Source organism: Syngnathus acus, chromosome 3, assembly GCF_901709675.1.
Source record: "Syngnathus acus chromosome 3, fSynAcu1.2, whole genome shotgun sequence".
Classification (NCBI taxonomy): domain Eukaryota; kingdom Metazoa; phylum Chordata; class Actinopteri; order Syngnathiformes; family Syngnathidae; genus Syngnathus; species Syngnathus acus.
Genome location: NC_051089.1, coordinates 17,291,216 through 17,409,119, shown reverse-complemented (window position 1 = coordinate 17,409,119; position 117,904 = coordinate 17,291,216). Strand labels below are relative to the sequence as shown.

The 117,904-nt window shown below is 44.1% G+C and overlaps 1 protein-coding gene and 10 non-coding genes across 15 annotated transcripts; all 11 read left to right on the top strand.

The window, feature by feature from the left end:
* Positions 1-37,862: 37,862 nt before the first annotated feature.
* Positions 37,863-99,008, top strand: LOC119120063 (LARGE xylosyl- and glucuronyltransferase 2). 5 transcript variants are annotated; one of them, XM_037246668.1, is made up of 15 exons: positions 37,864-38,131; positions 43,767-43,963; positions 45,726-46,015; positions 59,296-59,378; positions 68,239-68,362; positions 75,055-75,130; positions 81,444-81,548; positions 81,718-81,830; positions 81,940-82,065; positions 82,775-82,930; positions 90,329-90,492; positions 90,788-91,066; positions 92,322-92,468; positions 95,943-96,138; positions 97,674-99,008. In XM_037246668.1, exons 2-15 carry the CDS (start codon positions 43,864-43,866, stop codon positions 97,869-97,871), a joined length of 2,157 nt encoding a protein of 718 aa, XP_037102563.1. In that variant the 5' UTR covers positions 37,864-38,131; positions 43,767-43,863; the 3' UTR covers positions 97,872-99,008. The 5 variants fall into 5 exon arrangements, with proteins under 5 accessions (XP_037102566.1, XP_037102563.1, XP_037102562.1 ...); XM_037246667.1 differs by having other exon boundaries at positions 37,865-38,131; positions 43,851-43,963; positions 74,959-75,130; XM_037246666.1 differs by having other exon boundaries at positions 37,865-38,131; positions 74,959-75,130.
* On the top strand, positions 47,294-47,366 carry trnav-cac. The gene has a single exon. It is a non-coding gene; the product is annotated as a tRNA-Val (tRNA).
* On the top strand, positions 47,470-47,542 carry trnav-uac. The gene has a single exon. It is a non-coding gene; the product is annotated as a tRNA-Val (tRNA).
* trnav-aac lies at positions 51,446-51,518 on the top strand. Its single transcript has one exon. It is a non-coding gene; the product is annotated as a tRNA-Val (tRNA).
* On the top strand, positions 51,796-51,868 carry trnav-cac. The gene has a single exon. It is a non-coding gene; the product is annotated as a tRNA-Val (tRNA).
* Positions 52,479-52,551, top strand: trnav-aac. The gene has a single exon. It is a non-coding gene; the product is annotated as a tRNA-Val (tRNA).
* trnav-cac lies at positions 52,829-52,901 on the top strand. The gene has a single exon. It is a non-coding gene; the product is annotated as a tRNA-Val (tRNA).
* Positions 53,687-53,759, top strand: trnav-aac. Its single transcript has one exon. It is a non-coding gene; the product is annotated as a tRNA-Val (tRNA).
* On the top strand, positions 54,068-54,140 carry trnav-cac. The gene has a single exon. It is a non-coding gene; the product is annotated as a tRNA-Val (tRNA).
* Positions 54,243-54,315, top strand: trnav-cac. Its single transcript has one exon. It is a non-coding gene; the product is annotated as a tRNA-Val (tRNA).
* On the top strand, positions 55,106-55,177 carry trnad-guc. Its single transcript has one exon. It is a non-coding gene; the product is annotated as a tRNA-Asp (tRNA).
* Positions 99,009-117,904: the final 18,896 nt, after the last annotated feature.

Genomic DNA, 117,904 nt, shown 5'->3' with positions numbered 1-117,904 from the left:
ATCTTGGATCCTGGTCTGCTGGACGACTTCTACGCTGCTCACCCAGATGCTCCTGGTCCGTCTGGGATCCGGCCCTAGAGGGGGGGGTTATGTCATGCTGTCCGGTTTTGTAGGTTGTTTTGTTTTGTCTTGTCCGTCATGTTCTAACTTCCTGTTTTATTTTGTACATCACATTCCAGATCACTGGTCCTTCCGCTGCACGCTCGTTCACTTGACCTCCCCGTTTGTTAACCACGTACACCTGTGTCGTCCGCCCTGATTGTCTGCACCTGTGTCCTTCCCCTTCTGTGTGTGTATTTAGCCTGCGTCTTCCCCTTGTCCTCTGCCAGTGCGTCTTGCAAGCCATGACCACCAGCGACTCCATAGCCACGGATTTAGCCCTTGATTGCCTTGCTCACAGAGACCTTTTTGTCCACGCTTTGTGGATTGTGCGTGAGACCTTGCCTTGGTTTTTTCCTCAGTTTGAGGCCCCTTTGTTTTTGCCCTTTTTCCCTCAGTTTGAGGCGCCTTTGTTTTTGCCTTTTTTCCCTCAGTGTGAGGCACCTTTGTTTTTGGAGCGGTCATCCGCCGAAGAAATAAAACACCTTGAACTGTCGAAACTCTGCGTTCGAGTCCTCTCCCTGCCTGAGCCTGACAAGAAGTGTGACATTTGAGAGGCACAGGGTTTTTACATATACGCTCAGAAGACAGGAGAGACAATCGATCAATATGTAACAGAGCTATAGAACAGAAGTAGGACGTGTGAATTTGGAGTACTAACAGACTCGTTAATTAAAGATAATTTAAGTGGACCTCAGTGCGCAGGGAGCTTAATTTGATCCTATTGCGCAACCGCAGCGTGCCGGACGCTCACTGTCGCTGACGCAAGTAGAAAATCTTCTAAAATTGGAGCTTACATCGAAATGGGAGCGCATGATTTGTCGGCATTTCTGTCCGACCGCGCAATCGCAGCGCGCCGGACGCATTATGGTTACATCGCCGTCGTTAAAACTTAGCAAATATTCCAAAAGTTGGGAGTTACTTTCGGAAGTGTCAGCATAACTCCCTGCGCAGGAGCTTTATTTGTTGGCCATTTTTGTCCGATCGCGCAACTGCAGCGCGCAACCAAACGCGCAACCGTAGTGCCCCGCCGACCACGCAACTGCATCGAGCTCGCCGCATTATTGTGACGTCGCTGAAATTTAGAAAATATTTATTTTTAAAGTCCTGATGTACTTTCCAAAATTCGGCGCGGTGAGACCCGGCGATCTCTCAGCGTGGCGCCTTCTCGGTGCGGCGCCCTCTTGGCGCGATGCCCTCACGACGCAGCGCGCCCTCTGGGCGCAGTGCACTCTCGGCGCTGCGTGCGTGCCCTGTCGGCGCCGTGCGCCCGCGCCATCTCGGTGCACCCTCCGCGCGCACTCCCGGCGTGGCGCCCTCTCAGCGCGGCGCCCTCTCGGCGCGGCACACCCTCGGCGCCCTTTCGGCGCGGCACACCCTCAGCCCACCCACTTGGCGTAATGTGCGTGCCCTCTCGGCGCAGCACGCGTGCCCACTCGGCGCAGCGCCCAGCCGCGCACCCTCTCGGCGCGGCGCCTTCTCGGCACGGCGTCCTCTCAACGCGGCGCCCACTCGGTGCAGCACCCTCTCGACGCAGCGCGGCGCCCTCTCGGCGCGGAGCCCTCCCGGCGCAGTGCTTGTGCCCTGTCGGAGCTGCGCCCTCTCGGAGCAGCGCGCGTGCGCCATTTCGGCGCACCCTTGTCGCACCCTATCGACGCAGCGCTCGCAGTGCGTGCGCACTCTCGGTCCACGATCACGGAGGTGGCCTTACAAATTAAGGCCATGAATAAAACATTTGAATGGTTTAACATAAAAATGCTACTCACCAGTGTTCATTTCATTGTTGCCGGCAACGTACGAAGGAGCACATTATTCAAACTAGAAGCCATTTTAAGTGACCAGTTACATAATGCAATATAATTTCAAAAATAAATAGTCAGGCTAGAGTACAGTTACTTTTAAAATTCTTATATGATTCTCATATATCTTTCACTTTTATTCTTACACTTATAATTATACTGTAAATAAGATCTTTCACTTTTATTCTCAGACTTTTATAATTTTTGTTATTTTGCACTAGAAAGGGAGTAGCTCTCCAAATTTCGTTGTACAACTGAGTTGTAAAATGACAATAAAGGGCCTTCTATTCTATTCTATTCTATTCTATATTCTTTTAGAAAATATTCCTCATGATAGTCACCAGCAGGCATTATCCACCTGAGTTCAGCAGCAAGCGCACATGAAAAAAGTCATCAATCTAAAAACCTTTTTCATTTAGGCTATGGTGCAGTGTATCGCGTGAGCGGGCAAGTATCACAAGATGGCGCAAATTCCCCGACAAACTCGATACATATGCTGGAAAGTTGAAGAGTTTGTCAGATGTCCATTGTTTGGTGGGTGTAATCGAGCAAGTTACCCTTAAAAATGCTGGGTTAAAAATCTACCAATGTTTCTCCTTTTTCTTCAGTTTCCTTCCAAACTCCAAAAGTGGGCTAAGTGTGTTCCTTGGAGGTTTTATATTGCTCATACTAGTTGTGAATGATGATATGTAATTCAAATGATTGACTGCTGCCCGTTTCATGTAACCTAGCTGCCAAAGATTCTAGCTGACTTTGAGCAGGATAGCTCAAATTATTGTACGATAATGAAAAATAAACAAGGGTATCTGATGCCCAAGTCAGCTGGGATGGGCTCCAGCATGCCCGCGAACCTCATGAAGAAGTGGTTCGGAAAAAAGATGGATTCAGTGTGCTGGTTTTGTATTACATTTAGAAAATGAAATGTTCAAACATGCCCACGACCCTCGTAAGTTTAAGCGGTGCCGGAGATGAATGAATTAATGGAATGAATGAACGCTAAATCATGGCCTTTCTGTATTTACAGTATCTGATTTGTGAGAAGCATGCCAGCAGAATTGTTGTACTTAACTGGCCATTATCTGGTGAATGCACAATTTGCCCAGTTCCTTCTTTACCTTTGTCATAATTTTCATCCATCTTTTGGCTCAAGTTTCTCTTCTGCTAATGTTTTCTCCATTAACCCTCCCTGATGGCAGTTACTGTTTATATTTTCTCAGCCTGGGGTCATAATGAGGGGTAAATAATGTGTTTGACCAAGGAGAAGACTTGAGTGGGAGGTGTGCTATTTCTTGTGTTAGGTTAGACAGAAATGTGCTGCATACAGGTTGTTTTTATTGATTGATTGATCAATTGATTGATTGAAACTTTATTGAGCCCGGGGGGTGGGGAAATTCAGGCCTCAGCAGCATTCATACCACAGAGCGGGTATATAAAAGACACACAACTCAATAGGCTCCTATAAGGCTGACACACAATGGCGCCACAAAGAAAGCCAATAAGTGCGAAAGATAAAAGCCATCAAAGCAAAGCAACAAGACAAAGGAAAAAAGTAACAGCGGCCAACCAGCCCCCCTCAATACCATAGAACAACCCAAAACACACAAAATAGCCTCCACGGGGTCCATAAACAGGTGTAAGGGCAGTCAAGTTCAACGGCGCCCAATGGACCGTGGTCGTGAATCGGTCAAACATCACAAAACAGGCAAACGTGTGAGCAGTGTCCTTGGCACACAGTCGGGGCACATGCAGCTGGTCACCATGGGGCAGGCACGGCGAAGGTCGTTGGTTCCGACGAGCACGATGGAGCGGACTTCCCACAGGGGTCGCGGCTGCGAGGCCAAGGCGAGGGACCCGGTCAGCACCGGCCGGATGAGCAGGATGGCCGTTGTAGAGTCATGCCGGTCCCGACCGATGCGCGCAGCCATCCTGGCTCCCAAAATATCCGATCCGAAGCGATCTGCACAAAAAAAAAAAAAAACGAAAGAATTTAATGGAAACTGTTGCCAGAGGGCTTAAATGTAACATCATGCAATAGGTTTGTGTTTGTGTCTTGTTTAGGTAACCCGAGTTTGAATAACACTTGCTAGTTTTCCTTGCTGGTCTGCGAAAACAAGATTTAAAAGAAAAAATGGAATTAGTGTTGCCTAATTTTCAACAGTTTAATTGTTATTATTTTAGCCAATGGGTATCAATTATATCCCACTTTTAGCTATTTGTGGGCTAGGCCAGTCCCATTTCTCCACCAAGAGCGAGGGTTGACTCTACATTCAGTAAAAGTTTTCTAAACAGATTGGATAGAGTGGTCTATCTTCTGAACATTTTAAATTTTTTTATTTTTTTTTTAATGTAGCTGTTTGACTCCAAAATCCTAATGCTGTTGCTATAAAATGTGCAAACTCTTAAGTGCAGCAAGCTGGTTTGTAACTGTCAGACTAGCGCCAACAACAAAATGGCAGTTTTGGTGACATCACCACCATCTCATTTGGTTGCGCAAACTTATCAATCGATATTCATTATGCCATACCCAATCAAACAAGTGAAGGAATTATGACTCATTCATGCACAGCACTAATGGCTTGAATGCCCAGAAGTAAAGTAGGCCGCTATTGTAGATATTATTTGCATTCAACTTTATTTGTTTGGCATTTTAAAAAGAAAGTATTTTGTTAAGCTATTCAGTAAGAGGTGGGAGATCCCAGCTGCAAATTGTTATATAAGCAGCATATTAAAATTAACACTTTAAAAAGTATTTTTTTGTTAGACTATTCAGTAAGAGGAAAGATCTCAGCTGCAGCTGTTATTGCGGCAGCATTTGAAAAATGAGCCTGTAATAAAAGTGACTCTTTCCCATTTATGTACCCATTTGCACGTTGGAGGAAGATCATTTCCTTGCAGTCTGCTCAATAAAAAGAAAATATTTGAACATTGGAAAATTTATATTCGGCCTTTCATATTAGAAATTTTGCAAATATCTCGCCTCGTCCTTGTGGACTTGATTTGGATCTCATCCCATCCCTAATATTTTTACGTGTATGACTATTGGGAATGTTAAGATGTTACATTTGATTTGATTTGATTTGATTTGATTTCACTTTATTTCTTCACATCATCATTAATCATTATTACATATACAGATATCATGACATTTTAATAGCATGAGGGAAAGGGTCCCCGAGTGAAGCTAAGTACGGGGCCTAGACAGACAGACGGATGGACGGACAGACACTCATTATACACACATACTACACACTCTCAACCTAGCTAACTATGGAAATGTGAATTTAATTATAGGTTCGTAAAAGATGGCTAAAAAGATGTTTTTTGAAATTGGAGATAGAGGGAATGACCTTTAAGGCTTCATCCATTCTGTTCCAAATCTGAGGTCCCCTACATGCAACACTCATACTGGTGCGCACACATCTGCAGTATTTCCCTAGGATGTGTGTTTTAACTCGCGTCTGATGGGAATGCTGGGGTCTAGTGATGGGGATAAGACTGCACAGTATGTGGTTTCTCTTGTTCACAACCTGAAACATGACACATGTATTCTGGAATTCAATCAGCTCAGGTAGTCTTAGTAACTCAGAATGGTGGAAGAGGGATGAAGAATTAAACTCAGACCAAGACAGAGCCCTAATGACTTTCTTTTGTAGAGAGTGAAGTTTTTTAAGGTGACTAGTGAAGGTGTTGCCCCATATGACATTACAATAGTTAAGATGAGGTTCAAATAGAGTTTTATATAAAATAAGGAGTGCTGACTGGGGGAGGACATGTCTGACTTTGTAAAATAAACCAACATATTTTGATAATTTAGATACAAGGTGATCAATGTGACATTTAAAGTTGAGTGTGTCTTCTATGAAGACCCCCAGGAATTTTGTAGCATGGACTCTTTTTATTTCTTCCCCATTAATGACAATTTGGCAGTGATCTATGTTTTTAAACTGTTCATTTAAATTAAAAATCATGTAATTGGTTTTACTAGTATTTAAAGACAATTTATTGCATTTGAACCAATCGGCCACTTTATTTAGTTCTGTATTTATCTCGAAGATATCTAAACTTTTGTGTGATGCAAATAAGTAAGTGTCGTCAGCAAATATAATTTTATGAAAGATTGTGGAGGAATTTACAAAATCATTTATGTATAAAATAAATAAGATTGGCCCCAAAATAGATCCCTGGGGGACACCACAGGTTGTGGGCTTGCAAGAGGAGTTAATGTCAATTACATAAACATATTGTTCTCTGTTGTCCAAGTAACTTCTGAATTATCAGTAATTATTCTGAATCTGAAAACATTAATATTGTACTTACTGTCAGCTTTATTGTCAATTCCTTCATGCTAAGACACACAAAGAAACCGAAATACCGTTCCCCCTATCCCACGGTGACGAGACACAGTACACGATTAACACACAAGTAAAACAACGGGGAGAGAGTTCAGGACCCCAACAGCCTGGAGATCACAAACTTCGCCAGTGGCGAGCAGTGCTGGCATCCCACAACAGAGTCCCGGCACCATTCGTCACGGATGTAGACGCACAGTCCACCTCCTCGCGATGTTCCCCCTCGTACAATGGCCCGGGCCGCCCGATAGCACGCCATCCGCTCCAGATGCACAGCAGCTACGCACTGTCCGGTCCGCAGAACTCAGCAGGCATGTTGATGTCCAGCGATCGAACGTCCGCCAGAAGAATGGAAGGCACGGCCGGGCGAGCTGGGTTGGCCGCCAGCCAGGCCCGGACGCCCAACCGGGGGAGGAATAGCAGGCGAGTCCGGCGACGCTCCAGGACGGAGCAGACCGAGCGCCTTTAATGTCCCCGCTTCAAAGTCCAGACCGCCACAAAACTCGCTTTCGCCGATGTCGAGCAGAACCAGCCCGCCGCACTTGTAGCACAACCCGGTACGACGAGACGAACACACAAAACTGGCGGACAAACCCACATTAAACGACAAAACAAAACACCGTTCGGGACAGAGAGAGTTGTTATGATGGCAAGAGTTTAACCCGAGAACAGAATACTCTATTTTAGAAAATTTAGAAGTCCATAATGAAAGAGTGCAATGTCACAAGAGACATACTGTAATTGAGGCACAGATTAATTATTTTTTTAAATCTGACACAAGCAGTCAGACACAGAGGTGACAGTTTGTTTGACTGGAGCAACTGTGTGTGGGGAGGAGGAACTGTGGAGGGCCATACCTATCATGCTCATGTCCCACACGTCACTTGCTGCAAGAGTTGTATACATGTGTCTTAAAATTTGATACGTTTAGATTAGGTTCATACCTAAATATGGTGGCCACTGTTTTCATCTGCAGGGCTACAGATAAAAATAGAGCACATACCCACACATATGATCTGGTTGAAGGTTGAAGAACAAGTATAAGAATGTGCATTGGATGAGAAAATGAGAAATAATCACGAGTTCAGACACTAAGTGACAACTGAACACAAGAATCCAAGCTAGGAAACAATACGCATTACAATGCTTGCCTGCCTGCCTCTGGTGACACAGATAGGCTGAGAAAGAAAAAACAAGAAGCTGAACACCAAAATTGGGTGGGCCAGTTTAGCATAAATATCATCCCCCAAAAAGCTTTTAAATCACTATAGATTGTTTTGGTAGCGTCAATTTTCAAGATTCAAGAGTTTTTATTCGCCATGTTTGAGCGTGCCAAACAAGGAATTTGACTTCGGTAAATCACACCCTCTGTTCAACATTTAGGTGACTAACAACACTCAGGACATGTGAAAAATGGCAAATATTCTCAAACATCCCCTGATCTTAAACTCCCAAAAGGGCAAGGAAAAACTCAAAACTCCAGCTAGGGGAAATGAAAAACCTTGAGAAGAGACCACAGATGGGAAGGTCCCTCTTCCAGGATGACCAGGCTGCAATGGATGCAGAGAGGACACATAGTACAAACAGTGTAGACAAATTCAAAAAAGGTGTGGAGAGCAGGATGTTATTGCACAGTAATTGTCACGAACGGAGAGGAATGGAGCAGGGCGACCAAGTGCAGCTTGGACCAGGGTTTATTGTAGCAAACTCAAAAAGACAGACTCGGCAAACTGACGTGACTAAACAACGAAACCAATAGGACTGATTGCCAAAACGTGAAACAAAAGACAGGAACCAAACAAACCGCGTGACAGTGAGACATGCATTGTCCACATCTCATGCAATGCTCCGACCGCGAGTGACACGCAAACAGAACTTAAATACAACACAGGTAACGAGAGGCAGGTGCGTGTGATTACACTAATCAAGGGCACACAGGAAGGGAGGGGCGAGCACACAGACACACAGAAACGACGACAACCTACACACATCACAAAACTGGGGACGAGACATGACAGTAATGACTCTGAGACTCTAAGAGTGGTGTGAGTTCATCAGAGCAACAGCCTGGGGAAAGAAGCTGTCTCTGTGTCTGCTGGTTTTGGCGTACCGAGCTCTGTAACGCCGTCCGGAGGGGAGTAGTTCAAACAGACTGCAACCTGGGTGAGAAGGGTCGGTAAAGATGTTCCTTGCACGTTTCCTGGTCCTGGACAGGTACAAGTCTTGGATAGATGGGAGGTTGATTCCAATGATTTTTTCAGCAGTCCTGATTGTCCGTTGCAGTCTGTGCTTGTCTTGTTTGGAGGCCGATCCAAACCAGATGGAGGTGCAGAGGACAGACTGGATGATGGCAGTGTAGAAGGTCTTCAGAAGCTCTCGCGGCAGGTTGAACTTCTTGAGCTGTCTCAGGAAGTACAGCCTCTGCTGGGCCTTCTTCCAGACAGAGTCTATGTGGCCAGTCCATTTCAGGTCCCGAGAGATTGTGGTTCCCAGGAACTTGAAGGTGTCTGTGGAGAGAATAGTATTACTGCGGATAGTGAGGGGTAAAAGTGGTGAAGGCCTGAAATCCACTGTCATCTCCACGGTCTTGAGCGAGTTCAGCTCCAGGTGGTTTTGGCTGCACCAGTGGACCAGCCGCTCCACCTCCTGTCTGTACGCAGTCTCATCACCGTCCTGGATCAGTCCGATGAGAGTGGCGTCGTCTGCATACTTCAGGAGCTTCACAGGAGAGTCACCTGAGGAGAAATCATTGGTGTAGAGAGAGAAGAGCAGTGGGGAGAAGACGCACCCCTGAGGGGCTCCAGTATTGGTGGTCCGGGTGTCAGATGTGATGCCCCCCAGCCTCACACGCTGTCTCCTGTTGGTCAGGAAGCTGGTGATCCACTGACAGGTGGAGGCAGGCACCGCAAGCTGGATGAGCTTCTGTTGGAGGATGTCAGGAGCGATGGTGTTGAACGCCGAGCTGAAGTCCACGAACAGGATCCTGGCGTACGTTCCTGGGGTGTCCAGGTGGTGCAGGATGTAGTGCAGTCCCATGTTGACCGCATCATCCACTGACCTCTTTGCCCGGTAGGCAAACTGGAGGGGGCCCGTGACATCCTTCAGGTGGTTCAGCACTAACCTCTCGAAAGATTTCATGACCACAGATGTCAGTGCGACAGGTCTATAGTCATTCAAACCTGTGATGGCGGGCTTCTTGGCCACTGGAACGATGGTGGAGCTCTTGAAGCACGAGGGCACCTCACACAGCTCCAGAGAACGGTTGAAGATCCGTGCAAAGGTGGGCGCCAGCTGCTCAGTGCAGACTTTCAAGCAGGAAGGTAACACGCCGTCTGGGCCCGGTGCCTTCCTGGTCTTTTGTCTCCGGAACATCTGGCGCACTTCCTCCCCGCGGATCTGGAGTGCGGGCGCGGCCTCTGCAAGAGAGAGAGTGGGTGACAACGATGATAGAGGTGTGGACAGAGCAGTTGTGGGGAGAGGTGAGTATTTAGATTGTGCTGCAGGAAGTCCCGTTGTGTGGGTGGACCGATCAAACCTGCAGTAGAACCTGTTTAGCTGGTTAGCAAGCCTTGGGCTCTCCACAGGACGGGGGGATCGTTTCTTGTAGCCCGTGATGCTCTGCAGACCTTTCCACACTGTTGAGGGATCAGGATTGGCAGAGAGGTGTCTCTTCAGTTTCTCCCCGTAACACCTCCTGGCTTTCCTGACCTCTCGGTTCAGTGTGTTTCTGGTCTGCTTGAACAGGTCGCGGTCGCCGCTCCTGTAGGCCTCCTCCTTGACTTTGCGCAGCCTCCTGAGGTTCGGTGTAAACCAAGGTTTGTCGTTGTTGTACGTGCAGAAGGTCTTCGTCTGCACACACAGATCCTCACAAAAACTGATGTATGATGTGACAGTGTCAGTGAGTTCATGCAAGTCTGAAGTTGCAGCTTCGAAAACTCCCCAATCGGTGCAGTCAAAGCAGGCTTGGAGGTCCTGCCTTGACTCCACTGTCCACTTCCTCACAGTCCTCACCACAGGCTTAGAAGTTTTTAGTTTCTGCCGGTAGGCCGGGATCAGATGAACTAGACAGTGGTCCGAGAGTCCTAAAGCTGCACGAGCCGCAGAGTGGTATGCATCCTTGATCACGGTGTAGCAGTGGTCCAGAGTCTGTGCCCCTCTGGTGGGACACGTTACGTGCTGTCTGTATCTGGGGAGTTCGTGTGCGAGGTTCTCCCTGTTAAGATCACCCAGAACAATGATTAGTGAATTTGGTAGAAGTTTCTCCATGTCTGTTACCTGGTCGGCCAGCATCTGCGTGGCTTCACTCGCACGTGCGTGTGGTGGGATGTAAACAGCCGCCATGACGATCGAGGTGAATAGAACGGCCGGCAGTTTATGAAAAGTGTTTCTAGGAGAGGGCTGCAAAACTCTTTCAACACCGTGACATCAGTACACCAACGTTCATTAATGTAGAAACAGAGACCACTTCCCTTTGATTTTCCGGAGAGCTCCGTGCTGCGATCTGCACGAGTTAGCCGAAACCCCGCTAGCTCCACGGCGTGGTGGGGGGTTCGTTCGCTGAGCCACGTTTCCACAAAGCACAGCGCGGCGGATCTGCTGAAGTCCGTGTTCCTTGAAGTGAGGAGCAGCAGTTCGTCCATCTTGTTCGCCAGGGAGCGGACATTCGCCAGATGAATTGACGGTAGGGCAGAACGGAACCCTCTCTGCCTCAGCCTTACGAGTGCTCCGGCTCATTTTCCGCGCCGCCGTCGTCGCGCTAGCTTGTATAGCACCGCCGCTCCGGCTAGAATCTCCGACAAACAGTCTGAATCGGAGAGAACAGGAGAGAAAATACCAGAAGAAGACTGTCCGATGTTTAACAGCGCTTCTCTGGTAAAAGTGATCCGGGATGGACAGCAGAGGACACAGAAAACACACAAAATAAGACAAAGAAACAGAGAGCGACTCACCGTGGCTGCCATCCACGGCGCTGACATCAATTATACATATAGACTAGGGGTGTAAATCGCGGGTTTTGTCACGATACGATATCATATCGATACAAAGGACCACGATACGATTATTGCCGATATCTTAAAGCCTGCTGTGATTCATTCACGATACATCACGATATAGTGCTCCACGATTGATATTTTTATTTTTATTTATTTTTTTAAAATAGAAAATATAGAACAATATCCTGATTTATAACAATTCATACGCAAAATCAACAAGGTACTGCAAACTCTTTATTTAGGAAATTACAAAGTGCTTATTTTAACACTGAACTTTATCGAATTCCTATATTTTTTCTCATATAAGTAAAGAAAAATAAATATTCTTTCTTTTTTTGTAATACCATTAACTTTAAAGTGCATTACTGAACTATTTATTTACAATAATTTTAATTGTCCGTTGAGCCATCTTTTCTTTGGAATCCAAAGTGCTTCCAAACGAATGACTTGAAGCCCAAAGGGGAGCGAATTTCCTCGTCTTCTTGGACACTAGCCATAGCACCAGCCCAGGAGCCGCGTAGTTGTCGGCTCCCCTTTCACGTGCCTGCTCTGCTCACAACACAGCACGCCGCGTACTGCTCCCGGAAAGAGGAAGCAAGCAACAATGAACTGGATTTCAAAATAAAGTCGCGTCTAATGTCCGAGGTCAAACACGGCGATATAAATCGATGTTTACGTTTAGCATCGATGCCAATAAATCGTAGAGCATTATATCGATTAATCGATGTGTATCGATGAATCGTTACACCCCTAATATAGACCAATTACTATAAAAGTGGCAATGTTCAGCTCATTCTCGTGACCTAGTGATTCTAGTAATATTTTTGGACCATATTACATCGCCAGCCAAAAGGCAAAATAATCATGAGGCCACTAAGGCTGTTTTGTTCATTTAAAACATTGCCTTAAGATGAGGAATTCAACACAATTTTAACTTTTGATTTTGAATTGTTTATTGTTCGAATGTTAATGTCTTTGTGTTACCGTGTTTTCCAGCATAATGCGCAAAATTTGACTAATTTACTGTCCTAAAATCTGGGGTGCGCATTATGCATGGGTACAACAATTTTTGAAGAAAATCTCCCTCGAAATAAAACTTGAAATCACACCTTTCTTCTTGTTTGTTGTCAATCGCGCATCGCATTCAGCCATCCTGCCCAACACACTTCGTCAGTAAAATTCATAATTGACGACACATCGTTTGATGCGATGGTGCAATCCTTGATGGTGTGTTATTGTCAAATATTGTTTGTTTTTTAATCTCCATCGCAGACCGGATATCATATGGAGGCCGCCATGACAGTATGCGCAGAACGGATGCGCAAGACACGTCAGCTATATAAAGAGCGAGAGTTCAGTTCTCTACCTATTAGTTTCAATTCACAGTTTAATTAGCAGTTTCAATCAGCAAATAACAAAATGCGTATTACAGGTAATATTTTACTTCACAACACTTTGCCTTGTTCCTTTCTTCTCTGCTGTTCACTTCAAACACGCTCCATACGAACACAATGCTCCCGTATCAGACGCTTGCTCGATCACCTGCTCGTTTGCTGTCACAATGTACCCTACACAAATCCGAAACATTTCTTCGCTATTGAGTTTGCTAGCGCATGCGCAGTGATACTGACCGGCAGAATAACATCCGGTTGTTCCCAAAGATGATCTTTTTTCTGAAATAATTTTACGTTTACGGACTTAAGTAAGAGTCAAAATTTGGGTGTGTATTATACATGGGTACAGGCTTTTTTCCAGCATCGACATGCCATTTTTAGGGTGCGTATTATGCACGGGGGCGCATTTTGCATGGAAAAACACGGTATTTATGTTGTTTACTTGTATGTACATATATTGTGTACTATGTCTTGTCACCGTGGGATAGTGGGAACGTAATTTCGATTTCTTTGTGTGTCTTGGCATGTGAAGAAATTGACAATAAAGCAGACTTTGACTTTTATTTTATATACTTTGTGACAGTTATTCTAAGGGATGAGCTGCTACACAGTACCTAAATAACAGTAAGATTTTACAAGTCATTCTGAAAACAAATACCGTTTTTTTCCGTGTATAATACGCAAAATTTAACTAATTTATTGTCCTAAAATCTGGGGTGCGCATTATACATGGGTACAATTTTTTTTTTTTTTTTTTTTAATTAAATTTTTTTTTTTTTTTTTTTTTTTTTTTTTTTTTTAAGAAAATCATGGTACTGGTACGAGTATTGATTTATGTATTGTTCTCTTCTTGTCATGTTGTGAAAGAATGTGGGTTGAATAAATACCGAAAGAACAATAGTGTGTTTGTACTGTGCTCTGGTAATTTCGTCAAAGAAGGGATAATAGTCCTCTTCTCTTCTTGACTGACAATGAATGTGATAGTTTAATACAATCAGCAAATAACAAAATGCGTATTATAGGTAATATTTTATTTCACAACACTTTGCCTTGTTCCTTTCGTCTCTGCTGTTCACTTCAAACACGCTCCATACGAACGCAATGCTCTCGTATCAAACGCTTGCTCGATCACCTGCTCGTTTGCTGTCACAATGTACCCTACACAAATCCGAAACATTTGTTGCGGCTCCGAGTCACGACGAGGGGCAAGTTTTGGTTTCCAAGGGTGTTTTTATTCCTCTTCAACGTCTCTCCCATACAGAGCCGCCTTTTTCACATGTCCGCACGTCACTTTCCTCTCTTTTCATCTGATCGCGGTGGTGCCTTTATGGGCAGTCGGAGAAATCAACGCCAACAAAAAAAATACATCCAGCCTAGTTAAGACCATACCAAAGACTATAAAAATGGGACCCATTGCCTCCCTGCGTGTGTGACGATCATTGGGACTTTAAAAAAAAAAAAAAAAAAAAAAATTAAAATAAAAATTAAAAAAAATTGGGTGCGTATTATACATGGGTACAGGCTTTTTTCCAGCATCAACATGCCATTGTTAGGGTGCGTATTATACATGGGGGCGTATTATACACGGAAAAAAACGGTAATCTAAAAACTAAATATTTAAAATTCAATTCAACTTGTAGCAAACCTTTTTGAGTTGTGGCTTATTGTAGTAGTTGTGTTTGTTGCTTATTTTCTGTAAAGCCACAAGCTGATAGTGTCTCGCAGGGGGCGGGGAGATGTTTCCTGCAGGGTAGTGTGAATAGAGGAGTAGGAGGAGGTATTGAAGTTTGGATGAGGGGTTGCATCCTCAAGAGGTGTCGGCTTTTCCATGCAGGGTCTTTTGTCCTTCTTTCATAGTAAAATGAGATGTAATAGTGACCAGTTTGGCTGTTGGCTCAGAGGAAGAGAAGGCACATTAAGATGCTGAAAAAGAGCACATTTCAGCTTGCCTTCAGCCACAATTATTAAAGGTAAGGTGTTTGACTCGCTCTGCTTGAGCTGCTCTTTATATAATTTCTGTTGTGTTTATTTTATCCTGTTGCTTCAAGACTTTGCAGCAAAACCTGTATGGAAATGTTATCTTCCTTTTTGTTCTTGGAATTTTATTATGACTGATGTTTTCTCAGCAGTTCTTACTATTTTTTGCAGCCCCATTTAGTCCTCCGTTGTAGCAGCACCAAACCAGACTTATACAAGAGGCAATAAATAGTATACAACTACACACAAATCAGATTTTAGTCACACACCCAAGATAATAATAGTATTTTAGTCATCAGGATTTAAGCAAGTTCACTGTCATTTTTGTTTACGTAGTTTTTCAGATGGAGGTACCTGATATTTTGTACACATTACAAATTCTGACCATGATCAGGGTCATTCTTGAAGGACCTAACTAAATCCCAAGACTCCAGTGGTCATAATGGCTGTTTAACATTTGTTTTTTAGTCTGACTGCAGTAAAAATTTGATCTTGAAACATTTCATGTTCTTTGTGGTTGGCAGATTTGTTACCGCTTGGCTCCTACACTTCTTGTACTGCTGCAGTTGTTCAGTTAACGGCTTGATCTCATGTCAACAAAAGGCAGTCTATTTTTAGTCAAATGGAAAAGTAAATGTGTAGCCACATTAAACCACAAAATTGTGACCAATATTAGAATAAGGGTGATTGTCACGGATCGAAATGGAGCAGGGCGACCAAATGCAGCTTGGATCAGGGTTTATTGAAGGGAAAAGGTAGTTGGGAAAGAGGATACGGGGAACAAGACAGCGAACAAACTAACATGACTTCCTAACCAAAACCAACAAGAGGACTGACCGACAGGGACGTGAGACAAAAGACGTGAAGACATTAATGATCCGACGCGGAGTGAGGGGCAGACAGGACTTAAATACACGACAGGTAACAAGAGGCAGGTGATAATGATCACACTGATCATGGGCACACAAAAGGGGAGGGGTTAGCACACAGGCACACGGACAGAAACTATGACAATAAGCACATAATAAAACAACCGGGGACGAGACGTGACAGTGATCAATAAATTCATGATGTGCAGTTATAATTCCTTAGGTACAATTTACTACAATTTGCCAGTCCCTTCCGTCATTGTCAGTTAAAAAGTTAAGATTAGTCGAAAACAGGTGGTGCATCAAAAACTTGCCTCAGTACTTGACTTTTGATCCGCAGTTTGTCGCTGAAAAAAGTTTGGCTGAGTCTTCAAAGTAGCTGTCAACCTCTCCACTGTAGCCGCCCGTTCATTTGTTGACTGCTAGCGTAGTTAGCATTCCTTTATACCAGGGGTGGCCAACCCGCGGCTCGCGAGCCGCATGCGGCTCTTTGGCTGGTTTCATGCGGCTCTTTCAGAGGCGTAGCCAAGCCGGGGCGAGCCGGGGCGGCGCCCCGGTTCGGACTCCCTGCGCCCCGGTTGAAAAAAAAAAAAAAAAAAAATAGAGCTTTTTCGATTCTTCATTTTCATGCCGTTTTTTTCTTTCGGTCTTGCGCGAATGTGCTTGCGCTATTCTATGTGCGCGATGTTATCCATTCACCGTTTGCCTCCCGGATGTTGTTTTAGCGATCAGCGAACGGCGTGGGTGATGTTCGATTTTTTTTCCTGTGGGCGTGCGCCCCTACTGGAAAAATTCCTGGCTACGCCTCTGGGCTCTTTTACGTTCAGATCAACATTTGTGTTTATTTTTCGTGCGTATTTGCTTCGCTTGAGTTCAATATGGTATTTTGGTCAAACGCGCATGCGCGTGAGGTGAAATCCCGCAAAGGAGGAGGGACAAACCCATTTGAGGAGTGTCAATTTCGCTCTCAAAATGGCAAGGAAAAAATGCACAGCTAAACGAATATATGACGATGAACACATGACGTTTTAAACAGAGTTAAAGTTGTTTTTTGTTGAACGCAATGGCAAACCATTCTGCCTGATATGTCGGACGTCATTAGCGCATTTAAAAGCTTCAAATGTTCAGCGCCACTTCAGCTCACTTCATGCCAATATCGATAAGGACTTTGCAAAAGGGACTGAATTTCGCAAGCACAAGTTTGGACACTTTGAAAAGTCAGGCAGAAAAATAGGTACAGTTTTTCAAAAAAATTACGAAGCACTCAGAGACTGTCACACTTGCATTGTTTCAACTGGCTTGGAACATTGCACGGGCTAAAAAGTCATACAATGAAGTGGAGTTCGTTAAAAAATGCCTCAGTGACGTTATTGAAATCTTGTCTCCTGAAAACGACAAACTAAAACGAATGGTCTGTCCCGCCACACATAGTAAGTGAAAAAACTTATTATGTTTTTGTTTGTGGAGTTTGTTGAACTGAGAGTTTGTCTGTGTGAGACAATGCACACAATGTTCATTGTTGAAAATGTGGTCTTTGGTCTGTGGTTTTAGTACTGTAGGAGTCAATTTGTCATTATCATGTTGGTGCGTGACATAATAATGTCACACAATAAATTTGGCTGAGCAGAGGTGTGTGTGTGTGTGTGTGTGCGTGTGTGTGTGCGTGTTTGTGTGTGTGGGGGGGGTGTTCATGTGTGCTCATGTGTATGATGTGGCTCTTTGCGATGACACAGTAAAAAATGTGGCTCTTAGTCTCTGACTGGTTGGCCACTCCTGCATTATACCAAAGTGATGGGTAATATTGTACTCCTTGAATACTGCAACCGTTTCTTGGCATATCAGACAAACCGGCATTGATCGGACTTCAGCGAAAAAATATTTTGTTGTCCATTCTTTTTTAAACACTTGGCACTCAGAGTCCACGTTTCTTTTCCTTGGGCCACTCATTTTAATGGAAGGATTCCAGGGGAAGGTTTGTGGGTGGCTTTAGCATAAAACTGTATCTGAAAGCCCAGCACGCAAATTACGAGAATGCTAACGTCACAGCCCACACTCAAAATTCGGCACTGATAGAAATCGAGCGCGGAGTGCGCCAGGTCCATACTACTAAGTATGTACACGCACTTGTGAGTGTGCACTAAGCTTTCTGACACGGCTTCCAGGAGTAAATGCGCGGGCGGGCGGTTCCCCATCTACTGGGGAAACAGTCATTATCAGGGAAAATGACAAAAAAAATGTTTAATCATACAATTTATTCAGGTTTGGCGTGCCGGATTAAACGGACCCGTGGGCCGGTTGTGGCCCGCGGGCTGTAGTTTGCCCATGTCTGGTTTAGACATTGTTGATGAGTCAGGATTTTTCCATGTCGTCTGTGTGATTGTGACGACATTTCTGATAAATGACAAATGAAAAAAGCAACACCAGCAAAAGCCTGCATTTCTTCAGATGCTGTGTCAGGGTGTAGGCCAGGAATCGACTGAGATAAAGATGGATGAAGAGAGGCTGCTAAATATTTCAGGATGAGCAAGGGTTTTCAGAAGGCAGAGAACCGGGCTCAAAGAGCCTTTTGGAAATCTTGGTTTGTGCTGGTTCCGTTTCAGATATGAATATATTCACAGATAGTTCTCTAGATATGTAATAATACAAGCCAAGAACTAACTACGGTAATGCATTATGCAGAATGCTGATTTTGTATTCGAAGTGCTCAGTTGTGTGTTAATATAGTGCATGGAGTTGGCCCCTCTTAAAATTTACTGTGTGGATATGTGGTGAGAAATATAGTAGTGTTTTAAAAAAATCTTTTCTTGGGACATACGATGGCAGCCAATACATCACAAACTATGTGTACACGATAACGTTTATTTTCCTCACACGGGGAATTTTGGTAACCTTGCGAGGTGAGAAGAATCAAGCAAGTTAGAAATCTGAAAGCTTGTGCGACCTTTACCCTCTGTGAAACACCCCTCCTCTTCCCCTGCTCTCAATAAAGTAATGACTAAATCACGGTCTTTGTGATTATAAAATTGATCCTATTCAGCCACAAACAATTTAATAAACTTAAGTTTTATAGCTTTACAGTTGTCAACAATGTACAGTGTAAAGTGTTAGCAGTCTTCTTTGCAATCAAGTAATTAACAATGTTGTGATTACTCACTTTGAGACCACATTGACTTATTTGACTGGTCTGATTTTGTTTTTGTTTTTTGAGTGTTTCCCCTCGTCGCTCCCTCCAACCAACTTCGGTTTTTCTACATATCATTTTCGAACGACTGGTTCCAATGTGTCAATGTAAAGAACAGGTGTCCTAATAGTGACCTTTTCACAAAGCTAGACATACGAACTAGACACACTAAGTAGACCGATGACTGATAACTCTAACATTTAACATTTTCTTGTGTTGCTTTTGTGTGGTGGCCCTCAAATGGGCGGGTAGAATCTAAGTTTTGTGGGTAACGTGATGACAGGGAGAAAGGGTTAATCAAGCAAGTGTGGACAAACAGAGCTGGGGAGGATGGACGGACAGTTAGGTAGTTAGTGAGTTAGTGAGTGAGTTAGTGAGTGAGTGAGTGAGTGAGTGAGTGAGTGAGTGAGTGAGTGAGTGAGTGAGTGAGTGAGTGAGTGAGTGAGTGAGTGAGTGAGTGAGTGAGTGAGTGAGTGAGTTAGTTAGTTAGTTAGTTAGTTAGGACACACACTGCCTCCTGTGCAGGTAATGTGGAGAAACAATGTGGGACAAAATAACCATTGCAGTCTGTGGGCACTCAACAAGTGTTCAACACGAGCCAAAAAAGAGCAGCCTTGGAGAATGATTAGCTATGAAGTTAGCATTATATACTTTTTACAGCTGTTAAACTGTAAACCGTGAAGTTAAAGTTTTAACTCAAGCAGCGGCTACCTGATTGATTAGCGGTGTTCAAACAAATTTTTCTCTGTCCAAGATGAAGGTGGAGTTTTATCAGAGCCTCTCCTTGTCTCGGTTGTATTGTGGCACAAATGAAGCACCTACGTTTGTGATAATCTGCATACTCAAATGAGAAACACAACGTAAAAGTTTTTATCTTCAATTTAAAGGTAGCATTAGCCATTTTTTCGCCTTGTGGAAGTGTAGGCGCAGGTGTGCTGCAGTTTTGCCACAGATTACCTATTTGTTGTCACGTTCCTGCGTCACCTGACTTCCAGCCAAGCCCCAATCGAGGAATTGCCAGCACCTGCTACAGCTCGTTAGGTCCCTTACTTAACCTCTCTGTATTCTGCCAGTGGTTGTCAGTTCGTCTACTTACCCTGCCCGTGACACCACTGCCTTTTTTGTCCCCGGAACGATCTCTGTTGCCAACTGCTTCCGTAAACTGACTGACCACGTTTTGATCGCCGCCTGCCCCTGACTACTTGCTCGATCTTTGACCACGCTTCTGATCGCCGCCTGCCTCGACCACCTGCCTGCCTGCCTCCGACTACGCGCTGTGCTCTGCTGCTCAGCCACGCCAGCCAGACCGCAGGTCCAGCGTTCCACTTCCCCTTTCCCCCTTTCTCAATAAAGGATCGTGCTCCACTTGGTAGCCCTGTCTCTGTTCCGTGACAGAACGAATTGACCAAATATGCTACCAGCGCACGGTCCCTCAGTCCTGGACCGCCTGACCCACACGGAGTGGGAGCTTAGCAAGATCACAGAGGAGATGGCGGCATTAACGAGGATCGTCGGGCAGCAGCAACAGCAGCTCCTGCAGCACCAACAGCTCCACCAAGAACTGGTAGAAGCTCTCAAGGCCCTTAAAGACTTGGCTCCTCTGGCTGCTGCGACCCAATCCGCACGAGCCCTGTCCACGACCGTTCCACTCAGCCCCACCGATCAGCCCACCGTTATGTCCACGCCCCGTCATGTCCCGGCGCCCAGGCAGCTCGTGGACGTCCCGGAGCCCAGACTCAGCAACCTCGCGAGGTTCGACGGTGATCCCAAGTACGTCCGGGCCTTTTTGACAAACTGCCGTGTCTTGTTTAACCTCCAGCCCGTCACGTTTGCCACGGAACCAGCCAAGGTGGGGTTTGTACTTACTCACCTGACGGGCGAGGCATGGCTGTGGGGAACAGCAGAATATGAGCGGCAGGGACCCGCCTGTTCGTCGTTCGACGCCTTCGCAGCTGAGATCTTGCGCGTGTTTGACTTGGGCTCCGCCTCGGAAGACGCCTCCAAGGAACTCATCACGCTGCACCAAGGCAGCAGATCCGTCGCCCAGTACGCCATCCAGTTCCAGACGGTGGCGCGTCGTAGCGACTAGAACACCCCGGCTCTCATCGGCACCTTCCTCCACGGACTCGCGGAGTATATCAAGATGGTGTCCTACGAGCGCCCTCAGACCCTTGAAGAGGCCATGGACCTGGCTGCACGGGTGGATCGGCGGATCCAGTCAAGGCGACGCGAGAAGAGGAGGGTGACTCCGCCCCCCCGACGCCGTGACATCAGCCCGACACCACGGGTGTCAGGGAGAGCACCTGTTTTCCCGCCTGACCTGTCGTCCGCCAGGGACCCTGTCCACGTAAGTCAGCGCACCTTCACTACTCCTCCCACCCAGCCCGGCTGGCCGGAACCGATGGAGATAGGACGCACCTCTCTCTCGGCACAGGAGCGTAGTAGGCGCCTCAGAGATAGGCTTTGCCTGTACTGCGGGGGTGAGGGTCACTGGGTGGCCTCTTGCCAGAAGAGAGCTAAGGGCACCCGCCTAGCAGGGATCCGTTTGGGAACGGTTTGCTTGCCCCCTACCACCTGTCACGAGTCCCTGCTCCAGACCCGCTCTTTGACTCCGGCCCGTGGCCTTGCCTCTCGGCCCTCCGCTTCTTCAACCCGTGGGCAGCGGCCGCGAGCCCGGTCTCGTCGTCGGCCGCGGCCTGTGGCCCGGGCTCCTGCTCGGCTGCCGTTGCGTTCTGCTCCGGCGGGCGGGGCGTTGTGGTCTGACCGGCTTCCTGCTCGAAGTCGTCCGGAAGAGACCCATTTGGTTCCCGTGCCGGCCCCCGGGTCGGCATCTCCCGAGGCCACTGCTGAGGAGGAGGACTGGGCGGTGGTGCCACCTGCTGACGGTGCTTGGTCGACGTGTTCGTCTGACTCGGACTTGTCGGATTTTTGTTGACGCGCGTCTTGGGTTAACCCCCCTCCCGCCCGTCCTCCTGCTCTGGCTCGGGGTTCTGTTTTTGGGACGTCGGGAGCCGTCCCTTGGGGGGGGGGGTTCTGTCACGTTCCTGCGTCACCTGACTTCCAGCCAAGCCCCAATCGAGGAATTGCCAGCACCTGCTACAGCTCGTTAGGTCCCTTACTTAACCTCTCTGTATTCTGCCAGTGGTTGTCAGTTCGTCTACTTACCCTGCCCGTGACACCACTGCCTTTTTTGTCCCCGGAACGATCTCTGTTGCCAACTGCTTCCGTAAACTGACTGACCACGTTTTGATCGCCGCCTGCCACTGACTACTTGCTCGTTCTTCGACCACGCTTCTGATCGCCGCCTGCCTCGACCACCTGCCTGCCTGCCTCCGACTACGCGCTGTGCTCTGCTGCTCAGCCACGCCAGCCAGACCGCAGGTCCAGCGTTCCACTTCCCCTTTCCCCCTTTCTCAATAAAGGATCGTGCTGCACTTGGTAGCCCTGTCTCTGTTCCGTGACAATTTGGAGATGTTAGGTTTTAAGTAGTGTGTTCAAACTAAAACTGAATTTCAGTGCTATACTTGTCTGAATTTGTTTTCCATAGTAATTTCCTAGCAAAGTCTTTTGTCAATAAAGTGTTTTTTTTTTCTTGATGTTTTTATCAGGGCTGTGGACTCGGTCGGATTTTTGCACCGAGTCAGAGTCCGGCCTCTTGACCATGAGTCCGAGTCCGAGACCGGCTGTCCATTTTTTCTGTTAATTCATGTGACTGCTTAGTCTTTATTCAAGGCTAATTTAGATCAAAATCTAAATAATTACAACAGTTTTGTGATGGCTTTGTCTTTATTAAACATATAAACGAATACAATAAACAGATATTTTCAAGTTTTAATCATTAATTACACCATTATAGCTCAGACATTTATCTAAACACAAATAATTAGTGACGACCCCTTATTTGGAAAGCGAAAAACCCATGTCGTACGGCGTCAGCACTATGTTGTTTTCAATAAAAACATGAAGAACTCACGTTTGCGTCAGTCAATTTTAATTTTCATAAAGGATTATTCTCATTTGAGGTCTTTAAATTCATCCGCGTTCTGCCATTGAAGCGGGGTGCATTCAAAGACCAGTCGTACAGACGGAACACTCATTCACTTCACCAAAACGCAACAATATAATTACGTGAGCTCTTTGCATAAACCTCGATGCAAGAAACTCCTCTTTTTGGGTACAGGCTACAAGGAGTATATATTACAAAGGAGACTTTATACTTAATTGTGATCATCATTCATCCATCCATCCATTTTATTTTATTACTCAGGTATTTTCAAAGTAAATTAATATTGTTGCATTTATTAATTTGCTTTAACATGACAGCGCAATATAATTAAAAGCTGACACGATAGCAATGTCAAACGTGTTCATTTAAGAAAAAGCCACACACGTTTTGTGATCAAATCTTTCATAACGAGAATGATTTGAGTGAATTGATTTTACAATTTTTATCCCCCCTCCCCACCATCTGTCACTTTGCTTGGGACAAAAGGAGCCTTCAGAACTGAAATTTCTTCTCAATTATTCATTCAAATCAATTCACTCAAATCATTCTTGTTATGAAAGATTTGATCACAAAACGTTTCCGTCTGTACGACTGTTCTTTGAATGCACCCCGCTTCAATGGCAGAACGCGGATGAATTTAAAGACATCAAATGAGAAGAATCCTTTATAAAAATTAAAATTGACTAACGCAAACGTGAGTTCTTCATGTTTTTATTGAAAACAACAGTGTTGACGCCGTACGACATCGTTTTTTCGCTATAATTCGGTATAATTCGAGGTAGTCCACCCTCACCCAAAGTTAAGGTTTCATGGGAATATTATTGTCATAATTGTCTGGACCATATATGATAATTGTTTAATGGTAGTTATTGATAGATCTTGAAGATGTCAAGGTATCGGTGCATAAGACTATGTTGTTCATGCATATAGCACGTTCATTGTAAGAGGGGAAGAGATGTTGTGTATTTTGGGCTAACTCAAATTCCGTAGTAGAAAAACCCCGGAAGTGGGCATTCTGTGTTGTTCTGGTACGCCCTGTGAACGCACTGTGAGTAAGGAATAAAGCAGTTATCATTCACGTCGTTGTCCGACCTATTCTTGCTATCTAAGAACCTGGAAAATAGTAAGGATATAACATATATCACGTGTCATTACAACGAGTTTGGTGGAGTTTTTACTGCTTCTTCCAACTCCTACCGCGCTGACTGTAACCTGACACTCTCTGGCTGCGTCTTGCCTCTTTTTTTTTATTGTCGGACTCGGTGGACTCGGTCAAAATCAGCACCGAGTCCGAGTCCGGCAAAAATGACCGAGTCCGACCGAGTCCCCGAGTCCGAACCGAGTCCACAGCCCTGGTTTTTATAATTTGTTTTCCATAGTAATTTCCTAGCAAAGTCTTAAAGTCTTTTGTCAATATTTTTTTTCTTTAAGATATTTTCATAACTGTGTGTGGGCTGTAACTTAGGTCTTTTTCAGCAAGCTAGCTCACCTCTCTATGCCCACACGCATAATGCCCTGTTAATGTGTGTCATGGTGAGAGGTGGAAATATGCTTCGATGACAAGTTTGTTGTACTATGGATTAATGACTTCCTGTGTGTTTCTGGTATCAATAACTTCTTACTTTATCTGGTTTACTGCTAAGTTCATTTCCATTAAGAGTCGTGGAGCTTGTATGAATTATTGTTTAGGTAAAATGAATGTAAACTTCTACGAGCAACAACACTAAAAACATAATCATCAATCTTTGAAAATTAAGTTAATACCAGGAATTCTCATTTTAGCTGGTAAAGGAAGACATAATTACCAAGGATCTAAGGGAAGAGCCAAGCACAAACTAATGGCAATTGGCGCACAGATATTGTGCTGGAGCCTATCCCAGCCATGATCGGGCAGTAGGCGGGCGACACCCTGAGCCACTTGTTAAAATAATTCCAGAAAAAAATGCTGCTGAAAAGCAAAATAAATCAATATTACGAGAAACTGTGCGATTTCGCGGTGCAAAAGACGAGGTACTGTCATCTGTGGGTACCCTTCCACCCCTAATTTTTCTATGCTGTAATTGTATAGAATTTAAAAAACCAAAGAGAAAAGATTACAAGGGCGCCGTGCCCCTAGCCGGGGTGAAGAGCAACTTTAATCGCTCATGTTCGTTCACACAATCTATTTATGCTCATTGAGTCATCGGCAAGCTGTTACCACACAAACAACAGCAGCCCTTCAACTGATGAAACCCCTGTGTTGCAGGTGTGGGTTTCTTTATATTCCCTGTACCCTTCTCGATGTGAATGCGTATGAAAGCCTCGGCATGCGGTGTAGGGAATTTTACAGTGATTGGACCTTTCACAGAAGTATTAAAAAGCATTGGGGCCTTTTTGTGAACAGCAGCAGTGTTGGACAGCAAAGGGCAGCTACCATGTAAGCTGGGGAAGTTAAAATAAATACAAGTCTCTTTTAATTGATGTTTTACACTCTTCCTTCATTCTGTAATTGTGGAAACAAAAAATATCAAGGGTGTTAAGGTTTGGGTGCATTGAAACTGTATGCCCAGGACGCCATCATAACACTTTGGTGACCAGATTGTGAAGTTTAAAGCAACGCATTATTAAACATGTACTGTACTCCATTCTATTAGGCCGTAAGTATAAAAAATGCAAATGCAAATATCAATCGCATTTGATTCCTTGAAAAAAGGTTTAAGTTGATTAAATATCATAATAATGACATACCATGCACCATAATGAAGTTTTTTAGCAATATACAGCTGTAACAAATCAGCTGTAACAAAGCGCTTCACAATTTACAATGAGACGATCACAAAGACAGTGAAAACACTCAATTGAAACACGAACTAATATACAAGAGCAGAATAGCAAGTCAGTCAAAAGCCAAAGAAAACTGTGTCTTCAAACGAGTTTTAAAAAATGGACAATTAAATCAAATTAAACTGAGTAGAAAAGGTATTATATTTTTTTCCTTTTGTAATAATGTCCCTCAGCAACCTATTCTGACTTTCTGTTTGTGGAAACATTTGAATATCCTTCATTTTCACCATCCATCCATCCATCCATCCATCCATCCATCCATCCATCCATCCATCCATCCATCCATCCATCCATCCATCCATCCATCCATCCATCCATCCATCCATCCCCACAGGGGTCACGGGCAAACTGGAGCCTATCCCAGCCGTCATTGGGCAGTAGGCAGGGGACATCTTGAACTAGTTGTCAGTCGATCGCAGGGCACGCAGAGAGGAACAACTATCCACAATCGCACTCACATCTATGGGCAATGTGGAGTGCTCAATCAGCATACCAAGCATGTTTTTGGGATGTGGGAGGAAACCAGAGTACCCGCAGAAAACCCATGCAGGCACGGGGAGAACATGCAAACAGGGAAGGCCGGAGGTCGAATCGAACACACATCCTCCGTCCGAACTGTGAGGCAGACGTGATCCACCATGTTGCCGTTTTCACACACTTTACCAAAACACATGCCGTTGTTTTCAAGGTGTCAAAGCCAGGGGGATTTACACAGTCATGACAAATCGTCTCCCGATTAAATGGTCATTAATTTTTTATACAGGATGAGGGGGTATTTAAAGTTGTGTTGCAGGACTGGGGAGTAGTGATCTTGTTTTTTAGTGGAGAAACCAAAAATATTTGCACATTCGTATATTCAGGACAGGGGCGGCTTGGTAGGTGGATGTGCACCTCACAGTTAGTGGGGTGCCAGTTCGATTCCACCTCTGACCCTCCCTGTGTGGAGTTTGCATGTTCTACCCATGCCCGCGTGGGTTCTCCGGCCACTCCGGTTTCCTCCCACATCCCCAAAACATGCTTGGTAGGCCAATTGAGCACTCCAAATTGCTCCTAGGTGTGAGTGTGAGTGCGGATGGTTGTTCGTATTTGTGTGCCCTGCGATTGGCTGGCAACCGGTTCAGGGTGTCCCCCGCCTATAGAAAATGGATGGGCAAAAACCCAGGCGTGGGAGGAGTTTGGCGAGGCCATGGAGAATGACTTCCGGACGGCTTCGAGGAAATTCTGGTCCACCATCCGGTGTCTCAGGAGGGGGAAGCAGTGCACCGTCAGCACAGTTTACAGTGGCGATGGCGTGCTGCTGACCTCGACTCGGGACGTCGTGAGTCGGTGGGGAGAATACTTCGAAGACCTCCTCAATTCCACCTACACACCTTTCATTGTTGAAGCAGGGCCTGAAGACTCTGAGGCGGACTCTCCAATCTCTGGGGTCGAAGTCACTGAGGTAGTTATAAAACTCCTCGGTGGCAAGGTCCCGCGGGTGGTTGAGATCCGCCCGGCGATCTTAAAGGCTCTGGATGTTGTGGGGCTGTCATGGCTGACACGCCTCTACAACATTGCGTGGACATCGGGGACGGTGCCTCTGGATTGGCAGACTGGGGTGGTGGTTCCTCTCTTTAAGAAGGGGGACCGGAGGATGTGTTCCAATTACAGGGGAATCACACTCCTCAGCCTCCCTGGTAAAGTCTATTCAGGGGTGCTGGAGAGGAGGGTCCGTCGGGAGGTCAAACCTCGGATTCAGGAGGAGCAGTGTGGCTTTCGTCCTCGCCGTGGAACAGTGGACCAGCTCTACACCCTCGGCAGGATCCTCGAGGGGGCATGGGAGTTCGCCCAACCAGTCCACATGTGTTTTGTGGACTTGGAGAAGGCGTTCGACCGTGTCCCTCGGGAGGTTCTGTGGAGGGTGCTTCGGGAGTACGGGGTGCCGAGCCAACTGATAAGGGCGGTTCGGTCCCTGTATCACCGATGCCAGAGTTTGGTCCGCATTTCCGGCAGTAAGTCGGATTCGTTCCCAGTGAGGGTTGGACTCTGCCAAGGCTGCCCTTTGTCACTGATTCTGTTCATAATTTTTATGGACAGAATTTCTAGGCGCAACCAAGGCGTTGTGGGTGTCCGGTTTGGGGATCTCAGCATCGCGTCTCTGCTTTTTGCAGACGACGTGGTGCTGTTGGCTTCTTCAAGCCGTGATCTCCAGCTTTCACCGGAGCGGTTCGCAGCCGAGTGTGAAGCGGTCGGGATGAGGGTCAGCACCTCCAAATCCGAGTCCATCGTCCTCGGTCGGAAAAGGGTGGAATGCCCTCTCCGGATCGGGGATGAGATCCTGCCCCAAGTGGAGGAGTTCAAGTATCTTGGGGTCTTGTTCACAAGTGAGGGCAGGTTGGAGCGTGAGATCGACAGGCGGATTGGTGCAGCGTCGGCAGTAATGCGGACTCAAAACCGGTCTGTCGTGGTGAAGAGAGAGCTGAGCCAAAAGGGAAAGCTTCAGATTTACCGGTCGATCTATGCTCCTACCCTCACCTATGGTCACGAGCTATGGGTCGTGACCGAAAGAACGAGATCCAGGATACAAGCGGCCGAAATGAGTTTCCTCCGCAGGGTGTCCGGGCTCTCCCTTAGGGATAAGGTGAGAAGCTTGGTCATCCGGGAGAGACTCGGAGTAGAGCCGCTGGTCCTCCACATTGAGAGGAGCCAGATGAGGTGGCTCGGGCATCTCATCAGGATGCCTCCTGGACGCCTCCCTGGGGAGGTGTTCCGGGCATGTCCCGCCGGTAGGAGACCCCGGCGACGACCCAGGACGTGCTGGAGAGACTATGTCTCTCAGCTGGCCTGGGAACGCCTTGGGATCCCCCGGGATGAGCTGGATGAAGTGGCTGGGGAAGGGAAGTCTGCGAGTCCCTCCTAGAGCTGCTGCCCCCGCGACCCGTCCTAAAGGAAGGTGGACTAGAGCTCCAGCGTCACCTCCATTCCCTCTTTCTGAAGGTCTGGGAAAAAGAAGTACTCCCCTCGGAGCACAGGGATGCTCTGATAGTGACCATTTTCAAGAAAGGGGACAAAGCGGATTGCGGAAACTATGGGGGCATCTCGATCCTTTCAACAGTTGGCAAAGTACTTGCTCGTGTTCTTGCCAATCGCCTCCTGCCACTGTCTGAGGAAGTTCTCCCAGAATCGCAGTGCGGTTTTCGCCCATCTAGAGGCACTGCAGACATGATTTTTACAGCACGCCAACTCCATGAGAAATGCCGTGAGCATAAACAGCCTTTGTTCATGGCTTTCATAGACCTGACAAAAGCCTTTGACACGGTGGATCGCCGGGCCCTATGGAGCATCCTTCTGAGGTATGGTTGCCCGGATAAATACGTCAGAATACTGCGTTTATTACATGACGGAATGACAGCCACAGTGCTCAACAACAGCTCCTTGACTGAGCCTTTCACTGTAGAGACAGGGGTCAAACAGGGATGCATCATTGCACCCACCCTGTTCTCTGTCTTCATTGCCGCCATACTCCACCTCATCAACGAAGAACTACCACACGGAATCCCAATTTGGTACAGAACGGAAGGCAGGCTCTTCAACCTTAACAGGTTCAAAGCCAAAACCAAGATCAGAACCACCACGGTCGTGGAGCTCCAGTATGCAGACGATAATGCCATTGCAGCACACTCTGCAGAAGACCTCCAGGGCATCCTGAACTCCTTCGCTAAGGCATACAGAGCCCTGGGTCTGACCGTGAACATCAAGAAGACCCAGGTGCTACATCAACCCCCACCCAACCAGCCATCTACTCCGCCCATCATAAATGTGGACAACACTGCACTTGAATATGTTCAACACTTCCCCTACCTCGGCTGCCTTCTCTCCTCCAAAGCGGACATTGACTCTGAGGTCAACCATCGCCTGAGCTGTGCCAGTGGAGCGTATGCCAGACTCCGGAAAAGAGTCTTTGAAGACAGAGACCTCCGGGTTGACACCAAGCTCCTGGTTTACAAAGCTGTGGTTCTCCCCACCTTACTTTATGGGGCAGAATCATGGACAACTTACAGCAGGCACCTAAGAGCTCTTGAACAACACCACCAGAGAACCTTGAGGAAAATACTCAGGATCAAATGGGAGGACAGACGCACAAACATCAGCGTTCTGGAGGAAGCCAGGATACCGAGCATCACCACCTTAATAATGCAGCATCAACTCCGATAGACAGGACATCTCATCCGCATGGCTGACACCCGCCTCCCCAAACAGATGTTATACTCCCAGCTGGAGAGAGGTCCGCGAGCCCCGGGCGGGCAAAAGAAACGTTTTAAGGACAACCTCAAGACCAATCTCAAGAAATTCCAAATAACATCTCAGGACTGGGAGCGCATCGCCTTGAACAGGAACTGCTGGAGGGCAGCGGTGCAAGAAGGTGCAGCACATCACGAAAAGGAACTCCGCCGTGTCGCAGAAACCAAACGACAACTCCGTAAGGAAAGACAAAAACAGGCTCCAGCACGACCACAACCCACCACCACTTTCCCCTGCCCACACTGCACAAAAATATGTGGATCCCGGATCGGCCTCTACGCCCACCTGCGGACCCACAAGTAGACGACCCTGAGAAGAAGACAGTCATACTCGTCCCGAGTGACCGCCGATGATGATGATGATGGTGTGTGTGTGTCAGGGGGGTGGGGGGGTGATGATTCAGATTCCATTAATGTAATATTGATTAGACTAGTGGGGGTTCATAGAACATATTATTGTAGAAGATTTTGGGATCGCCTTCCCCTTTATTTTTTTTTTAAAAGGGGCGTGTTATTTCCAGAATTCTATAGTAATTGTAGGACAAACCTGCTTTTTAAATAGCAATTTTACAGACACTTGTACAAACGCAACTGGACAAAATGTCCTTTTTTTCTCAATTGATTGTCCCTGACCTGTCTTCAAACTGCTTTTTTTCAAGTAGAATGTATATATTATATATTGAATGTTTGTACTATATGTGTTTATTGCAACATATTTGTGAATGACAATTCTCGCCAAACTTACAGTGAATTACCATATTTTCAATATAGCATTACGCAGCATCCAAACCAGGACTGAACTCGCATATAAAAATTGTCCGCGGACTTTTTAATTTTGTTTATCTGAATTACTATATTTTCAATAGAGCATTACGCAGCATCCAAACCAGGACTGGACTAGCATATAAAAATTATCCCCGGACCTTTTAGTTTTGTTTATCTGTTGTTGTTGTTTTACAATTATTTGGTCTATGGTTGTATCTACTATAAATAACTGGGTCCTCCATGACTGCTTACCGCGCTGTGAGCCACCAGTAATGAACTGTAAAGTAACACAAGGCTGAATCAAAAGTACAACAGCCCACTGTTTTTCCGGTCTTCAGCCCGAATTATAAAACTGAGTAAAATGAGAATTTGCACAATGTGCATCACTCATAGAAGCAAATAAAGAAAACAACAATCAGTCAAAATAAAGTAGTAACAGAAAACATGATCTCAAACAAATGGTTACTCACTCTAGGTACACGCACAACAACACTAACCACTCACACAGAAGGTCCCTTTAGTGAGAAAAAAAAACCCAAATAAAAAAGCGTGTACACGAGGAAAGCACTAAGAGAAAACATGTTCTCAAGTAAACTGGTACCGTATTTCTCTGACTAAAAGTCGCTCCGGAGTATACGTCGCATTAGCCATAAAATGCACAATAACGTGAAAAAAAAACATATATAAATCGCTCCGGAGTATAAATCCCATTTTGGGGGAAATTTATTCGACAAAATCCAACACCAAGAACAGACATGAACGAGCAACAACAGGCTAAACGATAGGTATGCTAACGTGACATAAACACAAACGAAGAGCTGAGAACGGCCCTGACGTAACATTCAGAGTTAATCAAATAATTATTACATAAATAACACGTTTATAAAACCATCTGTGTCACTCCAATTCATTAAATCCATCGATCGTCCTTTATGTCAACAATGCCGGCCGGGTGCTCGCCGCTGACGGCGCTTGCACTTCAAAATATTCCACAGGCCCATATAACGATATATAAATTATATATCAAATAACTATTATACAAGCAATAATATTATCAAACCATCTGTGTCATTCCAAATCATTAAATACATCGATCAAATTCCTCATCCTTTGTCAACAACGCCGCGCGTGCGCGGCTGACGTCAGCCTCGTCGTTATTCCACAGATCTAGTATATAACAATATTGTAGCGTTAACAAAGTACCAGGAAAGACGTGGGTTTGGTAAACGGCTCTTCATTTAACAAAACAAGAGTTCAACGAGCCAACAACTACTGAACTGTAACGATAAAAACATATACAAGTTGCTACACGAAATAAAATATATCAAATAACTATAACATAAATAGTTCACCGCCACACGGCCCCAAGCACCGGCGTCGACTTCCAGGCATGTGGCGGCGTGGACTTCCATCCCCGGAGGTGGCACTTCCAGCCACGGAGGTGGAAGAGAGCTCCATAGAATAGGACCGTGCGTGCGTAAAAGCCATGTCAGAGCCCCATCCACCGTCCCCGGACAGCCACCTGGCCGAACGCCGGCCCCCGACTTCCATCCACGGAGGTGAAAGAGAGCTCCGTAAAGTAGGACCGGGCGTGCGTAAAAGCCATGTCCGAGCCCCATCCACCGTCCCCGGACAGCCACCTGGCCGAGCGCCGGCCCCCGACTTCCATCCACGGAGGTGAAAGAGAGATCCGTAGAGTAGGACCGGGCGTGCATAAAAGCCATAATAGTTTTTCAAACCTTCTGTGTCACTCCAAATCATTAAATCCTTCAAACTCTTCGTGTCACTTACAAACAAAGCCGCTCATGATGGCGGTAGTACGTGGGGCCCTTCGTCATTCCGTGATCGAATCTTTGACTTTTATGTAAACAACCGCCACGCCGCTGAAGTCACTTGAAATTCAAATTACAGTAATCCCTTGCTACATCGCGGTTCGTTTATCGCGGTATCACTTTTTTTGGGGGAATTTTGAAAATTTGTGAAAAAATTCACATATAAGTCGCTCCTCAGTATAAGTCGCCCCCCCCCACCCAAGCTATGAAAAAAAACGCGACTTATAGTCCGAAAAATACGGTACTCACTCTAGGTACACGCACAACAAAACTAGCTGTAACACATAAAGTCCCTTTAGTTGGGAAAAAAAAATCCAAAACAACAATGCTTGTACACATGGGAAGTGGGCTCAGGCAAGCGACTACTAGCCAAGCTGCCTAACCTTGTAACTGACAGTACCAGCATCTATTCTGAGCTTGTTTCAGTGGTACTTTTTTAGCATGAGAAATGAAAGCCCCACAAGGGAACTTTTTTGTTGACTTTTTCATGGGCTGACGATTGATGGATGGACGAAGCCCTTTTTGTGGACAAGGACGGAGGGGGGGACAGAGGACGACTAAACTATGGTATTATTCCTAATACTAAAGTATTGTTTCCCTCATAGACATAAAATACCATGAAGTTTTGGTGACACTGCTCTTCTTGTGTGGCACCTGGGAAATCTTTGGTGGTTATCGAAACACAAAATTTGATGTGCGTTGCTCCATGGACTTTGAATCCACAAGTGAGCCCCACAACAACCTAATCATTCTTTATGTGTTTTATGTTATTTTGGCTCCAATGTCTCCGCCGTGTATCCGGTGCACTGAGCAAGACAGCGGTGGAACATAAACATGTGATGTCCTGACTAACAGTCGAGTGTGACAAGGCGATTTTTATAGTTAAGGCATATTGGCTGAGAGGTTTCATGAATCAGTGCCAGACCTACTACGTATTATTTCATAATTTTTCATTTCACCTAAAAAAAATACATAATTAGCAGTCCAACAATAAAATAACCAATGGCTAATAATACCTCAGGACATGAACTGTAAGCTAAATGGGATCTTTAAAGTTGTTTGGTTGACACTGAATCATCATTGTGAGGCTGTTGAGAGGTCCTCATCTTTTAAGGGGTTAAAATCTCAGATGTCCTCACCTGATATTGGAAATTAACTTCCAGTGGTCTGGAGCTGAGAGTTTGCGGTCAGCATAATCTTTCCAATTTTCTATAGATATTTCAAAGATTTAAAACTTTAAACGTTTTTATTAAAACTAGGGATGTGTTCCTGGCAACATTAAAACTATAACTTTGTCAATTTTTAGGTACTTCCTGATGTTATGGTTATGATAATAAAGGTAATTACGTACGTTTACATTTAGAAAATGTGAATACTTCAAATTGCGTATTTTGACCTTTTTGCCAGATTGATTCCGATTGATATTTTTACAGGCTACACAAACACCAATGACCTTGTGCTCCATGTGTTAGCTGTTCTTTATTTTCAAGGGTAATTGAAATGATAATTAATATTTTAGGACAATTGCTTGTGCGATATTTAATGTTTCAACTATTAACATAGGCAAACAACACATTTCTGGGCGGGTAATTGAAGTGATAATTAATATTTTAGGACAATTGCTTGTGGGATATTTAATGTTTCAACTATTAACAGGCAAACAACACATTTCTGGGCGGCACCTATTACACACGGCTTTTTGCTATTCATGTTAGGACGCTGATCCAGGGATAAGGAACCCTCGCGCCATGAGAGCTATATCCTGCTTCTGATTCAAATGACCAGGATCCTTTCAGGTTTCTACAGAGCTTGCAGTTGAGCTGATCATTTGAATCAGGTGTGTTTGAGTAGGGAGAGATATGAAACAAGTAGGATATGGTTCCTGTGGGACTTGCGTACCTTTGGCCGGGGCTGATTATAATAAAATATGTGGTATTTAAACCTGTTATCAGCATGAGATGTGATTGTCAGCATGAAAACAGCCAAAATATTTTGGACAAATGCATAGTAAAATTAGTAGTAGTTAGTTAAAATGATAACATCAACACTTTTAGCCCACTATTGAAAGCAACAAATACTTGATCACTTTCCCTTTGAGAATTATGCTCTTCTACTTGGTGAGTAAATAATGAAATGGTGTTATGCCAGCTGATGCCTTTTTTGTGATAACTAGAGAAATGAAGGGAGAGATTGAAGCGGGTGGGCATGCCAAGGTGAACAAAGATTGGGCAAGACATCCTATGATTAAAACAAGACATTTTATAATGATAGAATTATTGATGCATGTTGTTCCTCACATGCAATTGAAACAGCACTCAATATCACCGAATGAGAAAAGATTGTTCCCTCTGCTGCTGTCTTGGACATTATTCTCCATCAGTAGAGCTTGGTAGAAATGGAGTCAGCAATCCACAAGAGAAATTCACTCCCTTATTATGGCTAATCACCTCCAACTCCTCTGACTCTCTCACTCTTTTTTTTCAACCACCCCCCCCCCCCCACCCCCACCACGTTTGTATGCCATTTTTTTCGATGTATAATGCGCCCCCATGTATAATACGCACCCTAAAAATGGCATCTCGATGCTGGAAAATAGCCTGTACCCATGTATAATACGCACCCAAATTTTGACTTTTTTTTTTTTTTTTAAAGTCCCAATGATCGTCACACGCATCTGGGTGTGGTGAAATTTGTCCTCTGCATTTGACCCATCCCCGTGTGATTTTGATCCATCCCCTGGGGAAGAAGGGAGCAGTGAGCAGCAGCGGCGCCGCGCTCGGGAATCATTTGGTGATCTAACCCCCCAATTCCAACCCTTAATGCTGAGTGCCAAGCAGGGAGGCAATGGGTCCCATTTTTATAGTCTTTGGTATGACCCGGCCGGGTTACTTAAGTCCGTAAACGTAAAATTATTTCAGAAAAAAGATCATCTTTGGGAACAACCGGATGTTATTCTGCCGGTCAGTATCACTGCGCATGCAGTAGCAAACTCGATAGCGAAGAAATATGTGAGACTCTCAACGGGATCACCAATATTTGAGTGATGTTCCAGTTATTTATCACAATTAGTTTACCAAGTCTGTGTTTTGAGTTCCTCCAATAAACCCTGGTCCAAGCTGCAATTGGTCGCCCCGCTCCTTTCCACACTCTATCCGTGACAAGATTTTCTTCAAAAATTGTTGTACCATGATTTTCTTAAAAAAAAAAAAAAATTTAAAAAATAAATAAAAATTGTACCCATGTATAATGCGCACCCCAGATTTTAGGACAATAAATTTGTTAAATTTTGCGCATTATACATGGAAAAAAACGGTAGATATGATGTAATATTGCGTTATTGGACTTCTCCCATTTCATTTTGCATCATAATCACAAAGCTGTAATGTAATGTAATGTAATGTAATGCTGTGACATGTTGATATCAGTGGTGTTTTGTTTTGGTGTGGTTTATTCAACTCAGCTCAACTTTATTTATAGAGCTTTTTAAAATAACAATTTCTGCATATAAGTTGCTGTATGCGTTTCACGTTTCCTTTGGTGTCTCGTCTTTGTTACGTTATGTTATGTACTAAATGGCAAGGCTCAAAATCACGTTTTCTTTGTGGAGTGGTTTTACTAATCATTTAATTTGATGAGCCACCTTCTCAATTTGAGAAGCGTTTTTGCAGGTTAATACAAGGGACCAGAAAAAATAAAAAATTATAAATGATTAAAAAATAAAAGTACAATGATATAACAGGCGGCATGGTGACGTAGGTTAGCATGTCGCCTCACAGTTCAGAGGTGCAGGGTTCAATTCCAGTTCTGACCTTCCTGTGTGGAGTTTGCATGTTCTCCCTGTGCCTGCATGGGTGTCCTCCGGGTACTCCAGTTTTCTCCCACATTCCAAAGATATATTTGGTAAGCCGATTGACCACTCCAAATTATCTGTAGTTGTGAATGTGGGTGTGAATTGTTGGTTGTCTGTGTGTGCTCTGGGATTGGCTGGTAACCAGTTCAGGTTGTCCCCAGCCTACTACCGAGGGTAGCTTGGATAGGCTCCAGCGCATCTGCAACCCTTGGGAGGGTCTATATCACAAACAGGCGTGGCTCATAATCACCCCTGCATGCGTAATAAACAAATCAGACTGAAGATTTCATGTTCAACAGCCAAGGAATAAATAATAAATGAATAAATCAGAGTCCATGTTGAATGGATGTCCAAAGGATAAATAATATAGAAATCCAAGTGCTTGTTGAACGTGGCATCTACAATCGTGACAATGATAGATTGACGGACCTTCTTCCAATAGCTCTTTTTCATGCGACAGCTTTTCAATGAAAGATTGACAAACCTGTGGTCAATATTGACGATACAAATTTTGGAGAAAACCCAGATTTATTAGAATTAGGTGTTGTCGACTGCCGAGCCAGTGTGGATTTTGGGGCCAAAGAAGCAGCAGATTCTGCAGCATCAGCCGCGACGACCTTCCTCTGTGTCTGTCTGGGAAGCAGTGGACTTGTTTCCTCACATAATGGCTTATTAAAGTCACTTAGTAAAAAAGAAAAGATTTCCTTCCATGGACAAGCAATCTGGACATTAGCAGGTGGTGGGTGAAAGGGACGACTGTCAAAGACATGACGTCACCCGCTCCAACATGGCACCATGCATTAAAGGTAGAGTGGGGGATTATTTTGGCAAATACAAGACTAGACACAAAAATGGGGACACCAGATATTGACCAGATTTTATAACGTGTCAAACTCAAGGCCCGGGGGCCAGATGTGGCCCACCACCTCATTTTGTGTGGCCCACAAAGACAAATTGTTCATCAAATTCATGTCATTACTAAAATTGCAAATTGTCTTCACTTTTAAAAATCATCTGCTTAAAATATTTGAACAGTTGTAATTGTTTTTACATTTTCTAATGTGTTTTGAAAATGAGTTATTTGTCAGTTTGTTTTGTATCTTACACTATATACAATATAGTTCATACATTTGTTTGGCTTGACAGTCATAATGGCCTTCCAAAGGAAACTATGACTACAATGCAGCCCGCGACAAAAATGAGTTTGACATGAGTTGTAAAGTTTACAACATTGCTTCATCTCCCCATCAAGACCTCAATGTGGCATCTCCACAGCTACATTTTAAACACTTGACAGAGTATTACCATAACGTTTTAACTTGTGTTAAGAGCTACATTTCTTCTTTTTCCTCCGTGTGAGAATGAACAAGGCTTTGCGAATACTGTAAAGTAAAAGATCATAGATACCTACAAAAAAATTGCATTTGCTTTCGTTTCTCAAAGACGCTGCATACCACAGCTGGAAAATAATCTCACAAAGTACACTTCTTGTGTTGCTGACAATATGCAAGGTGACACCACTCCTTTCTCCCTGTTGTTTCTCTTTTTCCACCAATCTCTTCTCATTTGTCAGAGGAGCTGAAAGAGAAACAAGAGGGAGCAGAGGGGGCTGAAATCAGAGTCCTCCCCTTGGAGGTGGAGGCAATTTATAGCATGTTTGTGCATGAAGTAAAGGAGTGGGAGGAGTGCTGGAGAGGAAAGGAAATGAGAGCATGAGGCAGCGATCTAAGTTGAAGAAGTGGGACAAACATCTTCAGAGAGCAAAATAAAAGACCCATGGAGTTTATTGTTTGAATCCGAGACTGTGGAAAACTGGAAATGTGCAATTAATAGCAGGAGCAGATCATTCAATTCTGTCTCAGCAGCTCACTTTATGTTGCAGGTATACCAAGTTTTGGAGAGGAAATATACAGGTAAGGACAAAGGTTACCTCTTGCATTTGCAACCTGGTTGCTCTGTCTATGATAAAACATGATTTGATTATGATTTTTTTACTTACTATTCTGTTTGACATAAAAATCCCCTATTTGGACGTTACAGTAGTCTTCCATGTAATGACGATACAGTATTTACCATTCAGGTAACATCAGCTTTTAATATGTTCTGCAACTAAACCTCACTGCGGGCAGCATAGCTGAAGAATCATCACGTGTTGAAAGTGTTTTTGTTTTTTTTTACTGTGAATGATAAGAGAAATAGGTTGGGGTTGTTGCTGTAGTTCAAGTTGACTGTATTTTATACAATACAATAGACATTAGAGGGCTTGCAGACAGCATAAAAAGTTGGTTTCTCAAAATCTCCATCTCTAGGAAATGGTAATATTTAAACAGGTCTTACAGGTAATCTTACGGATTCTGATGTTTAACAATGCTTTGTGTTTAGAGAAAACAGACAGCTTTGAATGTATAGCTGAAGTACCGAGAAAACAGACAGCTTTGAATGCGTAGCTGAAGTTCTGTTGTACTCTAATCTGTGCAAAGATGAGTCGCCATTTGACCAAAACAATCCAAAACTCCTGTGAGCACAAAAAAACACTAAATCAACGTTTACAAGGTTGCCTTTAAGCAGCAAGGTTTTGGGTTCAAACGCCTTTTCACTTGTAAACAGGGTTCTCTTTAAATACCCGTCTGAGAGCAGAATAGACGATCTGTGAACCACCACTATGTGCAGGGATTAGGGGCGGCCAAGACCCAATACTAATAGTTTGCGACTAATAGTCGCCCGCCCCACTCTCAATTTGTCCACGTGTGATGTCAAATCAATTTGTGCTTGAGTTTTGTTCAGCAAAGGACAAGTAGTATGTTAGCTATTGATGAGCTATACGTAAAGGTGGTTTGTTTGGTTGAATAATGTAAATGAATGTGTAGCTTGAGTACATGGTTGTGTTAGATCAGGGGTGGGCAAACTTTTTGACTCGCGGGCCGAACTGGGTTCTAAATTTGGACCGGAGGGCCGAACCAGGAGCAGATGGACGTAGTGTTTGTGTGAAGTAATATAAGCGACCTGTAAAGGTCATTGCATAAAAGATTTTGGCCTTTAGTAGGTAGTAAAGCATGGATATTCCAAACAAGTTTTTTGAAAACAAATGCATTTATTAACAGCATTAAAAAAAAACAAATCACTAAAAAACTGCTATCAGTGATTCTCATAAAATACGACACTATTATTATGAATAACAGTCTCCATCACTTCAGTGCCTGCAGGTCAGATTAATGAAAAATGTTTATCTTATGAGATCACATCAAACTCTTAGGAGAGATCCGTTTACCTCGATCTGTGACGGGTTGATGTGGCTGAACGTCACGTCGCGTACGTCGAGCCAAATTGGCCACTCTTTTAACATTCGGCACTCACTTCTTTTCTTCGGGCCACTCATTTTAATGGAAGGATTCCAGGGGAAGGTTTGTGGGTGGCTTTAGCGTCAAACTGTATCTGAAAGCTCAGCGAGCGAATTACAAGAATGCTGTCGTCACAGCCCACGCTCTAAATTCGGGACTGATACAAATAGAGCGCGAGTGCGCCATGTCCGTACTACTGAGTACGTACGTACACGCACTTGTGAGTGTGCACCGAGCTTTCTGACACGGCTTCCGGTAGTAAATGCGCAGGCGAGCGGTTCCCCATCTACTGGGGAAACGCAGTCATTGCAGGCAAAATGACCAAAAAAAAAAAGTTTAATAATACAATTAATTCAGGGTTGGCGGGCCGGATTAAACGGTCCCGTGGGCCGGATGTGGCCCGCGGGCCGTAGTTTGCCCACCCCTGTGTTAGATCTATAGTTTAGATCAGGAATTGTCAACCGGTGGTCCGCGGCTCTCCAGTGGTCCATGGCGGTATTGCAGGTTTGCCGCAAAATTGGAAATGGAAAATAATTGTAACATTTTCAAAAATAAAATTGATTCATTATTTAGACTTGATTTATTTTCCAGCTAATTTTGTGAATCATTTACCCATCCAAATTATGTCAAATGTAGCTGAGATTCCCAAAATAAACATACAGATGCAAATAAATAGCCTGTATAGGTTTATCCTCCTTCGGTGCAAAATATCGGTTGCATCTTGATTATAATGGCAGTCACTTGGACAAAACCAGTTGAAAACCCCTGGTGTAAATGCTATATAATCCTCATTTTAAATGCTTTGTCAACATTTTTTGCCATCCATATATAATTACAACCCCCTGTTGAGGTGACATACATTTTTCATGGATTACCACTATTCCCGGCAGTTTTTGTGTTCAACATTTGGTGTGATTTTGCAACCACAGCTTGACGGTAGACAAGTGTGTGTATACTAGATAGATAGATAGATAGATAGATAGATAGATAGATAGATAGATAGATAGATAGATAGATAGATAGATAGATAGATAGATAGATAGATAGAGAGAAAGGGAGAGAGAGACAGACAGACAGACAGACAGACAGACAGACCTCTGCGACGAGTTAAAAAGTCTCACGGCATAGGGAAGGAATGGACCCCTCAGCCTCTCCGTGGCACAAGACGGTGTCAGCAGCCTGCAAACTAGTGCAAAGTTTAAATACAGTTGTGTTAAAACAAAGTCCAATGTGATGATTTCATGATTGCAAACAGCACGTGATCAAACCCCGAAAACAGCCATGACGTCTACAGCAATATTGATATTGGCCAAAAATACAAACTAAAAAGTAGAGACAAGACACCGCCTTTGTGTCTTCTGTTCAGGTTGTCATAGCCTACAAAAACATTTAAATGATTGGATTACTTTCTACTGTTTTCAGTCTATGGCTTTTCTCCGCGATCTAAAGATAAATCAGCTGAGAATCTTTTGTTTTCTCAGCTACAATTAGAACTCAGGAATGTCAGTGTAGCTCTAGAAAAACAAAAGGGAAGGATTAAAGTCTCCATCTACCATAATTTTCAGACTATAAGTCGCAGTTTTTTTCATAGTTTGGGTGGGGGGGCGACTTATAATAAGGAGCGACTTATATACGGTTTTTTTCAAAAATTTTCCCAAAAAAAAAAAGTGAAACCGCGATAAATGAACCGCGAATGTAGCAAGGGATTACGGTAATTTGAATTTCAAGTGACGTCAGCAGCGCGACGCGGCGTGGCGCGGCGGTTGTTTACATAAAGGACAAAGATTGATCACTGGATGACGAAGATGACAAAGAGCCCCGCGTACTACCGGCATCATTAGCCGCTTTGTTTCTAAGTGACACGGCGGACGAAGAGTTTGAAGGATTTAAGAATTTGGAGCGACACAGAAGGTTTGAAAAACTATTATGGCTTTTACCCACGCCCGGTCCTACTCTAAGGAGCTCTCTTTCACCTCCGTGGATTGAAGTCGGGGGCCGGCGCTCGGCCGGGTGGCTGTCCAGGGACGGTGGATGGGGCTCGGACATGGCTTTTACGCACGCCCGGTCCTACTCTAGGGAGCTCTCTTTCACCTCCGTGGATGGAAGTCGAGGGCCGGCGCTCGGCCGGGTGGCTGTCCGGGGACGGTGGATGGGGCTCGGTCATGGCTTTTACGCACGCGCGGTCCTATTCTATGGATCTCTCTTCCACTTCCGTGGCTGGAAGTCCACGCCGCCACACGTTTGGAAGTTTGTTTTGTTAAATAAAGAGCCGTTTACCAAACCCACGTCTTTCCTTGTACTTTGTTAAGGCTACAATATAGTTATATACTAGATCTGTGGAATAACGACGAGGCTGACGTCAGGGCTCACGCGCGGCGTTGTTGACAAAGGACGAGGAATTTGATCGATGGATTTAATGATTTAGAGTGCACAGATGGTTTGATAATAATATTGCTTATATAATAGTTATTTGATTTCTAATTTATATATCGTTATATGGGCCTGTGGAATATTTTGAAGTGCAAGCGCTGTCAGCGGCGCGCACACATTGTTGACAAAGGACGATCGATGGATTTAATGAATTAGAGTGACACAGATGGTTATATAAACGTGTTATTTATGTAATAGTTTTTTTTAAATAACTCTGAATGTTACGTCAGGGCCGTTCTCAGCTCTTCGTTTGTGTTTATGTCACGTTAGCATACCTATCGTTTAGCCTGTTGTTGCTCGTTCATGACTGTTCTTGGTGTTGGATTTTGTCGAATAAATTGCCCCCCAAAATGCGATTTATACTCCGGAGCGACTTATATATGTTTTTTTTCACTTTTTGGGGCATTTTATGGCTGATGCGACTTGTTCTCCGGAGCGACTTATAGTCCGAAAATTACTGTACATTTCTCGTCCTTTATCTTTAAATCCTTGCTGGATTTATTAGCATTAATCGGTGTACCTCCCCTTCAACTTCTAAGCCTAACACTTAAGTTTTGTTTGCATGTTTCAAAAAGTACACTAACCTTTACTCATGGTTAATCTTTCGATTCACCACTCTTCTTTACACTTTTTTATTCTATTCTACGTATATTGTGGCTTACAATTTATTTTGACTTGTTTTTGACATTAAACTTTGACACCTCTGAAAAAGGTCGACATGCATTTGTTTTTATCATAACACTTTTGGGATGTCTGGCACGAGAACAATTTCTCTTTATATCTAACCATTTTTTCGCACATCAAACGATCTGATGTAAAACAGCACATTATAGATAGAGCAAAATAATTCCTGAACTACAAGATCTGTAAGGGTTAGTGTGATGAGGGTGAGGGTTAGGGTTAGATGAGTTGGTTTGAGTTTAATTCCTTCTCATCTCTTCATTGCCATGAAATGGGATCTCCTTTTAAAATTAAAATACATTCATTTCCTAATTGGGGTGAAGCAAATCATTAAACACCTGTAAGTAAGATTGATCTAAATTGCATCCTTGCTCCCAAAATTTCACAAAATCTTTGGTAGAAAATGTAAAAACCTCAAATTAAAGCTTAAAGTTTTGTTTCTACAATAAAACAAATTTCATTCAAATTGTATAATGCGATGCAGTAAATATCAAAGGTTCATCAGTTTCAGTTGTCCAAATTAGCCCACAATTTAACACTACTGATATTTAAGGAGGTGGAATGGAAAATTACTAAATTTGACATGAATGCCCACCTTGAGAAGTTTAATTTTATTTCAATTAACACATATAAAATGGTATAAAAAAAAAGAAAAGAAAAAATGATTAGCATGAAGCACAAAGGTAATGGTTTGCATAAAGCACAAAGTTGACTAGGTGCTGTGCACTTTGTTGTAAACTTCTCCCTCTTAAGCTTGTATCTCACTGACCGGCGAATGCTTCACAAGTGTTTGTGCACGTGATGATTGTTGTTTTGTTGCAAAACGTTGCAGTTTCAATGGTTGCAATCATGTTTTTTCTTGATACCAAGTAATTGTGTTAAAAAACATCAGAATAGAAACATTTTCTTGTTGCCACCGCCCAAAAAATGCACTTTTATGCTTTTTTTCTATGACCTTAATAGGCTGAGTCTGAAGCTGGGTATGGCCTGACACAGCGGCATTCTTGCCATTGGGCCACCATTAATGTTAGACACAATGCCATGTGTTGTCATTGAGTGTAAAATATTTTAAAATTATGTTTCTTATTCTCCTTCCCAGATGAAAAGATGCACCTTACCTGAGTTGCCATCAACGCTCTTCTCCCTCATCCATTACCCTTGACCTCTCACCCATATCTCTAAGTCACCATCCCATCATGACCTTGCTGTGCCGCGGACGCCTGAAGATTTTAGTCGCATCTTTAACGACCATTGTGCTCCTTACCGGACTCTACCTGCTGTCTGAGAACCTGGAGAGTGAGTACAAATTTTCTCTGAAAAGCCGTATGTGCAAAACGTTTCCGGGTATTGATTATTGGAGACTAACGTAATTGTGGTTTGGATCACAAATCAGAGGACTGAAACATATGAGAACAAAAAACATCCCTTTGTATTCAGCTCAATTTCCTTACAGCTGCTCAATTTTCACCACCTTTGGAACCTATTCAGTTGAGTATGAGTTTCCATTCTAGTATCACTGGCAGTGGGAACATAGTCCTTTGCACTTTTGTGTAGCTTGATCTACGTACACGTATATTCACAAAATAGAGGTTTGTCGTCCTCACATCCTTAGATGCAGTTGTTTGGCTCACCTTTCTCTTGACTAAGTACAGTAATTATAGTCATGTGCAGATCAATGCAGAACACACACAACGATAAGGTGCTGTGGCACACCAATTGAACAGCATGTTGACGCGCCTGGCAGCATGGGCGCCGGGGATTTGACCCCAATCCTTAGCACTGTAACACTGCCACGCAGATTAAAAAAACTTCAAATTGGGTGCAATGCATCTACGTATGAAATTAGATGTGGCATGAGAAATGGTCATGGGGTAATTTCCGAATCAAAAGTGCTAAATACTTTGGTGGCATTGTAGGCTACGGTAAAAAAGTATTGAGGAACTTGAAGAAGCCTGAAATACACCTCGATGGTGTCTTTGAACAGCTGGAGTTCACAGACAAGCCTGAACTCCCTGAGATCCTCATATGCCTTTGTAACCCATTTCCTAATTCCTGCTGCCACTCATCTTTTTTGACCAGCTCAGTGGCCTAGTGGTAGAGTGTCCGCCCTGAGACTGGAAGGTTGTGGGTTCAAACCCCGGCCGGGTCATACCAAAGACTATAAAAATGGGACCCATTGCCTCCCTGCTTGGCACTCAGCATTAAGGGTTGGAATTGGGGGGTTAGATCACCAACTGATTCCCGAGCGCGGCACCGCTGCTGCTCACTGCTCCCCTCTCCCCCAGGGGATGGATTAAAATCACACGGGGATGGGTTAAATGCAGAGGACAAATTTCACCACACCCAGGTGTGTGTGTGACGATCATTGGGACTTTAATCCTTAATCTTTAATCTTTAATCTCTTCCTCCTTCTATCAGTAAAGCCAGTGATTTTCATTGCAAAGATGACAAATCTATATTGTGGACCTGCTACTTGTTTCAGGTTAAAGTGGGAAAAGTTAAGGGAGTGAAATTCCTATTCATTTATTAACCAGCAACAAGTATGGCAAGCTTGAGTCAGGTCACCATCATTCTTACGTCCTTGTCCATGGTGAACACCATGCAAAACAAGTTGCAGTGTGAAACTTCCTCAAGACACTTTGAGGAAAAAGTGTCAAAAGTCTAAATGGATGGATGGATGGATGGACGGACGGACAGACGGATGGACAGACGGACGGAAGGACGGACGGACGAATGGATAATCATTGACTAAAGCAAACAGAGAAAGACACACCAAAGATGTTCTGCTCCTTCAGACACTGCCTTAAAATGCTCTTGGCTGTTTGGTGGTGTACTGTACCCCATTAAATGTCCATATAGTTAGTGGTCAATATGTTATGTTTAATAGTAATGTTTTGCGCACTAAGTACACTCTTTGTTGACCACTGAGACAACTGAGAGAACTCCTGTACTTTGTTTGGACACATTTGTGTCTGTGCCGTAAAAACGAAGTGCAGTGTGTCAGCGCCTTTAAGTCATTAACAAAAGAAAGTCCTGATTTTATTTTGCCTTTCCAAAGATCGTCAGTCCCTTTTCCTTCTTCCTTGTTTGGTGGATACACCAGCATCTCAGTTCTTGGAACGAGCTATCCTCGAGTCACGGGTTCGAAAGGTGGAAGAAGAGAACAGGCAGATCAGACTACAGCTTAGCCAGTCACAGAACACTGCTACCCAGTCAGCTGAGAGGAACTATGGCAACCAGCCATGGGGTGCCTCAGCTGACAATGGACCAGAGGATGGGTACAACACAGTGGAAGAGAAGAACAACCACACCGAGTGTCCAAGAATTCCTGCTGTCCAGAAGTGTGAGGTAAATAAACATCATTTACTTTCCACCAGCATAAATGGTTTAAGTGTCCTGTTTCATTTATCAATTTAGATTTAGACTCTTAATCCCTTGGGATTACTCCCTCAGGAAATTCTGGACTCCTTCAGGAAATTCTTGCTTTTGTTCAGGTACATTATTTCAAATGTAATGGTTTCATTACTTTGGTATTAACAATATGGACGTCTTGCACACAGCAGCTTGTGGAGAGGGTGTTGGGTCCACGTAGCAAATTGGCAGCGGGGCCTCAAGCCTGTGAAAATTAGCTAGCAAAAATTAGCATCTGTCTCTGAGTATGCTCATTTAGTTAATTTGGCAGAAAAAAAGCACATCAAAGACATGACTCAAATAAAGTGATTTCAAATTGCAAATTGCTTGTTTAGCTTTATGAAACACTAAAAGATAAAAATGTGGTAGTCAGTAATGATTACTTGTTTAAAACAAGACGAGGAGAAAAAAATTGTGGAATCACTCAAATCTTTCAATTGGATTGAGTGTTAACAGACCATATGTGTCTTTAAGGAATGTTCTTGATCTTCAAAAATGATTTCACCAGCCCCAAGCATCTTTTCAACTGACACAATAAGAAAAGTGTTAAAAATGTCCTGTTTTTTGTCTTGACGCTGTGATGTTTGCCTTGATTTAGACGTATGCTTGCCTTTAACAACCTTCCCTTGTTTGTACTTGGTCAAGATTTTATACAAAGCTGACTGTGAACAACTAATATCTTTTGCAACCTAACGCGATGATTTACTGTACCTTCATTAAGAAGTTTGATAAGAATTCCTTCCTTTGTTTTAATTGACATCTCTCGTGTTGGAAGCCATCGTTCATGTCAGTCCACTTGGTGCAATAGTTCCCCAAGATGTGTGTAGTTCATACATTATAAAGAATTAAAAGAAGCAGAGTAGCATTGACAGTGACTTAAATCGAGGAAACCGCACGGACGCGCGCGCACACGCCTAAAGCTATTCCCAAAATACAACTCTCCCCGTCGGGGAATCAAACCCCGCTCTTCCGCGTGACAGGCGGAGATACTGTCCACTATACTAACGAGGATTGCGCCTTCGTTGGAAGGCCTTGTGTCAGTGCCCGGTGGAAGTGGCAGCTGCCCAGCAGGTAAAGGTACACAATGACACTGTCATACCAAAGAGTTCTCCAGTGTAGTTATCACATTCGCCTAACACGCGAAAGTGAAAACAGCCCGGCGTCAGTCCGTGATGCCACTTTTTGCAAGATGGCTCTCCAATTTCAGACAGGGCAGTTTCCATGGTGTAGTGGTTCTCACGTTCGCCTCACACGCGAAAGGTCCCCGGATCGAAACCGGGTGGGAACAAGCCAGATGTGCTTCTTTGTCAGCCCAAAATGAAAATGTTGTCTCCGGCGCCAGTCCGTGATGCTACTTTTTGGAAGATGGCTCTCACAGAATCGTTACGCAAGTTTGCATAGTGTAGTGGTTATCACATTCGCCTTACACGTGAAAGGTCCTCGGTTCGAAACCGGGTGGAAACAAGCACTCTGACCTTTATTGTCAGCCCATTTGAAAAATCCTTCTCCAGCGCCAGTCCGTGATGCCACTTTTTGCAAGACGGCTCCCGTAACACAGTCAGGCGAGGTTACATAGTGTAGTGGTTATCACGTTTGCCTCACATGCCAAAGGTCTCCGGTTCGAAACATTAACGAAGGGCTTACTCTGGAGTCGAGATGTAGCGTTGAGTTACAAATTTGATTTTGTAGCAAAATTGTGCAAAGTGCCTCCAAGATTGATTGAAGATTGGGGTGGAAAGAATCGCTATACATTTGATGTATTAAAAACAATTTGTAACAAAAAAGGTGTAACCAAAATGTTTTTCATTTCATCAATACCATTGGCCTCACATGGAGTGAATAATGTGTCTTTAAAAAAAAGCAGGTGGTGTGGTATTAAATTAGCACTTTGAGATTTCTCTGAAATGTAAAGTGCGATATAACTACTACTACTACTACTACTACCACTACTACTACTACTACTACTCGGCCCTCACCCACCTGGAGGGGAAGGACTCGTATGTGAGGTTGCTGTTTGTGGACTTCAGTTCTGCCTTCAACACCATTGTGCCGCAGCGTCTCATCAGCAAACTTGACAAGCTGGGCCTCAGTACCGGCCTCTGCAACTGGCTACTGGACTTCCTCTGTCAGAGGCCACAGGTGGTACGTGTTGGCGACAAGATCTCCGCCAGCATCACACTGAGCACAGGGGCCCCCCAAGGCTGCGTGCTCAGTCCGCTGCTCTTCACCCTCCTGACGCATGACTGCGCTGCCACCTGCAGCGGCAACCGCATAGTGAAGTTTGCTGACGACACGACTCTGGTGGGTCTCATCACCAAGGGAGACGAGACTCAATACAGGCTGGAGGTTGACCTTCTGACCGCGTGGTGCAGGGACAACAACCTCCTGCTGAACGTCGACATGACCAAGGAGATTGTCGTTGACTTCCGGAAGGGTCACGCCCAACACCTGCCGCTGACCATCGACGGTGCTGTGGTGGAGAGAGTGAGCAGCGCCAGGTTCCTGGGGGTGCACATCAGTGAGGATCTCTCCTGGTCCACCAACACCGCGTCGCTGGCGAAGAAGGCCCAGCGCCGCCTGTACTTCCTTCGGAAACTCAGGCGAGCGGGGACTCCTCCGGCCGTCATGACTACTTTTTACCGCGGCACCATTGAGAGCGTCCTCTCCAGCTGTATTGCTGTCTGGGGTGGCAGCTGCACTGACCAAGACTTGAAGGCCCTGCAGCGCATTGTGAAAACGGCTAGTAAGACTATTGGTGCTTCTCTCCCCTCCTTGAAGGACATTTACACCTCCCATCTCACTCGCAAGGCGACCAAGATTGTGAGTGATGTGAGTCACCCCGCTCACTCTTTGTTTGAACTTCTGCCCTCTGGGAGGCGGTACAGGAGCCTGCGCTCCCGCACCACCAGACTTTCCAACAGCTTCGTACTCCAGGCTGTTAGGATCCTGAACTCGCTCCCCCTTTCAGCGTAGCGTCCTGTTCTTGCTGTATGCTCACTGGCTCGGTTTTGCCCCTCATATTCAATGGGTTATTGGTCTGTTTTTATTCATCGCTCATTTTATTTTATTTATTATTTATTATTTATGGTTTGTGCCTTCTTGTTTTTGTTTTGTGTCGCCTACTTGTATGTCTCGTCACCGTGGGATGGAGGAAACGGAATTTCGGTTTCTTTGTGTGTCTTGACATATGAAGGGATTGACAATAAAGCTGACTTTGACTTTGACTTTGACTTGACTACTACTAGAAAACAGGGACAAATGTTTGCAATCTAACAAACGTATTAATATTATACACATTTAATTTCCAACTACACATTTAGTCACCTATAATATTTCAATTTAATTAAAGCCACAGTGGCAATATCTTGCTGATCGATTGTCCTTTCATGTTTCTGGTTATCAAATTCAATCGCATGTGAAAATGCTACATATATAAATAAAGATCATGTTGGCACATCTGTTAAACAGAAACATCTAAATCGGTGGTTCTTAACCTACCACTACGCGGCCGGTTCTAGTGACAAGTCACAAAAGACCCTGTGCGTAACACGTGTTCCCCGTTAGTATAGTGGACAGTATCTCCGCCTGTCACGCGGAAGACCGGGGTTCGATTCCCTGATGTGGTGTTACTTAGTTTATGTGAACCAGTGTTGGGTATGCTGTCTACCAAAGCGTGCTAACCAGTGTTTGCACCAGAGTTGTTATGTAACTGCAGTGGTTTTTGTGTGACAGTTTGTGTTAACTGCAGGCAGTAGAATTCCACCCCATTAACTAAATTATAAATTAATTAGTTTGCTCATTTGTTACTCCATATTCGCAACAGAAATGGTACCTCATCGGAATTGAAGTGAACTATGATGTTGGTAGATTTGGAGTTTGGAGAGCACACTGCACAGAGCTGGTTGAGACTTCACTTCACAAATACACATGCAACTAACACAATTGTATGGGCTTTTCATAAAAAAATCTAAATAACTATGTTTACAGCTCCTCTCTATTTTAGCTCTTTAAAACGACAGCTTGGGTGACCCTGCCAGGAGTGCGAGACTCCGGCCGACATAGTCTAGGGGTCATGGAGACGCGCAAAGTGCCTCACCACGATAAGGTGGTGTTCCCGTCGAGACGCTCACGCGCTCACGCCTAAAGCTATTCCTGGCTATAGCTCTCCCCATCAGGGACTCGAACCCCAGCCTTCCGCGTGACAGGCGGAGATTCTGTCCACTATACTAACAAGGTCAGTGCCCAGTGGGAGTTGCAGCTACCCAGCATGTAAAGGTACATAATGACACTGTCATACCAAAGAGCTTTCCAGTGTAATTATCACATTCGCCTAACGGCTCGGCATCAGTCCGTGATGCTACTTTTTGCAAGAAGGCTCCCGTAATACAGTCAGGCAAGGGTCCATAGTGTAGTGGTTATCGCGTTCGCCTCACACGCGAAAGGTCTTCGGTTCGAAACCAGTTGGAACCAAGCCGGCTGTACCTTTGTGTCAGCACATTTGAAAAGGTCGTCTCCAGCGCCAGTCCAGGATGCCGCTCTTTGAAAGACGGCTCTCGGGTGGCTATCAGGCAGTTTCCCATAGTGTAGTGGTTATCGCGTTCGCCCCACATGCGAAAGGTATCCAGTTCTAAACCGGGTGGAAACAAACTGTATGTCAGGGACGGAGTGTGGATGGAGCGAGGACGACAAAGTGCAGCTTGGACCAGGGTTTATTGTAGCAAACTCAAAAAGACAGACCCGGCAAACTAACGTGACTAAACAACAAAACCAATAGGACTGACCGCCAAAGACGTGAAACAAAAGACAGGAACCAAACAACCTCGTGGCAGTGACACATGCATTGTCCACACATCTCATGCAATGCTCCGACATCGAGTGGCACACAAACAGAACTTAAATACAACACAGTTAACAAGAGGCAGGTGAGTATGATCACACTGATCATGGGCACACAGGAGGGGAGGAGAGGGGAGGGGCGAGCACACAGACTCACAGAAACGATGACAACCTATACACAGCAAAACTGGGGACGAGGCATGACAGAACCCGAATAGAAACCATGGCAACCTAGACATCTAACAAAACTGGGGACGAGACATGACACTGTATGAATCATTTTGTCAGCCCATTTGAAATATTCGTGTCCGTGGCCAGTCCATGATGCCACTTTTTGGAAGACGGCTCTCATGCAACATTCAAGCACGTTTCCATAGTGTAGTGGTTATCACGTTCGCCTCACACGCGAAAGGTCCCCGCGTGGAAACAAGTCGTATGAACCTTTTTGTCAGCCCATTTAAAAAATTCGACTCCGGGGCCAGTCCGTGATGCCACTTTTTGCAAGACGGCTGTCATGCAGCAGTCAGGCAAGTTTCCATAGTGTAGTGGTTATCACGTTCGTCTAACACGCGAAAGGTCCCCGGTTCGAAACCGGGTGGAAACAAACCGCATGAACATTTTTGTCAGCCCCTTTGAAAAATTCATCTCCGGCGCCAGTCCGTGATGCGACATTTTGCAAGACGGCTCCCATGACACAGTCGGACAAGTTTCCATAGTGTAGTGGTTATCACGTTCGCCTCACACGCAAAAGGTCCTCGGTTCAAAACCAGGTGGGAAGAAGCCGTATGAACGTTTTTGTCACCCCATTTGAAAAATTCGTCTCCGGCGCCAGTCCGTGATGCCACTTTTTGGAAGACGGCTCTCATGAAATAGTTAAGCAAGTTTCCATAGTGTAGTGGTTATCACATTCGCCTCACACGCGAAAGGTCCCCGGTTCGAAACCGGGTGGAAACAAGCAATGTGAACTTTCGTGTCAGGCCATTTTAAAAATCCATCTGCGGCGCCAGTCCGTGATGCCACTTTTTGCAAGACGGCTCCCGTAATACAGTCAGGCAAGGGTCCATAGTGTAGTGGTTATCGCGTTCGCCTCACACGCTAAAGGTCTCCGGTACGAAATCCGTTGGAACCAAGCCGGGTGTACCTTTGTGTCAGCACATTTGAAAAGGTCGGCGCCAGTCCAGGATGCTACCTTTTGAAAGACGGCTCTCAGGTGGCTATAAGGCAGTTTTCCATAGTGTAGTGGTTATCGCGTTCGCCCCACATACGAAAGGTATCCAGTTCTAAACCGGGTGGAAACAAACTGTATGAGTCATTTTGTCAGCCCATTTGAAAAATTCGTGTCCGTGGCCAGTCCATGATGCCACTTTTTGGAAGACGGCTCTCATGCAACATTCAAGCACGTTTCCATAGTGTAGTGGTTGTCACGTTCGCCTCACACGCGAAAGGTCCCCGCGTGGAAACAAGTCGTATGAACCTTTTTGTCAGCCCATTTAAAAAATTCGACTCCGGGGCCAGTCCGTGATGCCACTTTTTGCAAGACGGCTCTCATGCAGCACTCAGGCAAGTTTCCATAGTGTAGTGGTTGTCACGTTCGTCTAACACGCGAAAGGTCCCCGGTTCGAAACCGGGTGGAAACAAACCGCATGAACATTTTTGTCAGCCCCTTTGAAAAATTCATCTCCGGCGCCAGTCCGTGATGCGACATTTTGCAAGACGGCTCCCATGACACAGTCAGACAAGTTTCCATAGTGTAGTGGTTATCACGTTCGCCTCAGACGCAAAAGGTCCTCGGTTCAAAACCAGGTGGGAAGAAGCGGTATGAACTTTTTTGTCAGCCCATTTGAAAAATTCGTCTCCGGCGCCAGTCCGTGATGCCACTTTTTGGAAGACGGCTCTCTTGAAGTCGTTAAGCAAGTTTCCATAGTGTAGTGGTTATCACGTTCGCCTCACACGCGAAAGGTCCCCGGTTCGAAACCGGGTGGAAACAAGCAATGTGAACTTTCTTGTCAGGCCATTTTAAAAATCCATCTGCGGCGCCAGTCCGTGATGCCACTTTTTGCAAGACGGCTCCCGTAATACAGTCAGGCAAGGGTCCATAGTGTAGTGGTTATCGCGTTCGCCTCACACGCTAAAGGTCCCCGGTTCGAAACCGGATGGAAACAAGCAATGTCAACTTTCTTGTCAGGCCATTTTAAAAATCCATCTGCGGCGCCAGTCCGTGATGCCACTTTTTGCAAGACGGCTCCCGTAATACAGTCAGGCAAGGGTCCATAGTGTAGTGGTTATCGCGTTCGCCTCACACGCTAAAGGTCTCCGGTACGAAATCCGTTGGAACCAAGCCGGGTGTACCTTTGTGTCAGCACATTTGAAAAGGTCGGCGCCAGTCCAGGATGCTGCTTTTTGAAAGACGGCTCTCAGGTGGCTATCAGGCAGTTTTCCATAGTGTAGTGGTTATCGCGTTCGCCCCACATGCGAAAGGTATCCAGTTCTAAACCGGGTGGAAACAAACTGTACGAATCTTTCTGTCAGCCCATTTGAAAAATTTGTGTCCGGGGCCAGTCCATGATGCCACTTTTTGGAAGACGGCTCTCATGCAACATTCAAGCACGTTTCCATAGTGTAGTGGTTATCACGTTCGCCTCACACGCAAAAGGTCCCCGCATGGAAACAAGTCGTATGAACCTTTTTGTCAGCCCATTTAAAGAATTTGACTCCGGGGCCAGTCCGTGATGCCACTTTTTGCAAGACGGCTCTCAAGAAGCAGTCAGGCAAGTTTCCATAGTGTAGTGGTTATCACGTTCGTCTAACACGCGAAAGGTCCCCGGTTCGAAACCGGGTGGGAACAAGCCGCATGAATCTTTTTGTCAGGCCCTTTGAAAAATTCATCTCCGGCGCCAGTCCGTGATGCGACATTTTGCAAGACGGCTCCCATGACACAGTCAGACAAGTTTCCATAGTAGTTGTACTAGGTTCATCTTGTTTTTTCTTTTTCAATTACTTCACTGGTTCTTCTATATCAAACAATTTTCTTTAGGTTCATTTACCTGACATGTTTCGGCGGGTTCTTCTGATGAAGGCGGAAGAACCCGCCGAAACATGTCAGGTAAATGAACCTAAAGAAAATTGTTTGATATAGAAGAACCAGTGAAGTAAGTTTCCATAGTGTAGTGGTTATCACGTTTGCCTCACACGCAAAAGGTCCTCGGTTCAAAACCAGGTGGGAAGAAGCGGTATGAACTTTTTTGTCAGCCCATTTGAAAAATACGTCTCTGGCGCCAGTCTGTGATGGGCCTTTTTGCAAGACGGCTTCCATGCAACAGTCGGGCAAGTTTCCGTAGTGTAGTGGTTATCACGTTCGCCTCACATGCGAAAGGTCCCCGATTTGAAACCGGGTGGAAACAAGCGGTATGAAGTTTTTGTCAAGGGATCTCATGACGTAACATGCAGGCACAATTCTTGATCCCTTTGTAGCCAACAGGCCGCTAGGGTGCACTTTGTCCATATGTAATTAACATTAACGACGGGCTTACTCTGGAGTTGAGATGTAGCGTTGGGTTACAAGTTTGATTTTGTCGCAAAATTGTGCAAAGTGCCTTCAAGATTGATTGAAGATTGGGGCTGAACGAATGGCTATACATTTGATGTATTAAAAACAATTTGTAACAAAAAAGGTGGAACCAAAGTGTGTTTCATTTCATCAATACCGTTGGCCTCACATGGAGTGAATAATGTGTCTTTAAAAAAAGCAGGTGGTGTGGTATTAAATTAGCACTTTGAGATTTCTCTGAAATGTAAAGTGCGATATAACTACTACTACTACCACTACTACTACTACTACTACTACTACTACTAGAAAACAGGGATAAATGTTTGCAATCTAACAAACATATTAATATTATACACAATTTCCAACTACACATTCAGTTACCAATAATATTTCAATTTAATTAAAGCCACAGTGGCAATATCTTGCTAATCGATTGTCCTTTCATGCTTCTGGTTATCAAATTCAATCGCATGTGAAAATGCTATATAAATAAAGATCATGTTGGCACATCTGTTAAAAACAAACATCTAAATCAGTGGTTCTTAACCTACCACTACACGTTCGGAATTTATTTACAACCAATTCGGATGTTTTGTTTGGTTGTCTAGTGACAAGTCACAAAAGACCCTCTTCGTGACACGTGTTCCTCGTTAGTATAGTGGACAGTATCTCCGCCTGTCATGCGGAAGACCGGGGTTCGATTCCCCGACGGGGAGTTACTTTGTTTATGTGAACTAGCGTTGGGTATGCTGTCTAACAAAGTGTGTTAACCTGTGTTTGCAGCAAAGTTATTATGTAACTGCATCGGTTTTTGTGTGACAGTTTGTGTTAACTGCAGGCAGTAGAATTCCACCCCATTAACTAAATTATAAATTAATTATTTAATTAGTTTGCTCATTTGTTACTCCATATTCACAACAGGAATGGTGCCTCATCGGAATAGCAGTGAACTATGATGTTGGTAGATTTGGAGTTTGGAGAGCACACTGCACAGAGCTGGTTGAGACTTCACTTCACAAATATATCTGCAACTAACACAATTGTATGGGCTTTTCAAAAAAAAAAATCGGAATGACTATGTTTCCAGCTCCTCTCTATTTTAGCTCTTTAAAACGACGGCTTGGGTGACCCTGCCAGGAGTGCGAGACTCTGGCCGACATAGTCTAGGGGTCATGGAGACGCGCAAAACGCCTCACCACGATAAGGTGGTGTTCCGTCGAGACGCACGCACACACGCTCGCATGCACGCACGCGCGCGCACACACACACACACACACACACACACACACTTTTTGATCCCTCCATCCGCCTCCGAGCTCCAAGTGTTCAAAAATGTTCTTGCTAAAAATCCAGTGAACCGATATCATACATATTTGACGAGCTAAATCTGAAGTTTCATATCAAGGGACTAAGTGAATGTTCTGGATGCAGCTGTTATGTAAAGTTGCCAGGGTCACTATAGTGTCTCTGCTCACTGGGCTTAACTTAAAACAAATGACATGTCTGTTGTGACATATATTTATATAATAATATTTAGCCTTGTTAAGTAAATATTTTCTAAATACATTTTGGCAAACATTTTCTGGTATTGTGAGCTGGGTGATTTTTACACCAGTGGACTGATTCACACAGACACCACCTGAAGGTCTATGTAATAAGGCCTCACCACATAGCAGCAATTTATAATGCAAAGGGAAAACAAATTCCATTTCAGAATCAGAGAGTTACTTTAGACTTCCATTCATAGTTTGAAATTTGAGGGGCACACTTCCACTGCACATTTTTGTGTCAAATTTATTTATATAATACTTAATCACAGAAAGGTCTCAAATGGCTTCGGATTCCCACAGTTGACAAATATTAACAAAATCCCTGATACTAACCCCAAAAAGTCAAAGAAAAAACTCAAACTAAAACAACAACAAAAACAATCTGGGAAAAATGAGAAACTTTGAGAAGAGGCCGCAGTGAGCATCATTTAATACATAATGTGATCCTGTACAATATCATTTAAAATAAAGTGAAAATCAATCCAATCATACATTATGAAACGCCGCAGGGAGACGCCATAGTGGCGCCTCTGAGGAGGTGGTCCACCTTAGATCTTGTCCTGGTCAGTCGGGGCAGAATCCAAACAGTGACTTCCAATTCATTCATACTCCCCTCACCCCCTACCCGAACCAGGGAGGATGGGGCAGGAGATAGAGTAGAAGCGGCAGTCAGAGGCCAACATGTAGTTCAACTTAATGCAAGGGTACTATATAAATAGGTCTTTAGTCATGTTTTAAACATTTCTACCAAAGCAGCGGGCTCTAATATTTGTGGGTAGGTTCATTCAAGAACACTGAAGCCCAAATAGAAAATGCTCAAGAACCTGACTTCTTTTTGCCTCCCGGGATCACTAAAAGACTTGTGCGTTGTGAATGAAGGTATTTATTGGTAAATAGCAGAACCTTGAAATTGCATCTATGGACTGAGAGCCAATGCAAGTTGGCTAGTACTGGGTTAATATGATCAAACTTTCTCATCCTTGTCAGGAGTCCAGCTGCAGCATTTTGAACTGACTGCAGACTTTTATTACTAGACATAGGAACACAAGAAAGTAAAATGTTACAATAACCAAGGTGAGACATAACAAACGGATGAATTATGATTTTTGCATTACGAACAGAAAGAATGGAACAGATCCTTGCGACCACGCATTTCTTCGAATAATGTGAATTTGACACGATATAAATAGGTATGGATGATGAGCAGGGCCATTGATCAACTTGTCCGTTGTATCGGAGTTAAGAAGAAAAAAAAATTAAAGACATCTATTGTTCAATCTCAGAAAGGCACACCTCTGGATGACAGCAATTCCGCGGGTTTGTTATTTCCACCGGCATATAACTGGGTGTCATTAGCATAACAGTGAAAACTAATGATATAGTATTTGAGTATAATGTCACCAAGTGGAAGCATGTAGATGCTAAACAGTAACAGCCATGAAGGGTTCCACACATAAAATACATTAGAACTACCAGATATATATACTTTTAACTCCCAAGGTACTGCCAAATGACAGGCGTGAAGAGCCGAGCTTGTCAGTGTCATGTAAATGAGGCCATTACATTTGTGAGAAGTAAATCTTAAGACACTCACGCTACTCAGCTGGTCAACCGGGTTAGGGAGATGGACAGGAATGCCAAAGGATATGTTGTTGTAACTGGTCAAGACGTTTTTTTTTGTTTTTTTTCAGAAATTGTTTTAAAAAATGGTTTCAGCTGCATTTGTAAGAAGTAACTCTAAAGACAGAACCCAAGCACATAGAGAAACAGTTGATTAGTAATAAAGCTAAAAAAAAAAGCCAACATCATCAGATTCTTTGACCATTAAGACATACCCATAGCATTTGGAATTATATTTGTACTAATATTACTTAAATAGTTATTATACTAATGTTTTGTTATTTCTATATTATTATTATTTCCATTATTTCCAGGTGACGTTTGACCAAGTTTGTGAAGTGAAGTGAAATTTATTTTTGAACAAACGACCAAACAGAAAATCATTTTTTCACATTTTCACATAATTTCATGTTATGCCAATAAGGCACATAAATCAACATGTTCAAAAAAGGAGAAGGAAGAAGCTATTGCTTGTTTTTTTCCTACCCCTTTTATACATCATAATTTTCAACATGGTTGCTAATTAGTTTTTTCGAAGTACAGAAACCTGATTTATCGGAGGAAGATAATTTTAGAAATGAAAAGCAGTTTATACAATAATATAATGGAAAGAAAAATAAATAAATAAGATATGGACTATATAGCTGAAAACAGACAGGCAGAAGATTTCAATTACTATAATTTTCTAGTGTAAATGTTTTAAAGTGTTCTAGTTAAAGTTTGTCTGAACACATCTGGCACCCCCACAACATCCCCTTTCTGTATTTGCCAATCTCATAAACCGTCAGAGGCAGATTTGATCAAAGCCAATGGCATAATATAATTTTCATTTTACTGTGCAGTGAGTAAAACCGATGAGGCCGAAATTCCATGGAACATGCGGTGTGTTATGGCAGGCTGACGAATGTTTTACTCAGTCAAGGAAGCCATTGAAATGTTTTGCCTACCTGATAGGGCCTTATCTGCTACATAATCCATTAATGATTCAGATTTCAGATATTGAGGAAACTCCTCAATGATATGATAATGAGCTACTGGTAGGAATAGCAAGAGCTAATGCAAACAACCTTGTTTGGGCTGCTGGGGCGCGTCAGCTGGCCAGCACAGCGAGAGCAGAGCCGTGACACATTTACACTTTAAAATATTTTTAATAAGTGTTTAAAGTACAATAAACTATTTCAAAGTACAATAAAGTGTTAACAAATAAAATTATAATAGTCTTGTGCAGATGCCCTTGCGCTGGGCCGCGGGGGCGCGTCAGCCGGCCAGCATGCAAGAGCAGAGAGGGGCGTGACACATTTACACTTCATAAAAGGTTCATAAAAGTCTTGTGTGGATATTGTAACAATATATTTACTGTATTTGTTTAAATAAATAAGAATGTTTCTGAAAGTCAGTTTGACTTTAAATGTTTTACAAAAGTGTTTAAAAAAACAAAAAAGTGTTTAAAAAGCCAATAAAGTGTATAAAACTAAAACAAAGGTTCATAAAATTCTTGTGTGGATATTGTAACGATATATTTTCTCTACATCGCGGATTTTCACCTATCACGGGTGGTCTTGGAACCAATTATCCGCAATAAACGAGGGATTACTGTATACAAAATCAGTGTATATGCTGAGTATGCACTCTATGACATTTACATTTTTTTGTTTTTTCTACAGGTAATACATGTCGCCTGTGTTTGCGCTGGACACAAAACTAGTAGAGACATGGTCACACTAGTCAAGTCTGTCCTCTTTCACAGGTGAGAAATGTGGTGTATTATTCATTTTTAGAATATCACCAAAGTGTGTTATTAGCAGTCATCTAGGATAAAAGAATGGATTGACAGATAGGTCAAGTCAAGTCAAGTTTATTTGTATAGCCCTAAATCACAAGCAGTCTCAAAGGGCTTCACATAGACAAAAATAGACAATTATTCTCAAAGCATCCCCTGATCTTAAGCTCCCAAAAGGGCAAGGAAAAACTCAAAACCCCTGCCCGGGGAAAATGAGAAACCTTGAGAAGGGACCACAGATGGAAGGATCCCCCTTTCAGGATCACCAGGTTGTAATGGATGCAGAGAGGGCACAAATAATACATAATATGAAAATCAAAAGTGGATGTCCAAGTCAGAGCGAAGGGCTGCCAGAGGAGCCCTCTGCTATCCTGGCTGTGGAGGTTGAGCTGCAGTTCCCCCAACCTGAATTAGCCCACAAGAATCCAGATAGCCGCTGTCAGCTTGGGTGCCACCTAACCACCTCCCCGGCCGGGGAGGGGGGGGGGGAGAGAAAACAAAACAAACTCCGGCCGAATCGGCCACTCCAAGTTAGTTAAAGGCCATGTCATAGAAATGTGTCAAATTTATTTATATAGCCCTTAATCACAAAAACTTCTCAAAGGGCTTCACATGGCCACAGTTGACAATTATTGAGGGCGCTCGCCGCTATCAACGCCCGTAAGGCGGCGGGCCCTGACAACATCCCAGGTCGGGCGCTGAAAGACTGCGCTGGGGGGCTGACGGGTGTCTTCACGGACATCTTTAACATTTCCCTGCAGCAGGCCATCGTACCTTCGTGTTTCAAGGCTGCCACCATGGTACCTGTGCCGAAGAAACCTGCTCCGTCCTGCTTCAATGACTACCGCCCCGTGGCACTGACGCCCATCATCATGAAGTGCTTTGAGCGGCTTGTCATGGAGCACATCAGATCCATTCTCCCCCCCACCATAGACCCCTTCCAGTTTGCGTACCGAGCCAAACGGTCCTCTGAGGATGCCATCTGCTCTGCCCTCCACTCGGCCCTCACCCACCTGGAGAGAAGGGACTCGTACGTGAGATTGCGGTTTGTGGACTTCAGTTCTGCCTTCAACACCATTGTGCCGCAACGACTCATCTGCAAACTCGACAAGCTGGGCCTCAGTACCTACCTCTGCAACTGGCTGCTGGACTTCCTCTGTCAGAGGCCTCAGGGGGTGCGTGTTGGCGACAAAGTCTCCGCCAGCATCACGCTGAGCACGGGGGCCCCCCAAGGCTGCGTGCTCAGTCCGCTGCTCTTCACCCTGCTGACGCATGACTGCACTGCAACCTACAGCGACAACCGCATAGTGAAGTTTGCTGACGACACGACTCTGGTGGGTCTCATCACCAAGGGCGACGAGACTCAGTACAGGTTGGAGGTTGACCTTCTGACCGCGTGGTGCAGGGACAACAACCTCCTGCTGAACGTCAACAAGACCAAGGAGATTGTTGTTGACTTCCGGAAGGGTCACACCCAACACCTGCCGCTGACCATCGACGGTGCTGTGGTGGAAAGAATGAGCAGCGCCAGGTTCCTGGGGGTGCACATCAGTGAGGATCTCTCCTGGTCCACCAACACCGTATCACTGGCGAAGAAAGCTCAGCGCCGCCTGTACTTCCTGCGGAAGCTCAAGCGAGCGAGTGCTCCTCCGGCCGTCATGACTATATTCTACCGTGGCACCATTGAGAGCGTCCTCTCCAATTGTATCGCTGTTTGGGGTGGTAGCTGCACTGAATACAACAGGAAGACCCTGCAGCGCATAGTGAACATAGCTGGTAAGATTATTGGTGCTTCACTCCCCTCCCTGAAGGACATTTACACCTCCCATCTCACCCGCAAAGCGACCACGATTGTGAGCGATGTGAGTCACCCCGCTCACTCTTTGTTTGATCTTCTGCCCTCTGGGAAGAGGTACAGGAGCCTGCGCTCCTGCACCACCAGGCTCACCAATAGCTTTATACGCCATGCTGTTAGGATCCTGAACTCTCTCCCCCCTTCTGCGTAGCGTCCTGTACTTTTGCGCTGTGATTCTAACTGTATGCTGTATGCACACTTGCTCCATTTTTGCTCCTCTTATTTATTATGTTATTTGTTTATTTATTAATCACTCTTATTTATTCACTGTTTGTGCCTTCTTGTTTTTATTTTTTTTGTGTTGTTTACTTGTATGTGTATTGTGTACTATGTCTTGTCACCGTGGGATAGTGGGAACGTAATTTTGATTTCTTTGTGTGTCTTGGCATGTGAAGAAATTGACAATAAAGCAGACTTTGACTTTGACTTTGTCGAGTTCCCCTGTTCTTGACCCCCAGGAGGGCAAGGGGAAAAAAATTTGAAACCTTGAAAAGGGGCCACAGTTAGGAGAATCTTCCTTCCAGGATGATCATGTCATGTCTCGTCCCCAGTTTTGTTAGGTGTTCAGGTTGCCATGGTTTCTGTTCGGGTTCTGTCATGTCTCGTCCCCCTTTTGCTATGTGTCCCTGATCATGTCCATAGTTTGTCAGTGTGTCTGTGTGCTCGCCCCTCCCTTCCTGTGTACCCATGATCAGTGCAATCACACGCACCTGCCTCTCGTTACCTGTGTTGTATTTAAGTTCTGTTTGTGTGTCACTCGCCGTCGGAGCATTGCTTGAGATGTGCGGACAATGCATGGCTCACTGTCATGAGTTTGTTTGGTTCCTGTCTTTTGTTTCATGTTTTGGTTGGTCAGTCCTGTTAGTTTGTTGTTAAGTCACGTCAGTTTGCCGAGTCCTTTGGTTTCCACAATAAACCCTGGTCCAAGCTGCACTTGGTCGCCTCGCTCCATTCCTCCACCCCCGAAGCGTGACAGATCAGGCTGCAATGGATGCAAAACGGCCAACATTTAACACACAATATGAATAAATATCAAATAAGCTAATGTAGATGTCCATAAACAAATGAAGTGCTGCAGCAAATGGTCAAACCCCCAGTTCTTGTCCTGATTAGTTGATGTAGAACCAGCTATTTTCAGTTTGGGCGTCACATAGCCCCCTCCCAAAGCCAGGGAGGAGGGAGAAGGAGAGAGAGCACAAACGGCAATCAAATCCACCAGCGTAGTTTAATAGAAAAAAATGTGTAGAAACAATCAGGATAGCAACAATGCCTCTGAGCAATGTACTTCATTGAGGACAAGCGCGGGGTGGGAAAAAAAGGAGAGCCGTTCAGGAGTCAGGACAGCAGCAATGAGCCCTGATAGAGTGGGGTGTACCTCTGAGCAATGTGCATCACTGCGGACGTGACCGAGTTCAAGCGCAGGATGCGGCAGCCAGGCACGCACACCAACCGGCGTAGAAGGACTTTATATGTGAAAATATCATGTGTTTGTTCTTTTATTCACTGCAGGCACAATACATGCACAGAACAGTGTGGCGATGGTAATGTTGGAAAATTTAAAACATATAGGAGGCGAGGGCCTTCTGCCTTGCATCAACCATTACAAATTACCTGTGTCCAACTTCTTTAACGCATGTTAGTTTTTCTTCTAAGGACAAAAATATCCACATAAATCACACTCATAGCAGATTAGTTAAATCTCAGCCGATTATGTTAAGTCTGCGTTCAGGAAAAAGGTTTACAAACCTGAGCTGGGCTTTTCTCTTCGACAATGTTCCAATGCAAGATTATATTGCACCGCACACAAAGGTGGGGAGAAAGGTTCATCTTCCGTAATCATTCCTGGCGTCTCGTCCTGTCCTTGGCGGCCCTCGTGGTTGTCCTCGTTCTTCTCCCCACTTCTTGGTTTGTTTTCTCCAGATGATGCCAGTTCCTGCAGATATGACACTCACACCCTTTTCCCATAAAAATAAAGATCATGAAAAATATCACACTGCAATCAATACTTTTTGTACTCATCATAAGAAAAAAAAGACGTTCTTCCCAACGTCAGCTCTTTTTGTCATTTTGTACCAGTCTATTATGTCTATTTACTAATGTCCTTGATATCCCAATCGTCTTTTATGCCCAAATTCATTGTCTCATATTCCGGGCAAACTTGTTTATTTTGTCTCCCCAACTTAAAAATGTCGCACGTCATTCATTGTTAATTATATAAAAACCACAAGCAGTACAAAAACATCAAGCAGTTCAAGATAACATTAGCCAGTAGTTATAATACTATTTAGAGCAGGGGTGCGCAATACGTCGATCGCGATCGACCAGTCGATCGCCAAGCCACTATTGGTCGATCGCGTGATATTAATTAATTAATTTATTTTATTTTTTTCCGCACTTGACGCGTGTACAAACAACGGCGCTAACAACACAACACAAACACGCTAGCTCGCGAGTTCCCTCCAATTGTCAGAACCCTGTTTTTTCTCTTAAACTTAAGAAAGGGTATAAAAATGAGTGGGGCAGCTGGCCATAGTAAGAAGTATCACTTTCATAGGGAATGGGAGTAGGACTTTTTTTTCACGATGACATATATATATATACTATATATAAAATTTTTTTTTTTTTTAGTGGGTAGATCTTTGTCCATCCATCCATCCATCTTCTTCCGCTTATCCGGGGTCGGGTCGCGGGGGCAGCAGCTTCAGGAGGGACTCCCAGACTTCCCTCTCCCCAGCCACTTCATCCAGCTCCTCCCGGGGGATCCCAAGGCTTTCCCAGGCCAGCCGAGAGACATAGTCTCTCCAGCGCGTCCTGGGTCGTCCCCGGGGTCTCCTACCGGTGGGACATGCCTGGAACACCTCCCCAGGGAGGCGTCCAGGAGGCATCCTGATGAGATGCCCGAGCCACCTCATCTGGCTCCTCTCAACGTGGAGGAGTAGCGACTCTATTCCGAGTCTCTCCCGGATGACCGAACTTCTCACCCTATCTCTCAGGGAGAGCCCGGACATCCTGCGGAGAAAACTCATTTCGGCCGCTTGTATCCGGGATCTCGTTCTTTCGGTCACGACCCATAGCTCGTGACCATAGGTGAGGGTAGGAGCGTAAATCGACCGGTAAATTGAGAGCTTTGCCTTTTGGCTCAGCTCTCTCTTTACCACGACGGACCGGTACAGAGTCCGCATTACTGCCGACGCTGCACCGATCCGCCTGTCGATCTCGCGCTCCATCCTCCCCTCACTCGTGAAGAAGACCCCAAGATACTTAAACTCCTCCACTTGGGGCAGGATCTCATCCCCGATCCGGAGAGGGCATTCCACCCTTTTCCGAACGAGGACCATGGACTCGGATTTGGAGGTGCTGACCCTCATCCCGACCGCTTCACACTCGGCTGCGAGCCGCTCCAGTGAGAGCTGGAGATCACGGCCTGAAGAAGCCAACAGCACCACGTCTGCAAAAAGCAGAGACGCGATGCTGAGGTCCCCAAACCGGACACCCTCAACGCCTCGGCTGCGCCTAGAAATTCTGTCCATAAAAATTACGAACAGAATCGGTGACAAAGGGCAGCCTTGGCGGAGTCCAACCCTCACTGGGAACGAATCCGACTTACTGCCGGAAATGCGGACCAAACTCTGGCATCGGTGATACAGGGACCGAACCGCCCTTATCAGTTGGCTCGGTACCCCGTACTCCCAAAGCACCCCCCACAGAACCTCCCGAGGGACACAGTCGAACGCCTTCTCCAAGTCCACAAAACACATGTGGACTGGTTGGGCCAACTCCCATGCACCCTCGAGGATCCTGCTGAGGGTGAAGAGCTGGTCCACTGTTCCACGGCCAGGACGAAAGCCACACTGTTCCTCCTGAATCCGAGGTTCGACCTCCCGACGGACCCTCCTCTCCAGCACCCCTGAATAGACCTTACCAGGGAGGCTGAGGAGTGTAATTCCCCTGTAATTGGAACACACCCTTCTTAAAGAGGGGAACCACCACCCCAGTCTGCCAATCCAGAGGAACTGTCCCCGATGTCCACGCAATGTTGTAGAGACGTGTCAGCCATGACCGCCCCACAACATCCAGAGCCCTTAAGAAATCCGGGCGGATCTCATCCACCCCCGGGGCCTTGCCACCGAGGAGTTTTATAACTACCTCAGTGACTTCGACCCCAGAGATTGGAGAGTCCGCCTCAGAGTCCCCAGGCCCTGCTTCCACAATGGAAGGCGTGTAGGTGGAATTGAGGAGGTCTTCGAAATATTCTCCCCACCGACACATGACGTCCCGAGTCGAGGTCAGCAGCACGCCATCTCCACTGTAAACAGTGTTGACGTTGCACTGCTTCCCCCTCCTGAGACGCCGGATGGTGGACCAGAATTTCCCCGAAGCCGTCCGGAAGTCATTCTCCATGGCCTCGCCAAACTCCTCCCACGCCCGAGTTTTTGCCTCAGGAACCGTCGAAGCCGCGTTCTGCTTGGCCACCCGGTACCTGTCAGCTGCCTCCGGAGTCCCGCAGGCCAGAACGGCCCGCTAGGACTCCTTCTTCAGCTTGACGGCATCCCTTACCGCCGGTGTCCACCAGCGGGTTCGGGGATTGCCGCCACGACAGGCACCAATGACCTTACGGCCACAGCTCCGGTCGGCCGCCTCAACAATGGAGGCGCGGAACAAGGTCCACTCGGACTCAATGTCCCCCGCCTCCCCCGGGACGTGGGAAAAGGTCTGCCGGAGGTGGGAGTTGAAGCTCTTCCTGACAGGGGATTCTGCCAGACGTTCCCAGCAGACCCTCACAGAGCGTTTGGGTCTGCCAGGTCGGACCGGCATCATCCCCCACCATCGGAGCCAACCCACCACCAGGTGGTGATCAGTTGACAGCTCCGCCCCTCTCTTTGCCCGAGTGTCCAAAACATGCGGCCGCAAATCCGATGACACGACTACAAAGTCGATCATCGAACTGCGGCCTAGGGTGTCCTGGTGCCAAGTGCACACATGGACACCCTTATGCTTGAACATGGTGTTCATTATAGAAAATCCGTGTCGAGCACAGAAGTCCAATAACAGAACACCGCTCGGGTTCAGATCGGGGGGGCCGTTCCTCCCAATCACGCCCTTCCAGGTCTCACTGTCATTGCCCACGTGAGCATTGAAGTCACCCAGTAGAACGATGGAGTCCCCAGAAGGAGCGCTCTCCAGCACTTCCTCCAGGGACCCCAAGAAGGGTGGGTACTCTGCGCTGCCGTTTGGTGCATAGACACAAACAACAGTCAGGACCCGTCCCCCCACCCGAAGGCGGAGGGAGGCTACCCTCTCGTTCACCGGGGTGAACCCCAATGTACAGGCGCCCAGCCGGGGGGCAATAAGTATACCCACACCTGCTCGACGCCTCTCACCGTGGGCAACTCCAGAGTGGAAGAGAGTCCAGCCCCTCTCGAGAGGGCTTGTACCAGAACCCAAACTGTGCGTGGAGGCAAGTCCGACTGTATCTAGTCGGAACTTTTCTGCCTCGCACACCAGCTCAGGCTCCTTTCCAGCCAGAGAGGTGACATTCCATGTCCCAAGAGCCAGCTTCTGCAGCCGGGGATCAGACTGCCAAGGTCCCTGCCTTTGGCCGCCGCCCAGCTTGCACTGCACCCGACCCCTTTGGCCCCTCCCACAGGTGGTGAGCCCATGGGAAGGGGGACCCACGTTTCCTTTTCGGGCTGTGCCAGATCTTTGTGACTTGGTCATTTCAAAAGTAGCTCGCGAGCTCAAAAGGTTTGCCCACCCCTGATTTAGAGCTATTGAGCCATATGTATGTCTACTAATTATTAGAATTTATTCAAACACATACCCAAAAAAATGTCTAATAAGAGAAGTTGTTCAAGTAAATTGATTCCTATATTCGAATATATACTTGTGCATTTTAATTAATTATTGTGTGTATGTAAATGTATGCTTGTGCACTTTAATTAATAAAATATGAACATGTTGATTTTCTAGCTAACAGGGACTCTGAAACCTATTTTTCACATTAATAAAGGTAATAAGAAAGGTTTATGTAGCGCAAAAGTATTGGGGAGGGTTTAAAAAGCTTTTTGAATTGTGTACTGGACCAAAATGCAACAGGAGATTCATGCACAACTGTGACTCACTTTGGTTTCGCTATGCCTTAGTGTGGTGTGGTAATTCTGAGGTTTGGACCCTTTGCATTGCTAGGCAAGAAAACCCACACTTTCAATTGACTTACAATACACCCATGCTCTCTAGCGGCCAACAAGAAACACTATATGTTGGAAACTTCAATACATTTATTTTTAAATTTCTAAATAATGCATATATCGTATCTACTTCGCGGATTTTTGTTTTTCGCGGGTGGTTCTGGAACACATATCCTGCGAAAAACGAGGGATCACTGTATACATATGTTTTCAGGGCAATCGGAATAACAGCACTGCAATGAGTTTTCAAACGGTTGGAGAGACATTGCACGCTCAAGAATATTTCCAAACCCTACAACACATATTGCGTTCAGAAAATTTTATCAAAGGTATTGTCTATTGATATTATGTCAATCAGGATACATATTGATATAGAATTATCGCCCAGCCCTATCTTCAAGTATCGAGTTGGATTTGAGTGTAAAAGTCCAAGTTAATCACACTTGCGTAAGGAGATACCATTGACTTTTGTGCCCCCTATCAATTGGAATCAAAACTCTTAGAAGGACATGGAAAGACAAACAACCCTTCTAGGTTGTGTTCAGTTTTTATGAGGAGAAGATCTGATAACATGATCTTTATAAAAGTGTTCTAATGATGAAATGATCAGTGAGTTATGGCAAACTTTGTCGATGGTGGCCATGTGTTAAAAATGATCAGCTCAAACATTCCAAATTATTCTGCAATGTCGTTGTTTTTTTGATAAGAAATTAATATTGTTATTTCTTAATGTCTTAATTATTGTTTAACTCATCGAGCTGACTTTTTCCCCTCAATCTTCCAGGAGAAATCCTCTTCACTTTCATTTAATCACTGATGCTGTGGCCAACCAAACTTTGAGCACCCTATTTCAGTCATGGATGGTCCCTTCTGTGCAAGTTAGCTTTTATGATGCAGAAGATCTCAAGGTAAGAGTATGACAGGCGTGTGCATACTTGCAAAGCTTGTCCCAATGGTTGTACTTTGCCCTTGTTCTCCAATGCCCTTGCCACCTTCTTCTTGTTAGTAAAACATGAGTTACTACAATTATCATATCAAAAGACAATCTCTGCTGTCTAAGGTAGCTGCGATGATTCGAAGATGATAAAGGTCTTGTCAAAAATGTGGTTCCCCACTAAGTTTAAAGAGCATCAAAGTGAAACAGTCAATACAAAATCTGCAAAGAGCAGATAATGCTCACACATGAGGTCCCAACTTTTACACAGATTGTGAAATCACACTTGTTTCAATTAATATTTTCTGTCAGAAGAATATTAGACTTTGATTATAAGTGGATGGTTCTTCAGGTATTAGTTTGGCCTGTAACGTTTTATAGCAAGACAACCACCAACAGTGATGCCAGTAATGTCTTGTGCTTTACAGTTACATGTTATCCCGATGACCACTTTTTCTTGTAACGAGTATACTTAACTCATTACTCTCTCCAGACCAGTAATCACATTAGTTTCTCATATAAGCGTTTCTTTATTTGTGACCATAGTGGATGGAAGGATGGAAAGAATGGAAACTAGGCTCTATAGCAGACATGGGCAAACTACGGCCCGTGGGCCACATCCGGTCCACGGGGCCACTTAATCCAGCTCGCCAAAGCTGAATAAATTGTAGTAAACATTTTTTGGGGTTATTTTCTCTGCAATGACTGTGCTCAGTGGCCTAGTGGTAGAGTGTCCGCCCTGAGACTGGAAGGTTGTGGATTCAAACCCCGGCCGGGTCATACCAAAGACTATAAAAATGGGACCCATTGCCTCCCTGCTTGGCACTCAGCATTAAGGGTTGGAGTTGGGGGGTTAGATCACCAAATGATTCCCGAGCGCGGCACCGCTGCTGCTCACTGCTCCCCTCTCCCCCAGGGGATGGATCAAAATCACATGGGGATGGGTTAAATGCAGAAGACAAATTTCACCACACCCAGATGTGTGTGTGACGATCATTGGGACTTGACTTGACTTGACTTGACTTCACCAGTAGATGGGGAAACGCCCGCCCGGAAGTCGTGTCAGATAGCTCGGTGCACACAAGTGCGTGTACCTATTCAGTAAGTAGTACGGACCCGGCGCACTCTGCGCTCTATTTCTATCAGTGCCGAATTTCGAGTATTGGCTGTGGCGTCAGCATTCTCGTAATTCGCGCGCTGAGTTTCCAGATACAGTTTTACGCTGAAGCCACCCACAAACCTTCCCCTGGAATCCTTCCATTAAAATAAGTGGCCCAAGGAAAAGAAAGGTGGACACTGAGTGCCGAGTGTTTAAAAAAGAGTGGAAAATTTGGCTCGACCTACATGTGTGAGCAGACGTTCAGCCACATGATCATCAACAAAGCCCGTCACAGATCTAGGTTAACGGACCAACACCTCGGCTCGATCCTACGAATTGCAACAAAAATCTTTAATGCAGACTATGATGCACTAGCAAAAAAGGGGGCCCAACAACACTGTTCCCACTGAAAATGAAGGGGAGTTTCTCTAGTTTGTTGTAAAAAAAAAATGCATTTTGAAAATAATTTGTACAAATAGCAGGGATTGAAACTAGCGACCATTCTCATTTTCAAACAATGCAGGATGCTCAAGGACATTGATGCACCACCTGTTTGCGACTAATCTTAACTTTTAAAGTGCTTAAGGCCAACTTTAAGGAAGTGTTTCCCGTTTCCTCACCTCTGTCACCAGGTGTTTGTGAGTTAAAGCTCTGCTCTGATTTTCAGATATCCGTCACCGTGTTGCCGTTTTGATTTCTTTATTACTTTATTTAGATGTATTCTTTCACTGATTCTTCAAGATGATGTATTTGGTCAGAATGTTTGCCGTGTGATTTCACCTCATAAAATAAACATCTTTCATAAATCTGACCTGCAGGCGCTGAAGTGATGGAAACTGTTCATAACAGTGCCATATTTAATGAGAATTTCAGGGCTGTGGACTCGGACTCGGACTCGGGGACTCGGACTCGGTCGGACTCGGTCATTTTTGCCGGGCTCGGACTCGGCCTCGGTGCTGATTTTGACCGAGTCCACCGAGTCCGACAATAAAAACAATACGTTCATATCAACATTTGTGTTTATTTTTCGTGCGTATTTGCTTCGCTTGAGTTCAATATGGTTTTTGGTCAAACGCGCATGCGCGTGAGGGGAAATCCCGCAAAGGAGGAGGGACAAACAGAGCGATTGGTTTTGCTGGCTTTTTAATGAATGGCGACTGTGACTACGGGGGCCCATTAGGTCCAGAAAAGCTGACAAGACGCTTGCCAAAATGGCAAGGAAAAAATGCACAGCTAAACGAATATATGACGATGAACACAGGACGTTTTTAACAGAGTTAAAGTTGTTTTTTGTTGAACGCTATGGCAAGCCATTCTGCCTGATATGTCGGACGTCATTGGCGCATTTAAAAGCTTCAAATGGTCAGCGCCACTTCAGCTCACTTCATGCCAATATCGATAAGGACTTTGCAAAAGGGACTGAATTTTGCAAGCACAAGTTTGGAGACTTTGAAAAGTCAGGCAGAAAAATAGGTACAGTTTTTCAAAAAAATTACGAAGCACTCAGAGACTGTCACACTTGCATTGTTTCAACTGGCTTGGAACATTGCACGGGCTAAAAAGCCATACAATGAAGTGGAGTTCGTTAAAATATGCCTCAGTGACGTTATTGAATTTTATTTTCATCATGCTGCTGAGAATGCGCGTAGGAATACTGTCCACAGCCCTGCTTGCTTGTTATGAAGACAAATTTAGTTGTTGCGTGCGCGCCCGCGCCTGCCTGCCTGCGTGCGTGCACGTACAAGACCCACAATGCCCCGCGCGCAGCCAAGATGGAAGAACCCGGGAGTAGCGAGAGAACAAGTAACAAATGTCAAGTAAATACAATATTTCAAATACCCAAATAAGTTACTTAATTTGTATTCTTGAGCTGTTTTATTCTGCTCGATTATTTATTCAGATTTGTTCCCAGAAAGACAACCTACTTTGGAACACATTTCAAAGGGATTAGACAAAAATGAAAAACATTTGTCCTCCAAGGCTGCTCTCTCTCTCTCTCTCTCTCTCTCTCTCTCTCTCTCTCTCTCTCTCTCTCTCTCTCTCTCTCTCTCTCTCTCTCTCTCTCTCTCTCTCTCTCTCTCTCTCTCTCTCTCCCTCCCTGTCTAGCTGTCTAGCTGTCTCTCTCTCTCTCCCCCTTCTTTGTGTCTCGGGGGTGAGAGTGCTTTGTAGTTGTGATTGTTCATCCTGATTCATTCACATTCACATTTGTGTCTCTTCCTGCACACGTGGGTTCGTGTATGAGTGCTTTTTTGCAGTTGTGATTGTTCATCCTGATTCAGTCACATCATCACATTCGGCTTCCTGACTAATCTTTATACTGAATAATAATAAGGCCTTTGTGCTGACAACTGCTTACAGTGGCTTTCTATTCACTCACATCTAACTGAGGAAAATCTGCCATGACTTTAAGCCGTTTATATTCGTTGCTGATGCTCTTCTACAGATCCAATTACATTGACTCAAGAAAATCAATTAACGTGCATTATTTGTAGACATTCACTTAAAACGGTTCACTAAATATTTTCCATGTGAAAATAGTTTGACCTTGTTTAACCTGAGCTATTGTTTTATACATAAAAATAAGAACTTTTTATTTTGTCGCGAACTGAATAATATAACTGTTTTACAGGTAAATATTGTTTAACTTTAAACACAATTATTTTGAATGGTAAACTGTCTCATATCCCGTCAATATTTTATACACATGATGTCAGGGAATGAGTGGAGCAGGGAGACCAAACGCAGCTTGGACCAGGGTTTATTGAAGGGAAGGGGGGTAGGAGACACAGGCGGGAAAGAGGCTTACGGACAGCGGGTAGGAAACAGAATTCCACTCGGACCAGGAACAGATTTGGGACAGGTTCTGACCGTGAACCTCCACATGAGACCGAGGGGAAATAGAAAAGCAGTACAGGAATAACAGGTGCGGACACAGACGATGTTGGATTTAGTCCACAATTTGGGAAGCGCGCTATCTGCGGCTCACGGCAAAACCCATAGCCAATCACCTGTTATCCAATTCACTCACTGCGTGCTCATTTTCATTCTTCAGTTTTAGGAAAAGAATAAGACACCGAAACAAAAATTAGACTTACACAGGTTGGTTGAGTTCAATCACAATTCTTGTTAAGAAAGCTCTGTTGTCAGGAAAAATACAATAAAGCGCTTTCGTGCGACAATGCTCAAGAGCAGAAAGTCCCCATTCAGAAAAGGCAACGTTCAAAGTTCCTTGGTCAGCTTATATTCGGTTGCACATGCCGGTGTGGGCGGAGTTTGATGGGGGATGAGTCCAGGGGGCTGGGGCAAGTTTGCAGGAGAGTTTGATTCCATGAGAGTGGGTGCTGGTTCGGTGAGAGCTGATTCCGTGGGGGTGGGTGCTGGTTCCCTGAGAGCTGGTTCCGTGGGAGTGGGTGCTGATTATGGGCGATTCGGTGTGTGAGTATGTGGAGGTTTGACTTGGTGGGGGCTGATGTTTTCCATCCCGTCTTTCGGCATTGGCAATCACATTTGGCCGGGTTCTTGGCTGTTTTCCCCTTGCCGCTCTCCCTCTGGCACCTCTGCTGGTTTTATCTCCAAGTGTACTTCCTGTAAACATTTTCCTCCATTCTTGCACAACCAACCTTCTGCTTACATCCACTTCACCCACTGTCACACATTGTCCATTCATCATCCTTCCAATTTGTCATTATGTACGAAATTATGTGAAGTTTTGGGTGTGACATAATCAGTTCGTTAATGTTCCCTGACTATGCAACGTTCTTACTCGCCACATACCAGGCATTTGTTTGTTTGTTCTGTTTAAATTCTATGTACTTACTTACTTTCATCACGTTCTTAGTTTCATCATGCTTTCAACCATATCTTTTCATTGTTAGGCAAAACATTTCCCTCTGTCCAGAACATTCTGTAATAATCCAAGGCAAGCGTCTAGCATTAGGCAACATACGACGTCATATCAAGCATTAATAGAAACATAAGATATAATCAAGTACTGAACATTCTTAAACGCCTTTGGCAGTGTCCGTGATTCAGAAAAACATCAGGCATGCATTAAACAGTTCATTAAGGGTCATTAAGCTATTCAGGCAATATACCAAAAAACATTTATTTCAAAGTGCACAGAAATACATATCAGATTATGAAGTTATAAAAACATTTGTCATTACCACATATCAAATATGTCTAGTTATGTCTACTTTATTGTTAAAATGTTTCTTTTAGTGATTTAATATGTTAATATACTTGTCTGCTTATGTACTTTATTCAATGAGGTGTGAGCATATGTTTTTGTAGCCAGGCAGGATTTTTTGTTATTTTACCCCATTTCTTCAACGACAGGGAGAAACACACGAGCAAGGTTTAAATACGTGAGGTAACAAGAGGGAGCAGGTGACAGTCATTACGGTGTGAGGGGTGTGGCTGAGGAAGTTGCCGGCTGAGCGAGGGTCCTGTGGCACGGACGTGACACGACATTAAAATGTTCAATAATGTCGAGTCAGCATGGGTCAATTGGTCATGTCGTCGAGTTGAAACGTGACTCAAATGTGGATATTACATATAATGTGCGCATCCAATTTCTATGTACTTACAGCAATTTAAATAAAATGAAACAAGGCTTTTATGCATTTCTGGAATCATGAGAGTATTTGATTTACTTTCTGTGCCTTGGGAATAAGTTTGTTTGTTTTAATTTTAATATTCCCATTTCCCACGAACTAAAAGTTGTGAATTTGAAAATAAAATCTATTTCCTGAGCTTCATAAAGTAACTAATATCCTTGAGGATTATTATCCAAGTTATTATCTAATATAACATTTCAAGCATGTCCTCTTGAGGTGTCTTCATTTTAGGGCTTTTCACACTTCGAAAAGTTGTACGACAGAATATTCCTTGCGAGCTGGTTTAAGCTCATAAATGCACAGCGATGCACCAACTACTACATTATGTTGCATGCTAAAATTCTAGCTGCCCAAGTGTAATTGCAAGAAAGCTGCTAAAGTATTGTTGTATTTAATACCTTATGTTTATGAGAGAAAATATCCTAGATTTAATTTTTTTTTTAATTGGCCACTGAAAATGTTTCTACACAATAAAAGACAGTTTGCTGCTACACACAAAAAAATACAAATCTGTTGTTAACAAATTGGGTTTTCATTACAATGTGAGATGTATTAACTAAAAATATTCTTTACCTAAACCCACAATTACTCATTCAACATTCCTGTTATATTGTTATTATTTATTATTATTTTATTATATAAGGCAGTTCTTTTGTTCAGACAAGTGAAACACACACGGAAAATACGGTATATTATATACCATGAATACGATCAGTACCAGTTCTGACAGAACCATCTGTCGGGCTACCACCCAAAAAAGGCTTGAATATGAAGCATACACAGTAGTCAAACAGTCTTGATTTTAGATATCAAACATGCTCAATTTTACAATATTTTACTCTTTTGTTTCAGTCGGACGTATCATGGATACCAAACACTCATTACTCAGGTATTAACGGCTTGATGAAGCTGACTCTAACCAAAGCCCTGCCACATGATCTGTCAAAGGTCATTGTCTTGGATACAGACATCACATTTGCCACTGATATTGCTGAGCTCTGGGGTATTTTCAGGAAGTTCACAGGTAAGCCATTTTGCATTTTTATACAAAAATACAAATATACAAAACCTTCCCTCAAACACAAGGTCAAGATGAAATGCTGGTCTTTTGTGAACTCACAAATACGGCGAGAATTCAGCCTGCCTTTAAGGTTAAAACTTGCTTTACTAAATGATATTTTGAAGACAATTTAATATAACGTCTTCCAAGGAACATGGGAGAGTTATCCGTCCATCTATCCATTTTCTATACCGCTTGTCCCCACAGGGGTCGCGAGCGTACTGGAGCCTATCATAGCAGTCTTCAGGCAGTAGGCGGGGGACACCCTGAACCGGTTGCCAGCCAATCACAGGGCACACAAAGCCGAACAACCATCCGCACTCACACTTAGGGGCAATTTGGAGTGCTCAATCGGCCTACCAAGCCTGTGTTTGGGATGTGGGAGGAAACCAGAGTGCCCGGAGAAAACTCATGCGGGCACTGGGAGAACATGCAAACTCCACACAGGGAGGGCCAAAATCAAATCCTCCAAACTGTGAGGTGGAGTGCTCCACCGTGCCGCCTGATGCAAGTGTTAGTAAGCTCACTTTTATTTAAATCAAAAAGTACTCTATGGCCCAAACTGATGGCGAAACAAGTCACACAAATGAAAGGCACTTCTTTTGCTTGCTGGCTCATCTCTCATTTGCTCCCCACCCCCTCTTTCTTTCTTTCTTTCTTTCTTTCTTTCTTTCTTTCTTTCTTTCTTTCTTTCTTTCTTCTTTCTTTCTTTCTTTCTTTCTTTCTTTCTCTCTCACTCTCCCTCTGTCTCCGTCTCATCTCGTTTGTCTTCAAGTAATTGCTGCTTCCTTGGTTCCTTGCTGCTCTTCTGTTTTCATGCAAGAAGGGAAAAGATTGACAAAGGAGGGAGGCAGGAGGAGGTAGAATGTTTTGGAGTAACGAGATGATAAGACATGTCTGTCACTCCTCGATGTTGTCATGTGAGATGCCTCCTAAAGATTACGTCAATCTTTGACGTGTCACAAATGAAAGGTCTGCGTGTCATGATTACTATCACCACAAATCTCCACTTTATGCTTCATGTTTTGAAAGTCAAATATCCACATTGTTACCCCGTCCACACCCAATTTGCGCAATGCATATTTGGAATGACTCATAAATGGAGAAGATGGCGCCGCGGTAGTGGCGACACGTTTGCAGCAGCTCCGTCGACTCGTCTGTATATTGTCTCGTTTTATATGTTTTTTTTGGACTATTTTCTCTTTTTTCGCAGTCCTGTGTTTACCGGGCAGAAACATGTTTGCAAAAACAGTGAGGCTGGCCCTTTTATTTTTCCTATTTTTCACCTGGTTCATCACCCCAGCAACCACCGAAGCAGGGAGTAAACGCTCCATTGTTTACACCCGTGGTCAGCTGTTAGCCCTCTGTAGCCAAGGGAAGCTAACCGGCTACAAGCCCAATGTTTCCCCCGAGCTGAAGAGGAGGAAAAGAGGACAACGCTCGGGTGTTATGTGCCGGAAAAAGAAACGCCGCTTCAAGCCCACACTCCCCACCATCATCACCGGGAATGTGAGATCCATCTGTAATAAGATGGATGAGCTAACGGCGCTGGCATGGCACCAACGGGAATACCGGGAATGTAGCATGCTGCTGTTCACGGAGACCTGGCTAACGGAGCAAACACCGGACTCTGCCGTCGCTCTGGACGGGTTTAACCTGATAAGGGCAGACAGGACACGAGAGAGCGGTAAGAGGAAAGGAGGGGGGCTTGCTGTGTTTGTGAACGATAGATGGTGTAACCCTGGGCACATCACTATCAAAGAGCAACTCTGCAGCGCGAACATTGAGCTGCTAGCCGTTAGCATGAGGCCACACTACCTGCCGCGGGAACTCTCGCACGTTATCGCGATAACCGCGTACGTTCCCCCTAATGCTAATGCCGACGCAGCCCGCGATGTCCTGCACAGCAATGTAAGCAGGCTGCAAACACAGCATCCACATGCCCTCCTCCTTATTACCGGGGACTTCAATCATGCCTCTCCTTCATCCACACTTCCAACTTTCAGCCAATATGTCACCTGCAGCACCAGAGGAAATAAAACACTGGACCTTTTTTATGCCAACCTTAAGGAGGCATATACATCATCCCCCCTCCCCCCCCCTTGGAAGATCTGATCAAGATCTGATCCACTTTCTCCTCCTGTATCAGCCTCTGGTGCACAGGCAACCAGCAGTCACCCACACCAGACAGATCTGGTCTGAAGAATCTCTGGAGACTCTTCAGGACTGTTTTGAGACCACGGTGTGGAACGTGTTCTGTGAGGACTATGGGGACGACATCGACGGTCTCACCAGCTGTGTCACAGACTACATTAACTTTTGTGTAGACTCCACCATACCCACCAAAACAGTCAGGGTTTTTGCAAACAGCAAACCTTGGATCACCCCTGAGATTAAAGACCTGCTCAGGGAAAAAAGGAGGGTCTTTAAATCAGGAGACAGGGACCTGCTGCAGAGGGACCTGAAGAGGAAGATCAGGGAGGGGAAGAGCAACTACAGGAGGAGGATGGAAGACCAACTGCAGCGGGACGACGTCAGCGGGGTCTGGAGGAGCCTGAACACCATCTCAGGACGTAGCAACTCCAGACCTGCGCTGGACAGGGATCAGGAGTGGGTGAATGACCTGAACCGGTTCCTCAACCGGTTTGAACAACCATCCACTCCTCCCCCCACCCACCCAGCCCTGCTGCAACTTCCCCCGACTGGAGCCTCTTCTGCTCCGAGGACTCTCACCTCAACCACGCCCCCTGCTACTTCCCCTCCAAAACCCCCCAGCCCACTCTCAACTCCACATACAATAACGTGCAATAACCATATGTGCAATCATACTATGTGCAATATCTGTCTACCTCACACTCTTTTTACCTGCTTTTTTTGCAGTTTTTTTTTCTTCCTTTGCACTATTTTTTTTATCTAATATTTTTTTTATCTCCACTGTATATTGTGTATTTTGTATATACTGTCCATATTTTTTGATTATATATACCTTCTACTTTTTAAAATCTTTTACCCCCTTCCCCGCATGCGTGTGTGTGTGTATATGTTAAGTGTACTGCTGCTAACATAGGAGTTTCCCCATTGAGGGAATAATAAAGGATTATCTTATCTTATCTTAAATGCTTATCCGTTGCATTGAATGTGAAGAACTAAAAAAAAAATTATTTTCTTTATGTCATCAAGTGCTTCTGAGAAATAGCAACCAAATTGCTGCAAACCTTACAAACAGGTGTGGTTCAGTATTGTAACCATAAGCCAGTGTAGTCAAATCCTTTGGTATCAAGTACTGCCCAAATAGAATATACACTCAGTAGAATATGTATATTCGACCAAAAATAATCAAGAAATGACACAAACAAGGATTATAACTATTTAATTGAATAAGTCCTGCATCGTTTACGGTCCACCTGGTACACGCCAATTTTCGGAGAACTAGAGATTTCTACACAACTTCTGCGTCGCATTCCATGTTTTTAGGAGTAAGGAGGTAGGAACGTCGTAATTAAATGTTTGAGACGAGACTAGTGGCCTGTGAGCGTGTACTCTGCTTCAGCGTCAGGTAGGCGGTAATGTGTTCTTGTGCTTCCACCTATTGACCAAAGTGAATACTTTTTATATAGCCCAGACCGGGGGCTTGGCATCAGAAATATATCAAGCAAAATAAATAAAAACACTGCGATTAGTGGTCATCCTATATTCAACGGTACTACACCTAGATAGTTTTGTTAAATTTTTTTAAGGCCACTATAATAACCATTATAGGATCTTTGTAAATAAATAGGACTATAAATGTAGAAAGTCAAAATATTTCTAATTAAAAATCTAAGTTATAATTTTTGAGCATTGTTATTGCATAGTAGTCTATGGCATACTGCTCAACATTATGCTACAGTGCCTTGCGAAGGTATTCGGCCCCCTTGAACCTTTCAACATTTCAGGCTTCAAACATAAAGATATAAAAGTTACATTTTTTGTCAAGAATCAACAACAAATGGGACACAATCGTGAAGTGGAACAAAATTTATTGGATAATTTGACCTTTTTTAACAAATAAAAAACTGAAAAGTGGGGCGTGCAATATTATTCGGCCCCCTTGCGCTAATACTTTGTAGCGCCACCTTTTGCTGCAATTACAGCTGCAAGTCGCTTGGGGTATGTCTCTATCAGTTTTACACATCGAGAGACTGAAATTCTTGCCCATTCTTCCTTGCAAAACAGCTCGAGCTCAGTGAGGTTGGATGGAGAGCGTTTGTGAACAGCAGTCTTCAGCTCTTTCCACAGATTCTCGATTGGATTCAGGTCTGGACTTTGACTTGGCCATTCTAACACCTGGATACGTCTATTTGTGAACCATTCCATTGTAGATTTGGCTTTATGTTTTGGATCATTGTCCTGTTGGAAGATAAATCTCCGTCCCAGTCTCAGGTCTTTTGCAGACTCCAACAGGTTTTCTTCCAGAATGGTCCTGTATTTGGCTCCATCCATCTTCCCATCAATTTTAGCCATCTTCCCTGTCCCTGCTGAAGAAAAGCAGGCCCAAACCATGATGCTGCCACCACCATGTTTGACAGTGGGGATGGTGTGTTCAGGGTGATGAGCTGTGTTGCTTTTACGCCAAACATATCGTTTTGCATTGTGGCCAAAAAGTTCGATTTTGGTTTCATCTGACCAGCGCACCTTCTTCCACATGTTTGGTGGGGCTCCCAGGTGGCTTGTGGCAAACTTTAAACGAGACTTTTTATGGATATCTTTGAGAAATGGCTTTCTTCTTGCCACTCTTCCATAAAAGCCAGATTTGTGCAGTGCACGACTGATTGTTGTCCTATGGACAGACTCTCCCACCTCAGCTGTAGTTATCTGCAGTTCATCCAGAGTGATCATGGGCCTCTTGGCTGCATCTCTGATCAGTCTTCTCCTTGTTTGAGATGAAAGTTTGGAGGGACGGCCGGGTCTTGGTAGATTTGCAGTGGTCTGATACTCCTTCCATTTCAATATAATTGCTTGCACAGTTCTCCTTGAGATGTTTAAAGCTTGGGAAATCTTTTTGTATCCAAATCCGGCTTTAAACTTCTCCACAACAATATCTCGGACCTGCCTGGTGTGTTCCTTTGTCTTCATAGTTCTCTCTGCGCTTTAAGCAGAACCCTGAGACTATCAAAGAGCAGGTGCATTTATACGGAGACTTGATTACACTCAGGTGCATTCTATTTATCATCATCCAGTCATTTAGGACAACATTGGATCATTCAAAGATCCTCACTGAACTTCTGGAGTGAGTTTGCTGCACTGAAAGTAAAGGGGCCGAATAATATTGCACGCCCCACTTTTCATAATCAGAGAATGCGAAAAACGAAACCTGAAACTTGAAGTGTGTGTGTGTGTGTGTGTGTGTGTGTGTGTGTGTGTGTGTGTGTGTGTGTGTGTGTGTGTGTGTGTGTGTGTGTGTGCGTGTGCGTGCGTGCCTGCGTGTGCGTGTGCATGTGCGAATGTGCATGTGCACATGACCACGTATGTGTTTCTAAAGCCACCAGTGGTGTCAAAACACATCTTACAGGGGTGACAGTGATACTGCTGTGCAATAAATTTTTGTTAGTTTATTTTTTTGTCACCAACCAATTCACCAATACATCTGTTGTTTCAAAACACTAGAATGCGCGTGATTCACACACACTGCTCAGCAGGGGTACAGCTACCTCACAATTCAATATTACGATACAACAAGGCAGACGGACGGACGGGCGGACGGACGGACGGACGGACGGACGGACGGACGGACGGACGGACGGACGGACGGACGGACGGACGGACGGACAGACAGACAGACAGACAGACAGACAGACAGACAGACAGACAGACAGACAGACAGACAGACAGACAGAGATACTTACAAGTTAATAAAATAATCAACTAGTTTACTTCTACACCAGTGTTTGTATTGAGGTGTTAAACTTAAAAAAATGATGAGCAACCAAGAAAATATAACAGTATAACAGTATAACAGTTAATCTGCCTCTCTATAGCAGGGGTGGCCAACCCGCGGCTCGCGAGCCGCATGCGGCTCTTTGCCGGGTTTCATGCGGCTCCTTTACGTGCGCTTCGCTTTGGAGGGGGGGGGGACAATGGGACGTCAAACGCTGCGTGTTCGCTTCGCTTCGGGGGGGGGGGGATGTGGCTCTTTGCGGTACACAGTAAAAAAATGTGGCTCTTAGTCTCTGACTGGTTGGCCACCCCTGGTCTATAGCATGTTTGGTTGATTATATCTTGTTTTATGAATTCTCAGACAAACAGGTCATTGGTCTTGTGGAGAACCAGAGTGATTGGTACCTTGGAAATCTGTGGAAAAATCATAGACCGTGGCCTGCACTTGGCCGAGGCTTCAACACAGGTAGGATTCTGACACAAGATAGCAGTTTGCTACTATCAATATCAGGTTGGATGTTGCACCTACAGTGCTGAACACTTACAGATGTTGATTATAAACAATTTGTTATCCAGCCATCCCTAAAATTATGGCTTTAAAGTTATATTTCCTTTTGATTTTAATACAAAATTAGGTGTAATTCTCCTATACCTGGAGCGATTGCGACAAATTGGATGGCCGCAGATGTGGCGTCTGACAGCAGAGAGAGAGTTAATGAGTATGCTCAGTACATCTCTGGCTGATCAGGTGAGAAAGGCTTCTGTAGTTCAAAAATTTATTCTTTAGTCCGATTTTAGAAGCTAATCACATGTAAACAAAAAAGACCTATAATATTTAGACAGTCTTGTGCTTTTAGGATATCTTCAATGCATTCATAAAGCAGAACCCAGCCTTGGTCTACAAGTTGCCCTGCTTCTGGAATGTTCAGCTGTCTGATCACACCCGCTCCGAACTGTGCTACACTGAGGTTTCTGACCTCAAGGTATGCTCACACAAAATTGAGTTTCAAAATTGTGTGTAAGAGGACGATGCAAAATTATAACGATCCGTGTGTAAGTAAAGCATTGTCACTGCTTGATAATGTGAACCATGGTAGCTGCTCACGACTGATATATCCGCAGAGCTCAGTATCTGCCTGTGCCCCGGTCAAATCTAATAAAATCCTGTTCGACCATCGGCCTATCTTGCACCAGGGATCCGAGGAGGTGTAAAGATTTTTTTTTTTTCATAATTGTCACTCGACCTACTGTTTTCTACAGACAGGTCTACCGAATTGGCAAACGTCCAGTGAGCCTTGTGCTTGACATTAAATTAGGATCTGCTAGTATTTTCATCTCACCGCAAATGTGTCTGAAAAAATAGAGCCCAATGTGTCTAAAAATAATGACACAAAAAATATTATATATCTTAATATATATCACAATATATATTTTATGATTTTTAACACAGTCATTTAGGGGTGCATCTAAAGATTATTTCAATTAATTAGTTTTAATAATTGGCTAAGCTTGTGAATGTTGTTACAGTACACTCATTTAACATTTCCTTTCCAAAAGGCAGATATTTTCTGAAACCCTCCTGTGATGTTTTGGGTCATTGTATGTAATTTTCTTCCAGACACTGTTTTCAAAGACGTATCAGTTTGACCTATTTAGTACCTAAAGACCAATAGGATGAATCTGTGCTTATAGGTAATCCACTGGAACTCTCCAAAGAAGCTTCGTGTGAAGAATAAGCATGTGGAGTTTTTCAGGAACCTTTACCTGACCTTCCTGGAGTATGATGGGAACTTGTTGCGGCGGGAGCTATTTGGCTGCTCGAGTCAAGCTAGTCCAGAGAGCATCCAGGTTAAATAAACACACTTATGTACATGTACACACGCACAGTGCCATTTTAGCGAGTAGGGTACATGCTTCAGTAAATGTCCTAAATGTTTTGGGACATATTTCAGTAATGAAAAATGTCTACCTGTAAATAGTTTCACGTTAATTTCACATTATATTCCATGGGGGAGAGAGGTTTCTGTGACAGACCAGGCAGAGCAATTAAGTGCAGCATGAGACTTTGTTTTTTGAATAGAGGGAAACGGCTGGAGCGCTGGTCGAGCAGGTGCAGCAGCAGCAAGGCTAGCCGACGACTGGTGCCGGAACACAGCTGGTGGCTTGCGGAGTGAGAGCAAGCGGGCAGGCAGACGAGCTGATAGGCAAGCAGGCGTCGAGCGACGCTGAGCCAGACAAGGACAAGGCGAGTTCGTGTTTGGGGACAGGTAGGAGGTCAGACCAGACAGAGTTCGGAGCGGAACGATCAGACAGGCAAGCAGGAGCCAGAGACGTGGTCAGGGATAGGCAGTGGGCCAGGCCGGGCAGCGTGCAGGAATGGTCGGGCAAACAGACGGGCAAGGTCGGCAACGGGAGTCTGTCGGAGAACAACAGGCAAACAGGCAGCATCATGGACAGACTGACAACGCGCATCTCGAGAGCTGTGCTTAAGTAGTGGAGATAATGAGCCGAGAGCAGGTGTCGGTGATGAGCAATGAACGCTGATTAGTACGTGGGTGTGTCTGTGAACGATGTGCGTAGAGCAGGGGTGTCAAACTCATTTTGGTTACAGTATAATCTGATCTCAAGTGGGCCAGACCAGTACAACTCATTGCAAAATTACATAGAACTAATCATAAGTCCACAATTTTCTTCAAATGAATTTCCATTTTACTAAATATATTATGAACAAGCTAAGAGATTTAAGGAAAAGTATGTGCAATTTCAACAACACACTCATTTCGATCTCTTTGTGTGTCTTGGCATGTGAAGTAATTGACAATAAAGCAGACTTTGACTTTTTTGACTTTAACATTAATTTAAGTGTATTATGCATATAAACTGATCACAATAAATGTACCGTATTTTCCGGACTATAAGTCGCTCCGGAGTACAAGTCGCACCAGCCATAAAATGCATAATAAAGAAGAAAAAAAGTCGCACCGGAGTACAAGTCGCATTTTTGGGGGGACTTTAATTGACAAAATACAACACCAAGAACAGACATGAACAGGCAACAACAGGCTAAACGATACGGTACGCTAACATTACATAAATACAAACGAGGAACTGAGAACGTGCCTGACGTAACATTAACAGTTATTCAAATAACTAAATAACACGTTTATCAAACCATCCGTGTCACTCCAAATCATTAAATCCATTGTAATCTTCGTCCTCTGTGTAAACAACGCCGCTACTGACTCCGGAAGTGCATGCAGCGCTGACGTCGGACTCATCGTCAGTTGTGGTTCCAATTATTCCGCGGGCCTGTATAACTATATATAAACTATATATGAAAAAAAAAAGTCCCAATGATCGTCACACACACATCTGGGTGTGGTGAAATTTGTCCTCTGCATTTAACCCACCCCCGTGTGATTTTAATCCATCCCCTGGGGGAGAGGGGAGCAGTGAGCAGCAGCGGTGCCGTGCTCGGGAATCATTTTGGTGATCTAACCCCCCAAGTCCAACCCTTAATGCTGAGTGCCAAGCAGGGAGGCAATGGGTCCCATTTTTATAGTCTTTGGTATGACCCGGCCGGGGTTTGAACCCACAACCTTCCAGTCTCAGGGCGGACACTCTACCACTAGGCCACTGAGCTGGTAACTATAACATAAATAACAATCTTATCAAACCATCCGCGTCACTCCAAATCATTAAATCCATCAAAATCTTCATCCTCTGTGTAAACAACGCCGCTGCTGACTCCAGAAGTACATGCGGCGCTGACGTCAGACTCATCGTCAGTTGCGGTTCCAGTTTTTCCACAGGCCTATATAACAATATATCAACTATATTTCAAATAACTATAACATAAATAACAATTTCATCAAACCATCCGTGTCATTCCAAATCATTAAATCCATCAAAATCTTCATCCTCTGTGTAAACAACGCCGCCTCTGACTCCGGAAGTACATGCAGCGCTGACGTCAGACTCATCGTCAGTTGCGGCTCCAGTTATTCAACAGGCCTATATAACAATTTATAAACTATATATCAAATTACTATAACATAAATAACAATTTTATCGAACCATCCGTGTCACTCCAAATCATTAAATCCATCAAAATCTTCGTCCTCAGTGTAAACAACGCCACTGCTGATTCGGGAAAAACATGTGGCGCTGACTTCAGACTCATCGTCAATTGCGGTTCCAGTTATTCCACAGGCCTATATAACTATATATAAACTATATATCAAATAACTATAACATAAATAACAATTTACAATTCACGATTGACACCCCGGCGTAGCGGCAGGGTGCTGACAAGTGTACTGGAGGAGCGGGCACGTGACAGTTTCCTAACTTTTTCATGTTTAAACATATGATCAATGTAATAGTACACTTACTGAGTTTTAAGAAATACTATCTAACACGGAATAAGATTAGAAAAAGGAATGTTATAAATCCCAAATTGTTGACTTCACATATGATGAAAAGAAGATGAATAAATACAAATGTGAGGAAGTTCAAGCATAAGTTATCTCATGCACAACTAACAGTTTCAAATAGAGCTGTGCGATACCTGTGATTTTGGTATCGATCGATACCAAGTAATTACTGGTGCCAATATCGCCAATACTGATACGGTACAAAGTATCCGAGATTCTACCTCCTGACGGACCCTCTTCTCCACCACTCGTGAATAGACCTTACCGGGTAGGCTGAGGAGTGTGTTTCCTCTGTAGTTGGAATACACTGCGATCGGTATTCGATCTTAAAGAAAGGAACCACCACCCCTATCAACCAATCAAGTGGCACTGTCCCCGATGTCCACGCTATGTTGTAGAGGCATGTCAGCCAGGACAGCCCCACAACATCCAGAGCCTTTAGGAACTCCGGGTGGATCTCATTCACCCCTGGGGCCACCGAGGACCTTTGGAACCACCTCAGTGATTTCAACCCCAGAAAGTCCACTCGAGAGTCTCCAGGCTCTGCTGCCTCAATGAAAGGTGTGTCAGTGGAATTGAGAAGGTCCTCTAAGTATTCTCCCCACCAACCCACGACGTCCCGAGTCGAGGTCAGCAGCATTCCATCTCCACTACACACAGTGTTAGCGGTGCACTGCTTCTCCATTCTGAGACTTTGGAAGGTGGACCAGAGAAGCCGTCCGAAAGTTGTTTTCCATGGCCTCACTTTTTGGTATAAAAGAAATCTGGATTATTGTGATCCACCGAGATAAATGGATTATATAGCAACAAAATGTAATTTAAATAAAATTTTAACTATAAATAATATTTAAAGTACACCTGCTATTCATTTATGTACTGTACTGATATTTGATTCAAATGATTTGCAAATCATGCAGTTGAAAATATAGACTATATGGAATTTGACCATTAAAGTAAGAAATAATTCCAAGATGGCGGCGCCCCAGTTGGCCGCGGCCGTTACGAGTCTCAGCAATCGACGAGGATTTTCACAAAATATGTCGCCTAGGACACTACAAACAACACAAAGTTTAGTTTATCCATCCAGTAGATTAGTGTATGATCGCCAGCGCCTGCTGGAGGTACGGTCATCGAGTGTTTTCGGACTCGTAGCCACAACTACCCTAGTCTGTTTGCGTAGCCTCGGAGTGCTTAGGGCGCTAGCCCCAGAAGCTCACGACGCAGCGGGCTCGCCGGGCAGCACACGCCGGAGGAGGAGTAAGCGTAGGCGGTGTGACCGGCGGCAAAAGCGCGGCTGTCGAGGTGGGCTAACGGCTAAGCTTAGAGCTAACCCCTACAAACCACCGCTTCCATCCATCTTCCTCTCCAACGTCCGCTCACTGGATAATAAAATGGACCATCTAAAACTGGAACTCTCTTCAAAGAGGGAAGTTAGAAACTGCTGCGCTCTCATCCCGACGGAGACATGGCTGAACTCATCAATGCCGGACAACGCCGTTAGCCTGGAGGGGCTCGCTACATTCCGCGCCGACAGAAACAGCGAGCTAAGCGGTAAATCCCGAGGAGGTGGGCTGTGTGTCTACATCAACAACAACTGGTGCAAAAATGCTAGATCTGTCGCCAGCTTCTGCTCTTCGGACATCGAGCTTTTGACTGTTAACTGCAGACCCTTCTACCTGCCCAGAGAGTTTACTGTTGTTAGCATCACGGCTGTGTACGTGCCTCCTAGCGCTAACACTAAAGAGGCCATGAGGGTTCTCTATCGGACAATCAGTGAGCTGCAATCCACGCACACAGAGGGGGTTTTCATCATTGCTGGGGACTTCAACCAGGCTAGCATGAAGACTATTCTCCCTCATTTTTACCAACACGTGGATTTTCCAACTCGGGGAGAGAACACTCTGGACTTGGTTTACACCAATATAAAGGATGCATTCAGAGCAGCCCCCCGCCCCCACCTCGGCTCTTCAGACCACCTATCTGTTATGCTAACCCCTGCATACAGGCCCCTGCTGATCAGAGCAAAACCCACAGTGAAGCAGGTGAGGGTGTGGTCTGAGGGGGCCATGGAGGCACTCCAGGACTGCTTTGAGTGCTCTGACTGGGACATGTTCAAATCAGCAGCAACATATGACAATCAGATCGACATTGATGAGTACGCCATGACTGTGTCAGCCTACATCAACAAATGCTCCGAGGACGTCAGCACCACTAAGAACATCATCACCCAAGCCAACCAACGACCCTGGATGACTGAGGATGTACGTCATACGCTACGAGCACGGAACTCAGCCTTCACGTCTGGCGACAAGGAGGCACTGAGGACAGCGAGAGCCAACTTGAACCGTGCCATCAGGCTAGCGAAGCGAAGCCACAGTCGGAAAATTCAGGATTTTTTCCACGACGCCAATAACACCAGGAGTATGTGGCAAGGCATACGGGCGATCACGGACTACAACTTACCCTCCCCCCCGGTGGGTGAGGTTGATGCTGACTTCCTAAATGGTCTAAATAACTTCTTTGGGCGTTTTGAGGCACTAAACAGCACTCCTGCAGTTAAAACTGTTCCCCACCAGGAAGAGGAGGCCCTCTGCCTTGACTCAGCCGACGTGTGGAAGACTCTGAGAAGAGTCAACCCACGTAAGGCCCCAGGCCCCGACAACATACCTGGGCGGGTGTTCAAGGAATGTGCAGGCCAGCTGGCTGGTGTCATCACAGACATTTTTAACATCTCGCTGGACCAAGCCAAAGTGCCAGTGTGCTTCAAGGCTGCCTCCATCATTCCGGTGCCGAAGAAACCTCAAATCACCTCATGGAATGACTACAGACCTGTGGCACTGACTCCCATCATGATGAAGTGCTTCGAAAGGCTGCTCAAAGATCACATCGTCTCCAGACTCCCCCCAACATTCGATCCGTTCCAGTTTGCCTACAGGCAGAACCGCTCCACTGAGGATGCCATCTCCTCCGTTCTTCACCTGAGCCTGGCTCACCTGGAGGAGAGGAACACCCACGTGCGGTTGCTGTTCCTGGACTTCAGCTCAGCGTTCAACACCATCATTCCACAACATCTGGTGGAAAAACTGGAACACCTGGGCTTCAGCACCCCCCTTCGGAACTGGCTGCTAGACTTCCTCACCAACAGACCTCAGTCAGTCCGGGTCGGACAGAACACCTCAGATGTCATCACCCTCAGCACAGGCTCCCCTCAGGGCTGCGTCCTGAGCCCCCTGCTGTTCACCCTGATGACACACGACTGCGCCCCCAGGTTCACCACCAATCACATCGTGAAGTTTGCAGACGACACAACGGTGGTGGGCCTCATCAGGGACAACAACGACCTGGACTACAGAGAGGAGGTGGAGCAGTTGGTGGGCTGGTGCAGAGAAAATAGCCTGATCCTGAATGTGGAGAAGACGAAGGAGATCATCGTCGACTTCAGGAAGAACCAGCCTCACCACGCTCCACTGATCATCAACAGCTCAGCTGTGGAGGTGGTCAGCAGCACTAAATTCCTGGGAGTCCACATCACAGACGACCTCACCTGGACTGTGAACACCACAACACTGGTCAAGAGGGCACAGAAGCGCTTGTACTTCCTGCGGAGGATGAGGAGAGCCCACCTGCCCCCACCCATCATGAGGACGTTCTACCGAAGCACCATAGAGAGCATTCTGACAAGCTGTCTCTCGGTGTGGTGTGGAGGTTGCAGCGCCTCCGATTGGAAGAACCTGAGGAGAGTGGTGAGGACAGCAGAGAGGATCATCGGGGCTCCTCTTCCCTTCATTCAGGACTTGTCATCCCAGCGCTGCGTGTCCCGAGCCCGTAATATTATCAGTGACCCATCACACCCCCACCATGGACTGTTCTCCCTGCTGCCCTCTGGGAAGAGGTTTCGCAGCATCCGCTGCAGGTCCACCAGGTTCTGCAATAGTTTTTTCCCTGCTGTCGTCAGACTGTTGAACATTCAAACGTAGCATTCCTCTGCACACTTGTAAATACTGCTTTTGTCTCCTGCACTGTTTACATACTTTATCACTGCTGCACTTTGTACTTTATAATTATCTTATTTCATATTTTTATATAGAATGTCACTTTTTTTTTAACCAGCCGAAATACCACTACATTGTTGAAAGCCGTATGCAACGAAATTTCGTTTTGTACACACCTAGTGTTGACAAAATGACAATAAAGTTCTGTCTAAGTCTAAGTCTAAATAAAACAATCCTCTCAATAGTTGTAAAAAAATTCCAACCAAGTATCAATTAACTTTAATTGGAAACTTAATATTTACAAACATGAAAATAAATCAGTTCAGAAATCATTTCTGACAATGGACTCCTGAGAATCCTGAGAGAGCAAGGGCAGATATTTTGGACAAATATTTGACGATGTCTATCGAGTTGTCCAGGAAGTACTTTTAACTCTGCATAAACACAAATGAAAAAAAATATCTGTCTTGTGAAACAGGAATGTATTGGTATCTGCTTGAAAAAAAATATTGGACATCCCTCTCTGAAATCTTGGTGTACTGGTAGATTTGTATCTGACTCTCAGCAGTCATAATCTATCACTAAAATAACCTTCTACCATCTGAAAAACATTCAAAGTGTGAGTGCCCCAAGCAGCCCAGGAGAATCTCCTCTATGCTTTCATCTGCAGTAGACTTCACTATTGTAATACTCTCCCTCATATGAGCGGCAAACAGTTGCATGTTGTGTCTGACCAGAATATATTAATCCATTTCTAAAGTTTTTCGCTCGATCGCAGTTACTTGAAACTGTTTCAACAAAAGTTAATTTATCTTCAGTTGCAGACTGCTCTGGAGGAGCTGGATGAGGATGATCAGTGTTATGACTTCCGCCGTGAGCGACTCACCGTTCACAGGGTCCATCTTTACTTCCTGCAGTATGAATATACACCCACAGAGGATGGGAATGATGTCACTCTTGTAGCTCAACTTTCTATGGATAGGTACCTGCCATAAAGACATTTTATTTTTCATTTTTATTTTCATTGCAACAGTTAGAAGAAGAATATCAAGAAAATCTGGATAAAACATTTGACCGAGTGAAAAACATCTACATATCGCAAAGCATCAATGAGTGTGCATTTGTGTTGACATCATGAGTTACGTAACCTTAGTTGTACCCCTCATATCCTTGTTGCTGCTATTCCATACATACATGTTAGTACATGCTAACTAATATACTGTACCTAACCTATCGGCATTATGATCCATCTGAATAAAATTTCGTTTTGTCTGAAGGCTGCAGATGTTGGAGGCCATTTGCAAGCACTGGGAAGGGCCCATCAGTCTGGCGCTATATATGTCTGATGCAGAAGCTCAACAGTTCCTCCGCTATGCTCAAGCCTCAGAGGTTCTGAAAAACCGAAAGAACGTTGGCTATCATATTGTTTATAAGGAGGGACAGTTCTACCCTGTCAACCTGGTGAGGAATGTTGCCCTGAAGAATGCAAACACTCCCTACGTTTTCCTGACGGATGTGGACTTCTTACCAATGTATGGTCTCTATGATTATCTCAGGTAAGACTAGCTGACTTCCAATCTGCTATATTACACCCACCTATTCACAATATCCTATGAAATGCTTGGTCATCTCACAGTCCCGCTTAGTTACGCACTGTTCATTTGAGTTAAATTCTTATTTTGAGTAGTCATTGTGTAATAACACTACGGGGTTATTTAACTTGAGGCGACATGTTGTAATTGGAATTTCCAACAGCTGCTTTGATTTGTTGTCGGTCTGAGAATGTCTCTACACTCTTTAAATCTTCCCAAAGTAAGAAATTGAGCTATATCTCCACTAGTACAGTGAATATACAAAGTTGTCATACCCTTGGTCAAATACGGGCTTGATCTCACAAGCCCACCATCACTGGCTTGGGAGTGCAGAGCGCTGACCATTGAACTAGAAACCGCTAAGCAGTCAGCACTCTATATGAGGTTACTGCAACTGAGGTTTTACTAACGTGCTAAGCACAGATCAAGCTGGCATCCCACAAATACCATTTATCAGGGTTTTATTTTGTACAAATGAGCCGATGGATGGTCCAGATGGACAAGGTGGATGGACAGCATGTCCCAAAAAGGCTATGACGTTGGCAAAGAGATTTTTTAGTTAGTAATGTTTTATGCTGGAATAATGGGGATGGAGATGGTCAGCTCTACAAAGTATGAGGAGTTTGTAACTGACCAATTCCTGTCATATTTTAAAAAGAACTAAACAAAGCATTAAAATATGAATAATAATAATAATATAAACAACAAATCATCCCACGCTGCAAATATAATAATTGAACCTTTGGGTACAAAGGAGAAAAGGTATGTGTGGCCACTATCATCTATGACCTCACTTCCATTAAGTGCTTGTGGAAACTCCTTAACATAAAGACCTAGTATGAGGGACGTTCGTTTCACTGGATAAAAGAGCAAATTGGGCATGTTTTTTTGTCTGAATAATATTGTAATACATACTATATTGAAATAAAATGTACTTCATCTAAAGAATGATGTCAATGTAAAGACAAATTTCAATGGTTGTGCCTCGTCTGTAAAATGGACGAACCTTTTCCGTTCCTGGGACAGAATATCCACCTCTCGTTATTGCATTCTATGAGTTCACCATTAGATGGCACTAAATTCTACACATTCTACCTGTAAGTGTGAAATGACTCAGTGAAATTACTCATTTGCAAGTAAAACATCATGACATTATGCATTAAAGCAAGTGCAACAACCAACATTGTTGAATGTTGATCTATTTATTTTCTCTGCCCAGAAAAACTATCACACAATTCGACATGGCAAACAACAAGAAGGTTCTTGTGGTTCCAGCTTTCGAGACACTGCGTTATCGCTTGTCCTTCCCCAAATCTAAAACAGAGCTTCTCTCCATGCTGGACATGGGGACACTCTACACCTTCAGGTACTGTATAAGAATGTGAATACAAGATGTTGTCAGTATTCAACGATAAAATCTTCTCTACAATTCCCTTACACCTGTTAATTGGAATTGTTCCACATAAATTCTGATGCTCTACTTGAGGTAATCTATTAATACTGTAATGCCAAACATAATTCAACATTTCCATTAGTATTTTCATTGGTTTTGAACGATAAATGTTTTGATAGAACACTAAGGACAGCATATGCCACCAGAACAGTGGTTCCTTATTGGAGGTACCGAACCCCACCAATTTCATATGCGCATTCACCGAAACCCTCTTTAGTGAACAAATTATAATTTTCAAATTCAAGACATCAATCTTTATTTATTACTGGTGCACAAAATGAGCCATGCATGATCATCACCTTGTTCAAAGAACATAACCAACACAATGCATGAACTCAAAACAAATTACATACCTGCAAATCAGTGTGACTTCTGCTATTGCCTTTGTGAGACCAGTTCAGGTATTCGTCATCACGAATTTACACAATAATTCAGGTGTGTTCAGACCTTCGCAGTGGAGGCTCTGCCGAACCCCTGAGACTGACTCACCGAACCCCTAGGGTTCGACTAAACCCAGGTTAAAAACCACTGCACCAAAAGCAGCACCAGGTATTCAATTATAACTAAGTACCGTATTTTCCGCCCTAAAAGGCGCACCTAAAAACCTAAAATTTTCTCAAAAGCCGACAGTGCGCCTTATAGGCCAGTGCGCCTTATATATGGATCAACTGATGAATTTGTTGATCCATACTGGTTGTACACAGTGCTCTGCCAAAATGTTTCAGTACGTTTTAGTACGACTAGTAAATTACAAGGTCGCATCGCTTCCCAGCATTACGGCAACTGTAGTCAGGGGGCGTCACCGAATAGCTGTTGTACCCGCGAGGCTATTTCATGTCAAAATAGGCTGCTCTGTTAATGTTTCGAGTAAATCTACTGATCGATATGGAAGGGAAACATAGGTAAGTAGTACCAATGCGTTAGATCGAACTTTAGTCAGTTCCGATCATTTTATAGGAGATCGTTTGAGAAACGCGATTGTTTACACTTTGCTGAGGCTCATGGGAGATTGCGAGCTGAGGCTCGTGAGACTTTGCGGATGGCTAATGCTATTGCGATAGCAGCTATACGTACCAGGCTATTTCATGTCAAAATAGGCTGCTCTGTTAATGTTTCGAGTAAATCTACGGATCGATATGGAAGGGAAACATAGGTAAGTAGTACCAATGCGTTAGATCGAACTTTAGTCAGTTCCGATCATTTTATAGGAGATCGTTTGAGAAACGCGATTGTTTACACTTTGCTGAGGCTCATGGGAGATTGCGAGCTGAGGCTCGTGAGACTTTGCGGATGGCTAATGCTATTGCGATAGCTGCTATACGTACCAGGCTATTTCATGTCAAAATAGGCTGCTCTGTTAATGTTTCGAGTAAATCTACGGATCGATATGGAAGGGAAACATAGGTAAGTAGTACCAATGCGTTAGATCGAACTTTAGTCAGTTCCGATCATTTTATAGGAGATCGTTTGAGAAACGCGATTGTTTACACTTTGCTGAGGCTCATGGGAGATTGCGAGCTGAGGCTCGTGAGACTTTGCGGATGGCTAATGCTATTGCGATAGCTGCTATACGTACCAGGCTATTTCATGTCAAAATAGGCTGCTCTGTTAATGTTTCGAGTAAATCTACGGATCGATATGGAAGGGAAACATAGGTAAGTAGTACCAATGCGTTAGATCGAACTTTAGTCAGTTCTGATCATTTTATAGGAGATCGTTTGAGAAACGCGATTGTTTACACTTTGCTGAGGCTCATGGGAGATTGCGAGCTGAGGCTCGTGAGACTTTGCGGATGGCTAATGCTATTGCGATAGCTGCTATACGTACCAGGCTATTTCATGTCAAAATAGGCTGCTCTGTTAATGTTTCGAGTAAATCTACGGATCGATATGGAAGGGAAACATAGGTAAGTAGTACCAATGCGTTAGATCGAACTTTAGTCAGTTCCGATCATTTTATAGGAGATCGTTTGAGAAACGCGATTGTTTACACTTTGCTGAGGCTCATGGGAGATTGCGAACTGAGGCTCGTGAGACTTTGCGGATGGGTAATGCTATTGCGATAGCTGCTATACGTACCAGGCTATTTCATGTCAAAATAGGCTGCTCTGTTAATGTTTCGAGTAAATCTACGGATCGATATGGAAGGGAAACATAGGTAAGTAGTACCAATGCGTTAGATCGAACTTTAGTCAGTTCTGATCATTTTATAGGAGATCGTTTGAGAAACGCGATTGTTTACAGAGGGCTCGTTGGTTATTGGCTAGTGGATGCATACCGCAACCCTAGTCAACCTCAGTTTGATGCAGTATAGCTTCTATTTTATGCGCCTTATAATCCGGTGCGCCTTATATATGGACAAAGTTTTAAAATGGGCCGTTCTTTGAAGGTGCGCCTTATAACCCGGTGCGCCTTTTAGGGCGGAAAATACGGTAGTAACATTTGACTGAGGTTGTTTCATCCACTCATTGTTTGGGAATAATCAAGAAGTTCTAGACAAAGGAGAGAGGCAGATTCAAAATGCACTGTTGAGGGTTTATTGAATTATTCTCAACATTAGTCACGCCTCACTCGATCTGTTTCTTACATTTGACTCTGGGTGACAGTATGCATGTACGATTGTTATTTAAATTATTGAAGATTTTTATTATTTCCTTTGGCTATTCAGTTTTGCAAGTCTGTTAGAACCACAGCTGTTTAGTCATTTGAGTCATTTGAGGCAAAGTGTAAAGCCACACAGCTGCTTTTGAGACTGAATGGTCGTTGTTAATAAATTCTGCATAAAGAACTTGGCATTATGCTAGCTCGGATTTACTTGACCTAGTAGATGAGTGGACATTATAGACTTTATATGATGCAATCAAAGACATTTATTTATAGGATGTGTTGAAGCTTCCTGTGTCTGTCTACTAAGATGGTGGGTATCTTTCTTAGTTTCAGAAGGGATCAAAGATTTTAGATTAAGGGAACTAGTAAGTGCATAATGTGTTCATCTTGGATTTATTCCCACAGTGTGAAAGTGATTCATGAAAGATAGATTAACCATACTCACTTTTTGAGCTCCTTTCTCTATACCTGGAGAAAGTGTAATAAATCCACAATGTGCCATTGGTGTTAGTGCAATATATATAAATATTTATATTAAAGATCACAGAAACACAGCATAAAGTAACGACAATGGCTCAGATAACAAAAATCACATGACATACATGAACGGTAACCCGTCGTCCATCCTCCAACCACAAGGAACTCTGTGAATGCCAAGTCAAGGTAACATAATGAAATACAATGAGCACTATAAAGAACACTTTAGGTTAGGAACCTGTTAAGATAACCTGGTAAAGCAATTTTCAACACATTTTTTCACCATGAGTTATTGTATCTGCAGGTACCATGTGTGGCCTAAAGGCCACGCTCCTACCAACTACGCTAAATGGAGGACAGCCACCACACCATATAAAGTTGACTGGGAGGCAGATTTTGAACCTTATGTTGTAGTGAAACGACATTGTCCGGAATATGATCAGCGCTTTGTGGGCTTTGGCTGGAACAAGGTTTCCCATATAATAGAGCTAGACGCACAGGTACTGTACAACACAATTTTTAAAGTCTGTAATGCGCACCGTACTTCATATCGCTGCATAAGATGAACGATGCATTTCAGCCTGTTGTTTGAACTTGTCGGGTTATTAAAGCAGAAGTCAATAGAAAAAAAATATTTGCAGTAATATGTTCTGAGTGCCCCCACTACTCAAAACACGGTATTCTGATGAATATTATCTTCGGATTAAGAATTATTCTACCGTATTTTCCGCATCATGAGGCACACTTAAAACCCTTTAATTTTCTCAAAAACCAATGCACACCTTTTAATAAGGTGCACCGTTTGTGCGGTCCAAATTCCAAAATCTATAAATGTTGTTGTGTGGCTTCCTCTACACAGGGATGTTTTCTATACCGCTTGTCCCCACGGGGGTCACGGCCGTGCTCGAGCCTATCAGTAGGCGGGGGACACCCTGAACTGGTTGCCAGCCAATCGCAACGCACACGGAGACGAACAACCATTCGCACCTGCACTCACACCTAGGGACAATTTGGAGTGCTCAATCGGCCTACCAAGCCTGTTTTTGGGATATGGGAGGAAACCGGAGTGCCCGGAGAAAACCCATGCAGGTTCGGGGAGAACATGCAAACTCCACACAGGGAGGGCCCGAGGTGGATTCGAACCCTCCGAACTGTGAGGAGGACGTGCTAACCAGTGCTCCACTGAGCCACGCGTAATATATAGACCCGATGAACCAATCAGAGGACATTATGTTTTACGTAGATCGGGGCTGTAAACCAATCAGAGGATTGTACGTAATACGTAGAGAGGTCCCTCTGCCGCCATTAATGAATAAAGACGATCAATTTGGACATGCTTACGAGCCACAAGTCATGCTTTATGAAAAGCCGGATTCATTGCCGAAGAGCAACGTGACAATGACGAGACAATGCTGAGCAGGAACTTATCATGTTTAATGGCAAATTTGCCCAACTGTTTAATTTGGATACAGAAGTAGAGGACTTTGATTGATTTGCGTATGAATATTGACTAATAATAATGTTAGTACAATAAAGTACATGGTCAAATAGTAGAATAAAGTACAATTGAACTCATACAACCAAAGTCACTGTCTTACTTCCGTGACGTTTTTTTTTTTTTGTTCACTGTAAGTCATGGTATGCATGCACCCTATAATGCGATGCGCCCTGTGTGTGGATAAATACAGAAACCCCCCCACAATTGAGTCTGCACCTTATAACCCGAAGCGCCTTATGGTGCGGAAAATACGGTAACTGTTTTCAAACAGCCAAAGAGTTAAATATTTTATGCTGCACCGCTTCCTGCTGTTGAATGTAATAGACGTCAAAGTGCCCTTGGGTTTACATTTTGAACATCACAATTCATGTTTTATGGGCTTGATCACATGACGTTTCGCAATGCAAACTCCAGGCTGACTTCTGTTTTAACAGGACATATTAATACTGCAAACACTAAATATCTACAAACTCACACAATATTAAGGTCAATAAATGCCAGATTAAGTTAATAATAATCATTTTGTCTTCCTTTCAGGAGTATGACCTTATGGTTCTACCGAATGCATTCATGATCCACATGCCCCATGCGCCAAGTTTTGACATCTCCAAGTTTCGTTCTAGCACTAGCTACCGCGACTGCCTGAAGACCCTGAAAGAGGAGTTCCATCAAGACTTGTCCAGGAAGTATGGCTCAGCTGCTCTCAAGTACCTCACTGCTCAGAGGAACATTTGAACAATGCTGTCAGTCATAAAGAGCTCGTACATATATTGATTTGATGCTCTGCGATGGCCAGCACCAAGTTGCAATGCAATGGTAAAGTTTGATACCCCTACCAGACATTGTTGGGCCTCTGAGCTGGACTTATTGTGATAGGACAAGGCGAACGTTCAACATGATGGTAAAATCCTGATGTGTAGGATTCACTGGTCTGATCCAGGTTTGATACTGAAAGAATTAGCTTGAAAGCGTGACTGAAAACAAAAATGACAATCAGGAAAATTCCAGGTGGACATGATCCAATCTATTCCCATGGACACCTAGTTCAAGAACAGCAAACAAAGCAGCACAGAGGTGTTTGGAGGGTTATTTAGACGAAGTGAATTGGGTTGTGGAAGTCAGTCAGAGTGGAGGAAATGTTTACACCTTATGACTTTGTACACAATTTAGTAAGATATTAAATATTTTCATATGTACACTCTAAATATAAGCAGATTAATTTATAGAAGTGAGAGATGGTTAATTCACTATTGTTTTTGAGACCTTTAAAATATGATCCATTCAAGGCCAGTTTAATTATCTAAGTCTATCTTTTAGCTTCAGGGACTGTCTGGGTGTGTCTGCATGTGTGTGTATACTATACTATAGATGCCACACACTGCTAATACTCTTCATCAGAGTTAGTCTGGTTATGTATGAATCACTCAGCGAATTTGCTTAAGCTTCTGCAGAACAAATGAAGAACAATAAGTATAATTATATCCTTACAGGTGAAGTAAGAAGCCAGACAAAGCAGCAGTGATTGGGAACAACTCACAATAAAATTAGTACAGTCCAGAAGCTGTTATAGTACGAACGATAAGATGGTGCTTAGTTACCTGTATATTTTGCATTATGTCTAATTCACTGGATATGTGTAATCTACTGAACCCATTTTTAAGTGGAATTTAAATTGCAAAGCACATTTATAAAAACAGAACACAAATTTTTAGCCTAATGGACCGAATGCTTCATATTCAACTAGATAATTGTTTGTTTTCTAGTCAGTATTGCACAGTTTCATTACTCATTATTATTCATTATTTCATGTTCATTATATCATTATATCATGTTCATTATTTTAAAGTGTTACAAAATATTCGTAATTATTGGGCAAATAAAACTTTAACTACAGGATAACACATTAATCATTCTCACATTTAGCCGACCCCATCACCTATACATCTGGGCCGGGGAGGAGAAATATGTTTTCTTCCGTCAACCTTATTTTTCATTTTTTAATCCGTGAAGACCATCTGGGGATTCAATAACAGTTTAATGCCCACGCAAAAGGTAGTTTCTACCCCCATCCTTCAACTACAGTATTTGGTATTAATTTGTTTTAATGGCCTGTGACTGGCTGACGATCCGTTTGTCAGACGGACAGACGGATGGGTGGATGGATGGATGGACGGACGGACGGACGGACGGACGTACGGACGGACGGACGGATGGATGGATGGATGGCATGCAATAATCTGGAATAAAGGAATAAAGGTTTCACAAAAGCACAACACCGTGGTGATGTTCTAATAATGATTCCTAAAGGTCAGGGATAAAATATAATGGCTATGGAACTCTAAAAAAATCAAGATGCTTCTTATTGTTGTATTACACTTCTGGTTTTAGAGATCACCCTTGGTTCCATATAGCACCATTGTACACAACTAGGGTTCTTGAGAGGTTCATGACTGGTTGTTTCGAAGTGTCATAGCCTCTAAGGTTGGGTCATGAGGGCAGTCGCTTAAGCAAGAAGTCCAGACTTCCCTCTCCGTGGTCACTTCATCCAACTCTGTCCGGGACATCCTAAGGGTTTTCCCAGGCCCATTGAGAGACATACATTAGTTCTCTTCAGCATGTTGTGTGTGTTCCCTGGGGGCATTTGCCAATAGTTTTAATTGTTGCAAACAGTTTCTTTTGTTGCCAAGAAATATTGACCATGTTCTGTTTGCAATCTTTAAAACTGTTGTGGAATGTCTGGCAAACATCTTTGAGACCGTTTGCAACCTTGAACGAACCCTGACTAAAATGTTATATTCACTCCATTCACAAACGCTTGTACACCTTTGCCACTCAGTGGGATAGGGTCTTAAGGATCACTCCAGAGATCTTGTGGATGAAACTCATTTTGGCTGTTCACTGTGTATGGGTGGTTCTCGGAAAGTTCAGTCCAGAAGTGTGACATGACAGCCCAGTCTGCATCACTGTTGCTAGATGTCGCACCAATCTACCCATTGATATCCCACTCCATTATTACTTCACAAACAAGACCCCAACATACTTGAACTCCTCCGTTTGGGGAAAGGTCTCGTTGCATACCTGAAGAGGGCACTTCACTTTTCACTATTTTCACAATCTGCTGTAAACTGGTCCTAAAAGTGTTGATTCTCTGTACATCACGCATCATTTTTAAAAAGCATTCGTACCAAACCGTACCCCCTCAATGCTTCATTTGCGCCTTTTTGCATATTCTGTCCAAAAAGGTTACTGTTAGGCTGAGGTCCCCAACTTTTTTTTTTTTTTTGCACCACAGACTAGTTCCATGTAAAGACATGTTTTGATGGCCCAGTAGAGATACAAATAAAAACATTTGTGGATGGGAGGATTCAATGTACAGCTTTGCTGAGAAACTGAGAACTGAGAAAGGCAATAAGTCGTTCTTGAAGTGATTCCACTCAGTACGTTGAAACAAAAAGAATGGATGGATGGACAGACGGACGGATGGATGGGTAAATTGTTGGTGGACGACAACAGTATTCCAGCCCCCTCCCCCGCTCCGCACCCAAAGAAAAGGAAGACAAAAAACATTTTTGTTGTTCAGTCTCTCCATGCAGCGCTGTAGCTGGAGACACTTGCAATAATCCAAAGATCCAAGAACCATATGATTTTGATCTGATCCTCCCTAGACCACAGGATAACACTGTGGTTGGTAATTTCTAGGAACAATAAGAATGGTACTCAAAAGCAATTCCGTAACATGGTCAAGTCAAAGAACAGCATTTGGGTAGTATGTAGAAGCTAGCCTTAAGACATTCAACACAGCATAATAGACAATCCATCGAAACCATTTCATAAGGTTTAGTTGCTTTTGTTGTGATACCCTCACCATGTAAACTATGAAACAAAAGGCAAGATGGTGAAATCTGACTGAGCCGTATATTGCATCTGCAGTAAATGTATTCAAGTTTTAAGAACTGAACGTATTTCATTGGGACCTTTCAATAAGCTATAAATATGATCCTAAACAAAATTGCCTAGATAAGTCACATTCCCTTCATCCCCTCAGCAGAAAATTTTGAGACAGTCTATATGAAAGTCTGCACACCCCTGATCAAATTCCAGGTTTTTGTGATGGGAAAAATGAGACCAGGAAAAATTATTTTAAAACTATTTTCCACCATCAATTCCATTAACTTGTACAACTCGGTCTCCAGATAATATAGGACTGCACTTGTGCGCGGCAAACAGATTCTCTTGCTTGATTTTACATCCGCTCTCAAAGTTGTATCTTTTTTTTTTAAATGTCTGCTGTAAGTAAAGAATTAATAGGGATTAGTAGTGTTAAGTTAGTTATAGTACCGTATTTTCAGCACTATAGGGCTCACTTAAAAGCTTATAATTTACTCAAAAAAACCACAGTGCGCCTTATAATGCAGAGCCCCTTATATATGTAGCAGTTGATGAATTTGTTGATCCATACTGGTTGTACACAGCGCTCTGCCAAAATGTTTCAGTACGTTTCAGTATGACTAGTAAATTACAAGGTCGCATCGCTTTCAGCATTACGGCAATCGTAGTCAGGGGCATCACCGAAGTAAGCTAATACTGGTTGATCGCTTGACATTTAAAAAAAAAAAACATTTTGTCTATAGGCTAGAATCCATCTCATCGATTGAATGACATACAGGTAAGCCTGTCGGCAGGCAATCACAGTGAACCGCACATGCGCAATAGACAGTGACCACACTCCCTCACCGCAGCATTTGGCTGCGCATACACAAACTCGGCGCCAAAGCTAACAAGCTAATCAACGCATTACTCATCAACGCCACGCACTCACTTTTTTCTTTTAGACTGAAGAAAGTTTATGACCATCAAAAATGGGTGGGGTTGCTGGACCAAGTAAGAAGCCAACTTTCATACGTCACTTTCATATGGAATGGGAGTTGGACTTTTTTTTACCTCATTGACTGGGTTGACATTCCTTTTAGCACAGCTCCATCTAGTGGATGGATAACGCAACCCTAGTCAACCCCAGTTTGAGGTAGTAGCTTCTATTCTATGCGCCTTTTAATCCGTCCATCCATCCATTTTCTGAACCGCTTAGTCCCCACGGCGGTCGCGGGAGTGCTGGAGCCTATCCCAGCCATCATCGGGCAGTAGGCGGGGGACACCCAGAACCGGTTGCCAGCCGATCGCAGCTTTTAATCCGGTGTGCCCTATATATGAAAAAAATTCTAAAATGAAAAATTCAATGAAGATTCGCCTTTTAATCTAGTTTAGTTACTTATAGTGTAGAAAATACTGTATGTGTACATTTTATAAATGTGGTAAGAGATAAGAAGGTTGAGTGTTTTATGTCCATCTCTGTCAACCTCTTTGTTTTTTCTAGTTTTATGACCTATAACATTTTTCTCTGCCCACATTAATGTAATTAATACAAGAGCTGAACAGACAAAAATCCAGGTCTTGAGCAAAGCAGATGCAGCAGGGGCCTTAACCAGGAACATTATGAGAGGATTATGCATGAACATGAATTATGAAGAGTCCTGGTCCCACACTACTACCATCAATTGACCATCCATCGACTTGTTGCTTATTATGTTAAAAGCAATACTGTAGTGCCTTTGCTGTATTGTGAAACTGGATATTGATTGTAAGAAAAAAGGCCTGAGCTCAGGCACTATTTATTATTGTTATTGAATCAAATCACTTATTTTTCTATGTCAGTGCTTTAAATAAACTTGCCCTTTGTAATAATGTAGTCTTGTTTATACCGTACACACCACAGTGCAACACTAGAATTAACAAGTCAGTCTTGTAAGCTTTGTATTTCCGTAGCAATTACAAAACCTACCATAGCAAAGTTCTGCTTCCAAATGCATCAATAATAATGATAATTTTTGATCAGGTGCATTGATTGCAATTGAGAATATGTTTCAAGATCAATTGAAGTCAAAGAAAGTCAATTTGGCACCTTTGTGTCTCAGCCTGTTACACAAGCTCTGGTCATTTTTATCCTGTTTGTAATTTACCACCTGATTTTTATCTATTGGATGTTGTTTAGACCTGTTGTTGATTGCTTTCTGCATTTTTGGCCATTCATTGGAAGAGAATATGAGGAACGTCAACAATGTGGAACCGAGTACATCCCAGAGATGTAGCACACGAGAGTTAGCTCTAAATAAGGAAAGTGAAGTGGGAGAGATGGCTAACTGTTGTTAGCTACAGAGCAAGAACGTTTGAACGTAACCAAACCTAGACTAGTGAGCCATGGTAGCTGAAAGTCCGCCGCGATAGCCTCCACAAAACCTTCCAAGTGTGGATAGGTGGTACACAGAATGGATGAATATTTATAACTTTGCATCAAACTGTAGAGGGCATAACCAATACTCTGTCAATCATTTGTATGTGCGGACAGTCATGGAGGCTAATGTGCAAAGGGTCTGCTGGCCTTTTTAGCAACAAAATTCCAAAAGAAGGAATTGGACAATTCAATGCCAAAGGTGTCATTTTCAATGTATGAAAAAGTAAGTTGTTTGCATCTTTTCTATTTTTTATTTATCGTACATTCCAAACAATAAGTCAAAACAATACAGTGACCCTGAAGTGCAAAACATAAACAATTGAACAAAACAAAAACAAGTAAACCATACATCCATTCTCTAAAGGGTCACAGGCATGCTTGAGCCCATCCCAAATGTCTTTGGGTGGACAAGAGGCACGGTAAAACGCAAAAGCACAAAACCACAAAACCACCAAAAAAAAATATTATACGTTTTTGCCTCATATTTACCAAATAAAGGAAAATTATGCTTATGGAGCTGTTTCTCTGATATTTACAGAATTATTGTTTGACATTGAGGACAATGAACAGTTTTATCTCATGAAATGATGACCTTCCAGCCATTACTGTACTTACGGGACCATTACGATACTGATGAACCTTTTGAGATTGCTTATTGCCTTACGTCTGAAGCAACTAAGTACTGAAAGCACCGTATTTTCCGAACTATAAGTCGCAGTTTTCTGTCAGTTTGGCGGGGGTGCGACTTATACTCGGGAGCGGCTTATGTGGGAAATTATTAACACATTTTATCAATTCACATGTTACTTTCACACTAAACCAGTATCACCCTCACTGTCCCCCCATTTCGTCTGTCAACTATGGGGGCCAGAGCCTTCAGTTGCTCTGCCCCTCGCCTCTGGAATTTCCTCCCCCCGGACACAGAAACATTGATTCCATCCAACTGTTCATATCCCACCTCAAAACCCACCTGTTTAGGCAGGCATTTGTCTAATTTTATTACTCTGCTGCAGATGTTCTTTGCTTTTAGACTCTCTTTTCTTTTCATTGTGCCTGCTATTTTATGTGTGTTCGGCAACCTTGAGTGCCTTGAAAGGCGCCTTACAAATAAAATGTATAATTATTACTAAACCGCTCTAGGCCTGTGGAATAATTGGAACTGCAACTGACGCTCCATCTTCTACTTCCGGGGTTAGCATAGTTGTTTATAAGTGACACAGAGGATGAAGATTTTGTTGGATTTCCTGATTTGGAGTGACGCGGATGGTTCAATAAACTTGTAAGCAAGTTATTTATGCTATAGTTATTTAAATAACTCTTAATATGTTACGTCAGGCACATTCTCAGTTCCTTGTTTATATGTGTATGTAACGTTAGCATACCGTACCATTCAGCTTGTTGTTGCCTATTCTATTTTTATTTTAAATTGCCTTTCACTCAAAGTGAGTCTCAAAATCTAGGGGGAATATCAAAACCTATTTGTACCATAATAAGGGTTTAATCTAGTATAGTTTTGATTAGTTGTCAATTATGGTCAGCAATAGCAGGATATACACTTAAACGCCAATGCACAAAAAGATCACTGGCGCCTTTAGTATACCAGTTAAAATTACAAGAGGATAGACTGATAGACTGAGTGTTTACAGGAAATGGCTATCAGTGGGGGAAACACACTTAATTCCAAAAGCATTCTTTGATCCACATCTGTGGAGAGAGGCTGGTGAATGGTAATGGATGTATTTATATAATGCCTTTGTACCTTCAAGCTACTCATAGTGCTTTTACAATGCTACCTCATTCACCCATTCACACAGTGCTAATGGCGTGTATAGTACCATCCAAGTAAAGTAGCTCTTTTGCTGACAACACTATATGAGGATCGAGTTCATTATCTTGTGCAAGGATGCTTCTAAAATTGAAATCTTCTAAGAACCATTATGAACCGAACTTTGCTCTGACTCATTTACAGTAAAAAAACAAGGGCAGTTGCTTACCAGTGTAACATTTACCTGTCCCCCTATTACTGTCTCTAATATGATATTTGTATATACAATGCATCCAATAAAGATACAGCAGAACATCTTCATGTCATATTTTAATAAGCAAACAACACTAGTTTGTTACAATTTAATAACTTAAAGAATGTTTGGATAACACCAATTGTCAAACTATTTTTCATTAGCTAACATAAAATGCATTAATTTGGATGAATTGAAATACAAAATATAGGTAATGTGAATAACCTTAGCCTTCACTTTTTGAAAAATACTGTTCATGGGACCTTATGGACTTTTGACCAAGTTCAACAAACTTTATCCTTCTAACATTCCTCCTGTTTCTTTTATTTGTTTTTTACCTGAACTGGGAAGCAGATGGATTTGACCTTTTTGTTTTATTTGTGTGCATGAGAATAAATGTTTGCATCCACACCGTACCCTGACTGCCCCTTAGCATCACATCACATTATCACACACCATGCCCAAATTCATCTTAATTTGTTACTTGAGACTCCGCTCACAATTTCATGATTTGTGTAAAATCAGTTGGGTGGTACTTCTTTAAATGATTAAACAGATTTGTTGTATTTTCGGTTTTCTGTGGGCACTGACCACCGACATACCTTACACATCGGCATGAGATGAGATGGAATAAGGAAGCAATTTTGTGGCTCTTAAAAGCCCGCAGCTGCACGCCATTATCATGCCCCTAAGCACCAGCAAAATAAGTTTGGATAAATTTTAAAACATTTCAAACATCCATCCATCCATCCATTTTCTGTACCGCTTAGTCCCCACGGGGGTCGCGGGCGTGCTGGAGCCTATCCCAGCTGTCATCGGGCAGTAGGCGGGGGACACCCTGAACCGGTTGCCAGCCAATCGCAGACATTTCAAACATTTTCCATATTTTTATTTATTTTATTTTTACAATATTTTTTGTTAGGTTTTGCTCTGCTGGAAGATTACCACAGAGCAGACACTTGTTTAATGGGGATTTAGGTGTAAACCTTTTTAAGTGTAAACCTTGTGGACTTTAGTGTAAACCAGGGTAGTGAATCGAGGAGGGGGGGGTTCTATGTAGGCATGGAGCTGCCTGATCTGGCGTCTGTGGCAGAACAGCGGATGTTGGCCAGGCTGCTGTCCATCAAAGACAACCCCGTCCACCCACTGTACAGCACCGTCACTGGGCGGAGGAGTAGCTTCAGTGACAGACTTTTGACACCATCTTGCTCCACAGAAAGGCTGAGGGGTTCATTTCTTCTCCATGCCGTGAGACATTTTAACTCGTTGAGGGGGTTAGGGGCGCGTTCACGGTCATGATACTGTTTATTGTTGATTTATTTGATCTATTTTATTATTTATTATTATACTATTTAATCTAATATATTGCTTTCCTCTCTTTTGTTATCGTTTTTGTCATGTCTGATGTTTACATTGTCTATCTGTTTATGTATTTTAAGTATTTAACTGCTGGCAACTGAATTTCCCCTCAGGATCACTAAATCTATCTACTGTCTGTCTGTCTCTCCCTCTCTCTCTCTCTCTCTCTCTCTCTCTCTGTCTGTCTGTCTGTCTGTCTGTCTGTCTGTCTGTCTGTCTGTCTGTCTGTCTGTCTGTCTGTCTGTCTATCTATCTATCTATCTATCTATCTATCTATCTATCTATCTATCTATCTATCTATCTATCTATCTATCTATCTATCTATCTTATTACCTAACATATATTTATATGTCTTGAATTTCACAACTAGTATTAAACTAGTATACCCTGCTGACGCATGACTGCACTGCAACTTACAGTAGCAACCACGACTCTGGTGGGTCTCATCACCAAGGGCAACGAGACTCAATACAGGTTGGAGGTTGACCTTCTGACCGCGTGGTGCAGGGACAACAACCTCCTGCTGAACGTCAACAAGACCAAGGAGATTGTTGTTGACTTCCGGAAGGGTCACACCCAACACTGACCATCGACGGTGCTGTGGTGGAGAGAGTGAGCAGCACCAGATTCCTGGGGGTGCACATCAGTGAGGACCTCTCCTGGTCCACCAACACCGCATCACTGGCAAAGAAAGCTCAGCGCCGCCTGTACTTCCTGCGGAAACTCAGGTGAGCAAGTGCTCCTCCGGCCGTCATGACTACATTCTACCGTGGCACCATTGAGAGCGTCCTCTCCAGTTGTATCGCTGTTTGGGCTGGTAGCTGCACTGAATACAACATGAAGGCCCTGCAGCGCATAGTGAACACGGCTGGTGAGATTATTGGTGCTTCACTCCCCTCCCTGAAGGACATTTACACCTCCCATCTCACCCGCAAGGCGACCACGATTGTGAGTGATGTGAGTCACCCCGCTCACTCTTTGTTTGATCTTCTGCCCTCTGGGAAGAGGTACAGGAGCCTGCGGTCCCGCACCACCAGACTCACCAACAGCTTCATACTCCAGGCTGTTAGGATCTTGAACTCTCTCCCCCCTTCTCCGTAGCGTCCTGTAGTTTTGCGCTATATTCTGACTGTCTGCTGTATGCACACTTGCTCCATTTTTGCTCCTCTTATTTATTGTTAATTATTTATTTTATTTTTTTTATTTTATTAATTTATTATTTATTCATCACTCTTATTTATTCATTGTTTGTGCCTTCTTGTTTTTACTGTTTGTGTTGTTTACTTGTATGTATATTGTGTACTATGTCTTGTCACCGTGGGATAGTGGGAACGTAATTTCGATCTCTTTGTATGTCTTGACATGTGAAGAAATTGACAATAAAGCAGACTTTGACTTTGAAATGCCTCAATTTTTGTGTTGATGATCATCATGATGTAATTACATAGGATGGACAGGAGGCAGCAGTGTTTAGTCACTTTTGAAAACACTGGCCTCCAATGATACAACAATTATCGTGGTAGTCCCATCATAATCCATCACTGTAGTATCATAGATTATAGTGATGCTTGAATAAACGGTTCAGATAATGGATGGATGGACTTTGAAAGCAGGTTCCATTTAGGATAGAAAGACAGTACTTAAATGTCAGCCCTTAAAAAAATCACTGGTATTTATTTATTTATTTAAAAGGTAATGAGGAAGGGAATGGCTTTCGTACTATTTGTTTTAAAGTTTAATCGTACATGTACTTTTGTTTCTTTGGAAGTCGAACAGTAATATATGTTGACCTCTTTTTTTAAAAAAAACAGCGGCTGGACCCCATATTGACGGTAATGAACCAACATTTGTATAGTGTTTGAGAAGTAACACCCTAGCCTGGTAGATGTCCTACCAGTCCACCTGAGAGCACTGCAGTTGGTTGACACTTTTAAAAATGGTGTTAAGAGATTTCTTTTTAAAAAAGCGTTTCTGTAGCACTTTGAGATTTTCTTACAATGTAAAGTACAATATAAATATAATTTATTGAAACGCAGCATCCTCTAATGACAAAAATGTGCACTTCTGCTGAAAATGACCATATACAAAGTTAATTCGATGTACATACCTTGACAATGTAGGCCAGTGTTTCCAACCTTTTTTGTCCCGTGTTCCCCCTGACCGTTTTGTTATACTCGTATGAATTGGGTTGGGTTGTACACTGAAAATGATCAATATTTAACCCTATCTACAAATATCTACTAATGCTTTAACAATACATCCAAAAATGATAAAACAAACTTATTTCATTCAGAATCCACCCACTTTCAAAAATCGTCTGTTTACCAATATATGCCGTTTCCTTCTGATGACCCTTGACCAAATACTCGAATGGATGTTTCCAGTTTGAAGTGTTTTCTACTCCCATGATGAAGCTTCATTTCGTCCTGTCATATTAGCATTTAAGAAATACTCATCTTGTCTCCAGGAAAACACATTTAGGGTGTTTTCAGACCAGAAAGAACTTTAATCCGCTTGTTTGGTCCAGGCCAAAAGCGGACTTATTTTTTTTTTGTTTGATGCGGTTCCTATTCAGACTGTACATTTAGCAAGTGAAGTATATTTTGTAAACACATCCATGCTTGTGACGATCTGTGCTCCCATCGGACAGCAATGACCAAGGCGGCACACAGAGCACAGACCCAGAAATGGAGGAAAACATGCGAGTCCTCTGCTCTGCATATTTGTGCTGTTGGTTCGGATCTACGCTGTTTGTATTCGCACCTGAAGCGAACCGCACCAGAGTTCGTTTGGAAACGAACCGAGACTACTTGAAAAAGCGAGTCTCGGTCCGGTTCTTTAATCTGCACCAGGATTCATATGTGTGTATTCACGCCTGCATAAAAGGTCCGGATCAGCGTGAGGATTGAACCCTGGTCCTTTTAAAGTTGACCAAACAGTCAGGTCTGAATACACCCTTAGTGATAGTGGTTCCTGTTTAGATTGGAGCAGAAAGTAAAGGACCATCACGTAGGTAATCATTGTGCAACCAATGTTTTGTTAGTCTGTCATGAAGTTATTGTCAATGTCGTATGTGTTTTGTTTTAATACAAATGTAATGCAGCAAGGAACTGGTATGTTAAATTTACGCTGATGTTTCAGGGCTGCACAAAAGAACATTTTCCAACCTGCACTATTCTCCATTTTTAAGGCCCCTGCTTGTGCACCTTTCCACTAAGTGCATTCTGCCATTCAGAATTCAGTAACGCCCATTGCGTACAATGACGGCTGCAAAAAAACAGAGATTGGAGTCTTCCTGAGACTGGTAAATATTTTTTAATCAATCAATAACGTTTTGACGACTGAAAGTTGTGGGTAAAAACAAGGGTGGGCATTTTACTAAATTGTGACGGTCCATCATTAACAATCGTCAGAGGCAAGGGCAACCTTCCGTCATCGTAAGTTCGTCATTTTTTTCAACCATAACGAAACTGTAGGTCAGTTCATCATTTCTGTTTGAAACACTTCGGTCATCACTTTTAGTGCGTAAATCGTCAGTCTGAACCCCCCCCCCCCCCCCCCCTCACCAGAAAAATAAAAATAAAATCATAGTGTCCAGTATCTACCTACATCATACGATGGAGCTTTACACATACATATATTTCAAATAGCCTACATTCATTTGCTACTGAACTGCTGAATAGGCCAAAATGTTTTACTTAAAAGTTTTGCTTCACTTAACCAGAATCCTTTGTTGCATTTTTGCGAAGGTACAATCCTGGTTTAAAGTGCATCCAGTTTTCTATCAATGCTTTTCCTTTGACTTTGTTGTCATCTCCTTCATTATCTTCTTGTGTTTGTTCTTCTTTGTCTTCTATTTCCTCTTCTATCTTTTAATGGTTGGCAAACAACTTTTGGTGCATTGATGCCACCCTCTGAATGGGACCGTAGTTGTCAAAGTGACACTTTCAAAGTCTTTCAACACTACACAACTATGCAACCTGTTCAACCTTTCAAATTTGAAGTGGGACCTAAGGCAGAAGGACATTAACATGTCACACAGAGTAAATGTGTGTCTTTCATGACAATAAAACATTTATTTCTGTCTGCTAAATCCTGCACATTGTTTGTTTATAATTTGTATTTTACAAAGTATTTGTCATTGTCTTTTTGTAATAACCCAAAACATCTGTTAGCCAGTAAGTTGTTTTTATCCACAACCATGCTTTCTCTTTAACTTATCACTGGGAGGATAAGAAACACAAACTTTTCATGATGTCTTTTATCTAAAAATTGCAGCCAAATGCTGCAAAGCCACTGACTCCAAGTTCACATCTGAAACCGATGGGTCAATCTGCTCCAATACATTTGCTCACACGTTTGGTGGTGTTTTTTTTGTATGGAATTAAAAGCTTTGCGTGCTGGCACCCCCAGGTGAGCGCAAGATGGCCCCAAACACGCAAGACCAAACTAGGAAAGATACCGGTCATCTTGGGTCATTTTGTTCAGTTTTGTTTTTGTCTCACTCTTGACCGCCAAAAATCTTGGTTTTGGTCTTAAACTCCAAAAGTCTCTGGCTCGTCCCGGTCTCGATACTCTGTAGTCTCGGTACTGTCTCAGTTGGTGTGGTCTTGACTCCAGCACTACTCTCTAATATGATGACACTTTGTTGGATGGATGCCTTTCAACATCTCCAATGGAGCTGTTTACACTGGTTGCCATGTGGCGCATCCATTGATTGTATAAATAGTGAGTGAGTGAGCCAGCCAATGACGGTGCAGTCAGACTGTGAAGCAAAGATCGACTTACACACAGACAAGCCACAGCGCAAGTATTCTAACCTCAAAAGGAGGATTTGATATATGCCACTCATTATCTCTAACTAACAACCATGGATCATCCTCAAAAACCTGCCCAGTGTACAAAGTCCAGTGTATAGTTCCTATCAGCAAATGTAAAAGTGTATTTGAAATGTGAAAAAAAGAGTTTTTGAACAAAGTAGGCAGGAGGTAGGCAGTACAGATCAAGAGACACATGCTGCACAAAGACAGAATGATGTTTGGTATTGTAAGGCTCAATGGAAAGATTGAGAAATAAAGATGAGAAACTTGAAACTTATGATCCCATCTTAACGTGCTCAAGACCTCACTATGTTTACAGCAGGGCCTTATCCACTGTAAGCAAATGTTTTGTGTCACACAGTGATAAAGTGCTTCCTGCTTATATTTACCTTACTAAAACTCTGCAAGAGTTGGCAATGATGTCAGTTTTCAAGGGCGTGCATGACCAGTGCACTCATATCACACAGACACGGTCTGACTCATTGTGACTGCTGAGCAGTCTCATGGTTATAGTATAGTTCTTTTTTTATTATTATTTTAATTCTATTTAATTCCATCCATCCATCCATTTTCGATACCGCTTGTCTCCACGGGGGTCGCGGGCAGTAGGCGGGGGACACCTTGAACTGGTTGCCAGCCAATTGCAGGGCACACAGAGACGAAAAACCATTCGCACTCACACCAAGGGACAATTTGGATTGCTCAATCGGCCTACCAAGCATATTTTTGGAAGGAAACCGGAGTGGTCGGAGAAAATCCACGTGGGCACGGGGAGAACATGCAAACTCCACACAGGGAGGGCCGGAGGTGGATCACTTTAATTCAATTATGTTATTTTAATTATTATTTAATTACGGGTATCAAAAGTTAAATATATATATATTAGGGGTGTAAATCGCGGGTTTTGTCACGATACGATATCATATCGATACAAAGAATCACAATACGATATTTGCCGATATCTTAAAGCCTGCTGTGATTCATTCACGATACATCACGATATAGTGCTCCACGATGTATTTTTTATTTTTTTTTAAATAAAAAATATAGAACAATATCCTGATTTATAACAATTCATACGCAAAATCAACAAGGTACTGCAAACTCTTTATTTAGGAAATTACAAGAGTATTGTAGTATACAAAGTGCTTATTTTAACACTGAACTTTATCAAATTCCTATATTTTTTCTCATATAAGTAAAGAAAAATGAATATTCTTTCTTTTTTTGTAATACCATTAACTTTAAAGTGCATTACTGAACTATTTATTTACAATAATTTTAATTGTCCGTTGAGCCATCTTTTCTTTGGAATCCAAAGTGCTTCCAAACGAATGACTTGAAGCCCAAAGGGGAGCGAATTTCCTCGTCTTCTTGGACACTAGCCATAGCACCAGCCCAGGAGCCGCGTAGTTGTCGGCTCCCCTTTCACGTGCCTGCTCTGCTCTGCTCACAACACAACACGCCGCGTACTGCTCCCGGAAAGAGGAAGCAAGCAACAATGAACTGGATTTCAAAATAAAGTCGCGTCTAATGTCCGAGGTCAAACACGGCGATATAAATCGATGTTTACGTTTAGCATCGATGCCAATAAATCGTAGAGCATTATATCGATTAATCGATGTGTATCGAATCGATACTATCGATGAATCGTTACACCCCTAATATATATATATACAGCTCTCAAGACAAATCAAGGGTGAACTGCTCTCTTAGGTGGATGCTGCATCGCTGGGCTTGGAAAAAACCCCGCCAAGGTCACCCTTCACACAATATCGTCAGTAAGTTTGATTGTACATTCCAACAAATACAGCATAAAACTTGTAAAATTTAGGGCTTCTTTCTGTAGAACCCCAGCGCAAAAAAAATATGTCATAAAATTGCAAGGCTCGCTACATGTCTTTGTTAGTGATGGCAAAATGAAGCTTGAAGATGCTTCATGAACCAGTTATTGTGTTTATTCTCTGTTCAACATACGGTGGAAAGCACACTGACTTGTCTTACACACATTTCTTCAAACCTATAATGCCATATAGAGGAGTCAAACATTTTTAATTACCCAAATTAACAGAGGTTGGGGGCCATAATTTCCTTTGACATATTAAGTGGACGATTGATGGATGAATGTTGGAATATATCGAACCTGGATTGTTCCCTCATATTGCTCTCGCAACGCCATGATGAGGCGTCCACTGATTCGCGCCACTTTTACACCTGCCTTCTGTAAGCGTTATTTGCGGCCCCAAAACTGTGGCTATTTGCGCTGGTGATTGCAAATTGTTTTGATTGAAGCTCATTTGCATAGAGGTGGGAAATTTCTTTTATTACCTGATTTGAATACTTGCGAATACCACCGGCGCACCGAGACGCATTCTGCCTGGAATCGTAGTTCGTGACGCATTTCACCATCTGTGCATGTGAATTACACGCTTTTTTCTCCATTTTTACCACCACACAGCCCAGCCCATCCATGCACTTTCCTGTAAGACCAAATATTGACTCTCTACTTCCAAACACAAAGAATCAGCCATCCTGTCCTTTGTCCTGCATTGGTAAGGTTTGTAATGAAAGTATGTGAAACTTGTTTTTCTACAATAGTGCTATTATTTCTTTTCGATTTTAATGTTTCAGTCCCAATGTTTCAACAATTTGCGTGGCAAACTCTCCATATATTCAGTTTGGAGTCCACCAGTTTTATTTGGCTTTTTAAGATGGTCTTAAGACAGACTTTTGTGCTCTGCTGTGTGCTGCTGTCAATGTGGACTGTTCAACCTTTTTTTATTGCCATGTAAATTTCAGTTTAAGAGTGGTTTCATTGGAATTCAGTGGTGACTCAGGGTTTTGGTCCTTGGAGATTTTAAGTAAAGTAAATAAAGATCTGGTGTACTGTATGACTAGAAAAGAGACCTGTAAGTACATTTCTAGCATAGCATTTGAATAGAAATGACTCTTCAAGAAATAGGTTCTGGTATAGCACAGAGATTTTTTTTTTTAGTTTTTACCTTTTCAAAACAGCCTTCTCTCATCTTATGCTTTCTTTTTTTTCCAGGTCGAATACACAGTTTCATGTCGGCGAATGATTTAATGTCTTTGTCTGTTATATTTATTAAGAAAAATACATCTGATTTACCCCTCCGTGAGTCGTCACCTTACCGTGGTGGAGGGGTTTGCGTGTCCCAATGATCCTAGGAGCCATGTCTGGGGCTTCATGCCCCTGGTAGGGTCACCCATGGCAAAAGGGTCCGAGGTGAGGGGCCAGACAAAGCACGGCTCAAAAAGCCCCTTATGAAGAAAAATATATATGGAATCAGTTTGGGTTCCGGTACAAGCCCTCTCGAGAGGGGCTGGACTCTTTTCCACTCTGGAGTTGCCCACGGTGAGAGGCGTCGAGCCGGTGTGGGTATACTTATTGCCCCCCAGCTGGGCGCCTGCACATTGGGGTTCAGCCCGGTGAACGCGAGGGTAGCCTCCCTCCGCCTTCGGGTGGGGGGACGGGTCCTGACTGTTGTTTGTGTCTATGCACCAAACAGCAGCTCAGAGTACCCACCCTTCTTGGGGTCCCTGGAGGAAGTGCTGGAGAGCGCTCCTTCTGGGGACTCCATTGCTCTACTGGGTAACTTCAATGCTCACGTGGGCAATGACAGTGAGACCTGGAAGGGCGTGATTGGGAGGAACGGGGCCCCCCGATCTGAACCCGAGCGGTGTTCTATTATTGGACTTCTGTGCTCGGCACGGATTTTCTATAATGAACATCATGTTCAAACATAAGGGTGTCCATGTGTGCACTTGGCACCAGGACACCCTAGGCCGCAGTTCGATGATCAACTTTGGAGTCGTATCATCGGATTTGCAGCCGCATGTTTTGGACACTCGGGCGAAGAGAGGGGCGGAGCTGTCAACTGATCACCACCTGGTGGTGGGTTGGCTCCGATGGTGGGGGAAGATGCCGGTCCGACCTGGCAGACCCAAACGCTCTGTGAGGGTCTGCTGGGAACGTCTGGCAGAATCCCCTGTCAGGAAGAGCTTCAACTCCCACCTCTGGCAGAGCTTTTCCCACGTCCCGGGGGAGGCGGGGGGGGGGACATTGAGTCAGAGTGTTCCACGCTTCCATTGTTTAGGCAGCCGACCGGAGCTGTGGCCATAAGGGTGTTGGTGCCTGTCGTGGCGGCAATCCCCGAACTTGCTGGTGGACACCGGCGGTAAGGGATGCCGTCAAGCTGAAGAAGGAGTCCTATAGGGCCGTTTTGGCCTGCGGGACTCCGGAGGCAGCTGACAGGTACCGGATGGCCAAGCGGAACGCGGCTTTGGCGGTTGCTGAGGCAAAAACCTGGGCGTGGGAGGAGTTTGGCGAGGCCAAGGAGAATGACTTCCGGACGGCTTCGAGGAAATTCTGGTCCACCATCTGGCGTCTCAGGAGGGGGAAGCAGTGCAACGTCAACACTGTTTACAGTGGGGATGGCGTGCTGCTGACCTCGACTCGGGACGTCGTGAGTCGGTGGGGAGAATACTTCGAAGACCTCCTCAATTCCACCTACACGCCTTCCATTGTGGAAGCAGGGCCTGGAGACTCTGAGGCGGACTCTCCAATCTCTGGGGTCGAAGTCACTGAGGTAGTTAAAAACTCCTCGGTGGCAAAGCCCCGGGGGTGCATGAGATCCGCCCGGAATTCTTAAAGGCTCTGGATGTTGTGGGGCTGTCATGGCTGACACGCCTCTACAGCATCTCGTGGACATCGGGGACAGTGCCTCTGGATTGGCAGACTGGGGTGGTGTTTCCCCTTTTTAAGAAGGGGGACCGGAGGGTGTGTTCCAATTACAGGGGAATCACACTCCTCAGCCTCCCTGGTAAGGTCTATTCAGGGGTGCTGGAGAGGAGGGTCCGTCGGGAGGTCGAACCTCGGATTCAGGAGGAGCAGTGTGGCTTTCGTCCTGGCCGTGGAACAGTGGACCAGCTCTACACCCTCAGCAGGATCCTCGAGGGTGCATGGGAGTTGGCCCAACCAGTCCACATGTGTTTTGTGGACTTGGAGAAGGCGTTCGACCGTGTCCCTCGGGAGGTTCTGTGGAGGGTGTTTCGGGAGTACGGGGTGCCGAGCCAACTGATAAGGGCGGTTCGGTCCCTGTATCACCGATGCCAGACTTCGGTCCGCATTTCCGGCAGCAAGTCGGATTCGTTCCCAGTGAGGGTTGGACTCCGCCAAGGCTGCCCTTTGTCACCGATTCTGTTCATAATTTTTATGGACAGAATTTCTAGTTGCAGCCGAGGCGTTGAGGGGGTCCGGTTTGGGGACCTCAGCATCGCGTCTCTGCTTTTTGCAGACGACGTAGTGCTGTTGGCTTCTTCAGGCCGTGATCTCCAGCTCTCACTGGAGCGGTTCGCAGCCGAGTGTGAAGCGGTCGGGAATAGGGTCAGCACCTCCAAATTCGAGTCCATGGTCCTTGGTCGGAAAAGGGTGGTATGCCCTCTCCGGATCGGGGATGAGATCCTGCCCCAAGTGGAGGAGTTCAAGTATCTTGGGGTCTTGTTCACGAGTGAGGGGAGGATGGAGCGCGAGATCAACAGGCGGATCGGTGCAGCGTCGGTAGTAATGCGGAATCTACCGGTTCGTCGTGGTAAAGAGAGAGCTGAGCCAAAAGGCAAAGCTCTCAATTTACCGATCGATTTACGCTCCTACCCTCACCTATGGTCACGAGCTATGGGTCGTGACCGAAAGAACGAGATCCCGGATACAACCGACCGAAATGAGTTTCCTCCGCAGGGTGTCCGGGCTCTCCCTTAGAGATAAGGTGAGAAGCTCGGTAATCCGGGAGGGACTCAGAGTAGAGCCGCTGCTTCTCCATGTTGAGAGGAGCCAGATGAGGTGGCTCGGGCATCTCATCAGGATGCCTCCTGGACGCCTCCCTGGGGAGGTGTTCCGGGCATGTCCCACCGGTAGGAGACCCCGGGGACGACCCAGGACGCGCTGGAGAGACTATGTCTCTCAAGTGGCCTGGGAACGCCTTGGGATCCCCCGGGATGAGCTGGATGAAGTGGCTGGGGAGAGGAAAGTCTGGGAGTCCCTCCTAAAGCTGCTGCCCCCGCGACCCGACCCCGGATACGCGGAAGAAGATGGATGGATGGATGGATGGATGGATGGATGGATGGATGGATGGATGGATGGATGGATGGACATCTGATTTATTTAATTATGATATTATTTTAATTTCTAATCAATTTTACAGACTGTATATGCCCCTCCCGCACCCATAATAATGGTTAATCTCATTCTCAGCCCACGAAACTGAC

Coding starts and splice junctions, on each gene's coding strand:
- LOC119120063 (XM_037246667.1), top strand. CDS start 43,864: ATGACCTTGCTGTGCCGCGGACGCCTGAAGATTTTAGTCGCATCTTTA. Junction 68,363..74,958: donor ATGATGCAGAAGATCTCAAG/GTAAGAGTATGA, acceptor CTTTTGTTTCAG/TCGGACGTATCATGGATACC. Junction 81,831..81,939: donor GTACATCTCTGGCTGATCAG/GTGAGAAAGGCT, acceptor TTGTGCTTTTAG/GATATCTTCAATGCATTCAT.